Below are 124,059 nucleotides of genomic sequence, written 5' to 3' on the forward strand. Positions count from 1 at the left end.
TGTATGAGAGTTCCCTTTTCTCCACATCCTCTCCAACACTTGTTATTTCTTGTTAATTATAAGCATTCTGACGAGGGTGAGGTCATATCTCATTGTAGTTTTGATTTGCATTTACCTAATAATTAATAATGTTGAACATCTTTTCATGAGCCTGTTGGCCATCTGTATGTTGTCTTTGAAAAAATGTCTGTTCAGATCTTTTGCCCATTTTTTAATTGGGTTGTTTGTTTCTTTGTTCTTGAGATATGAGTTCTTTATATATTTTGTGTATTAATCCCTTATCAGATATATGGTTTGGAAATATCTTCTCTCAGTTGTTAGGTCGTCTTTTCGTTTTGTTGATGGTTTCCTTTGCTGTGCAGAAACTTTTTAGTTTGATGTAGTCCCATTTGTTTATTTTTCCTTTTGTTTCCCTTGCCTGGTCAGACATGGCATTTGAAAAGATGCTGCTAAGACCAATGTCGAAGAGCATACTGCCTACGTTTTCCTCTAGAAATTTCATGGTTTCAGGTCTTACATTCAAGTTTTTAATCCATTTTGAGTTAGTTTTTGTGTATGGTGTAAGATAATGGTCTACTTTCATTCTTTTGCATGTGGATGTCCAGTTATCCCAACACTGTTTATTGAAGAGAACTTACTTTCTCTATTGTATGTTCTTGACTCCCTTGTTGAAAATTACCTAGACATCCATTTACCAGGGAGCTCTTTCCCTCCAAGTCCCCATAGGAGATCCCAATGGCAGCTGCCAGTTCTCTCCCACGCTCTCTATTACTCGCTTGCCTCCCCACTACAACTCTTCTTTATTTTTCCCCTTGCCCTGGATCTTCCCTTTCGAGTCACTCTACCACTTTCTTCTGTAAACAACATAACTTTCTCATGTTTCTGTTGCACCACTTCTATAACTCTCCTCACCAAAACGAAGGAGCCTCTTTAGAAGGTTTGAAAGAGACAAGATTATTCATTACTATTTGATATTTTTTAAATCACAGTTAAAAAGAATCAAAGCATAATGTGGAAAGCTAATCTTCTAGGCAGACATCCCAAGCAGACTTGATATCTACCTCTCGGTCTCCCCTGTTCATTCACTGAACATTATGGCATCTGGCACAGTCTTCTCACTGACTCCTGCTCTCATCATTTGGCCTCTCAGTTCCTTTAAGGTCCTCATCTAGAATGACCTGCCCCTGCACTCCATTCAAAGTCCCCCAACTCCTATGGCCACATCTGAAGCTGCTGTCCACCTTCAAAATTCCTCTTTCAGATATCCCACCCTCAAACCAACACCTCCTTATCTTTCAAGCTCACTTAATTTTGTATGTTCCCACTATAACCATTTTCCTGTCTCATCAGGACTTCAAATCCATTATCTTTTTACTTTTCCTTTTTCCATGAGCCCTCCTCTTGTCATCTTATATTCAGATTCCATCATTTCAGTTGTCTCTTGAAAATAACAGCCAATGTTTTCACTACATTTGTCTGGCAAAATGTTATTTCTGCAAACACCTAACTATCTTTCTCTGTGCCTACCCCTGCTCCAGTGACCGTGGAGAAAATTACCCAATGGGGCAAATTTGTAGCACTTTAAATTTATGAGTTCCAGCCTCAGTTGGGCTCTCAACATTGCCCCAAATTCTCCCATTTTCCTCTGGCCAACACATTCTCCCAGTTACTAGTTTAACAGCCTTTTCTACTCTACTCACCCTTCAACATTGCTACCTCTCTTCGTGCTTAGTATTTGACCTTCTTCCTATTTTTTTCTGAGAAAACTGTTCAGACTGAAACCCACACACTCCAAAACTTCTGCCATCAAACCTACAACTTACCTGCATCTGTGTTCATCCTTCCCTCCTCTCAGACTAGGAGAGATGTCCTTCCTCCTGTGTTCTGAGTTCCGTGGCCTCTCGTCTTCCAAGAATCTTACATTCATTATCTCTCTTTCTCTGCTCTATCCCTCCCATTAACATTTACAAATACTCAAATCTCTCACAACTTAAAAAAAATTCCTTGGCCTTATTTCCAAACTACTGCTCCCCTGTCTCTTCCTCTCAGCAGTCAAAGTTCTAGAAAGAATTAACTAAGCTTGTTACCTCAATTTCCTCTGCTCCCATGTACCCATTAAACCACTCTAAACCAACTTTAGCCCCTCCACTTCCTCAAAATGGTGCTCACTCTAAAATGACCAGTGACCTCCATGTTACTAAATCAAATGGACATTCTCTGGTCTTCATCTCACTTGACTCTTGGCAATAGTCAGAACTGTTGACCACTCTTTTTTCCTCCCTCATTCTGTATTCCTTTGGCTTCCATAGCTACACATTCTCTTGTTACCCTCTAATCATTCTAGAATCTTCTCAGTAGTTTGCTAGCTTTTCCTCCTTCAATGGACCCTTAGATGTCAGAGTTCCCTAGGTCTTGGTTTTACTCAGTTCTTTCTCAATTTGTACTCTTTTTCTAAATGTTTTCAAATATACACATGGCTTCAAATATCAGTTTCTCAAAATGTGTTTCATGGGCCAGCCCCTGTCAGAATCACTTGCAGAGGTGAGGTAAGGAAAGGACTGTTAAAATTCAGATTCCAAGGCTCCATCCAAGCCTACCAAAATAACTCTGCGGGTGGGGACTGGGAATCTGCATTTTAAATAAATTCTTCAGGTTATTCTCAGACTGACTAAAGTTTGGAACCACTAACTTGATTTGTCACTTTAACAAGGACAGCTCAACATCTCTATCTGGTGACTTACTAATGCTATTGCCCTATTTTCTCAAACATTAGGAAACTTAAAAATGTGAAAAACAGGAAGGAAAAAAGGATATGAATGAATTATTTTCCCCAGGAATAGCCAAGATTGGATGTCATGAGCCTTTGATTTTTCTGTCTCCAAATGAGAACTCATCTATATTCAAGTTTCAAATTTTATTCCTTACCCAACTAAATAAAAACAAAAAGTGGAATTACTATTTTATTACATGAAGTCTCTTAAAATTGGCATTTTACGGATTTTCAAAGCTATAGTGCTGGCTAATAAAAAGCATTTCCACTAAAAATTTAATAGAAGTCATTATAATTTTACCTAAAATTTACTGTTAAATTGTTTTTCTGGTTATAAAAGTAATTAATATCCATTGTAAAATAATTTTTAGAAGATAAATACATAATTAATGAAGGAAATAAAACTCAATCTCACTACCAAGAGATAATACACAATTTTAAATTTGGGATATTATTTCCTTTCATTCTTTTTTCTGTGCATATATGTATTTTCCCCCAAATAATTTAAAAATATACTTCAACTTTTGTACCTGCCTTGGTTTGGTATGAGCTCTGCAATTTTTTTTTTGTTTTTAATCATAGTTTACCTCTTTTAAGATTTGGCAAAGAAAGGCTTCAGACTTTTATTGACTTTGATCACACTTTCAGACAGCCTAGTTCAAGTCTCAGTGCTAATTCTTAGAAGACCTCATTGTTAGTACTCCATATATATCATCACCCATTTACTCCCTCTAATTACCTGGATTCCTGACAAAATGATTTCTCATTTTCTTTAGTAACTGTGGGGTAGAATCTTGTCAAAGTTGCTTGAAAGCCTAAATATTACATCCCTTGTTTCTTTATTTATCATCTCAAAAGAACTCAAGTATATAGTCTCTTAGAAAACTTCTCAGTACATTAACTATTGGTAATGGATCTTGGGGTATGAATAGGAGTTTAACAGATAGAAAAGGAAGGAAAAGACAGGTCAAGCAATAAGAATAGCATCTGCAAGGGAACAGAGGCATAAAAGTGCACAGCACATTTGGGAAAATGCAATGTGGCTGACACAGAACGTGGCCAAACTCCCGGCAGGAGGGGAAAAGCAAAAGGAAGATCAGAAAGGTAATTTGGGACCAATTTCAAGCCATAATAACCACAATTGTGAACAATTTATGGAGAATTTATGTGGCAGGTACTGTACTAATGCTTTACAAACATTTCTTTGAATCTTCTCAATAATGAAAAATTTATAAGCTTCACTGCATTATAATCAACAGAGTTGATGTTTCCAATTGCTTTCAAGTATGACAACTTGCCTTCAACTTGAGTAATTAACCCAGGAACTTGGTCTTCTACATACGCCCAATCTTTATTCTGTGAAGATGGAGTGTTTTTGTCGGCTCAGCACCCCTCTCCTCCTTCTTTTGGTAAAAAATCTCCATCCCCATTGCCACAGAGATGGGCACAGAAGCTAGACTGAGCCAATCATAGTAACGCATCTCCACCAGGGTTTTCTAAATTGGAGTCAGACAGGAAGCTTCCTGCCCCTCTGGGGGATGTGAGCAAGGAGCTGCCACAACTCCACCACGGGGAGAAGGGCTGCCGGAGAAAAGCAGAAAGAGGCAGAGACGGGCAGTGTTGAGCAACAGGCCTGGCAGGGTGTCTCTTGCACCCCTTTGTTTTTTCCTTAAGCAAGTTGAGTTAGATTTGTGCACATAGCACATAGAATGTGCTAAGACATAGCCGTTATTAGGGAAGCCCTTTCACCTCCCCCGTACTCCTCTCTCCATTTAGTCTGGGATTTACTCTAAAATATATCCACAAACAAAAATAAATAGAGTGAACAAATGTGGCAAAATCTTGATAACTCTTGAACAGATGGGAAGTCATTATGCTAGACTCTCTTTTTAAATTTTCACAATAATCTCTTTTAAAGAAAGAAAGAGTCATTGAGATTATAATGCAGTTTCTCTTTTTGGTCCTTCTGATGTGAATTGCATTGATTTTCAGGTGTTGAGTCAACCTTGCGTTCCTGGAATAGACTCAGCCTGATCATAAAGTGTTGCTCCTTTGGGGAATAACTGAATTCAGCTTGGTAGTGTTTGTTTGGGATTCTGTGAGGTAGATGGCCTGTTTCTTTGTGTGGTAACTGAGCCAAGCTTTAGAATAGGATTGTGTTGACCTCAAGGGATGAGCTAGATGGTGTTTTCCTTCTTTTTTCTATACTCTGGAGGAATTTTTGTGGGATTGGTGGTTTCTTCCTTAAATGTTTTGACCTGAGTTCTGATTACACTTCACTTTTAAATCCTTGATCTGTTAGTCATTATTTGTACACTTTTTGGTATTTGTAGAAATAATTTAAAAAATAAACACTTTTGAGGAAATAAAGTAGGCAATAAAAAGTTTTTTAATTAGAAAATGTGTCATTTTCTTAGCTAAAGGCAATGTAATCATCTCACCTTAATGACTACACTAGCAATCTCACCCCTTACCTGGATAACAATTCTTTGCACAAACTTTCATCACTACCATCATCATCTCTGACATTTACCAGGCAGGAGTATTTGCCAGGGTCTGTGCTGGGTGTGTTACACATGCCATTTCCTTTCATTGTCACCATAAGCCTATGAGGTAGACACCAGTATTGCCTGCCACATTTTAGAAGAGAAAGCTGAATTGTAGCAAACCATGTCTAGGATCCAGGACTCCAAGAAGTCTGACTGCAGACAGTGTGCTCTTCATCAGCATGAGTCACTATGTCATGGAGAGGCAGCAGAGCCTGGTAGGGATGGAAAAAAGAGATGGACAACCCGGGCTGCAACCCACCTCTGCCTCTAACTGGCAGTGAGACCTGGGACAAGACATGGTAATCTTCCTGGTCCTGGCGTCCTCAATGATAAAATGCAGAAACACTGCCTGTGGGACCTGGGATTTTGGAGGCATCCCCTTGGGTCTGGCAGGATGAGCACCTTTTCTTCTTTTGTATTATATACTGGCCTTTGATAGGATTTCATTTGAACTAATGGTGTGGAGGCTTTAAAATTTTTTAAACCATTTGACTCCTCATCAACTTCTGAGGTTCCCATATTCTAATGATTCTCATTAGATGAATGATTCTATGAATATTCTATGATTCTATTATCCATCCCATTACCTATTAAGCACCTAATTAGATGTGGACTACATTTATCTAACCACAGAAATCTCCATCACACCCAAATGTTCATTTCTCTAATACCTTTCTAGAATAAATTCTTTACTTTTAGAATGACACTCAGATACCCTCTAAATTTTTACCATATGATAAAGCCCATTTTTTACTTATTTTCCCCTATAAAGTGACACTCTCCAGTACGTTATAATATTACTCTCTCCTTATACTGCTTTTCATTTAATTTCAGTAGTGTTTAGCAGAGACCCTGACACACTGTATATAAGCACTCAAGTGATCATTGAATCTCGATAATAATAAACTCACTCCTCAAAGATTTAAAAATCAAAGCATCAGACAAAATGTAAGTCTTTATTAGACTTCAGTTTTTGAAACACACAACTCTTACAGCACAAACACAGTATTTACATTTCAAGTTCTTTTTACAAAATATGTATGCCATTTTGAAAGAATACTGTTGAGATCATGATCTAAAATATCTGTCAGAATTCAAAAAGGACTCATGGAAACTCGTCTTCAGAAAGCCACTGTATTATGACATAAATAAAATATGGCTGAACGTCAGGGCTTACCCAAACATACAAATATTAATCCTCTATCCCAGTGGTCAGCAAACAAAGGCCTATGGGCCAAATCCAACTGGTGGCCTGTTTTTGGACAGCTGCAAGCTAAACATGGTTTTGACATCTTTAAAGGATTGTTAAAAAAGAAAAAAAAAAAAAAAGAAGAAGAAGAATATGCAACAGAGACACATGTGACCTGCAATTTTCTATGTGGCTTTTATAGAAAAGTTTACTGACCCCTGCATTCTATGAAACCAACTGAGAGAGATAGCTACTGGAATATACTGATGAGTATTAAGGAAGACACCACTGTAATGTGCCAGTATCATCAGCACTGCTCATTTCTAAAATGAGGCACTTCTATTTAAATATGTACATTCCAAAACATAAATACATCTAGAAAGTAGCTCTGCTACTTGACTCTAGCCCTTTGCAATTAGGCCTACACATGAAATCACAGGATTCTTAGGGGCTGAGGGAAACAAGCACAAAGTATTTCAGACATCAGTCACGGAGCTTGTCAGTTGCTGTAAGTGGTTGAAGACCACTTATACAGCCTTAAACGTTAATAAAATCCATAATTTAGGTATTGCAAATAGGAGGTGATATTGCTGCATTATTTAAATAACATCTATAAAAACACGTTTAGTCATCCTAATTCATTGCTGTCAGAAGCAAGAATAACTAGTTAACTTAGTAACTAGTTATTTTTAAAATGAGAAATAGAAAAAAGAAAAACAAAAAAACAAAAATGTAAAACCATAACAAAAGGCTTCAGAATGCAAAGACTGGGGTCTCTTAGCATCGCTCCCAAGTGGGCCTAGGCTTCTCAGGTTCAAGTTAGTTGGCAATAATTGCAATGGGAACTTAGAAGCTGTCTCTCATCAGTGAGCCTTTTCATTAAAAGAATGACAGGTCCATGAACAAATGCTTTAAAAGTAAAACCAATTCAGAGCTGCTCAGCACACAAGTTTTCAGTGTTGGTTGAACAACTCCTGATCAGTAAGCTAGAGTCATGCCACAAAGCAAGTATTGTAGTGGACATTTTTCCTTCTTCAGGCCAAGCTGGCTAAGCATCGCACCATGAAGACATCGCTGTGAAGCTGAGTTTTAAAATGCTCAGTGAATCTGAGGTAGATGATTTTCAAATGAAGATCCTCTATACCCTGATTCGATCAGGACTAGCTTCTTTGTGAATCCTCCTTCTGGGAAAGATCTTCCGCTTAAGTGCAATTAACTGAATGATCAAATAGAGAAAATAAATTTTAATTCTCCACGACGACAAGAGTGTAAGTACATTAAACTTTCTTTCGGAAAGTCTTATGACCTTAATCATTTCCACGGTCTTATACATAAAAAACAGCAAACAAGTCTCCATCATTCCTCCCCCAAAACAAAGCCAACTACTGATTTTATTTGGCTTCATAGGTCAATATGCCAAGATATGTACCCACAAGAGACCCACAAGGATTAAAATTGTTTTGGCCTAAGCTTCATTTTTCTAAGACCTATAACTACAGGTTTTTACACAGAGATTACCCAAGCATATTTATTTTCACAATGTCTGTTTGTCAACTCTTTCTATTGAAGGAAAATAGTTCTGTTTAGCCATTAAGACTACTGTCCCTGGGTTTAAAAATGACTATATACACAGATTCTTTAAAAAAAAAACTGTATATTAAAAATCCTATCAACATTTTTTTCTATACTTCACTGTAGCAATAATCATTTGAAAATACAGGTAATACGCAATTTATGAATGGGTTGTGATGTAAAAGCTCATTTATAAATTAGTAGCTTAGAACCTGGATACTTTTTTCTCACAGAAATGGTTTACCCATAATATATCTGAAATAAAAAACCCGACCATCATTACAATAAAGTTTCAATGAGAAAAACATGCATGTTCTTTATGGTTGCAGTTTGGGATCCTGCTGGCTACTCCTCCACCTTGAGGTGGAAGCAGGGCTTTGCCCAGGCATATGCTGCCATGGAGTGAACGATGAGCTGGGAGTCCGGGGCAGAGGGAGGGCGGTGTTGGCAGGTTTGTTTCTGAGTGAGGCAGAGGTTATGGAATTTGATTTGAGCAGGTGAAGAGCAGGGTGCCAGAGAGGAGAGAGGAATTATTCTTCCCGGCCTTTGCCCTCCTCCTCCCTCTCTGGTTCCCTGATCTCTGCTGGCATAAACTACACAGAAGGACGACTGACTCTCCCGTTCCTGCTCCTTTCAGCTAGGGTCCCTCTCCTTCCCCATGGCAGGCTAGCGCACAGCTGACTCATAGGTTCCTCACTGGACGCCTGTTCTAAAAGCAGGTACAGTCTTTTAAAGATTTTTTCCGAAGATTTTACCTGCCAGGAACAATGACAACAAATATCGAGAACAAGATTTCAATCCTCTGGGAAGCAGATGAAGGTTAAACTGCAGTCCTGCCCGCCTGCCCAATCTCCATTCCTGAGTGTCCCTCCCGCTGCGGCAGACGCCCAGGCACCGTTTGTCCTAAAGCGCTCAGCACTTCAGCTGCCGCCTCCTCCTCCTCCTCCCCCGCCTCCTCCTCGGTGTGAGTTTCCCATAAGTGACAGCTACAAAAGCTCCACTCAGTCACTTGGACTGGAGGCTGAGGCAAGGTCCACTTGCCCCTCACAAGTCTGGTCAGCCCAGACACTGTTCCCTTCCTTATTCCTTCCTTTTTCTTCAGAGCATTTCATAGCTGCAGCCTATTAAGGATTCTCTTATCCTTCTCTTTTTACCTCACAAATCTCCCTCCTACTTCTGGACCCTCAGTGGAAGGAGGCTGTGTGTGTGCCTGCCTGAGAAGAACTCCCAGCAATTCAGAGGAATTGAGAGGACATGTAACAGTGAGACTATACCAGGCACCGTCTACAGACCAGTGGGAAGTCTGAAGATAAGACACGCAGTCACTTTTAGAAAGGTTACAAGGAAGAAAAAATTGGAGACCCATAAAAAATTAGTACCAGATGAGGATTCTAGGCCTGTTTTTGGTTAAAAATACTTAGAGTTTTTCAGTTTTAGCTTGAAGTCTGCAAGTTGATCTACTGAGTTCCAGGTAAAAAGAATACTGGTAATGAATTTAGAAGATAGATGAATAACAGGCTATTATGCTTGCTGCCTGAACATATGAAATCTATTTGACATACTGACATGAGCTATAAGCGAATAAAGGAAATTAAAATTTTCTTTGTGAGTTTATATCATTTTCTAAAGAATGAGATGCTAATATCAAGAAATAGTGTGATCTCCACATAAAATATATAAAACTTACCTGTTCAGCAAAAAACGAGAATATAGTAAATATAATCAATGTTGCTAGTACACAATGAGTCCAAAACTTCAATTTGTCTCGATATGCTCTCCTGTTCAGAGAGAAGGAGGCAAATAAGTAGCTCTCTGAATGGGTTCACTGTCATGAAAGTTATTTAATGTATTAGTTTAGCAAAAACAACACGTGAAACACAAAAACATTATCAGGAGGCAATTCTAAAATGTTAACACAATACACATTTCCAATGTGAGTTCAGATTTTTCATTTTATCATAGTAAATATTACATTTGAATTCGTAACAGTTATCTAGGCAGAAAAGAGGACTTAAGAAAATTACTTCTGGCATTTAAACAAAAGCACTCTTTCATTCATTTTTATTTTTTCATTCATACTGATTTATTCACTCAGTCACTCAATAAACACTTCCTGTGCCTACGGACAGATAACAAGGTGAAGTCTATGCTCTGAAGTGCTCACAAGCCTGGGCAGTCACTGGCATGCAGACGACTAGCCATCACACAAGATGGACAGAAATATATGTTAACAAAAACAAAGTCTTGTAGAAAAACTTAGAGACACCGGGAAAGCACCATAGAGATGGTGACATTTCATTTAAGCTGTGGAGGGAGGTGGAAGCACTGGGCTGAGAAAGGGAATGAGCAGCAGCAGAGTCAGAGCAGCAAGCTGCAGAGCTGAACGAAGTCCGGCACAGCGGCATCGGGGAGAGCTACGCCAGGGGAAGGCCGTGGGCGTGCACTGTAGCTGTTCTGGGAAACCATGCAATGGGGTTTGGACATAACACTGCAATGGGAAAGTGGATGAAACGACAGGCATGTGTATGTGTCACAATCAAAGTGAAAATGGTGGCAATTTGAATGATGAATGTCACAAGCAGGTAATGAGACGCAGGCCGTCAAGTTAGTCCAGGCATGAAAAAAGAATGAGGGGCAGTGGGAATGAAAACAAACACCCAACTGAGGAGACATTCCAAGAGGAAGATCGACTGGACTTGGAGACAGGATACTGGGGATAAACAGAGGCAGTATCGCACAGTTTCCTCATCTGTAATTTGGAGTAATGAATAATTTTATGAAGACTAAATAATGCTTAACGTAAGGCTTGGAAGATACGCTAATAACTACCAAATTCAGGCCTCTGTGCTGTTTTAAGTTCTCATTACAGCGTCTGGTAGTGGATGTCTCTACCCTGATCAAGTCATGTGTTCAAAATGGTAGTCTCCCACACTCTGCTCTTCTTCCTGTATTTCCTACATCTATTAATAGGATCACAACCAGCTCAGTTAGTTATAATGTCTACAGTGTCATTCAGAATCTTTGTGTAATTTAAACAGCTAAGAAGCCACAGGCTGGAACACAGCTAATGAGATGCCCCAACAACCAGAGATCCTATAATAGCTGGAGGTGAACCAAGCTTCCCCCAGCTACCAATCCACTGAGCACCTACTATGTGCTAGGGAGGCACCAGGCCTCAGAGAACAAGAAGACATTGTCTCTGCCCCTGCAGAGGGCTCAGTGTCCACCAGGAGAGACAAGCACACCGGACACACTGCTGTACAGTGCCAAAAGCGCTGTACCCAAGAAAGGGGAACAGGAAGAAAGCCAATGCAGGACACCAGGGACAGGTGACAGGGGACCCAAGAGTGCAGTGTCATGGAAGGAAAGAGAAAAAGAAAAGTTTCTAGGAAGTGGGGCAGGGTTGGTAGGTCAGCAGGGAGAGATGATGCAGAAACTGAGCAGAACGAGGGAAAAGTAGCCCAGATCAGGGAACTGCAAAGACCCGCCCACACCTGATTTGTCTCACTTGTACGACACAGAAATCAAAGTCCTCTCCAACTACTCTTAAGCCCACTCCTTTCTTACTCAGTTAGGCCCTTAAAGGTAAATTCAGTCACAAACTGAGTTTGGGGGGGTGAACACTTGGAACCACCCAACAATCTTTTTCCTCTGAGCTAAAGGACAGTGAAAATGGTGAAAAGCCATTCCTTGCCATTTCTAGATGACAAGACCCATGCTTTAGTAATAATTTCTCCTTATGAAAATAAAAACATATAGCTATTAGCAAGAGACATGCTAATTGTCTCACTTATCCAACTCCAAGTTGACAGGGTCTGCTAATTTCTTCTCTAAAATCTCTCCCAATTCTGTCTACTGCTTTCTCTTTATCCCCTGAGCTGTGTCCTTGGTTCTTACCTTGACTGTCTGATTCTAGGACTACTGAAATGCTTATTACTTGTCTCCCCGCCGCCAGTTCCCAGACGACACTGCCTCACTCCAAACAACTTCCTCACCAGCCCAACCCCCACACTACTGTTAGTTATCTTTCCAAATCATGAAGTCTGATCACAACAAACATCTAAAAAAATCCCTCCTGGGGAGCCCTATTCTCTAAAGAAAAAAATCTAATTCAGATAACAGCCCTTTGCAATCTCTCCTTTCCCTCTCCATAGCACTCTTTGATATCTCCGGGCCTTTGCACATGCCATTTCTTCCACCAGGAATACTCTTTCCTACCTGGAAAAGTCCTTTTCATAAATCAAAACCAAACCCAGTGTCAGCTTCCCTTAAGAGAATTAGCTGCTCCCTCCTCCATACTACAATAAGCATTGAATCTACTATGGCACTCTGTATCACAACTGTTTGCCTGGCTTCTGTCTTCCTGAATAAACTGTGAGCACCTCAAAGCCTAGTACCATATTCCCTTCATCTTTGTATTCCTAGCACCTGGCAAAGGGGAGCAAGGGGGCCAAAAATCTTCCTAAAGTGAAAGATAAAAATATCTTTATAATGAAGTGTTGGAAATGGTAGTAAAATAAAAAATGTAGGAAACAATACAAAGCAGCTTTGGAATATAGTAGAACATGTGGAGGGTTGGGAATCAGGCTGGATTTGGCAGTTATCAGCTACTTCGCCTTGAGAAAATCACTCAGCTTCCATTACCATGTTCTCCTCTGTAACATGCCAATAACACTATCTTTAAATGTAAAGAGTAGAATAAATGGATTGCCCAGCAGTGTCCGCCATATAGCAGGTACTCAAGAACCAGGGTAGCTACTCTGATGGCAGTGATGACAATGAATAAGGCTCAGATGTGCTCGGCAAGTGAGCTCAATAAAAATCATATTTCAACTACGAAGCTCAATACAAACTATAGTGTATTTTGACAAAGAAATTATAGAGCAAATAACACGTTAAAGAAATGTCATCACTATGAAAAAATACACACACACACGTCTATGGAACACGCGGACTTACCATTCCTGCAGCTCATGCATATGAAGGAAACGGTTTCGATACTCTCGTGGCAGCTCGAACTGGGATGGTATGGGGAACATGGATTCATAGAAGTCCCTGAGAACAGCCTTCACTGTCTGGGCATCTTTATGATTGTGGTCAATGTTGTCATTCAGGCAAACAAACTTCCTGGAAATTAAACAGAGACCCAGGGTTATTGGTTATCACAAGGACGATCCTGGCCTAACAAAGGAAGAAAGGTGGGTTCCAAATATATTTTGAATGGATTTATATCCCAAGTTGTTAGATTTACTGATAGGATTCTCTGGGGGAGTAATGTTTCATAAAATTTTTCTTTGGATATTCCTCACCTGTAAAACGAAAAGAACTAGGGAAGATAACCTTCCAAGTGCCTTCTAGCTGTAGGAGTAAATTAATTTAATGATTTCCGTTTAGCACATCCCCAATTAAGTGCTCCATAAATGTAGTTAACTGACTGGAGCATTTTGTTGGCAGCCAGGGAAAAAATCAGTTAAGTACCTAAAACCAAGTGCTCTGAACTGCGAGTTATATAGCTAAGAAGAGTCACGCAGATAACTGAGACAGAGACGGTGCCCTGTAGATATAGATTCTATGAGTTTGATGACTTCTTCCTCTTATGTCTCCAGCCAACCTCTAGGATGCTAGAGTTCTGTCAAAAAGCAGACGACAGTGGTGCTTCTCTACCATTTCAAGTTCCCTTCAAGGCAGAAGTCACTAAACTGAGGGCCCATTAAAAGGGTAGGTAGGGATAATACCAACTTTTGAAGTGTACTTGATAAAATTTAAAAAAAAATCAAAACTTAAATCTAATAAAGCTCTCAGGTCCAGCTATCAACTGACAGGAAATACAGAGGACAAAGGAACAAGTTGGACAACTGGGATACAATCAGAGAGGTCCAAAGTGCAGGAAACCTACAGAACAGATAATCGGATTTCTTCACATACACATGCAAAAAATTATATGGTTAAAAAAGAAAGAAATGGAGGGGAAACTTATCGACTTAATAGAAATTTACTTATACTACTTCAAAACAACAAACTTAAAAAACATATAAATGCTTATAAAAGACAATTGGAGAAATGTGTACACTACCCGATAGTTTTTATCATATTAAGATTTTACAGATAAAATATAATGTCTGAGATTTACTTAAAAATAATCGGGAAGAGGTAGTGAGGGAGTGGGTGCATTTAGATGAAACAAGATCAACCACAAGCTGGTTCTTATTGAAGATGAGTGATGGGTATGTGAAAGTTCATTATCCTGTCCGTTCACTAAACTTGGGGACTGCTTTAAATTAAAGGACACTGAAGAAATATGCCAACTAAATACAACGCATGAGCCTCGACTGTACCCTGGATTGAAAATAAGCAAGCAAAAAATAAACAACAGCTATAAAGGGCATGTGGAACCAGCTGGGAAATTTGAATATAGACTATTAGATGGTAATACTTAGTCAATGTTAAGGTTCTTGGCTGTGTGTTAACGGTCTTGTGGTATAAAGGAGGATGACTATTTTAGAAGACATAAGCTAAAATAATTAGAGGTAAAGTGTCTGGATGTCTGCACTAATTTTCAAATGTTTCAGGAAAAAAAACAAAAACTAAACCTGTGTGTGTGTGTGTGTGTGTGTGTGTGTGTAGACAGATGAAGACAGAGATCAAGCAAATAGAACAAAATGCTGACAATTTAAAAATCTGGGTGAAGAGTTTATGAGATTTACTGTACTATTTTTTCAATTTTTCTGTATCTTCAAATTTTTGAAAAGGTTGGAGAAAATTGAAGAAAAAAGTGCATGTGTGAGACAAAGGGTGTGTGTGGATACAGGGTAGCGAAAATAAACCCGGCTCGGGGCCCAGCAAACACTTCCCTCTCCTTCCAAAGAGAACTTGCACTTTGCTCAGTATTTCTTCCCCCATGAGCTGACTCAAAGGGAGGTGACCCCCACCCTTAACCCAGAGGCAGCTCCCGACTAGTGTAAGCAAATCCCTCTCCTTCAGAATGGGGGCACAACACATGACACAGAGAGAGAAGCGATCCCTTTCTGCCTCCGGACGTGCTGTGTCTGCAGGGACACGAGGAACTGCAAGGGCTGCCCTATCTCCAGGCTGGGGATGAAGCCAACACAAGCAGGGGGGCAGCAGAGCCGAGGCGGTGAGTGGAAGAAAAGCAAACCTGGATACTGCCTATGCCAGAGTCCTCGTTAATGGGACAAACCTGTCCTTAAAGTTTAAGTCAGAGACTGGTTTCCACTCCTGACTCACAATGAGCCCCCCTAAAAGCAAAACAAAACAAAACAAACAAACAAGAGTTACAAATGGTAAAATCTGTTCCGGGTCACAGGAAGTATCAGGACTGGCAGACACTGCTGGAGAAGCCTGGATTGCCATGTGTCTTTTTAGTAAAACCCTGTCCCTTTAGTACCAGAAGATGTCTATGAATTCTCTCACCCAGCAACTTTCAAACTGGCATAAAGACATAAAAGTACAGGGTACAGGTAAAACCTGTAAACTCTCAGATGGTATTACTGCAGATCACTGACGCCTGAGCGAGCATATCGACAGGACGGGGGAAGCAAAAAGCAAATACTGAAACTGGTTCTTAAAGTTATTTAGGAAAACCAGAGCAGGGCATTCCAAGCAGAGGGAAGAGCATGTGCAAAAAAGCTGCAAGCTGGGTGATTACTAATTATTATGGCTTCTGTGTTTGCCTGGCTTGGAGGAAATACCCGTTATTTTGTAGGAAATAAAGTATTTTACTGAATTATTGAATAAACTAAATAAGCATTAAAGACATTTTTATTTTTATTAAAATTCCAATTTCTGTCCCACCTCAACAAGAATGCATTCTTAGGAAAAAAACTTGACTTTAAAATATCTAGAAACTTTACATCTCTGATCATTTATATAATTAGATTCATAATTTAAATGAGGAGAAACTGAAGACTTCCAAAAGCATTTAAAAGACTCAGATGAAACGTATTCAATTTTATATGCCATAGTCTTTCAGGAAACAGATGAAAGAACTATCTCCCACTAAAGTCCAAAACTCAAAAATGCAGACTTTAATCAATTTTATCAAACGATGTAAGGTAAGTGTTAGGGGGCCAGGCTGGAAAGTGTCAAGGCTAATGTAAACCAGAACAGTTATTCATCCCCAAAGAATGACTGGAGTTTACTGGGTTAATTTTCACATTTATGGTAGCATTTCTTTTTTCCTCAGAAGCTAATGTGAACTATGAATTGCAAAGATAAATGTAACCACTAAAACAACTTTTCTGGAAGCAGCTTTTTAGAAACGCTGTGAGAGTCCCAGCTGTCTGGCTTCACATCCCTCATGATGCAGTCCGCCCCTCAGTCTCACTGAACAGATCGTGTCACCATTTCTTAGAAGTTGGTACTAGTCCCTCTGCAAGGAAGGACCCCTATCTCAACGTGCAGCTCCTTTCTCTCAGTCAACCCCCGGTTCAAACATAACCTCCACCGTTAGGCATTTACATCTGCTCCAAACAGAAATAAGTCACTCCCTTCTTTCCAGTCCTACTATCTTGTATTCATGTTTATTTGCATGATTAAAGATAATTTTTAAAGCTGTAGGAATTCTCTGTACTTTCTGTTCAACTTTGCTGTGCATCTAAAAGTGCTCTAAAAAATAAAGTTTATTAATTAAAAAAAAACCAGTACCTGGGGTTTTTTCTTATATCATCCAACTGGCCAACCACATGAGAAACATTGGTACGAATCATTTTAAAAGCAATTTCTTCTTCTCCCATGATTTCAAACCTAATTATCAAAACATATTTAAAGAATTTAAATATTTATGTGGATATGAAACAAAAAATTTCATTAAGAAAAGCATTTTATAAGACATAATGGACTTAACATTCAAAGAATGACATAATCTTTCAACATCACTAAAGAAAACAATCTCACATAGAATTTAAAAGAATGATTAATAAACTATTGGAAAATTATGAAATACTAGACTTTTGCAATTATTCTTAAACTAAACAAAGACAAAATGTATCTACTACTTACCTGTATTTGTTTTTGTCTTTATACGCTTTGTGGATTTTATCAGTTACTGCTTTACAGTTGGTTACCAGACTTTTAGTGACTGGGGGCTGTGAGAAAATACAGACATTACTTTAGGGCCAAGACGCGGGTGGCGGCAGTCAGTACTGTCGAGTGGATTCTGACTCCTAGCGACCCGTGCACAGCAGAACGAACAAAGATCCCTGCTGGTCTTTTCACACCATCCTCTCCCCTTTCAGTGCTGTATCAGATAATGCTCTGTTGCTGCTCTTCACAGGATTTTCATGCCAACTTTTTCTTAAGTGGGTGGCCAGGTCCTTCTTTCTAGTCTGGAAGCTCCACTGAACCTGTCCACCATGGGTGACCCTGCTGGTATTTGGAAATCCTGGTGGCAGAGCTTTCAGCATCACAGCAACACCCAGCGACCACAGTATGACAACCAACAGACAAGTGGTGTGGTTCCCTGACTGGGAAATGAACCCAGGCCAAGGTGGTGAGAGCTGGAAATCTTAACCACTAGACCACCAGGGCTGGCTAAAACTAGGGAAAAGCAAGTAAAATATTCACCTCAGGTGCAAAATTTAAGGGAGTATCAAAAGACTCAGTAATCAAGATGAATATTTTAAAAAATCAAATTGACAGACTGTGGCCCATAGACTAATCACCTGCTTTTGTAAGTAAAGTTTTATTTTAATCACACATTACTACACGCTACCTGTTAAAACAGTTTCATAAGTTAATGTTATAATATTTTTCAGAAAGAAAATAAATTTCTAACATAACCTATAAGGAACTATATCATACTCATAGGCTAACTTGTCATTCTTACAGTCTAATTAGAAAATACTTTTATCCTATGTGTAATCACAGTTAATTATGGTAATGAAGCCAACACCTTGGCTAAGAGTTCACTGGAGTAACGTTAACTAGTGCTGCCAGTATAACTGTACTTATGCTTTAAACAGTTTACTTGCATGAGCTTCACGACTAACTTATAATCATTAGTAAGGCAGCCTTACTTAATTTTCAGCATGCAAAGGATATTTGCTGATTCTAAATCTCATGCCAAAAATCTGGCAAACACTAAAATATTATTCTGTTAATGAACAAAGATATATACATTTCAAAAGAAAACTAAAATTCCTCAATATTCTTTCACTGTGCCTGTAACAGGGCAAGATGAAGAACTGTTTTCTATGCGTACAGCATCTTCCTTAGAAAAGAACACACTTCTGCAAGTCCCATATAAGCGCAAGGGTCTGGTAACTGTAAAGTCTTACTGGAACCTGAAGCTCACAAGAGAAAGAAAAGTAGGGCAGGAAAGACAGACAAGCGAAAGGACAGATGTGGAAATCCAGGTGGTCAAAAGGGCAGTCTTGAGTGAGAGCTAACATAGGCCACGCCACTAGCAAAGCTCCCTGAAGCCTGAGCTGAAGCCAGTGGCCGCTAAAGCAACCGGCCAGCACAATCACCATACAGTCCCGGAGACAGTGAAGACCAAAGAGGGCTGCTTAAGGAGACAGGCTGAGGGGACGGTTGATAAGCCTGGCACACTTTCTCCTTTCTTCCTCCTCTGTCCTAGCCACGCTCTGGGGTTGCCCACCAAGAACATACCAGAAAAGGCAAGTGAAGGTGGCTTCCCATGAACCCACAACTCAGAACTAAGTCTCATTCTCGACCTACTGATTCATCCCTGCTTACCCCACTAGAGCAAACTCCCTTAGGACTGACATCAGGTCTTCTTCCTCTATTTACCTCAACTTGATTGATTTCGCAGTTTTACATTTTAGCATATTTAGAGAATTGGCTTTAAGTGGCACACGTCTACATACTAACCCACGACATATGCTAAACTAACCAACGTGCAATGAGCAATGCTTAGAGTTTGTCTACATGTTCCGACAGCTGCTCTGCTGACCTCTCTCACCAATGGCTGCCACTCGTTACCCAGTGTCTCCTCATGAGCAAGCCTTCACAGGGCTCTCCGAGAACACAAGTGAGGAACACAGTCCCTGACATGTACAATGAAAGCTAAATGAATGATTTCCTTCTTCCAGGAATCAGATTTTTAATTGAGTTTATTATTTTCCTCTGCATTCATTTATAAGTCTTATCTGCAATCAATTATAAATTATTTATATATGACTTGAATATTTGCATGATGTGTAAATTTTTAAAAATAATTTTATTCTAATTATGAAAGCAAAAGCTATTCATTATAGAAAATATGGAAAATACTAGTGTGAAAAAGGAAATTAAAAACTACCTATGATTTAACCTACTGTCACTTCCATTACTTTTTGGAGGTAGGTATGTGTGTGAGCGTGTGAAGGTATTTGGGGATTTTCCACAGTCCAAATCATACTGTGTATGTGGTACTATCTATTTTTCCCCACCTAATCTTATTTTTTAAACATTTTTCCAAATATCAGTAAAAACTGACTGTAAGCATCACATTAATGTCTGTATTGTACCCTTGTTCCATCAATTCTAAATGCATATTTTTTTTTACATTATTCCTCTGAAACTGGGATGAATCTTACAATCAACAGTCTTCCAATCACTTCAGCCAAGTGGCACTCCAATGTAGCTATATGCGCACAATCCACTGCCCCTACTGTTAAGACCAACAAAGTGCCAGTATCCAAACAACTTAGCTTTGATGCAAGATGGTATTCCACCTGATGACTACTTCCTTGGTTAATGTTTAACCTCAGGATTGTTCTCCCAGGCCAGTGAGAATGCTGTGCACTATCTTTCACCACCCTTAGAGAACAGGATGTCTGCTTATGGAATATGAGCAATTAATCTCAATATTAGCATAACATCCATCAGGGAGAAAAAAGATATTCCAAAGTAAGACATAAGTGTTTCTAGATTATCTGTGCTACTACTTTCCACCAAACCCCTATAAACATACAGCCTGCTTCTAGTTTTTGAAGTGCTATAAAAAACAGTCTAACTAACACCTGGTAAGGATATACCTTCTGTTTTAAATACAGAACCATGCCACTTACCAGATTGGGATCATAGTACGCTTCCTGAGTTGGTGGAATGTTGTTTAGCTGAGTGATATTAGCAGGGAGCATTTTCGAGCAATTTATTAACATGTGTTCCAGACCTGTCAAATCCTAACAGAGAAAACCAAAAGGATAAACCTGCTATGTACATTACAAGTAACGACTGTGAGCTTAAAACTAAAAATTATGCAAGTCTCCAAAATTTGTTTAAATATTATCTTCAAAGAGAGTTTGATTATATGATTCTTAAGATAAAGACACCCTAAAAAGAGCAGAATGAGACAATACAGACATAAATATTTCATCTTTGTCTCAAAGTAGACCATACTGGAGTGCGAGACACCATTTCACATCAGAAGGTCCGGGGATCACCACGTGGGACGCCCTGCAGCTAGATTCCTCGGCGCACTCTCCGTTAGTGGGCTTCCTGCTCTTGGGACTAGTGAACGCCACCATGGAGGGGACCGTGCAGCACCATGGGTCTGGCCGAGATCTCCAGTCGGCCACACCTGCAGCCCATGAATGAACTTGTCACAAGAATCTTATGTGCAGATACAGTCTGCCTCTTCTCCAGATAATATAATAGCAATCCCCACAGAAAGCCTCAAAAGAGGAATCTCATAAAATTCGACCTTCAAGTTTGGTTTTAATTCTGGCACTAAAAATGGACTAGCTACAAACACCTTCATTAAATATTAAGAATTACTTTTACTTGGATTACATTGAAATATGGAGGGGCAGAAAGAGAAAGTATCAAAATTAAAAGTTTCATTTAAAATGTCACAAGGTTTAGGGGGAAAAAACCTAACAATACAACACCTGCAAACTTAATGGCAGGTCGTGGATTCTGGTAGCCAGTGTTCGGATTTCTCTGTCAGATAGGACACCAGATTGGTCTGTATCAACTTCATCAAAAACCTGAGATATATTCAGTGGCTGAACTGCACTCATGAGATAATAAAAGTAAGAGAAGGCAAACTGCATATCCTCAGAATGGCGCACTTTGTGAAATGACGTCTTGTCAAATTCTTCAGGGAACCTGTCCAATAAAACACATAATGAGCTCTGGATATTCAAAATATATACAGTACCTAACGTGTGTAGTTAAAAACCTTTTCCCTTCCCACTTATTTAGATGATATACTCAACATGTTAGTCATCAAGTATTAGAACCGTAAATTTAGCACAGCAAAGATGTACACTTCAAGCAGCCTGAGCTCTGAGCACACGCAAGCAACTCAGACGCGACAGAGACTTACATATCTTGTAGTTCTTGCATAACTATTCGGTCGATCATGTGAGGCATGTGTGCAGGGACTTTCCGAGACGTGAATCCAAACTTGCTATTTAGAATTTTATTTACATATCGGAGGGAATCTGCAAACGTATCTTTTAGTTGCCTCCCAGTATGTTTGCTATCAGTAAAGTATGCCAATTGCGTCTTCAATGACTCTTCTTCCTGAAACGCAGCATTATGTTTAGTGCACTGGGTACTCTGTTAATAAGAGATAAAGGTAGTTTTATATAATGTGATAGTAACTGTCCCTAACTAATTAACAGTCACTAACTGTCCATGAGGGGCAAATGAAACGAGCACTAACAGGTCACTTTAAGGATCCTAAGAGCAGGACTAAACTGAATCTCAGAGAAAGTGTCACCAGCACTGGCTTGAGAACAAGAGTTGGGTGACTGAGGCCTATTTATAGGGTGTTCTTCAAGGACTAGTCATCGACCATGAGGTTTCATAGCCAACCCAATGCAACATTTCAAAATTTTATTTAGAAATAAATTTGATAGTACTTTCAATATCAAACTATTTCCGTCGGTGACATCAAAGCAGTACTTGAGTTTTGAACACAATGATTAGAATGCAAAATTGGTTTCCCCATATAATATTGTTAACATAATAATATATTAATGAACCCTATCAAAACCACTAAGAGGCGAAACTGAATGAATGGGCAAAGAATACGAGCATACTTTAAAGAAGATGAAATATTTTTGCTTGTCAAACTGACAAAAATTAAAGGGACTGATAACTGGTGTGGGTTAGCCTGTGGAGAAATAAGCGGTCTTGTACACTGTGGAAGTATGAAGCGGTGCAACAACACTTTAGAAGGACGTATCTAAATTTTGTATGGACCACATCCTTTAACGTAGCAATTCTACCTACAGAAATAAAAACTTCCTCAAGAGTAAGATGTATGTACAAGAATCTTTACTGCAATACTACGTATTTGTAATGGAAAAACACTGGAAGTAACTGGCAGCTCTTAAGAAGAACAACGGCACTGACCCAGGCAGTTTGCCTACATACCAATAAAATCAAAGGGCAACTCAAAGCAATTTATGTACAGTGTAATTTCCCTGTTGCACAACAGAAACTAGATCATTTATATGTTTGTATATCTATAGAAAAATACTGGAAGGACACCCACCAAACTATTTGTAGTGATCATCTCAAACAGGGAGATTAAGAAAGGAAGGAGAGAGACCTTTCTCTTGTATACTATATATATATATTTTTGCATTGCTTGCAATTTTTGCCACTAGCCTAAAGTGCTTTTGTAATTTAAAAAAAAGGAGAGAGGGGGGCCGGCCCAGTGGCGCAGTGGTTAAGTTCGCACGTTGCGCTTCAGCGGCCGGGGGTTCGCGGGTTCAGATCTCGGGTGCGGACATGGCACCGCTGGGAAAGCCATGCTGTGGTAGGCGTCCCACGTATAAAGCAGAGGAAGATGGGCACGGATGTTAGCTCAGGGCCAGTCCTCCTCAGCAAAAAGAGGAGGATTGGCGGCAGATGTTAGCTCAGGGCTAATCTTCCTCAAAAACCAAATTTTAAAAAAAAAAAAAAAAGGAGAGAAAAGAGGGGAAAGTGAGGAAGCAAACCTAGGCAATAACCTGCAGTCCCTCACTCAACAATTAGTAAATGTCTAATGGCCAGGTGCGAGACACTTCCCAAAGACAATGAGAAAAATAAGACACAGTTCCCCTCCTCATGCTCTTTCCCCCAGCCTACCATCCACTTATGGCCGTGCTTTCTCCACTATCCAGCCTGGACCACAGGATTTTTCTTGGTCTGTTAACTCCTACTCTCCCTTCAAAGGTCAGCTCACAGGGCACCTCCTCCTGGATGCCTTCCCCAATATCTCTAGGCAGAGTTATGGAATCTTCCCTTTGGACTCCTTGTCCACCCCTCAACAGACATTCGTCACATTGCTATAATTATCTGCCCACAAATCTGTCCTCTCAACCTGCTCTGAGCCTCCACAAGCAGCGACTACATTCTAATCCTCTTGCACTCCCCAGCAGTTAGCCCGGTGACCGCACTTGGGAGATGTATAAATGACACCAGGCACATGGGGGCCGTGGTATTGGAGGCAGAGCACTCCAACTGTGAGGCTTGGCTCACACTGACTTGCTATTGTGATGTTGGGAAAACGAATGGCACCTGGATTTTTCAATCAGTAAAGGTGGAAAAACATCCGATCTGCCTCACACAATGTTCACAAAAGCAGCTGTTGAAATCTCAACATGCCAAGTAAGCAAAAGATACCATCCCTGTTCCACCACTTCTCAGGGTAGCCCTGGCTGAACCCCTCGCTCATTCACACTAAGGCTGTTTCCTAAAGTGCAAAATGCAGATAACAACAGTCCATATACTCGTGAAGTATTTTTATTGTTAGGGTTATTGGGACAATTAAATGAAACCATGTAAGAAAAGCATTTAGTTCAGTGACCGGCAGAGGGAAGTACAGAATAAATGAGAGCTATTATTATATTATCATCACTTAGAAGGCTATTTTTCCTGAGCATGGGAACAAATAGGCTGGATGTAACTTACATCAAGAAGATCTTGGAAATACTTTTTTTTCTCCCATGGCAAAAAGCCCAGGTAACTGTCTGTGTAATGTTGCAATTTTCTTCCAGGTAAGACTTCATTAAGACCTATGTCATTTTTAGCATTTTCCTCCATTCTGTTTTTCTCTTGTTCTTTCCCTGTGATTTTCTTTTCTTTTGACACATGGTTTTCCAGTGGAACAATCAGAGATAAGAACTTTTCTTTTGACAGACTTCCACCTCCTACTTTTTGGGTCTGAGTTTCAGATCTAAATTTTTCTTTGGTTTTCAAATCTGTGGGTGGATTCTGACTCTGGTTGTGGCCATTCACTTTTACTGTCACTGCTGGAAAAGTCAACCTGTTATCTAATCTCTGAGAGGCTCCTAAGCTGTCCGGCAAGATGTTTTTGTGAATCTGTTTTTCTGGGGTGGCCTCCAAACTGTCATTTCTTCCACCTGTCATTACAGCTTGATTTATTTTTACATCAGCATCCTGTACGTTCATCAGAAATGATCTCAGCAAGGCTGACTTGGACACGTTGTATCCTTTCACAGTGATGTCGCCACGTTCTAGCTGCAAATCCAAGTTACTGAGACTCAACTGGGCCTCTTTTGGGAGGAGTGAAATATTTACCAGGGGAATTTTCACCTCCTCTTGGAATCTCTCTGTGGTGTTCACATCACGTCTCTTGAACTTTGGGAAGCGTTTTTCTTCGGGAATATCCTCGAATAGGATTTCCGCCTCTGGAAGAAGTGTTATGGGGCTAACCAAATTTTGGTAAGATTTCTGGGTTGTAGAATTCAGTTTTGGTTCCTCTCTTGTGTCAACCTCTACTGTTATCTGTATTTTGAACTCTTCATCATTTGTATTTTGAAATGTAAGATTAAAATGTATTGTGGTCGCATTCATTCCACTGTGCATTATGAGATGAATGGTTTTCCACTTATTGGCAATAGAAGCGTGTCGAATTATTGGATTGTCACTATAGGCGCCTTCGACTCCTCTTTTGGCTATTTCAGCAAAGCTGAAGTAAGGCAGGCATTCACCTTTTGGAAGAACATAGTGAGTCTGGTTTGGGAGAAGAGTTACTTTATACAATTCATGAAAATGATCTAGAGGAAAAAACACAAACATAACTTTTAAAAAACTCAGCATTTTTCTCCCCTTTTCCTGTAATTCTTAGAGTTTGAGTCTTCACTTTCTAAGAGTTACTTTAAATTGACTTCAAAACAATGAGAAATTCTAACACAAGAGCTCCTGCTATGGGGTTCCTTTTCCTATCTGAAGCAATCACTTATCAACGTGGAATGCGGACTGACACACTAGAGAGACACGGCACGACTCTAGACAGCGAATTCCAGTGACAGACTTCCGTGATCTTGTCCATTTGAAAGAATACAACTTTCTGCCAAAATGGTGATAAGCTATCAACAAGATCCAGTATTCGAACCATCCTTACGTAATGAATTATTGGTCTTTTACTGTTTCCAAATTAAACCTTTACCATCTATTTTCAACTACGGTAAATCTGCTTAGTAAAAAGAAAAAATATCAGACTGAAACATAACAGGAAAAGATAGCTACTGTTAGTGTCTACAGTTTCATAAAGATCTACGTCCTTCTCTTACTTTTAACTTACAACTAGTTTAGATGCAAGGTTGGGAAAGGGACGCACAGAAAATAACTACTTTAAATAACAATAATGATCTAAAACCCTCTCTACGTATCAAGGATTTTTATCCCCTTATTCTCATTATGTTTTTATGGCAATAAATATACCTTGCCCACAGTCGCCAGCATCAAACCCACAGGACAAGACATTGCAGGCTTGGTCACAGAACTTATCAGCGAGCCAGGAATTCGCACATCCTTGATTACAGTAAGAGACACTGTTTATTCCTCCACCGAAATGCCAGGGCTGTCCGACTCCAATACTCCCGGTACCCCCGCCTCCTGCGACATAGCGACTCCCTCCACTGTTACCTGTAGAGGGAGGAGGAAAACGCAATCTTGCCGTGCTGATAATCTTGAAAGAAAGACACTTCCTTATTTCTTAATAGTGTTTGCAAGACTGATGTGTTTCAGTCAGAAAAGGTTCACCCCATTCTATAGTAGATTTCATGTAGCTTAAGAAAACAAACTGAAAAGGGGGCATCCCTTGACAGTGGACGGGGCACGGGGTGACCAGGCCTCGGCACTTACTAACTGTCCAGACCTCACAGGTGCTCAAGGGGTCATGTGCAGATGTGTACGGAGGAGCAGGGATGGGGGGGAGATTATTCTGAAGACTGCGACTGTCAGAACAGACAAAAACGTGTCCTACTAGGGGTGCCAACCTCGTTATCAAATGTTACCGCTCTATCAGGGGCTGAGTTCTCAGGACTGCACAGATCACTTTGCACGTCTGCCTTCTCTCCCTGCAGCTGCCTGTGTTTTTCAAAAGTGTGTCTGACAGATCTGACCGAAACAGAGCTTGAAGCTTTGTTTCCTCCAACACTCCACACTTTTCCAAATCTGTTTCCACACATGGAACATGGGGATGATGATATCTGCACACGTACTCTCTCTTTCTTAGGTGACTAAGAAATTCAAGTGGATAATACATAATGCTTTATAAATTCACATGCTTTATAAACTGAAAGGAAATAAATAAATGTGAAAACTTATCATCAACAAGTCCAAATATAAGCACGTAAGAAAGGGAGAAGAGATGCTGAGAAGTTTCTTTCTTTTGCATCCACTCTCTGACCCACAGCAATCTGCTGCTGAGAGCCATCGGCCAGGAGCTCCTACAAGAACAGTTTAGAGGGATTCTTGCTCTTGAGCTTACATAATTAAGGGTATTCCTGATTTTCATATTTTAAATAATAATAAGAGGCATTTTCAAGTGCAGGGTCAATGTGGGAAAAAAGCCCTCAACAATGGATAATATGAATAAACTGGGCCATATGGGGACACTAGTCATCCCTCCAGAGAGTTTATGATTACTGACTGACTGACGTGTTTTTTTGCTGAGGAAGACTGATCCTGAGCTAACATCTGCTACCAATCTTCCTCTTAACGTATGTGAGTCACCATCACAGCATGACCACTGACACACAAGTGGCGTAGGTCCAGGCCTGGGAACTGAACCTGGGCCGCCGAAGCGGAACACGCCTAATTTAACCACTAGGCCACCGGGGCTGGCCCTACGGGATTGTTTTAATACGTGAAAAATGTTTAGTCACTGCACATGTTCAATAATAATTAAGAATGGAAAAAATTCCACAAACATGAACAAATTAGATCTGAACACATCCTTACCAGAGCAATCCCCACCATCCCAATCACAGGCGGAATTATTACAAGCCTTGTCACAATAGCCGTCTTTAATCCAGGAACCTGGGCAGCCCTCAGCACAGTTTGGCACAGGCCACGTCAAATAAACCTATGATAAAACCAGAGAGAAAATAAAATGCTTTCAGGTTTCTGACACTTTTTACTCTCAGAAAGTGTCAGATTCCTTTAAATCTTTTAAAGAAATGAGGATTCCTTTAAAAAAAAAATTGAGTCTCTACAAAGGGCTATCATTTTCCCAGGGCTGTCTGTACTCCCTGGCACATTTTGCCTTAAGTTTGCTGCCCACATCGTAGTTCCCTAAGCCCCGCTCCGCTGGGATGCTTCCTGAGCACAGGACTCTTCCCCATCACTCGAGGAGAGCAGACGGGGGCTCAACGCGTGGATTAGTTTCTCACAGCATGGCCTTATAATCTAGTTTGAAATAAAATAGCAACATGACAGACTTAAATGCAAGCACAAAAGTGTGCAGATGGAAAGGATACCAGACAAGCCACTGCTTTTCTGTGAGAAGTGCCATTATCTCGTCTCAGGGCTGAGAAAAGTTGCAGATGAACTCTCAACATCCTCATCTCCATGCATAAAGCCCTGGCGAATTAATCAGCTCAGCAATCTGAGTTATGAACTTGCCTGCTTCCAAAGTGAGTAATAACAGTACATGGTTACTTTTTAAATTAAAATCATTTAAAAAAACACACTCCCCTTTAAAAGTCTCCACGCCTTTGCACATTCCATCTATTTGGAATGTCTTTCTTCATCTAATTGAGTCTTACTTGTTCTGCAAAGTTCACTTCAATTCAGATCTGAATTCTTCCCCATCCCTGTCTGATGTCTTCCTCCCCTGCTCCTACTCCTTAGCACACAGGGCACCTGCCAGCACAGAAATCACTGTACACAGTCACTGATTTTGTGTGTCTCCCCTGTCGAGCCACAGCTCAACTCTGCAGCTCTACAATCTAACACAAGGCAACTGAACCGAACAGGGGAACAGGAGAATGAGCACACTGGGGTGGCATACACGGCGAGAGAAAAAGTGGCTACCAAGTTGTATAACTTATAAGCTATGGTGATAAGTCTCCAACTTATCAACAAAGGCTTCTAACAATGCTACAAGGGTATTCCTATTTTCCCCACTATGCAGACAGGAAATACAGAACATCAAGCCATTGCCCAGGACTGTCCTAAACAGTTGGCTCCTGGGTCTGTGCTCACAACCACTTCTCCATCCTGCCTCTCAAAGCTAGAGACTGGCTGCCTTCAATGAAATTGCATTCATGTCTTTAAGCAGAAAATTGAGCTAACTTTCTATCTTGGGCATTTTGCTGACATCATTATCACGACTTTGAGTTTCATAGCAGTTTTGCTTTTTCTGCTGCTGTTATAGTAGAAAACTTTAGAGAGTCAGAGAGCTCTGGGTGTCTGAGGATGTAGGAAAGAAAGAAACTACTAGGAAGGAGTAGTTTCCTAGTAGTAACCCCCCTGGGCTAAGCACTCAAAAACGCTTATTTGATCAATCTTGAATATTGTAGTATGTATGCTGATTCCTGAGTTCCCCCTTATAACTTGTAAGTGACTTTCAAGCTAGGCATCCCTTCCTCTTAGGCACTTACCTTCTGACCTTTGGAGTGACTGTAAAAATCGTCTGGCCAGACATCCTTCCCAAACATGACATCATCATTCAGGTAAATAAACTTCTGGGACAGCCCTTCGATGCGATGGATGTGACTCTCAATAGCAGGTGAACTAAAGGTAGGCAAGTGGCTCAAATTTCGAAAAACATCCTTGTAACAAAAAACAAAAAAAAAAAAAAAAAAGGAGAAAAAGAGGAGGGATTAGAGTTTTTCTTGTTGCCCTTGTTTTTGGAAGGAAGGAAGGGAGGTGGAAATGGAGGTGAGGAGGGTGAACGGAATGAAATTAGGGATAAACAAAAGAACAGAAAGAGACAGAAAAGGAAACCACAGCCTCGGGTGTACCTGGTGTGTTACTATTGTCACTCGAGGATTATCAAGGTTCAGCCAGGATGGAATCTGCCCATTGGTGACAATGAAAATATTCCGAACCCATGGTGCATGCCTCTCGATAGATCGCAGTGAGTATCTTAGCTCTTCATTATCTTCAAAACGGCTGGCAGAAACGTCTTCATCTTGCTTAGACTGAGAAAAACATTGGCACATGAAGATGCAAAATATCCCTTAAATCATACCACCTCCTCCTCCCGTCTGGCCCCTGCCCTCTGCTCTCAGGGCGCTCTGGTGGACTTTTAAAGACCAAGTCCTACTTTTAAACTACAGAAAAATGCAAACAACTCAGCACATTTAAAATAACAACAGCAACACAAATACACAGCATTTCTTTAACATACTTTTTAGAAAAGGTTCTTGGATCTGATTCTATTTCACTTCAATTAATATTAACCAGTAGCAGTGGCTGAAAAATCAGAAAAGTTCCAATCAACTCATGTCTCTGCAAGTCCTCTTCCTTCTTCTAATATAGTGACTTATAAATCTTTAACACTCGAAACCCTCAATTCAGGTTTTAAAAGAATCTCTGATTCCCTCACCTGGCTGATGGCACTCAGATCCCATAATAAATACGCAGGACTTATGGTCAGTTCTTTTCCATCGATGGTCATGTTCTTCTTAGTCTGTTTATTCAGTTCTTGGAAATCTTTGGGGTTATTCAATTTTAGAAGTGCCACACTGGCCTCTGAATACAACTGCAACTACAAAGTAACAACAGGGTTACATATGGAAAAACATGTCTCAAAGAAGAGACACCTTTAAATTCCCAGTTTGAGCTTTAATCTCTAAATAGAATTTATATTAAATATATACCATATATAGTATCTATAAGATGTATATTATATAGAGACTAAAAGTTTCATATATAGGGGCGGGCCTGGTATCGCAGCGGTTAAGTGCACATGTTCGGCTTCAGTGGCCCAGGGTTCGCCAGTTCAGATCCCGGATGCACACATGGCACTGCTTGGCAAGCCATGCTGTGGTAGGTGTCCCATATATAAAGTGGAGGAAGATGGGCACGGATGTTAGCTCAGGGCCAGTCTTCCTCAGCAAAAAGAGGAGGATTGGTGGCAGACGTTAGCTCAGGGCTAATCTTCCTCAAAAAAAAAAAGTTTCATATATATATATGAAATAGCAAGCCAATATCACCAAAAAAAAAAGACAAACAAGCCAGACACATTTCCCAAATGAACAGAACAGAGCAGGTATTTAAGAACACAAGGGAGCGGTGGGGCTGTGGCCAACAGGACATCTCAGGACGTGTCTGGAAGGTGCAGCCACTCCTCAACATCCACAAGCGCCGGCAGATCTCCTGAGAGGCCAGGATCCCCTAGTGTTACATGAAATCTCCCAATTTTCCATGTTGGCTCAAACATTTTTAACTGTCATACATTCAAGCAAAATACATTTGGTCACCAGTCTGTGACCTTTGTTCTAGAATATTTCCAATCTGCTTATACTGGGGAAAACCCTGCAGTGCAGCTTTGCTGGGACTGGTGGACAGCACAATGGCCAGCAGGGTGTCCGCACAGCTTCTGCGCCCCACACCTGAGAGGAATGTCTTTGGCAAAGCTGCCTGAAGTGCTTCCACAGGAAAATCACCTTTTGGGGTAAAGCTCTCAACGCAATCATAAATCTAAGAGGGAACATCACAAACATCAACATGTTTTACACACACACTTCCCCGCCTCTACCAGAGCCCACACCACCCTTGATCTGTTCAATGTTCTAACTCTGCATTGTACAACTTTGGATAAAAAGAGGCTTTCAGAGCTTAAAAAAGGGGGGAGGATTGAAAACCACTATTCGAGGACAGCAAAATCTTTGTGCTGAACCGGCTCTTCTAACAGAGCTGGTCTCTTTCTTAATTTATAAAACAGAGCAAACACAAATTATTCTGGGCTCCTGCTGAGCTCTTGTCTATGCTACATGACTAGATTTAGCTCATCTTTCAGAGTTTCCTGAGGTTATGTCGGCCCAAACCTGGAGTTTAGAGTTAGAATTTCATTTACATCTTTCCCCCTTTTTATGACGTAGGTCATTAACTCTTACTACAAACTGGGTGTGGGTATATGTGTGTACCTACACACGTGTGTACTGTCTTCCTGACTGACTACTTTCTTTCACCTTGACGGTGCCTGCTCTCCCCACTGTCACCATCCCGCCTGGGTGTGTGGGGCAGATGGAAGGCAGGCCACGCAGGGCACATATCCTTCTATCTGGGTACCTAGAGAGTCTCAGACCCACCCCCAGCCTCCCCTGCCCCTACCCTCCCTCCCACCCTGCCTCCCACAACAGCTCCGAGGGCTCCCTGGAGTGCAAAAATCACTATTCTAGAATAAGCAAACGCAGGACTTCAATATTCTAATTTAATTTAAAATTTATTGGGAAAATACCCTTATCTTAATCTCTTCTATCCAAACTGCTTCTACTCTGAAACTCTATTTTGAAATGTCACAGATATTTTTGTAAGGTAACTATACAATAATTGGAAGAGAGATGAAAAGTAAAAAGCTTAAGGGAATGTTTACATGTATGAAAATGATTTTCTGCTACTGTAACCAAGTTGTAAGCGGTGAAAAGGGTGGGGATGAAGTACCCTCTGCTGGCCACTAGATGGCACCCCGATCCTTGACACTTTACTTAGTTATGCCAGAAGGAAGAGAGACGGGAGATAGTAAGGAAAAGCAGTTGTAGTAAGTGCCTAAGGCTGGAGGTCTTGGCTTGGGTAACTGCCTCCATATATAGCTTCTCACTTGAAATTATATGTTTATCTAAATACTTTAAAAGTTTCTCAGGGCCGGCCCAGTGGCGTAATGGTTAAGTTTACACATTCCACTTTGGCAACCCAGGGTTTGCAGGTTCGGATCCCAGGCACGGACCTACACACCGCTCATCAAGCCATGCTGAGATGGCGTCCCACATATAAAATAGAGGAAGATGGGCATGGATTTTAGCTCAGCAATAATCTTCCTCAGGAAAAAAGAAAGAAAAAAAAAAAGAGCAGATGCCTAAGATAGTTTCAGAGCAGTCACCAAAAGAAGGGGCATTAGTACAATATTACTTACATACTACAATTTACTGTGACCTTGAACATACCCTGAACAGAAGTTTGAGGGGCAGAAAGTCCAGGGAGGACAACATGCTGTTCCCATCCTGCCTGCACTTTCTGGTCAAATCAAACGACCTAGGCAGGCTTCAAGGATCCGTGAAGACTCTCTTCTCTGTGAAAACTTCCCCGTCTCTGATCCACAACCTTCCCTGTCTCTAAATGCCAACTCAACATTTGTACTACTCTCTTCAATAGCTAATCTTACACTATCTTTCTTTGCTGCTTGAATATATCCTATGCACACACTCTGCTTCCAAACCATACTATAAGTAGCTGGAGGACGCATCTGTGCTCTCCACCTCTTTTGCACACCCACTCAGCAACCACTATCACTGAATTAACCTGAACGTGGGATCGCACTTGACAGCTTTGGGAAGCTTTCCACCTGCTTTAACATATGTGAAAGAAGAAGGGAACAGAAATAAAAAACAAACAAAAAACCTACCATGAATCAAAAAGTCTAAAAACAGAATGATTTAGATTGAGGTGAAAATAAAGACCATGGATCATCTGATTTCTCAAAAGGTGAATTCTGTGCCCATCACATACAAAAAACTCAACAGATAAAATAGAGGGCAATTAATGAGATCATAAAGGAGTCAACTCAAGGTCTCTCAAACTAAAAAGCTTTATTAGAAAAGATTGTTGATTTGTAAGACTACAGTCCACAGAAAAGATTTTATAAATTGAAATCTATTATCTTGCAAATGAAACCATTTTCAAGGCCCACTGCTGCTCCTGGAGGTGGGGGTGGGGATTCTGAGTTTCCTCCAAACAAAATGATAAAGGCAAAGTAGTTGTATGTATACAACCTTGGTATCAAAACCCTCAATGAAGGGCCAGCCCCATGGCCTAATGGTTAAGTTCGGCATGCCCTGCTTCAGCGGCCTGGGTTCAGTTCCCGGGTGCAGACCTACACCACTTGTTGGCGGCCATGCTGTGGCAGCGACCCACATACAAAATAGAGGAAGATGGCACAGATGTTAGCTTAGGGAGAATCTTCCTCAGTGGAAAAAAAAAAAAACCCTAAATGACTCCTTTGGATAATCGCATTGCTGAAATGTTTCCTTTTATATTCCAGGACATTGTATATGGTAGGTGTATTTAGTCACAGCCTTTCTTTTTGCTCATTCCTTCAACAGCATTTCTCCAGCAGCACCAAGTGCCAGGCCCCGAGGTGATCGCTAGGGTACAAGGTGAAGAGGCGTAAATACTTGTCCTGAGATGCTCGCAGGAGAGTGAGGGTCTCTGGGACAAACTCAGCCCCAGATGGCTGGGATGCCACAGGCCTTGGCAAAGGCCTCCCAGAGGAGCCTCCAAGGGCAAAATGGTTTAGCCATCCAGATCCTGAAGTCCAGTGTCTAACGGCCCTTTCCTCCCACACGCCATGTAACACACCCTGAACTGAGCTCTGGGTTTCCTTCCCGAAAACCTGCTTCTCCCACTGAAGCTCTGAGTGTGGTTAATGCCATCACTTCCATCTCACTAGTAACATCCACTTCCCCTTTCATTTCTCCTTCTCTCTCCTCCGAGAGCTAACAAGTCACTGGGTCGCGTTGAGGTTCTATTTCTAGAACCATCCTCATCATGGGCACCACGGCTTTGAATTCACCACTTATCTAACCCGAATGTCTTGCTGGGCTATGGCAGGGGTGGCTGAACTGGTTTTCCTGCCTCCAGCCTCTTCTTGTCTAATCTCTACCTGCTACAGCTTTCCCTGCTGTGTTCTTAGAAATGATCGGCTCCTCCGCCTCCTCCTAGAGACGTCCCCCGCCTCCACAATAAAGTCCACGCTCCTCACCAGGAGATCTTTCTCAATCTGGCCTCAACCCATCTTCCCAGTCTCCGCACCAGCAACATCCCTGCCTGGGCTTGCGCCTCTTGGAATAGTCGCCTTGGTTCTCTGAAAACACCACTTAGCTCCACCATCTACCCTTTGCTCAAGCGGCTCCCTCTTCTTGTTCTTGGGATGGTTTTTCCCACTCCCTTCTCTGCTGGGAAAATGGCTGCTCTGTGCAGGGCCCAGCTAAATTGTTTCCTATTCCGCAAAGCCTTCCTTGGCCCCAGTACGACTAAAACTCACGTGTTCTCACAGGACTTTGTATAAAGACTTATTTGGCAGTGATCACACCCCAAAATTACTTAAGTGCTTTTATTTGCCCAGTTATCCTGAGCACAGTCTCTGGCACAGAGCAGGCAGTTGATAAATGCTCACTAGGAGTGGACTGGGAACCCAATGACAGGACACTCTATCTCAGGGTACTCATAATAAAACCAGGAAGAAGAACCTAACGAAGCAGAGTCACTGAAGAACTAGGCTCGAATGCTGACACAGTGCCTCTATTCTTCCTCTTCCTCATTTTCTCTCTAGCCTCCAAAAATCAGAAGTCCCAATCCCTGAAGCTGATAACAGGTGTTAGCATCAGCACAATGACCTGCAATGAATGTTACCGATGATTAGCTTGACCCTCTGAGGAGGTGCTGGCCACCACAAAGACAAGTCTGAGAATCCAAATAAATCTCCAACTGGGTGAATGAATGATGGAAAGGGGTATCACCATGCACAGAACTTGTTGGTACTCCTCGTCCAATTAAGTTGCTACCCCACCCTACCTCTACCTGTGGATACCACTCCATGTCACCCAAAAATAGCCTGCTGAAGGATCGACCAGTACTTGGAGCGGCATTCTTTGGCAGCACACACCCATCCACCAGCAGATGCACCGGTGAGCTGCTGCAGCAGAGAGAGACATGGGCCAGTCAACCCTGAGCAGAGAATGGAGACACGTCATGAATCTTCTTTCCTTTAAAAATTTATCTTACTTGGAAAAAAAAGAAAAGGGGACCGGCCCCATGGCCGAGTGGTTAAGTTTGTGCGCTCTGCTTCAGCAGCCCAGGGTTTTGCCAGTTCAGATTCTGGGCCCAAACATGGCACCACTCATCAGGCCATGCTGAGGCAGCGTCCCACACAACACAACCAGAAGGATCTACAACTAGAATATACAAGTATGTACTGGGGGGCTTAGGGGAGAAGAAGAAGGGGGAAAAAAAAAGATTGGCAACAGATGTTAACTCAGGTGCCAATCTTAAAAAAAAATTTATTTTAGTTGGAATTATATAAATAGAATCAGGAATGTCATTCTTTCTGCCTAAGAAATTTGAGCTGACAGTCAAAAGTACAGATATGCCCTCAGACGAGGGAAACAATAGAAAGAATAAACAAATGGGACTTCATCAGACTAAAGAGCTTCTTCAAGGCAAGGGAAAACAGGATTGAAACAAAAAAACAGCCCACTAATTGGGAAAAAATATTTACAAGTTATTCATGTGACAAAGGGTTAATCTCCATAATATATAAAGAGCTCACACAGCTCAACTACAAAAAATCAAACAACCCAATCAAAAAATGGGCAGGGGACATGAACAGACATTTCTCCAAAGAAGAGATACGGATGGCCAATAGACACATGAAAAGATGCTCATCATCACTAATCATCAGGGAAATGCAAATCAAAACTACACTAAGATATCACCTTATACCTGTTAGAATGGCAAAAATATCCAAAACCAAGAGTGACAAATGTTGGAGAGGTTGTGGAGAAAAAGGAACCCTCATACACTGTTGGTGGGAATGCAAACTGGTGCAGCCACTATGGAAAACAGTATGGAGATTTCTCAAAAAGTTAAAAATAGAAATACCCTATGACCCAGCCATCCCACTACTGGGTATCTATCCTAAGAACCTGAAATCAGCAATTCCAAAAGTCACATGCACCCCTCTGTTCATCGCAGCATTATTCACAATAGCCAAGTCATGGAACCAACCTAAGTGTCCAGCAACTGATGATTGGATAAAGAAGGTACGGTATATATATATACAATGGAATACTACTCAGCCATAAAAAAGGACAAAGTCGTCCCATACACAACAACATGGATAGACCTTGAGTGTATTATGCTGGGTGAAATAAGCCAGACAGAGAAAGATGAACTCTGTATGACTCCACTCGTAGATGGTAGCTAACATATAGACAAAGAGAGCTGATTGGTGGTTACCAGGGGAAAGGGGAGTCGGGGGAGGGCACTAAGGGTGAAGTGGTGTACCTACAACATGACTAATAAGAATGTACAACTGTAATTTCACAAGGTTATTAACTATCATAATCTTAATAAAAAAAAATTATGTTATTGAAAAAAAAATTCAACAAAGAAAAACCATAAGTGCTTTGCAAGCAGCTTCCCAGTTCCTGGAAAGTCCATTAAGATTTGGCCTGGACTGAGGGTGCCATTTGACGGCTTTGGGATATTGAGTGCCACAATTTATGGAATATGGCTTTTTGTTCCTTTAGGGTTTCTACAAGGTTTTTAAATAAAGTTTTCTCATTTTCCACTGGGGGAAAAAAAAGTACAGATACGCATGTGTCTATAATTCTAGAACTAATAGCTAAGACGCTAAGAAACCAAATAAACATTGGCTGAAATGAATGTTAATCTATGGTTTTATCTGCCCAAATCAGAACTAAAAGTAACTCACGAAAAGGAGGGATATAATATCTATTTAAAAATAACTGCAGACTAAGAAATAATTTAACCCTAATCTAGCTGGGCACTACCATAGTTCCAGTACCAAAAAGAAAGTTATTGGGGTCAGCCCCATGGCCCAGCAGTTAAAGTTCTGCACACTCCACTTTGGCAGCCCAGGTTTGCAGATTCGGATCCCAGGTGCACACCAACTCCACTCGTCCACCATGCTGTGGAGGCATCCCACATACAAAATAGAGGAAGACTGGCACAGATGTTAGCTCAGGGACAATCTTCCTCAAAAAAAAAAAAGGTATGAAGGAAACCATGAAAAAAAGAAAACATAAATGTCATTCATATTACCATCATATTTACAAAGGTAATACAATGTATCTTAAAACTGAAACACTTATGAGGAAAAAGAAACAAGTTAAAGGGAACTTTGAGGGGGGAAGGGCTATACAAAACATGGTCAAGACATGAACTAAGTAAGAACTCCCCCACAGTCACAGCTCTCCCCAACACTACCTCCATTCCCATCCTTCCACCTCTAATGTTAAATGACGTCAATAGAAGGAAGGAAGAATCTGGTAAGCTAAACACATGGCAGGATTTCAAGAACATTTCTTTGTAACATCAAGAAAAGCAAAGCCTAACAAATTCTGAGCCAAGAACATCATGCCCTCTATTGTAAGAGAAATGACATTCATGTTTTACCCCCTGGAATGCTTCTGACAGAACAGCAGGCGTCTTGACATAAGGTCAAAAGGAAAGTACACCCACAGGGACTGTGCTCTAAATCAATCTGGCAAATGGCTCTGAACACAATAAATGTCAAGGAAAAGGCATGTCACAGGGCAGCATCCAAACTCAACTCTATCAAATGGCATTAATGGTCAAGCGTGAAGAGTTCATAGGTATAAATCCTAGATACATTAATGGCTCAATTAGCTAGAAGGTTTCACATTACCAAATGTTCCAAATATCTGAAGTGTACTCTCTTTATGAGTGAAAGCTCTTAATAAATGCGCAGGTTGGAGTCTATGTGTATGTAACTACATGGGTGGTCCCTCCCATCTCCTCCTACCATGCTCCCATGGCCCTTATGCTGTAAGTTCCATCAGGACTCTCGTCTGTTTGGTCCACTGCTGTATTTCAGCAGCTATAACAGCACCTGACACACAGCAGAAGCTCGTTTGTTAAACAAATGAATCTTGCTTCTGTCTGGGAAACCAACAAACCAAATAAGACTCTTAGAATCTTGCCCAAATTAAGAATAAGGAGCAAAGATCTTCTATAAATAAAGAGTCATCTTCAGGACAACAGATTGTGGCAGAACAGAGACTCTCTTTGCTTCTTATGATTGTCAGAGCTGTATTACCAGGAAATGGGCCACGAGAGAAGGGTCATGTATTAAATGAGATAAGCTATATTGATTCCTCTATTTTTTATGCTCTTACCAGTTTTATTTTAGAAGAAAGATTTTCTGGCAGTTTTGCTTTTAGTTGATTTGTTTCCTTGAATGTCGGTGGAAATCCGCTCAGGAAAGCCAAATCTTGCATTAGCACTAACCCAGGGACTTCTTTATCTGTGGTCTAAAATAAGAGGGGGAAAACACAACTCACTCTCTGCAACATAAGGCTGGTGAAAGCTCACAGCTGAGAAAACTAGTAAAGATCTATTGCACCATTCAAGCTTCAAAATAACAATGTTAAGAGGACTCAGATCAACATTCATTAATACGTCCTTGTATGCTAGCCTTGGAGGAAAAGTAAACAGTAAAAAGCCTCTCAAAGTAAAACAGCTTTATTCCTCATACTTTTATTCTAGTCACTGCAAAAATACAATTCATTTGAAATGACATACCAAGTAGCCCCTCCAAACTGTCTGTTTGCTGTTTCCTTTAAACATTCCAGCATGGGCATCTTCAACTGCAATAAAGAATACAATACATAGGCATATTTTTAATCAATACTTAACTACGATGTCTGCCAGGACACTGTACAAAGCATACTGGGAGCTGTTCAAGTGATATAATACATGGTCTCAAAAAGAGGCAGCTGGGGAAGACAAAATTAACCCCCCCAACAAAAGGGGAATGATGGAAATCAGTGTACAATTAAATGTTAAATTTTGCAATATCGAAGGAGAAATTCATGCAGGCAGCAGAAACGTGCAGGAGCAAACATCAACCATGTTTAATGGGGAAAAAAAAGAATTGCTGGACTAGAGTAAAATATTTGGGAGTGGTAAGTACTGGGACAAAAGGGTAACCAGAAGAAGAGGGCCACTGAAAGCCAGGCCAGTGGCATTTAGGTCACCAGGAGGGAGCTCGCGCAGACTCTAGGGCACCCTGGGAGTCAGAGTGAATTCCTAAGATTCACCAGGTAATGCTGAAGAGGGCAGACGAAGTGGAGGGGGCAGGGACGAGACGTGATGACACAAGTCAACTGAGAGAGAGTTCTAACGTGACAGGGACAAATCAGATCAGCAAACTTGCCGCTGACATTCAAGGATCATGGAAAACAGAAGAGAAGTCAGAAAGCTGTAGTTCTCATCTTCAAAAAGGGCACAGAAGGTGCCCATCTAATTCTGCAAATTACAGCCTGGCAAGATGGATGTCAGTCCTGGGCAAGAGTCTCAAACGCACCATAAAAATATAGCTGGTGAGCACTGGAGAAAAGAGAACCTTCGCAATAGACTGCTTATCTTTAAACGAAGCACTGAGCGTTAAGAGTAGGTGTTCATGATGAATAACTCTCTCAGATATACACCTCTGTCTGTCTCTGTCTGTCTCTCTTTCCACTGATATGGTGGGTTCTACACTGGTAGACAGAGAATTCTACTGGATGCAGTATACGTATTTGTATGTAATCTCAGCAAGTACTAACAACATCTCATGTCACCTTTGTGGATATAACAGAGACATATTGGCTAGATCTCAAGGTGGGTGGATTATAACCAATTCTGCCTGGAGAGTGTGAATTATAATGCCACAGTCACGTAGAGGGAGATTGTTGAGGTGTGCCATAGGTTCTGTCTTGTTTGACTCTCCAACAAGGTTTTGGAAGACACAGAAGGCAGGCTTGTGAACTGTGTGGATTCACACGAAGCTGACAGAGAGGCTATTATCCTAGACAACAGACTAAGGGGTCCCCAAAGTTCTTACTATGTGAAGCAGTGAGTCAAATCTAGCAAAATAAACTCTCCCACAAACAATGCTAAGATGTTTAACTTGGCACCAAAGACCAACTACAACAAGCATAAAAGAGGGATTTGAGCATTAGCACATATAAATTTTTTTTTAAAGACTTAGGAGTTTTAGTCGACAGTGAGTTCTGTATGAGTCAACAATGCGCTGTGGCCATCCTGAGTTTCCATCACATTGTTGTGCTTTTAAACAGAAGTAGAGTACTCAAAGTAAGAAAGGTGACATTCTCCAATACTGATCTATCAGGAAACCCTGCTGGGTTGACCTTTAAAATGTCCAGAATCCAACCACTTCTCAACACTACGCTGATCCAAGCCACCTTCCCACTTGCCTGAATTATAACTTTTGCCCCCTCCTCAGTCTATTCCCACTACAGCAGCCAGACTGATCCTTTGGGAACATAAGTCAGATGACATTACTCCTCTACCCAAAACCCTCCAACGATTCCTTGTTGCACTCTGAGTTATAGTCATGCACTACATAATGACATTTCAGTCAGCGATGGACCACATATTCCACAATGGTCCTATAAGATTAGTACCACATAGCCTAGGTGTGTAGTAGGCTATACCATCTAGGTTTGTATAAGTACACTCTATGATGTTCTCATAACGATGAAACCGCCTAACGACCCACTTCTCAGAACATATCCACACCATTAAGCAACACATGTCTATAAAGCCGAAGTCTTTACCATGGCTACCAGGGCCTACACCATTTGGTCCCCAGTTACTTCTCTAGGCTCATCTCTTGCCCCCTCTCCTCTCCCTTTTTCACTCTATTCCAGCCACACTGGCCTCCCTGCTCTTTTTCTAACATGCCAGATACACTCCTGCCTCAGGGCCTTCCCACTGGCTATACCACTTACCTGAATCACCCCTTCCCCATATATTCATGTTGGCTTCATGAAGGCGCTCTCACCTTCAAATTTTCACTCAAAATCACCTTATCAGTCAGTCTGCCCCTGCTCAATTTTTCTCTACAGGACTTATCATCCACAAACTATCCAATTTACTTGTATGTTTCATTTATTGTCTGTCTCCCTCTGCCAAGATGTAAACTTGACAAGGGCAGAGACTGTTTGTCCATCTGTTTACTACTGCATCTTCAGCACAGAGAACCGGGCACTTAGTATGCACTCAGTAAATATTTGTTGAATGAATAGTCCCACTTGGTTTGCAGATTGAACCACACTGAAATAGAACGTTCAATGCCAGCTGACACACTTTAAAAGTAATAGAAACTGAAGCTCATTCTGAGAAGAGCAAACCAGAACACAGACAAACCCCTAAGAGACAGCTAAAGAAGAATGAAAACAAATGTCACACGGGAAAGGGATCTGATTAGTTCTGTAGGCTCTCAAGGGGTACACATTTAACCAGTGTGAGAAAGCACTTTGTAATTCCTTGTAAAAGTCAATGAAGTCCCGAGGTAAAATGAACTGTCATAGGAGGAAATTCATTTCCTGTACATCAAAGGGGATAAGCTTGATAGGAAACACCACTTTGCCGTGGGGACCCAGGCCCAGGCTGGCCGCAGGGCTGGGTCAGGGGACTGTTCAAGTCCTGTCCAATTAGTAAGTGTAGGACATAAGTGACACGGCAAAATAATCAGAAGAGGGCAGAAATGACACAAATTAGAAGGGAAAAAAGTCAACAGAACTCAATGATTAACTGCGAAGAGGTTAAATGAGATAAATGAAATGTCAAATATGGGTACAAATTTTTAAATCTAGACAGGGTTGGCAGTCCATGGCCAAAATCTAGCCACTGCTTATTTCAGTATAGTCCACGCTAAGAACAGTATTGACATTTCAAAATGGTTAAATGTGTAAATGCATATATAAATACCTATATAATATCCACCATTTTGCTTCTTGGCCCACAAAGCCTAAAATGTTTACTATCTGGTCCTTGAAGAAAGACTTCGGCAATCCCTGATCTAGATAACAGAAGATGATAAAGAGTGAGTTGTGGCCCACTAGAAATAAAGCTCCCAAACCGCAGGAATGCGTCTTTTTTTTTTTTGTTGTCTGCTGTCTCCCTGTTACCTAGAACAACAGCCAACTCAGAGCGGTGACTCCAGAAATCCTCACTGAATGAAGGAATACTAAGTAGGAGAGCCAAATAGAAACCCAAGTGGGAATCCAAAAACAGTATGAATAAGACTATAGTTTAATACAGATTTTACTTATATCAAAATTCACAATCTTTTAAGTCTTTGTTATGTTATAAAATTAGTAGAGGAAAATCCGAGATTCTCTCCATAGAGGTTATAACTGATGTATACAGTAATTGTTAACATAATGTCATTCCTTTTTCTCTTCAGGTAAAATGTTATCGGAGTACCTTAATTTAAGGAAGCTCTAATTTAAAAAAAAAACAGGGGCCAGCCCTGTAGCTGAGTAGTTAAGTTCGCATGCTCCGCTCCAGTGGCCCAGGGTTTCACCGGTTCAAATGCTGGGTGCAGACATGGCACCATTCATCAAGCTGTGCTGAGGTGGAGTCCCACATACCACAAGTAGAAGGACCCACACGTAAAAATATACAACTGTGTACTGGGGGGGTTTGGGGAGAAAAAAGGAAAAATAAAATCTTAAAAAAAAACCAACCAAACAAAGCTAAATTTAGCCCAAAAATATATCAGATAATTTGTGAAAACTTCCCAAAGATTATCCCTTTGTTTTCCCTATATATTTAAAATGTAACTTAAATAGAAAACATAAGTTGTTTATACAAAATAGTTCAGAAACAGATCTATAGGGTGAAGGGGGAGATATATGTACTTGGAAAACTTACAATTTCCTTTCAAATTACGAATAACTTAAGTAGCAGGAAGTGAGCACTATGTTAGACATCGTTCAGGACACAAACTGGTGAGCGGTAAGTTTTCTGCTCAATGAAGAAATTAGATGAGAACACCACCAACTCCTGTGCAATTAAAAACTAAGTTGTGAATTATGTTACAAGTACTACAGGGATGTAGAAAAGTAAAAATAAAATCATTGTGGATGTACTAGTCCAGGACATTCATGGAGACAGATCTGAGATGGGGTTGGAAAGAATAGGAGATGGGCTAGGAGAGTAAGAGGAACAGGACAGGCAGCACCACATACATGTGAACACAGGGACAGCATGAGGAAGATGCAAGAAAGGCAGCGATGCGAGGATCCACGGGCAGAATCAAGGCAATTAAAGCTGAATCTTAAACACCAGAAGAGGCGTTTATATCTATGGGAAAAACCAACACATACTACTATATTATTCTGCTCAAAAAGGGAGCGAACCAAAAAATCAGAGTCTTCTGATTTGTTTACAGCCATCTGCTGGACAGACTGGAGAAGACCTTTACAGGTAGGCAGAGCAGCTAGGTGTCTATTACTGGAGGCTGTGTGAAGGAATTCAGTCTGGTGTAGAAGAAATGAGATGAGTAAGAAAGGTAGGAAATCTAAGAGTTATTTGCAAGAAATGAAAGCGGTAAGAGGATAAGGTTAATTATTAGTTATGGGAAGTAAAAAGAATAGGTCAAAGATGGTTCCAAAGATTTAAGCTGGGACGTATGACATTAAAAGAATGGGAATTTGAGAAGAGGACTTAATGTGGTAAAGGGAACAGGACAGTTTTCATTTTACACAAGGGAAAAATATAGAGCCTCCAAGTAGAGAGCTCAGTGCAGAGGAAGAAGGAGAGACAGGAGGCCAGAGAAGGAGACACAGGCACCGGGCTCAGCAGCTTGGTGGCCAAGTGTGAGGATGGAATCTCTAAGGATGAAGGTGCAGTTTTACGCCAGGAATTACAATTTTAATTCTATTATCTGCCAAATCCACTATACAGTATAACCAGATGTTTCGGAATATAAAGTCTCAATGCTCCAGGTATGTCCTGTCCAAACTGCAAAAAACAACCTTGCTCAGGAGTTACGTGATAAAATAAATTAAATAAATAAGCCTCTAGAGTAACTCGGAGCAAAGAGATTGAGGCAGATGTGAGTCCCAGGTGTGAGGGCCTGCCACAGAACAGAAGGGCATCTGTATTACACAGAGTAAACATATGCAATCCCCTTCTGATGTCAGGGCTGAAATACAATGGCAGCTCTGTTGCTTCTCTTTTTACGTTTTTAGTTTACCGAGCATTTCTTTAAAATTGAACCATGTCTGCTCCATTCATTATTCAAACATCCAACGATGACATGATTTTAAAATACCCACAAGGAGAGCTTACCATTCTTAGTACTGTCGAAAACAACAACTGAGACGTTAGTGGAAGGGTTTTTCGGTTTTGCGACATTGAATATGTCACTGGCAGAATGAAAAGAAGGATAAAGAGCTGGCAGGTCCTTCAGTGTGACGTTGGCCAGCAGGGCTGGGTCCAGGACAAGCATCGGCACCTTAACGCAGTGTGTCAGCAAACACTCCAATTGCTTCTCACTGGAAAGAAACACCAACAAGCTCACAACTATGTTCTAGAAAATTTCATCAACACTGAAAAGCTTGCTGGCACTACTAAATTTGCCAGATGTTATTCTATATCCTACAAAAAATTATAATCTTTTAATAAACAAGGAATTTTACAAGAATATAAACATTTAGAAAATTAGCAAGTATTTATAAAACTACGAAACAAGTGCAACTCCTATTAATAAAATAAGATTGCCACCAAAATTTACTAACTCAAAGGTGCACAAGAAATTAAATATTTCATTACTAGTTTTAAAGCTTACTCATAATCCCAGTAAAGCTCATTATTAGGCAGATTAGGAAATAGATAAATTCTGGTTAACAGAGGGTCATCTTACCAGATACAATTTACCAATTCCAACTAGAATACAATTAAATACACTGGATATGACACAACACCAATGCAAACAAGGGCAAATGCGACAAGGTTCTAAGATGAATTTACATGAGCTATTTCTATTTAAACATAAGAAATACCTAGAATAAACACATTACCTGAATAAACAAACAGGCAAAGGACACAGCAAGAGAATTCACAAAGTGGGGCTACAACTAGTCAAACAATATATAGAATTGTCCAACCTCACTAATAATCAAAGAAATGCAAAAGAGAACGATGAGGTATTACCTTCTGTTTACTAAATTAGTTTCCCTCAAAAAATGATGACTCAATGTTAGTCCAAGTATAGTAAACCTATTCCTCTCAAACACTGCCGCTGTCACTCCAAATGGGTGTCCCCCATTTCCTCTTTGGAAAAGCAATTTGGTAACACGGTCATGTGCATAACAATGTTTCGGTCAATGATGGACCATGTATACAATGGTGTTCCTTAGATTGGTACCATACAGCCTAGGTGTACAGTAGGCTACACCATCTAGGTTTGTGTAAGCACCCTCTGTAATGTTTGCACAACGACGAAATCACCTAACACATTTCTCAGTTTACAGCCCATTGTTAAGTAAGGCATGACTGTATATACATATAGCATGTAGACATACACACATATATACATATATAGTCATGCAGACCCATAAAAACACACATATGCTTCTTGCTCAGTATTTTAGTTCCAGGAATCTAGCCCAAGGAGGAGAAGAGAAACAAAACAGGAAAAACAAATAAACCTACAAACAGAAAATGCCATGGACCCAAATATAACATCACAAAATATTTACAATAGTGAAAATTCCGAAGTGCCCAACATTTAATACATTACAGTATAGTTATTTTATGGAGTATTATAAAACTATTAAAATTTAAAAGTAGTATGAAGATAATTTATCAACATGGAAATATATATGATTATATAAAACGTAAAAAGATACAAAACTGCATAGATGATAAATTATAACTATAAAAACATGCATGAAAAAGGAATAAAAAAATGATCAGAGTTGTTGAATGAGGGCCATAGAATTACGCGAGTTTGCTCTTTTTACTTTCCTCTCAACCTTTCTGTAATGTTGCATCATTACTTTAAATAATTTAAAAGTCAGTATAAACAATAAATAAATATACATAATTAACATAAGGAGATGATTCAGAAGGCACTTCTGGATCTCAAAGTTCCTCAGGCTCAATTCTACGAATAACTCTTTCATTTAAGTCTAATGGTTAAGTGGAGAAGTGGCAGTTAACAGATTTCTGCTTCTCAGTGACACAGTCTTGTTTTAAAGACCTATCAGATCAGGTATGATTCAAATCAAGATAGATGCAGCTTATTCCTATCATTGAGCTAAATCGCCTTCCCAAGTCCTTAAAGATAAGACATACAGCTATGACAGCTTTTAAAGATAAGGAAATATATACTGAACACGTAATTAAATGATGGATATAAATACTCTAAGTAAAATACTAGGTGTAAGTTAGAGTTTAAATGGATCAAGAGAACAGTACAGCAAGACAGATTAATGAAAACGACAGAGAAGAAAACCTTTTTTCTAACCCATCCAGAAACAATAAAGCTTTGGCTAGCTACAACCCAAAAAAATCAGAGTTCTCAATCAACTATGCCTTTGGCACTGCAAAATTTTCCATCTAATGGATGCACTTAATTTAAGGGTCAAAAACTAGCAGAAGAGGGATTGAACAGGAGTAACAGAGTAAATACAAAATAACGTGCACCAAACAACAAGTGAGAACCTGGAAGTTTCACTTCAATGCTTCAATCTTTATTCCTGGGAGGAAACTCAAAATGCTTACCTCTTCTTAGTTGGTTCTGTTGTGTTCTTCCCAAGGATTTCTCTAATGAAAACAAATATATTTCATTACATTTGCACGGACTAGGGCTAGCCCTAAATGTGACTACGAGGTAACCTACAACCTGGATTTTCTTGGTTACTCCATTGGAACTACCCAGTAGGTTAGGAAGCACTATAATGCTTATAACATTTAAGATGCATAATAAATTATGTTTCAATCAAATATGATCAACAAATATTCTCACGCACCTCCCACAGTAACCCCGACAGTTTACTTAAAATGTAAGCTTTCACATTTTACTAGTAAAACATGGCACCAGCCTGTCAAAGTCATTTTCATGCACTGGGAAGGTCTTATATTCTCTGACAGAGACAAAGAGACAATTTGTGGCAGTATAACATGGCCAATGACCTGCACCTGGGGTGCACCCATAACATTTACAAAGAAGTGAACGAGGAAGTTCTCAGCAAATACTCCTGAGCAATCAAAGGCGAAGTTACACCGGCCAGATCCCCAGCTCTGAAGGCTCACCAGAAGCTCACTACACCTTTCCCAGATAAAGTAAGTGAAATGATCAAAATTCCCTAGTAAAAACATTACCCAAGTTTCTAGTTCCATAGTGTATTCGTTGATATTAAAAGGGATAAAGGTATTGCTTCTTGGCCTTTTGGCTAAGATGAAGTGTAGTATCTGTTCTTATGAGTTTAATATCTGATACATCCTCTATCTGAGGACAATATATTAAATGGATCTTTGGAGCAGGGAGATGGAATAGGAGCTTGCTCTGTCCACTCCGCGCATCGACTTGGTATTGCAGTACCTCCAGGAACGATGCACCCCCTCTGGGGAAATTAAAAAAAAAGGGGGAGGTGATAAGCGGAATATACTTTTTACTGCCTTTATCAAATGGAAAAAAGTTAAGTCTGGAGGCCTGTTTTACTTTTCAAGGGAATGGGTATTACCGTGAAGCTATTCTGCATGATAAAACTTTTACTTCATGAAGCTATCACGCCTCAGACTTGGGCTGAGCCAGCTTCTAAGCCTGGGACTCCTTTGGGAGGCTCCTTCACCTTTAGGCCCCTCGGAGAGCAAGGCATCACTAGCGCCACGGTCATAAAGCGGCCATCTAACATATAAGGCGAGCATCTCGCCAAAGTGGCTGATCCTGCTTAAGCATCAAGAAACAAGGGTCGGACACATGAGTGCCAAAATGTTCTAACGGCATGAATCTGAGATGCAGAGTTTCCTTTGGACAGTATTGTGAACATCACCCTACCCTTCTGAAATGTACTGTTACTTGTACTCATGGAACTTTCTGTGGTTTGTTTTTAAAAAAGAATCAGCCTTACCTCATAGCTTTCTGCTCCTCCTCCATCTGCTCTCTGACTTGCTGTAGTTCCTTCAGTAGTTCAAGATCTGTGCCATTCACCCAGGTGTAAACCACGTCGATGGGCATGGGCAAACAGAGCCTAGGGTAAATGCACACGGCCTCCAGCTTATATGCATTTTTCCAACATATTTTGGAATAAGAGTACAACAGTTCAAACTTAGAGGTTATGAAAAAAATCAATGAAAAGGTAATCCAGCCAAGACATATATCACAGAATTGCATGTTTGCAAACTAGAGTGGTGGGACTGACGTTTGTTGAGAACCTTTTCTGTGAGTTGCATTATGCTAGACACTGTGCAATCTGCATCATTCGGTCCTCCCAACCACCCTGTAAGGAGGCTGCTATCACTCCACTTTCAAGATTGCCGCCGCGTGCTTGGAAGCTCAGTTTAAACTGCTACATTCTTAGTTTAGCAAACGACAGAGCTGGGATGCAAATGCAGTCAAATGTAGAAAGGAAATCAGAAGCTAAACAAAGTTACCAAAAAGCAGTTAGCCAACAGTCCCCAGAGAAGACCTGGCCCCATATAATGCTGCAGCCATCCACTCCCCGCTGCCCCCAAGCCCAGCCCCTCCCAATCCTCCCTGTCCTGCTTTGCTTTGCTTTTTTCCATAGCACTTTTCACTTTTCTAACATATTAAATAATTAACTTGCTACCTACACTGGTAATTATATGTGTCCCTCCCCAGAATGCAAGCTCAAGAAGGCAGGAAACTTTCCTATTTTGTTCCCTGAAGTACTCGACCGATTCCAAGAGTGCCTGGCACAGAGGAACTCAGTACGCCTTTGTTGAATGGGTCACTGATTTATAGGAGACACTAGCACAGAAGACATTCCCAAACCTGTGTGATTTTTCCCTTAGTATCTTATCTTATAACCAGGCAGCCTTTTAATTCTCGAGTATCCAGTCTAAGCTTCATCCTTGTGTTTGTGTTCAGCTTTTACCCCTGCTGAAAGCTTTCTTCCCCTTTCTTTCACCAACTTACCAAACTCCTACTCATCTTTCAGGGACTGTTCTGGAGCTATCACAGGAGTTCATAGTGACATAGGACACAGACTTTAGATGGTTCTGTTTCAAGTTTGATCTTTTTCAAAAAACGATATAGGTGTTTTTTTTAGGCCAAGGACCAAAGCTTACCCTAGCTTTGTCTTCCTCCCAGGCAGGCCCAGGATCAGGCCCGCAGCAGTGTACAGGGCCCCAAAGACTAACCCGAGCATCACGTCTTTGCTTTTGGCTACAATCTGATTACTCAGCGCAGAGTTAATTGTCTCATGGGAAAGAAATGCAGTTTGGTGGTTACATCTTTCAAATTAGGAAAGGAAAAAAATCAATAGTGGAAGTGACAATCACTTTTAGCTTAAAGTAGGTGAGACGACTGGAAGAAAGGAGTGATTATCCATTCGCTGAACAAATATTTAGTGAGCACTTGGTATGTGCTAGGCACCGTTCTAGGGGCTGGGGACTCAGGAGTAAATAAAAGAAAAGCCAAATCTGTGCCTTCGTGGAGCTTACATTCTAGAAAGGTGAAGACAGGAAATAAACCAAATAAATAAAGTCAGATGATGTTAAATGTTATGGAGAAAATAAAGCAGAACATGGAGATGCAAAGTGTGTTCATGTGGTAGGGGTGAGTTTTAAATAGGGAGATCAGAGATGGCCTCACTGGAAGGTCAGCGAAGACATGAAGGAAGTGAGGAAGCAAGCCACATGGGTAACTGGGGGTAAAACGGTCCAAGGAAAGGGAACACCATGTGCAAATGCCCTGAGGCAGACAACCCCATCTGAAATAGGCAAGGAACTAGTGGCCAGTGCAGCAGAAACAATGAAAGCAAAGGGAAGAACATAGGAAGAGATGAGGGTCAAAAAGGTACCAGGGGACACGGAGCTTCTTGGGGAAAATGAGGAATCACCTCATACTCAGGCATATGTGATAGCTGAGCATCCACCAACACTCCTGTCAAGGTTCAGCATAGCAGGCAGAATAAAATCTAAACTCCTTTATAATCTGCCCCTGAAGCTTTGGACACTCCAATGGTACACCCTTCCCCAAAGAGGATAAGAACTTGCAGGTTTCTATGCCTCTGAACATGCTTCTCCCCCTGCCTAGAATATCCTTTCTTTCATGCTTCTTTCAACCACTTCCACCTTCCCCAGTCGCCGTCTTCCCTCAGCTCCCACAAAGAGAACGTATTGCTTAACATGCGTCTTCTACTCTACCTTGTACTCTAAAGAATCCTTAGCACTCTGTGCTGTACTATTTTTATGCATGTCTATCTTCCACTAGATGGAGTATCTCCAGGGCGGAAATGGTATCATGCCTTCTGTGCCCTGCTTCATTAACTACCTCCTCCCTTTCCTATATCTTCAGGCTGTCTCCCCACTGTAATGGTATGCAAAAGCTTCCTCATCTAGGCTTTTTCTGCATTTATCTATATCAGTGGTTCTCAAACGTTAACAGGCATCAGAATCACCTGGAGGACTTGTAAGACAGATTGCTGGGCTCCACTCTCAGAGTTTGATTCATTGGGGGGTGGGGGAGGGCCAGAATTTGCAAATCTAACAAGTTCCTAGGAAATGCCAATGCTGCTGGTCACTTTGGGAACTGCTGATTTATATACAGGTTATAGTTCACATTTTTTAGTTAAAAAATCAAAAGCTTCCCCCACTAAAATGCCAGTTCTATATGAAGTCAATGGGTTCCTCTTGTTCATCACTACATGCCTAGGAATAGTGCCTGGTACATGAGTTAGGTTTAATACATACTTGTTGGCTAAATAACTATTAATTCATTCCCTCAATATATACAGCAGTCTTTTCCATTTAAAAAAAAAACAAAAAACCTCATATTACTCACATGTAAATTATTCAAGGTCATCTCATTCCCAACTTCTCAGGTAGGCTATACTCAGACTAAAAAATAATTTTAGGGGCCAACTCTGTGGCAAAGTGGTTAAAGTTCAGCGTGGCCCAGGTTCACAGGTTCAAATCCTGGGAGCAGACCTACTCCACTCATCAGCCATGCTGTGGAGGCATCCAACAGACAAAATGGGGGAAAACTGGCACAGATGTTAGCTCAGGTCTAGTCTTCCTCAAGCAAAAAAAAAGAGGAAGATTGGCAATGGATGTTAACTCGGGCAAATCTTCCTCACCAAAAAAAAAGAAAGAAAGAAAAAACAAAAGTTAATTTTAAAAAGCAGCTTAAGTGACATATTTTAAAAAGAACAGATTTTTTAAAAGGAAAAGAAAAAGAACTGCATATTCCAAAGCTTTCCTATAAAAGTAATTATCTGCTATTAAAGATTTTTAAATAGAATCAAGAGATATCCATACATGTTCAACTAAGAAAAAAAATATTAAGTAGATAAATGCATTTATGTACTGGCTCTTCCAATAATGCTGCATTACATGATCAGTTTAACTCTCTGGGGTTAAACTGACTGCCTTCGGGAGATCCTGTGATCTGCTCCAGGTCAATGAGTCAGTTGTTTTTCTACTCTTAGATATGATCGTGGCAGTGAGATTGAGTCTTTCGTTCTAACCACGAGACCACTATCTCAGTTCCCAGATGAGAAGGAAGCCTTTATCTAGAGCTGAAGACTAAATAAATCACCTATGACTCAGAACCAAAGTGGTGGTGAGAGTGACACAACTTTTATTTTAATCAGTTAACATAAAGGCACTTCATACTCCCTTGGTTCTCCATTCTATAAAGTAGGTAAGACACTTAGAACTTAAATAGTACCTTAGAAGCAGAGTTAGATTTACACTTAATCTAATATCTACATTTTAGAGATGACCAAGTTGAGACCCAGACTGACTTAATGCCTCACAATGGGTAGCAGCAGACAATTTACATATTCGCTTGTTACTGACAAACAGAAGGGGATTTTTTTTTTTATGCAGGGCAAACAACATTACAAAGACTCGCAGAAAAACTAGCAAAACAATGAAAATTTCCTATAAACATTATGGTATCTTAAAATATATTAGAATATGTGATATGCTATATATGATCCATTTACTTGTCATCATCAAAATTTGGCAATTTTGAAATATTCCTACATGAAAATCAAACTACTTTAATGCAATTTAAAATCAGGAGGAGAAATATTTAACACACACAAAAATATTCTTCAGAAAGAAAACAAAAACGTTTGATTAAAACTGCTGACCTCGGGGCCAGCCCAGTGGTGCAGTGGTTAAGTGCGCATGTTCCACTTCAGTGGCCTGGGATTCACTGGTTCGGATCCCAGGTGCGGACATGGTACCACTTGGCACGCCACGCTGTGGCAGGCGTCCCACATATAAAGTAGAGGAAGATGAGCACAGATGTCAGCTCAGGGTCAGTCTTCCTTAGCAAAAAGAGGAGGATTGGCAGCAGTTAGCTCAGGGCTGATCTTCCTCAAAAACAAACAAACAAACAAACAAAAAAGTGCTAACCTCAAAATCTGGATTGTCTAAGCTAGTTTGCCTTCTAAAAGTTGTGAAGCTTCTTCAGGGCAGGGACTTATGCAACCGTGCCCCATGAGCACCTAGCACAGCATAAGGCACAGCAGGGTGAGCAGGTACTCAATAAACGTAGAAAAAGACAATACACTTTGAGCTTTTCTTAAGAAAATCAGCATTGCTAAAAAGAAAATTGGAGAAGTAGGAAAGTTCTATGTCATTAGTGATGCGGGGTCGGTGAGCCGAGGAGTTGAAAGAAAGATTTCTTGGACTCTAAAGATCTGGCAGTAGTGCTCTTTTATTTAGGGAATGGTGAGGAATAGCATGGGGACAGGACCCGTGGGCAGTCAGAGCTGCTGCTGCTGCCGCTGGCATAGGGACAGGACCCATGGGCAGGCAGAGCTGGTGCCGGCATGTTGCTGCTGCGTGGGGACAGGACCCACGGGCAGTCAGAGATGCTGCTGGCATGGGGAGCTGCTGCTGCTGCTGCTGCTGCTGCAAACATGGGTGGAGAGTTAGGCTAAATTTAAGGCATAGGTATGTGAGTTATCTCTTTTCAAGAAAAAGGAAAGAATATGTAAAAAGAGTTGTTAAAATGCTATCAGTGCCGGTAGGTTCTGGCCATTGGGCGGTCCCACAACTTTTAGATAAGAATCAAACCGGATTGAGTAAATGGCAGAAGTCACTGCTTAAATATTATCCTCAGCTAAAGACAAAGGAGGATGTTGGGGGGGGAGGGGGGTCACTTACATGAGGTTGCCAGACAGTAAACAACTTAAGTTCTTGCCTTTGGTATTGATCAAGAGTTTCTAGAGATAATGCCATCCCCCTTCTTCCTCCTGGCACAGAGAGAAGGCATCTTTACAGATGGAGGTTTCCATTACAAATGTAAATGTTTCCCAACAAAGGGCAAGCAAACCCTGCTCCTCAGAGTTGCTTTTATTAAAGGTAACCAGCCCCCTTCTCATTTGCAGTTTTAAAAGTAACCAGCCTAAAATCCTCATCAATTAGGAATCTGTTAATGCAGCAGATCTCAAAGCATGGTCACCAGACCAGCAGTTTCAGTATCACCAGTGAACTTGTTGGAAGTGAAAATTCTCTGAGCCCCTCTGAGACCCACAGACTCAGAAAGTTGGGGGCAGAGGGGTGGGGGAACCATATTTCCTCAAGCCCTGCATGGGATCCTGCTGCACCCCAAAGTTTGAGAACTGCTACCGTAATGAAATGGTTCTCAAACTTTGTAGTCTCCAGACCCTGCACACTTTTAAACATTATTAAGGACCCCAAAAAGCTTTTGTTTATAGGTTATAACTATCCACATTTGCCATATCTGAAAATAAAAGATATTCAAAAATATATGTTAATTCATTTTAAAACAATAGTAAACTCCTTCACAGATTAACATAAATAACTTTTTGTTTTTAAAGATTTTGTTTTTCTTTTTTTCTCCCCAAAGCCCCCCAGTACCTAGTTGTACATATTTTAGTTGTGGGTCCTTCTAGTTGCGGTACGTGGGACACGGCCCCAGCATGGCCTGATGAGCAATGCCATGTCTGTGCCCAGAATTCGAACCGGTGAAACCCTGGGCCACCAAAACAGAGCACGTGAACTTAACCACTCGACCACAGGGCCAGCCCCAATAAATAACTTTTTTAATGAAAATATTTTCCAAAACAACAAAAAAATTTAGTGAGAAGAGAAGCATTGTCCTATATTTCTGTAAATCTCTTTAATGACTTAGCAGAAGAAAGCAAGCATCTCATGTCTTCTGTATTCAATCTGTTCCCACATGCTGCTTTGGCTGAAGTATGAGGAAAACCAGGCTCACGCATACATGTAGCTGGAAAGGGGAGGAGCCTTTTAACAGCCTTTTCAGATAACAGTGGATATTCTTCTATGATACTACACCAAAATAAATAGTAGTTTCTTAAAAATTAGTTGCAGTGTGGAATCTGAAACCACATTATTGAACTTTTTGTGCTTTTATATTAAAATCCATTCATCTTTCTTGCACTTTGAATGGCTCTTTTACCCATGTAAGATTCTGTGACATCAAGGTGTTGGTTATCTGGAAAATAACAGCTTACTGAGTTATGCAGATCTGCCAAATGGTGACACATTTCCTTAATTTTCTTACATAATATTAACCCATGTGATTTTTAGATGACGCCACAAATCTAATTGGAGAAGTCTTTACAATATTGTGAACCTGTTTAGGCTCAAAGTAATGGAAACAAGTTTTCCAAAATTCTAATTTTCACTTGCAAGCTCAAATGTTATCATTGGCAACAAATACTATTAATTGTCTTCCTTTAAGAGACAAGATCTCTTTGTTCATTGTCAAGAAAATACCTGCCAAATAACCAAGTCTGAGTAATCATATGCCATCTGTCCTTTCAAGTTCTAACAATGGTGTTCCATGAAACAGAAGAACTAGTTCAGTTTGCCACTCAAACAACCACACAAGGACTTTTCCTCAACACAATCCCCATGCAGCCAGGTGCTTGATGTGTGCTTCCCATTTCATCCACAGAACATTAAAAAGATGTGCACTCAAAGGGTCAAGATATAATTGACTTAGTAATTTTTACTGCTTCATCATGAACATTTTTAAGTGAAACTAACTTTTTTTCCTTCTCCCTGCAAATACGTGGCAGGAAAGAATACAATGATTCACACTAAGGTGTGGCAATTTTACCCACCACTGCTTTTACACGATCAGTGCAAATGTCATAGTAAAAACGGTAAATAACACCTTAGTATTGTGATAAAAATAGTTTTAATTTTGCAGATCCCCAGGGTCTTTGAAAACTACTGTTTTAAGAGATCCTAAGAGAAAGATCTAGAGTTTCCCTACCCTATTAGACTATAAAATTCTTTACAGCAGATAGTCATATCTCAGTGTCTAAAAAAGAGTAAGGCTCAAAGAGTTAATCTTCTTTGAAGGAGCAAATTCGGGGATGCCATTCATATGTAGGGTGCCTTAAGGACCAAAGCAAAGGGTAAATCTTTAGGTCAATTCAAGGAATCCCACAACCCTTCTCCACTGAATAGATCTAATTAACATAGCTATTTTAAAAACTACTTATTTGATAGAAACCACATGAGCACTCATGACAAGCGAATGGAGGGACAAGGAAGGGCCTCTAAGTCCAGGTCAAGGGCTCCAGAGGAATCAGTGGTGCAGCCCAGAGCTTCTCAGACAACTGTCAACGCACGCCAACTGACAGCAATTATTGCTTGTAGTTCCACGAGGTTTTCCGGTTCAGCGAGAGTAAAGGGAAGGATTTGTGGGACCTATCCTCAGGAAAAAGTGCACAGTCAGGATCGAGAGAGGTTTCTGCTTATGGCCTCCTCGGACATTTAGACCAAGGACTTTTGTGAGGTTAACTACCTTCGTTAGCCCCCCCACATCTGCTTTGGTCACCTCCAGCTCCTTGCCCTGTAGTGATCAGCTGTGTGCCATTACAATGGAAAGAAGAGTCAACAGATAACCGCCTAAAGTGAATAAATCGAAAAGGAGAGAATTCTTGTTTCTTTTTGAAAGTCAGAATGATGATTACCAGAAGAATCCAAAACAAAAATTCAGTAACAGTGGTCCCTCCGTGTCAGGGGAAATTCAGAATGGAACAGAGATCACTTTACTTTTATTTTTATGTATTGTCTGAAATGTTTTCAACCATACACATATTGCTTTTAGGATATGAAACAATATAAGTAATAGTTTTATCGACAAAAACTGAAAAGAGCCTCTATGATTCATTTTAGCTGCAAGAAGGAAAGGAGGATGTTGGAAAAGATTGCTTCCACTCTGAGGTCTGTCTTGTGAGAGGAAAAAAAAATCTCCAAGGAAAGGAAAGGTTGAAGGCAGCAGTCAGGAGTGGCTGCCCCAAGAAGCTTGCCTTAAGGAGAAAAAGACCCAACCTGTGGTCTCCCCACAGCAAGGCAGCAAGATGTGGTGACCAGAGGGGCAGCTGGGGGGGGGCCAATCCTGGTGGCTACGACAGGAACACCCCTGGCTAACAGTGAAGGCAACAGAAGAATACTGACTACGGCTCAGAACTGGCTGCAGAGTAGCCACATAGTTTCCTCATCCTACAGGGGGATGGAATTATCTTTACCTCACAGAACCGGGGTAAGGGTAAAATGCACTCATGGAACTTAAAAGTACTCAATAAACTGCAAGGCAGGATTACTCTTTGGGAATCAGATTTTTCACCCATGAAACATGAGGATGGACTACAAGGTGCCTTCGGATGGGAGCAGTCTTGAATAAGTTAAACCATAGCTACAACTTGGAAAGAGCCCTTCAAACATGATATTTAAAGCATAGGTGAGTTCATGACTCATCAGTTAAGTCCTAATAAGCTACTCCAAATTTGATCTCTTCTCACCGATTCTGAAAGGACTTTCCAGCAATATTGTCTCTGTAGGAATCAAATAAAACGTGGTATTGATCCCGGCTCCATTCCAGAACCACCTAGGAAAACAAAAAAGAAAAAGAAAATGTTTTCTTTGTATTAAATACTAAAAGTATATAACTGTCATTTTAATTTCATTAAGAATTGTTAAGGCAGCAGGTAAAGCAATCAAAATTCATCCATTCACTCAGTGCTTGCCACTTACAGACACTGTACTCAATCCAGATGAATAAGCTACAATATAAGGATAGTTGTATACATATATAAATACAAGCTATAGTTCCTGGCCTGAGGAAGGAGGAGGGAAATGAAAGAGATTTAAAAGGATGCTATATGAGAATTGGGTCTTGGAGAATGAGTTCCCCAAGTAGGGAGAAAGGGACAGTGCCAGAAGAACACGTTCAAAGGTTGAGAAGCAGCAAGGACGAGTTGTTTGTGGGCAACTGTGCAATTGGCTTTGGCTGGAGCGCAAGTAGTAACTGGAGAGAAATGGGGGTGGGAAAGAAGCTAGGCCCTCTGTGATGTGTCTTGCATGCCATGGGAAGGGGGGCACTGAAGGATTTTAGGGCAGCTACATGATCCATCCAATACTTGGGAAACACTCATCTCACAACAGAGAAGAACACAAGCCAAAACAGAAGAGATTGACAAGATATGGAGAATGACGACCTTACTACCTACGAGGTTTCAGTTGATGACACTGACAAATATTTCATGAGAAAATGAAAGGCTTTAGATAGGGGCTCTCTCGTGTCTGCATCCCAAATCTATAAACCTACCCACATAGACAGCCCATTTTCTTCTTCACTCCCTTTACCATGGAGGAAGTGTTCCTCCTCCTTGCAAACATCCCATCTCTGTCCACTTTCTCTGGATCTCATCAACTAATCTTCTCAAGGCCTTGCTTCCTTTCTCTTTTCCTCTCAATACGATTATTCCCATCAGCATATAAACTTATTCTAGTATCTCAAGAAAACCTTCCCTTCACTCCCCTCCCCCCTCCAGCTAGTTCCTCTACTCCAAATTCTGTCTCTTTCAAGGGCAAATATCTTTAGAGAGTCACCTCCCACTCCAATATCACTTCTGCCCTCACCATTTCAGTGACCTTACCAAGGCCTTCATGCTGTCATACCCAGTGACGCTTTTCTGATCTCCTTCTTACTCAATTGGTAGTGATTGCTCAGTTCCCCCTTATTGAACCACTTTCTTGGTTTTCCTTCTATTACTCTGGTTACTCCTTTTCAGCCTCCTTTGCCAGGCCATGCTCTTCTATCTGACTTTTAAATGTGTCCTTTCATTCTACTCCTCTTCCTGGAATGCCCTCCTTCCTGCCAAGGATTCTTTCAGCTTCCTCTTCCACAAACCCTAGAATGTGGCCCTGTTATATTCAGAGAGCTGTGGGAGCCCCAGTCATTGAGATTTCTTTCCTGCCAGCAGAAAGGAGAGAAAGGGAAGACATGTCCCGCCTTTAGGAGACTTCTTGGAAGCTGCACTTACCACCTCTGTTTCTACTGGCCAGAACACAGTCACATGACAACATCTGCCCACAGGGAAGGCCTTGTGGACCTATGTGCCCAGCTGCGACTGCTCATTTCCTTTCGTGGCATTTAGGCTTTCCAAGATCTGGCCTCTGACTACCTTGACAACCTCACTTCACTAGAAGCTTCATAAGCACCACAAATTCAACTAAAAATTCTCCCACTCAATGTACCAATTTAAAAGCCAACTGATTTTAAAAGGTATTGATTTAAAAACTGAGGGTCTGATGTGCCTTGTACTAGGTTCACAAAAGAAAATAAGCTATGTTCCCTGACTTCAAGAACTACAGCCAACTTTTTCTTTTTTGGAAAGATTTTATTTTTTTCCTTTTTCTCCCCAAAGCCCCCCGGTACATAGTTGTATATTCTTCGTTGTGGGTCCTTCTAGTTGTGGCATGTGGGATGCTTCCTCAGCGTGGTTTGATGAGCAGTGCCATGTCCACGCCCAGGATAAGAACCAACGAAACACTGGGCCACCTGCAGTGGAGTGCGCAAACTTAGCCACTCAGCCACGGGGCCAGCCCCTACAGCCAATTATTTTTCACAGAGAAATTTACTGCCAGCTATAATTGCACTGAAGAAGGAGCATTTGACTCTTTCTAGGAAGACACCAAAAAGACCTCCCTGAATAAGCAATGCTAGCTGTCTTAAAGGATGAGCAAGGAGTCTGCTGGCAGTTCAGCTGGGGAACAGGGGGTATGTTAGAGGGAACTGCTTCCAGACTGGAAGGGGGAGTGAAGGAGGGGAAGAAAATCAAGGACGACTGCTAGGTTTTCCGTATTTCTATGAGTGACTGATAGTGGGGCCATTTACTGACATAGGAGGAACAGGTGTAGTGGGGATGAGAGCTGTGGGATTCAAAGGTCCTGTTTTAGTCACAGTACATTTGAGCTTGCACGTGCATACAACTGGCCCCTTCAACTGAACTGCAAATTCCAAGAGGACGGGGAATGAACTGTACCTTTAGTATCACACACAGCGCCAAACCCAGTGGCAGGCACATAGCTTTAAAATGCCATCTACTTTGAAAATATGGAATATGCATCTATTTTTAATAATACAATAGTGTTGATTTGTGTCAACTTATTGAGCTCAACAAGAAGTGATTCTCCATCAACATCCCTGTGTAGTTTGCAAAAGGACAACCAGTGTATCTATTATTTTTGTAAAACAAACCACAAAAAATAAAGCTCAATATGACTGTTCCTGGCTGGCAGGGATACCCAGAGGTGGAAGGAAAACATCAGAGGGGGCACATTTCACAAATGGCTGAGAACCGCTCACATGCTGTATATGTTGACACAATGTGCCTTCCTTCATCAGATAAATTAATCTCACCATCTCCAAACCACTTTGGTGTATTGGAAAGAACAGCAGCAGCAAAGGGTCCTTGTCTAAGACATTTAAGAAGATTCCCACCAGTTCAGAGTTCTGCACACTCAGATCTCCAGGGAGGCAGCAGGAATGCAGGGTTATGACTCAGGGAACGTGAGTTTTTACCCAGCTCTGCCACTCAACCTTGAACAAATTACTTAGTCTCTTTGGGCTGTTTCTTCATCTGTAAAATGAAGCAGGTCTGAGCAAATCATCTCTGAAAGCCCTTCCAGTCCTGAAAGTATAAGACTGAAGGAAGGGCAGAGCTGCGTGGCTGACACTGTGTGACTGCCCCAGTTTCCTCCCTGTGCCCACATATCTGGTCCATCAGGACACCGTATCTCTTTCTGTCTTCAGCCTCCTCTGGGTCTCCTGTCCCTGGTCCTAACCCCATGAACATTTAAATTTGATTCCCTTCCATCATAACCATTTCCCTTTTCTGCTTAATCCCAACTGTCAACTAGACCCTACTATAGAAATCTTGCCAAATTCTTTTTTAAGTGAATGAATAATATGCTATATGAGGGATCAAAAAGGAGACTTGCAAATCAAAATTTATTGAAGGGTTAGTTCAGATCATTTTCTAATACTATCAACAATGAAAGAGAGTAGAAATTTGAATGGGCAATGATCAAATTATTTATTCTGGGGTAAACTATAAAAATATAAATACCTTCCAAACAACAAAGAAGACAAAAAAGACTTAAAATTGCAATTAGATCTTGTTTTCAGCCATTATTAGCAATAAACAAGCAAACGGTTAGAGATGAAAAGGTTCGAGAAACACTAACTACTGGAAAGTCAGGTTTCTTTTCCTCCACCAAGCCCTCCCATATTCTTCAGCCCCATCTGCGTTGCTTGCTTCTCAGAACTCTGAGTAACTTTTATCTTTATCACTTGCATGGAAACCAATTACCTGCTGCCTGGTAACATTTCTTGCCTTGCATCCTTAGCTTTTTTACTGTTATTTACCTTTGCCCCCAAGTTAGCGTCTAGTCAGACCAATCAAGTCATAAACTGCTTGACGGCAGAGAACTATTTACAATTCTATTTATCATCAACTCACACCCTGCACAATTCATTATTCACCATCATCATCTTCTTAATAAATATTACCTGGTTCCAGCAGGAGTGATATAAGACAGCCTGGATTTGGGAATTTGCGACACCTCCAAGGAGAAGCTCCCAGTTCTCCTACTTAGAGGATGTGTGACCTTGAGGAAGTTACAAATGTTCAGGCCTCAACTTCCTCGACTATGAACTAAGTACAAAATCGATCTCATCAGTTTGTAGTGTTGCTGTGGTAGGACGGTGACTCTCACATGACCTGGCTGAATAAAGGGTCTGAGGAGCGTGCCGGGCATACTAGAAGTCAGGGCTAAGCAAGGCATATCTTCCTGAACCGTCCTTTTCATAATGGCAAGACATTATATTGGTAGGAATGCGAATTTTTTATGAAGAAAATGGAAAATTGAGTGATTTTTACAGATACAATGCTGGCCTTCAAAAAATTTCCTACTTGCCATTTTGAGCTATTCCTCCCCCACATACGCCTCCTCTCTACATTCTTCTCCTCAGAGTACTTACTTTCTCTGCCACTAAGGGCAGTTTGTTGGTAAAACTTAACAAACAATGAACTAAAATTTATTTATTTATTTTTCTGCTTTTTCTCTCCAAATCCCTCAAGTACGTAGTTGTATACTTTAGTTGTGGGTCGTTCCAGTTGTGGCATGTGGGGTGCTGCCTCAACGTGGCCTGTGAGCGGTGCCATGTCCACGCCCAGGATCTGAACCGGCGAAATCCTGGGTTGTCGCAGCAGAGCGCACAAACTTAACCACTCGGCCAGGGGGCCAGCCCCCTAAAATTTATTTTTATTAAAAATTTATTTATTTATTTATTTACCTAGTAAAATACTGCATGAGCTCTGAAATACTACACAAATGATGTATTATTTAAAAAGAATTGTAAAAATCATCTAAAGGTAGTTTATTCTACTAGTTAAAAATGTGTATCACTTTTAATAAAGACTCCATTTTAACAGTCACGGCATCCAAAGTATTCAAGATCAATTGTTGGCTAGTTTTTACAAAATGGCAGCCAAAGTCAGTCTTAATGTGCCAACCGCAGAGGAGAAGGGGCGCATCCACACATGCACCAAGCACCACCATGCCAGACACCTCTCTCTATTGAATCCCTGTAACAAGGTAGCACCTGTGAGGCAGGCACTACGATGGCTCATTTTCAGGGAGAAGTTCCAGGCCACACAGCAGTGTGTGATGGGGACAAGATCTGAATCAATCCAACTCCAGAGCCCACGTTCCTGTTTAGCTTCGCCCAGGCTCTCCCAGCTTCTCTAGGCGGCCTCCTCTGGGGCTTATTCACACAGAGCTCACTTTGTCAAACACACATTTATGAATGCAGTCATTCAACCAGTTCTGAAACGGGGATGTCTAGCATCCTTAATTCAATGATCCAGAAACCCTGGCATATTTATAAACGACCACACGTCACATAATACATTTGTGGTTTTCCTCAGTATTTTATTTCTTTGGTTTTTTTTCCTTTCTTTTCTTTTTTTGAGGAAGATTAGCCCTGAGCTAACATCTGCTGCCAATCCTCCTCTTTTTGCTGAGGAAGACTGGCCCTGAGCTAACATCCGTGCACATCTTCCTCTACTTTATATGTGGGACACGTATCACAGCATGGCGTGCCAAGTGGTGTCATGACCGAACCCAGGATCCGAACCAGCGAACCCCAGGCCGCCGAGTAGCAGAATGTGCGAACTTAACAGCTGCGCCACCGGCCCGGCCCCCTCCTCAGTATTTTAGAATGTGTTCCTTTAACTGGTTTGTGCATACAAATGCTAAAATCTTCAGATGATAAACTTTTTAAAATTATAAAACCAGTATACACTTGTGTTGAAGATTTTTATGATTCCAGAACAGGGTCAAATGCAAGCCTGAGGTGGAATACTGGTGAATGAGATACCAGCCCTATAATCCTTTGTATCAGAGGGATCCCCTAGCCAAGGAAAGGAAAAAGGTAATTACTAAGAAGAGAACTGGCATATAGCGCAAAGATAATAAGATTCACCATCAGAAGACATGAGTTTAAATCTGGCACTTATCAATAATAAAATCTAGGGTACTTCTCTTTTCTCAATTTCTTCTTTTGTAGAATGAGGATATTAGTACTACCAAATTTCATAAGATTGTTTTGATGCGTAAATGAGATGTACAAATCATAAAGGGCTCTACCACAATACTTACATGCAAACCATTCACACGTCTCTTAAAGACAGCATTTACAATGCTGCAATATAATTTACCTTTTAAAATATCTGTCTACACCTCTGTGAGCAACTCAAAGACAAGAACTTGATCTCCTTCTTATTTTTATTCTCAGAACCTTGCATAGTGCCTGGCACAAGATTAATAAACATTCTAGAATGAATGAATATGGCTACTGATTTTACAAGGTGAACATCTTGGAACAGCTCACCCTCCATGGTTTTCCTCCAGAACCTCCTGGTTTCAGAGCCATTCCCAGTGTCAGAGTAAAGGCTAAAGGCTACAGTCATAAAAAGACACTAGCAGGCCTAGGCGCACAAGGATATAAAACTCTCTCTGTAAAAGAACATGTCGCTTTCTCAATTTTTCAGGCGTAGAAGTGTGACAAGCTACCCTACAAAACTTACACCGTTGAGGCTCTCCAACCTCAAGCAGTAAGCACTCTAAGTAACACTGACAGAGCTTTTCAGACATTGGAAGTTTATAATATTCCTAAATTACAACAGCTTCTTCAAAGTTTTTGAAAACGAAATTTATTTTGCATTAAGAGGCACTACAAGAAAGACCAAGATATCTTAAAGATAATCCAAACTTTATCTTTTCTACTTACCCTCCTCCTCCTTCGATATCAATCAGGAAGTCAAATCTGCTCATCACTAGCCGTGTCTGGGGAGGGCCCACTTTCTGGTTAAGAGAAGGAAGTCCTCTCACTGTGTCCCACTTGGTGGAAGCGATGAGAGAGCTCGCTGGGGTCCCTTTTATAAGGGCACTAATCCCATTCATGAAGGCTTCACCCTCAAGATCTAATCACCTCCCAACGGTCCCACCTCCTCATACCATCACACTGGGGATAAGGTTTCAACACAGGAATTTTGAAAGAACATAAACATTCAGTCTCCAGTATTTCCCAATGCAAAGGGGCTAAAATAAAACATTAACACATTTCATATTAGGAACTGAATGGTTATTAAAACTGAGGTGACTTCCTCTTTTTAACATAAAGGAAAGGATCCAAACCCAAGATGTATGACCACTATTTACTCAAACATTAACTAAACCCCAAGACACTTTTCTAGATCATTTCTACCTTCCTGAATACTTCACAGAATTAACACATCGTATATTTGTCGAACATTTTAAGGAGCACAAAATGGAAATAAAGGCCCTGTCCTCGAGGAGCTGACATCCCTATTAAGGACTAATCATTTACTTGCATGAAATGATTTCGGAGTACTTATTGATGAGCTTTAAATGAGTACAGACTGAAAGAGATTACTGTCAGGGAAAAGGAATAATCAAGGATAGGGCTAACCCTGACAGCTTCACAAAATCCCTCTCCTTTGCCTAGGAGAGAAAGCTGAGATTTTTAAGGAAATAAAGCTGTGGAGAGAAAGAGAGGACTGTTTGTCACTTTTAGGGGGTGGGGGGGTTAAGAAAATAATGAAGGAAAGTGTATTAAAAGGCAGAATTAAGAATGTTAAACTTTTGATGGTATACTTTATAAATGGTAAAAAAGTTACATCTCAAGGAAAAAAAGAGAACTTCTTGCAACCACACTTGGATAAAAGAAGAAGGGGAAAAAAAACTACCAAAGATACTTTCAAAAAGTATTCATACCAAGACAAAAAACAACAAATGTTGGACAGATTGTAGAGAAAAGGGAACCCTCATCCACTGCTGGTGGGAATGCAAACTGGTGCAGCCACTACGGAAAACAGTATGCAGATTTTTCAAAAACTTAAAAATTGAAATATCATACAATCCAGCTATTTAACTAGTGAGTACTTACCCAAAGAACTTGAAATCAACAATTCAGAGATGTATGCACCCCTATGTTTATTGCAGCATTATTCAGAATAGCTAAGATGTGGAAGCAACCCAAGAGCCCATCAACTGTGGACTGGATAAAGAAGACGTAGTGTGTGTATACACAATGGAATACTACTCAGCCATAAAAAAAGACAAAATTGTCCCATTACCAACATGGATGGACCTTGAGGGTATTATGTTAAGCGAAATAAGCCAGACAGAGAAAGACAAACACCTCGTGATTTCACTCATATGTGGAAGATAAACTAACACATGGACAAATAGAACAGATTAGTGATTACCAGAGAGGAAGTGACCCCTTTGTCTCCCTGAAGCTGCTGCTGCCAAGCCCCTTAGCGCTATAAAACCCTGCTGTTGTGTGTTCTTGAGGAGGTGGATTTGAGCAAACCCAGGCTCCACCTACTCGTTCTGGCCAATGCAAATAAATCTTTCTCCATCTCCAAGCCTAGAGGTCTCAGCATTTGGTTTACTGTGCATCAGGCACATGAACTTGATATTAAGAGGTCTGATACCATAACTAGTCAAACTAAGGTTTCTTTTTAATTTTATTTTGGCAACATTTAATTGCCATAAGAAAGGTTAGTGTGGGGCTGCCGCATGGCCTAGTGGTTAAGTTCAGCATGCTCCACTTCAGTGGTCCAGGTTCAATTCCTGGGCACACACCTACGCCACTGTTGGTGGCCATGCTGTGGTGGTGACCCACCTACAAAACAGAGGAAGATTAGCACGGCTGTTAGCTCAGAGTGAATTTTCCTCAAGCAAAAAGAGGAAGATTGGCCACAGATGTTAGCTCAGGGCCAATCTTCCTCAGCAAAAAAAGAAAGTTAGTGAAATAAGATGAAATTTTACAAAATATCTGCTTGTGACACTGCACTTATCTCCATTAACAAATGAATTTTCTCTCATACTGTTACGTAGATAAAAACAGTTTTAAATACACCAAGAAGAGGACTCTTTTTATGAGTTTGAAGTGCAGAAAACTCACAAATTAGGTGAACATAATGTTATATATTTTTAAATAGCTGCACAACTCTTTTAAAAAATCACCCCTTTCCTGAGGGGAAATTAGCAATACGTATCAAAGGACCAGAGAAATGTTCTGGTCTTTTGATCTGATTAATTCCACTTCTAGAAATACACACCAAGAAAAGCATCATAGATGTACCCAAAGACTTCTGTATAAATATGATGACAGTTATTACTTTTAAAAAATAAAACCTGAAAATAGTTTAAAAATTAAACAATAGGTACTTGGGTAAATAAATTTTGATATTCATACAAATATCACAAAGCTATTAAAAATAACGTTTTCAAACAATTATTAAAAACTTAGCAACTTAATTTAGTCAGTCAAAAGCATGTGACATCATTCTAGACTCTGAGGACACAGCAATGGCCAAAACAAATTTTCTCCCTTTGTAGAGAACACAAACTAGTCAAGAGATAAAGTGTTTGATATATTATTATGTGAAAAAAGCAACAATCAAAACCATCAGTCTTGGGGCCAGCTCAGTGGTTAAGTTCACATGCTCTGCTTCCACGGCCCAGGGTTTCACCGGTTCGGATCCTGGGCATGGACATAGCACCGCTCATCAAGCCATGCTGAGGCAGTGTCCCACATGCCACAACTAGAAGGACCCACAACTGAAAATATACAAGTATGTACCGGGGGGGCTTTGGGAGAAAAAGGAAAAATAAAATCTATAAAAAAAAAATGTTTTTTTAAACTATCAGTCTGGCGCATGAAGTCAGCAAAAAGGCAGAGTAGGCAACTCCAATCCCTCATCCCCCCAAAATCAAAAAACAAGCAGAAACTACCAGAACAAGAGAAGACAAACATTGTATGAAACACCCACTATATGAAATGTCCAGAATAGGCAAATCGATAAGGACAAAAAGTAATTAAAAGTTACCAGAGCCCAAGGAGAGAATGGAGAGTTACTGATTAACGATTACAGTTTCTGTTGGGGGTGATAAAAAAATTTTGGACATAGCGGTAAGGGTTGCAAAACAATGTAAATGCAATGAATGCCACTAAGTGGTACACTTAAAAGTCATTAAAATGGCCAATTTTATGTTATATGTGTTTTGCCACAATAATTTAAAAGAGAAGTAAGTCACTAAAGTACTCCTCCCAAAAGAGTAATAAAAGACCATTACAAACAACTCTATGACCACAGATTTGATAACTGAGATGAAATGGACCAAATCCTTGAAAGACACAATCTACCAAAGCTCCAACAAGGATAACAGATGATTTGAATAGGCCTATACCAATAAAAGAACTTGAATCAATAATTAACAACCTTCTAAAAGAGAATGCACCAGGCCCCGATGGGTTCACTGGTGAATTCTACCACATGTTTAGGGAAGAAATGACACCAATTCTCTACAATATTCCAGAAAACAGGAGCAGAGGGAACACTTCCTAACTCAGTCTATGTGGAAAATTACACGCCAATATCTCTCATGAACATAGATGTGAAAATCCTCAGTAAAATGTTATCAAATCAAATCCAATAATGTATAAAGAGAATTACATACTACAATCAAGTGGGATTTATTCCAGATATGAAAGGCTAGTTCAACATTCAAACTCAATTAACATAATCCATCACATCAACAGGCAAAAGAAGAAAAATCATACGATTCTATCAATAGATGTAGAAAAAAGCACTTGACAAAATCCAACACCTATTTTTGATTATTAAAAAAACCTCTCAGAGGCTGGCCCGGTGGTGCAGCAGTTAAGTGTGCATGTTCTGCTTCGGCGGCCCAGGATTAGCCGGTTCGGATCCTGGATGCAGACCTACACATTGCTTGACAAACCATGCTGTAGCAGGCGTCCCACATATAGAGTAGAGGAAGATGGGCACAGATGTTAGCTCAGGGCCAGTCTTTCTCAGGAAAAAGAGGAGGATTGGCAGCAGATGTTAGCTCAGGGCTAATCTTCCTTAAAAACAAAAAACCTCTCAGCTAACTAGGTATAGAGGGAAACTTCCTCAACTTGCTATCTATGAAAAACCTACAGCTAACACACTTAATGGTGAGAAACTTGAAGTTTGTCCACTAAGATGAGAAACAAGGCAAGGATACGCCCTCTCACTCCTGCTTTTTGACATCCTATTGGAAGTCCTAACAAATGCAATAATACAAGAAAAGGAAATAAAAGGTAAATAGATTCGGAAGGAAGAAGTAAAACTGTCTTTGTTCACAGATGACATGATTGTCTCTGTAGAAAATCCCAAAGAATTGACCAAAAGAAATCTCCTGAAACTAATAAACAATTAGTTGCAGGATACAAGGTTGCCAGATACAAAGTTAACAGACAAAAGTCAATTGCTTTCCTATACACCAGCAATGAACTATATGATGTTCTGGAAAAGGCAGAACTATATACACAGCAAAAAAAAAAAAAAAAATCAGGGACCAGCCCAGTGGTGTAGTGGTTAAGTTCACACACTCTGCTTCAGCGGTCCAGGCCTCACAGGTTCAGATCCCAGTTGCAGACCCACACACTACTCATCAAGCCATGCTTTGCTGGCATCCCACACACAAAATAGAGGAAGATTGGCACAGATGTTAGCTCACAGCCAATCTTCCTCACCAGAAAAAAAAAAAACAAAAACAAAAACAAAACAAATTGGTGCTTGCCAGGAGGAGGGATGACTAGGTGGAACATGGGGCAAAGGCGTTTTTATGGTGGTGAAACTATTCTGTATGATACTGTAATGGCAAACACACATGACGTTATGCGTTTGTCAAAATCTACAGAACTGTACAACACAAAGAACAAATCTCAGTGTTATCTACGTTCATTAGTTAATAATGTGTCACTATTGGCTCACCAATCATAAAAATGTACCACACTGATACAAAATGTTAAAATAGGGGGAATATGCTGGGGGAGGGAGGTATGTAGGAACTTCCTGTACTTTCCACGCAATTTTTTCTGTAAATTTAAAACTTCCCTAAAAAATAAAATCCATTACAATTATTGTAATGGTTAATTTTAGGTCTCAACTTGACTGGGACTCAGGGTGCCCAGATATTTGATCAAACATTATTTTGGGTGTGCCATTGAGAGTGTTTCCAGATGAAATTAACATTTGAATCAATATACTGAGTAAAGCAGCTTGTCCTCCCTGGTGTGGATGGGCCTCGTCCAATCAGTTGAAGGACTAAATAGAACAAAAAGGCTGAGTAAGAGAGAACCTCCTCTGACCTGACTGCCTTGAGCTGGAGCATCTGTTTTTTTCCTGCCTGCAGACTCGAACTGAAATATCAGCTCCTCCTGGGTCTCGAGCCTGCTGACTTTCAGACTGGAACGACACCATCAGCCTTCCTGGTTCTCTGGCTTTTGGACTCCAACTAGAACTACATCGTTGGATCTCCGGGGTCTCCTGCCTACTGAAGGCAGACCTTGGAAAGTGAGCAGCCTCCATAACCATGTGAGCCAATTCCATACAATAAATCTATTTCCTTACTCACACATACACATACACACATCCTATCAGTTCTGTTTCTCCGAAGAACCCTAATATAATTATATATTATAATGTATATCAACTAAACTTACACACTTTCTATTAAGGTCAAATTGAGAGACTGCTCCCTGCAAGTGACTTTCTATATTTAGATACGAGGAAAAATTATTTCTGCACTCAACTTCTGGGCGCCAGGCTCTATTCGAGGGGCCGAGAATACGGTGGTGGCTAAGATAGTTAGGCTGAATAGACAGAAGCTCTGTTCCCACAGAGCTTACATTTTAGTGGTAACAGATAAGACATTAAATAAGAAAATAGAGAGGGCTGGCCACATGGCCTAGTGGTTAAGCTCGGTGCACTCCACTTCAGCAGCCCGCATTTCATTCCCAGGTGTGGAACTACACTTTTCAGCGGCCATGCTATGACAGTGACCCACATACAAAACAGAGGAAGATCGGCACATAAGTTAGCTCAGGGAGAATCCTCCTCAGGCAAAAAAAAAAAAAAAGGCCATACATACATACACATTTTCAGACTAATTAAAAAAAGAAGAAAAAGGGGAATACAATAAGGAATGACCTGGTGAAAGAGGCTGCTTTGGGCGGGTGGTGGGGAAGGCCCACCTGATAAGGTTTTACTGAGCTGAGACCTATATGACAAGAAGGGGCACATCACAGGAGGGTCTGGACACAGCATTCTCCAGCCTGATGGGGCAGCAGTGCAAAGGTCCTAAGGCAGAAACAAATTGGACGTGTTCAAGGAACCCCAAAAGAGGGTGAATGCACCAGTTCAGAGCCAAACCTTGGGAAGTTGTGCAAGTATCCACCTGACTCTTTGAGCCTTTACCAATGCTTGAGAAGAGCATGTCCAGGCTGGCCCACTGGTTCCAGGAGGATGAAAGACACATGAGGTGCAGAGCCAACCAAGTCCAACCCACATGAGCCAACTCCCAAGCAGCCCGCACAGCCCAGAGAATAAATAATGGTCATTCTAAGCCAGGGTTTGGCAAATGTCTCCTGTAAAGGGCCAAACAGTAAACATCTTAGGCTCTGCAGGCCACTCGGTTTCTCGTACAACTACTCAGTTCTGTCGTTCTAATGGGAAAGCAGCCATAGACACTAGTAAACGAATGAACACGGCTATGTTCCAATAAAACTTTATTTATGAACACTGTTATTCAAAATTCATGTAATTTTCATGTGTTATGAAATATTATTCTTTTTAATTTTTTAAAGCCACTTAAAAATCTAGAAACCATTCTTAGACTGTGCCGTAGAAAAACAGATGTAATGTGCTCCTCCTGTTTCAAGCCAGCAAATTTGGGGGCAGTTTGCTACGGAATATTTTTGTAGAAATAATTACATGATATACAGTGGATACACGATACAGCCTGCTCAAAGAAGTGGGCAGGCCTGGCACATTTAGGATCTTATACACAGACCATTGGAAGGAGTCTAGATTTTCTACTATGTACAATGGGTATGATGTAAGCTGATTCACATTTTTAAAAATATGTTCTGGGGGGCTGGCCTGGTGGCACAGTGGTTAAGTTTAGCGCACTCCACTTTGGTGGCCCAGGTTCACAGGTTCGGATCTTGGATGTGGACCCACACCATGTATCAAGCCATGCTATGGCAGCATACCACGTACAAAAGAGAGGAAGACTGGCACAGATGTTAGCTCAGGGCCACTCTTCCTCACCAAAAGGAAAAAAATAACCCCACTCTGGTTGCAATGTGGAGAATAGACTGTAATGCAGCAACAGTGGTGAGAGATCATGATAGCTTATACTTGTATTTGCATAACAGAAGTACCACATATTTCTTGTTAAATGCTTGGAGCAGAGGCTCTCAAACTTGTTGGTCTCAGGACTCCTTTATACTCTTAAAAATTATTTAAGATTCTAAGGAGCTTTTTTTTCAAATGTGGGTTATACCTATTGATATTCACCATATTAAAATTAAAACAGGAGGGACGGGCCTGGTGGCGCAGTAGTTAAGTTCGCACGTCTGCTTCTCAGTGGCCCAGGGTTCGCTGGTTCAGATCCCGGGTGTGGACATGGCACTGCTTGCCAAAAGCCATGCTGTGATAGGCATCCCACGTATAAAGTAGAAGAAGATGGGCATGGATGTTAGCTCAGGGCCAGTCTTCCTCAGCAAAAAGAGGAGAATTGGCAGTAGTTAGCTCAAGACTAATCTTCCTCAAGAAAAAAAATAAATAAAACAGGAAAATTTTAAATATTTGTTCATTTATGAAGAAATAAACCCACTACATGTTAACATAAATATTTTAACGAAAAACTACATTTTCCCAACCAAAAAAAAATTTAGCAAGAAGAGTGACACTGTTTTTAACTTCTGCAAATTTCTTTACTATCTGGCTTAAACTGGACATCTGGAGTATCTGTCTGTTCTGCATTCAATCTGTTAGAATGCCACGTGTCCTGTAGGCCTCTGAAAACTCTGCTGTACTCTCATACAAGAATGAAAGTAAACATGCAAATAATGTCTTAGTATGATTACAAAAATACTTTTGACCTTGAGGATTGCTAGAAAGGGTCCCCATGCCACACTTTGAAAACTGCTGGCTTAGAGAAACAGCTTACTTTTAAAGATTTTATTTTTCCTTTTTCTCACCAAAGCCCCTCAGTACATAGTTGTATATTACTATTGTGGGTCCTTCTAGTTGTGGCATGTGGGACGCCGCCTCAGCATGGCCTGATGAGCAGTGCCATGTCCACACCTAGGATCCAAACCAGCGAAACCCTGGGCCACCGAAGCAGAGCGTGAACTTAACCACTCAGCCACGGGGCCGGCCCCTTCGGCTGACTTTTAAATGCTACAGCCTCAGTGATTTTGAAAGTACTCTGATGTAAGTTACTCTACCTCACATACTATACAGCAAGGATAATTTTAAACTAAAGAGACTTGCCCGAAGTCAAGCAATGAGTCAGCAATAGATAATGCCAGTTTCCGAAAGCAAACACATCTTTCTTTCAGGCCTTTGTACAATTATGAAAATCAGTATTCAGAGCCTGCCGACACTGAAGCATTGCCCTCCATGTGGTATTGTCACTTGGATTCCTACCACACCCCACAGTCTCCTGCTACCAGTTCTCTTCCACCTGCAATTCATCCTCCAACTTACCTCTAGAGCAACTGTTCCACACACAGACTAACTCATCACTCCCTTGCTTACAATCATTTGAATGGTCTCCACTGTCTTCAGGATGAATCCAAATTCCTTAGCATCACTCAACAGACAAGTCCTAAAGTGGCCGCTGTCCGCATCTCCAGCTCCAAGCATCGGTGTGTGCAGCAGCCCTTCAGAACTACTTTTGTTCCCAGAAGGGGGAAGTGCCTCTCCTTTCCATACCGCTACCTGGATGGCATCCTGAACTTCAAAGGGGTGGGGGGCTCCCCTTTCTTCCGTCAGCCATCTCCTTCAAGGTCAAGCTCAGATGTCACCCTGGCTGAGAAACTTTGCCTGACACCCATGCCTATCTCTTCGACTTAATTTATCATGATGCATTTAAGACTGTCTCTTTGCTCGTCCATCTCCCTGTCTGGAGAGTGAGTTGCTCAAGAGCAGAAAGAAACTGAACCATCTTTGTGTCTCTAGTAAGCAACAGAGTACCTGGCCCAGAGTAAATGCCTCCATAAACCTCTGCCGAATAAACAACTTCTGAAAATTTGGAATCAAGCAGAGAGAGGAATGAAGTTAATGAAATGTGGTAATGAAGGGGGGGGAAAAAGGTACACCAAGCGGAAAGATAAACTAGAACCTAAAGGAAAAAAGAATTTTAGGAAGCAATTTTAAAGTGGGCGATACGGTTTTTAGTCTGATCACAGAACGTATTTGGCTGTCCCTGCACGAGTGTGCCTTGGTAACATTTTTGAAAGATCACTTCTTTTTCTTGCTTAATTTAGTGCATGTATGAATCACAAACAGGCTGACTAATCACCTGCTAAACAGACTGCATGTGGATCACGAGACTGGAACAATCACTCTAAAGGACAGCAGAAATTTAAAAAGATACAGCGTGAATATATATAACCTATTACAAGCTACACTTGTTACATTTTAGAGGGAAATAGAAAGGAAGCCTGCATACTTTAAAGGTGCAGGCTGTATTAAATCAATAAAGCACTGCTCCCTCTGCTTTCATACCAACCATAATAGAGCACACTCAGGTAGAGAAATCATTGTGAACTTTTCGGCTCTGTCTCTAAGGAAAGATTAACATACTCTTCAGTGACCTCAGGCATCGGCCCAGAAAGGAGGTCTCCTCTGCTGCCTTCATGAGCATCGTGGCCAAGGGGAGAACAGTCCCGGGACAGGACACGACGCAGTTAATTAGCATTAAGGAACGCCTTGCACCAGGCACTATGCGAGGTGCCTTAAATACGTCAGACATCTCACTTCAGCCACCTTTCCTCACCAGGCTCAATCAGAAGCAGTGGGCAAAAATAAATTTTTATAAGTATTCACTCAACAAATATTCACTGAGCTCCTACAGTTAGGGCCTGGGAGAGCCAATGAACTTGTCTATCTTGCTCACTTTGTATCCCAACATATCAGCGAAGTGTCTGGCACATAATGGAACATAAAGAACAGATGATTTTGCCTCCTAAATCTCTCGGATCTGACCACTTCTCTTCACGTGCCCTTCCACCAGCCTAGCCCAAGGCCCTTGACTAACTGCCCCACAGCCATTCTTGCTCCCTCTAATTCAGGGTTTCTCAACTTTGGCACTATTGACCTTTAGGGTCTGATAACTCTTTTTTGCGGGGGCTGTCCTGCGCATTGTAGGAAGTTCAGCAGCATTGTGGCCTCTATCCCTGAGATGCCAGTACATAACCTTGAGTGGTATCCCATTGTTCTCAGGACAAAGACCTAAAGCCTAAACACCTAATCTACCACGTGCTGGGAACAGGGCACCACCAATGGCACCAGTCTCCCCTAGATCCGCACTTTCTCTTGCTCTCCACCCCTCAGCCACATGAGCCTTTTTTCACCTTCCCAAATGTACCCCAATTTCAAGACTTTCACACTGTTTCCAGGGCCTGAGCACTACTGACACTTTGGGCTGGATCTTTGTTGTGGGGTGCTGTCCCGTGCATTGTAGGATGTTTAACAGAATATCTGGCCTCTAGCCACTAAATGCCAGTAGCACCAACCCCAGATGTGACAACCCAAAATGTCTCCAGACATTGCCAAATGCCTCTGGGGGACAAAATCACCCCCACTTGAGAACCAATCGCCTAGAGTAGACTCGCCCTCCTCTGTCCTCTGCCTCAGTAGTCTGACCCTTCAAAGTTGAGCTAAACTGCACCTCGAAAGCCTCTCCTGCCCCAGCCACCAGGTAAGACCAGACACTGCTCGTCTCTTGCACAACACCCTCTCCTTTGGAGCATTTCTCACAATTGTAATTAAGTAGCATTTAATGTCTGACTGTACAACCAGAATACAAACTCCTCTGGAGAAACACATCTGCTTTGTTCACTGCTGTATGCCCAGAGGCCTGGCACAGGGCTCGACAAATATTTACTAACTGAATGAATGACTCAAGTGCTCTGCTGGGGCACCAGGACTCCAAGATAAGAAAGATAATGTCTTTGTGCTCAGGATGCTGAGTACAGGAACGGCAAATACATTTCATCTCCTGGGCAAGCTCAATTAACTGCACTGAGAAGCTGTGCAGGTAGAAACAAAAGTTTCTTCTGAAGCACCAAAACACCAGATATCACACTCCAAAGTGCAGTGTTAATCAAGATGTGAAGTTTCCTATGGAGAGGATTGAAAAACCAAAACACAGTAGAAAGGTCCAGAGGAGGGTTTTTGGAAGCTGCTGGGATCCTGTGAATCCTGCTCCACCTCGTCTACAGGCGAGGGGGGAAATCTCTTTCCCATTACCTCAAGCCCTGGAAAAGGGCTCAAGGGATCACCAAGAGAGCTCACTTTGGGTCCATCCAATTGGGTGGACACCACATCTGTCTCACACTGAGAAATATAAAGTGCTGGCCGGCTAACTGCTCTGAGGACAAGGGGGAGGTTGCCGCTATGCTGGAATCAGCATACACAGCCCACACTTTGAACTATGGGGTCCAGGACACGCTCGAAGCACTCAAGAGAAAACTCCAACACCTGCAAATCTCAGCGAGCTCCAGCACCTGTTTAGGAAGGACTTGCTACCCGCATTTCCTTTCCTTCTTCCAGGTGCTCCAACCCAGGAGGTGTCACGACAGGTTACAGAGGAAAAAGCGGAGCTTCAGATGAGGAAAGAGAGAAGCAGCCCACGGCACCCAAACTCCCCTCCTTGACTGCAGGCTTTCAGCTGGAGCACGCCTGAGCGGGGGAGGCAGGAAGCTTCAACTTCCAACAGGCTCAGCGTTCTGTTCTGACGTCAGACTGAAGGCTTTAATTTTGAATTGACGTTATGTTTTGTAATCTGAAGTGACCTCAGGACTTTTTATTACCTAGGTGTGACAGGAGAAGGCTTAGGCCCACCAGAGTTTTCATCCGGAGGCAGAGGCAGAGCTAACCTTACAAGCTGATACAAAGGGCCAGTACCATGATGAATGAGCACCCTCTGTCATTGGGCGGGGGGGCGGTGGCAGGTACGTGCTGCAGACAGCTAGAAGGAAGTGTGGATCTGAAGCTTGTTGTCAAAGCAGCTGGAGATCAGGGAGTCACAAAAGTCTGGAGGGGGTCTGAAACATGACATCTCCCACATATAAGAAGAGAGGCCGAGGAGCCAAGCCTGGGGAATCCCAGCATTTATGACTGAGAAGGAACAGTGAGTGGGCAGGGAGAAAAGGAAGGGTGGTGTCCCTGAAGAAGAGGGAGTGAGAACTTCCAAACTCACGGAGTGCCAGGGGCTACCAAAGGTCAGGTTAAGTCTTTTCCCTCACAATATGCCAAATTTCATTAACAAGATAAACGACATTTAGACCCCAAGAGTAAGTGAAACCAAATACAATTATCCAATCACCACATTAAAGATACATACTGAAATATTTATGAGAGCACATGAACTGTGTCTAAGAAAACTCCTATGAATACACCCACCCAAGAATACAAGTTTCACAGATTAAGAGTAATTAACAAGATATTAAAAATGGATAGAATCCACTTTTACACCCTCTAGAACAAGGTGAAGGACTAACAGCTATCAATCATCATGTCAATGTCAAGGCCAATGAAAGGAAATGGGTTTTGACTCAGACAGTGTCTAGGACATCTGTTGCTCAGGCCCTTTTGATAACAGCCTTGTAATTTTCCTCAGGGGAACCTCTCTCGTCCACGTGGTTCAGTTGAGCCTGAGCCCTCCCACAACTCTAGCTCTGGGGATGATCCAAGTGGTTAATAAGGGCACTCATTCCCCGGGAGGCAAGCCACCCCAGGTCTAGCTGGCACCAATGAGAAACAGAAGGTCTCTATTTGCTGAGGTTATGAAACTGGCGGACTAGAAGCTTGAGCTGCTGGCAGCAATCTTAGCTCCCATATGGGGAGAGCCTGCCTGAGAACTAAACCAAGAGAACTGGAGAACAGGGACAAAAAGAGAGCCCTGATGACATCATTTGAGCACTTTGATCCAACCCCACCAGGAGTTTCACCTTATATTTTTCAAAGACACAAGCAAAAAACCTACCTTTTCTTCTTAAGCCAGGTCTGGGGGGGTGTTCTGTCACTTGCAACCAAGTGCTGCTGACTAATACCAGCAGCAATTTTAAACCAATAATAAATCAAAAAGAAAAGCTCCTGCCTCCTTGTAAAAGTCTCACCTTCCTCTAGGATGTTTCAACCCATAATTTTCTTCCCTCCCTCTGATTTTCTAAGCAATTACTGTGTGCCTACTCAGGCATTCAATTACTCACTCCCTTCTATTGTTACTCATATGTACATCATGGCTTTAATTTAACTAGACAAAGATCACCAAGGATGAACTAGAATTCTTTCTATCTCTGATGACAGCTTCTATCATACGAAAAAAAACAGACCAATCACGTCTGAGAAATGAAAGGTAACTACAGATGGTATGCATCAGAGTAGAAAACATACCTTTACTGGAAAGGAGCTTTAAGGGATGTTGGTTAAGATCATGCCAATTCATTCAGTCATCCATCCGTCAAGTATTTATTTGGCACCTACTGGGGACCAAGCACTTTTTAGGTGCTAAGAATATATTTTTAACAATGAAAGGTTTCCCACCCACAAAAGACACCAATGTAAAACAGAGTGGCAGGAGGCAGCTGGGAATAAGTTTGGGAACCACTGAGGATCAGAGTTTATGTTGGAGCTCAAACCAGGCCAGAGGCTGTCTCCCAACTCTTAGGCCAGGTCTCTGGCTTCACCTATTACCTGCCTTGGCAAAGAAGACACTCAAAATAGAAAATTGGAATTGGGGGAGGGAAGTGTTATAAAAACATTTAATTTTCCTTTAAGTCAAGCCAAGTACTTTCTGGAGAACCCTTGGGAACTATGATCAAACAAAAGCAGAGCTGGATCCTAACCCATTGGGAAGGCCCTCAGGATGGGGACTAATGGCCGTGACTAAAGTGTATTGCGTTGGGGTGCGGGTGGCAGGGAGGAGCTTGTCTATTGTAAACCATTTGACTTGGGTGAGTCATGTGACCTCTGGGAGCCTCAGTTTCTTCATCTACAAATGAGGACACTAGACTGACCATGCTCTTATAATCCTTTTTTAGCTCAGAAACTTTTAATTTTATTTTATTTTATTTTATTTTTTTAAAGATTTTATTCTTTTCCTTTTTCTCCCCAAAGCCCCCCAGTACATAGTTGTGTATTCTTCGGTGTGGGTTCTTCTAGTTGTGGCATGTGGGACGCTGCCTCAGCGTGGTCTGATGAGCAGTGCCATGTCCGGGCCCAGGACTCGAACCAACGAAACACTGGGCCGCCTGCAGCGGAGCGCGCGAACTTAACCACTCGGCCACAGGGCCAGCCCCAGAAACTTTTAATTTTAAATATTTGTCCTCTGTTGACATGATGTAGACTTTAAAACACTTGCCTTTAAAACATCTGCCCAACGAGTGAACTAATCAAATACAAACATGGTAACTAATTTCTTTCTTGAACTTGGCCCAGTATGAGAAACTGGTCACCAAGGCAAAAATAACTTGAGCTGGGCCCAGTTTTCAATCTTCTTTTTCACTGAACAATATCTCACTAATCCAAAATGGAGGTAGAGGCCAATGAGCAAAAGGGAGCCAGGAGGGCAGGGGGCAGTGACTACCCGGTATGGGGAGATTCTATCTGAACTTATCAGATTTCCTCATTGCAGTTAATTTTGAATATTTGTTTCCATACTTAGTGCATGTAAGGAAGTGATATATTTTATATACACACCCCACACACACAAGCACACAGATACACACATACACACAAACCAATGATCTACAATCCTGAAATCCAAACTCTCAACAGTGAAGATCTTTTCATATCTTATTTGGCAGCAAAACTTGACCTGACCTGAACTCACTTGGTGGCAAAACTTAAATTGACTTGAAGTTATTTATAGTCTTTATGTTCCTCACATATGTTCCTGTGTGAACAGTCATATATTTCACTGTAAAAGATACTGATGTTTAATTATAAGGTAATTCAGAAGTTCCAGAAGTTTCGGATAAGGGATTGTGGATTTGAACATAAATGGCTCAACTAAATAATGATGGCCCTGAAATAATAAATTTTTACTTCAAAAGCAAGTGTTTTAAAGTCTACATCATGTCAACAGAGGACAAATATTTAAAATTAAAAGTTTCTGAGCTAAAAAAGGATTATAAGAGCATGGTCAATCTAGTGTCCTCATTTGTAGATGAAGAAACTGAGGCTCCCAGAGGTCACATGACTCACCCAAGTCAAATGGTTTACAATAGACAAGCTCCTCCCTGCCACCCGCACCCCAACGCAATACACTTTAGTCACGGCCATTAGTCCCCATCCTGAGGGCCTTCCCAATGGGTTAGGATCCAGCTCTGCTTTTGTTTGATCATAGTTCCCAAGGGTTCTCCAGAAAGTACTTGGCTTGACTTAAAGGAAAATTAAATGTTTTTATAACACTTCCCTCCCCCAATTCCCAATTTTCTTTCTCAAAATTTGGATGAGCATACAAATAGCTTATCAAAACGTAGCAGCCAATGCCACTTATACTGAGAGGAGGAAAAAGATACTAAGGAATTCTCAGCTAACAATGATCTTCTCAGTCCTTTTATTCATTGCAATTAGTAAAGTTATTAACAAGTTGGTAATATTAACTGTATGATGCAAGTATTCTATTTCAAGAGTTTATTTCAAAATAAGGACTAAAGGCATAAAATAGTTGGTAATAATAATACCAGCAGTAGTTACTATCATTTAATGAGAGTCTGTTAGGTGCAAGGAACCCTGCAAGGTGCTAATCCTCACCATCAGCTCTGCAAGGAAAGTATTCTTGCCTCCATTTTAAAGATGAGGAAGCTGACGGTTCAGAGAGGTTAAGTGTCCTTTCTAAGATCATACAAAGGACAGCCCAGGCTGTTTGAGAGACCACAAAGAGATGTGCTTAAGAGTACCTCTCTGGAGATATAACTGCCTTGGTTTGAAACCCAGCTCTGCCATGAACTAGCTGGATTAACTTGTGCAAGTGCCTCAGTTTCATCACCTGTAAAATGGGGAGAACAATAGTACCCATCTCCCAAGCGTGATGTTGTGAGGATTAAATGAGTTAATATATGTAAAGCAGTTAAGCGAGTGCCTGGCAGCTGGTAAGCCCTATGCATTAGCTATTGTCATGATCATTAATACTGGCACCAGCATTCAAACCCAGATCTGCCTAATCTTGCGGCTCCTCTTTTCCACCGTGCTGTAGAAATCAACTACAGGCAACAAATTAGTGGCATGGAGCCAGGTATCTCCACCTCCTGTGCCACCTGTTGGCATTCTTGCCCTCGCATATCTTCTGTCTGTTCCAAACTAAGACCTGTGGCCACGTCAAGATTGACAAATGTCTTTCTTTTGGTAAATAAATAACCAGGCGTGGAATACATGAAATGAAAAATTCCAACAACTGAAGCCTTTAAGTCAGCTTCACACTGCAGGGGTGTGAAACAGCTAACCTAAAATTACTCAAGCCCACAAAAAACTTCTTTCAGCAATGAGACACTTAGCTATGCATGGATGCATTCACTATATTATGTTGCAACACATGAAACACAGAACAGCAGGTGGTATAATATTATCTACATATTCCACACTTACAAGTCCGGGGCACTTTCTCACCCTTACTTTTAAGACTCACTTTATTCTAGCTCCTAGAACCAAGAACTACTAAAAGCGTAAACTTAGAAATCATGCCATACAATTTATTCATTCATTAAACAAATATTTAGACTGCACACTCTGGCAGGACCCGGCGCTGTGCTTGGGCCAGGGGTACAGTAAACAGACAACACCCTCTCTTATGGAGCTTACAATCCAGCACGGGTACAGACTTCAAGCAAATGTATACCGTGGCATTTCTAAAACCCATCCTGTTAATTTGAAAACCTTTACAACCGCCTACAAAAAATTTTAAAAAATTAAAACAAGGAGATAGATTTCAAACAACTTGAAATATAGCTTTTCTCCCAGTCGCTATAGACACAATTTTTAAAGTGGTGTTCTCTTGTCTCTGCACACGTTTATGATTAAAAAAACCATATTAGGCTGTCAATACTGACACAACTATCCAACCTAAATCAAAGAGGTATTTTATTTAAGACAATGTTGAAAGTATACATCCAGAGGGGCACAAAATCTATTAAACCTGGGTGCTTCCACCCTCCCAAACCTGTTGCTTGGCCCCTCTTAAGAGTTAACCGTCTAACGAAACCACTTTACTGTATATTAACTAAAAGCAGATCAAGAAAGGCCAGGCTTGTGTGATCTGGGGTCTAAATTACTAGCATATCACATGACACACAGGGCTTGTGCTGGCTCCCAAGAGGTCCGGTGCCCTTGTCCTGGTCACATGACGGGGCCCTAGCCTCAGCTGATCTCAGGACAGGGAAAAGTGTCTGCAACTGCCAAGAAATCTCTCTTATCAGCGTGTGCACTTCTACCAATAGATCCTCTATGGACTAAGTGAGGATGTACAGCTGTCCCAAATAACACAGCAAAAGTGAAAAAAAAAGAAAATCCCCTTTCACACATAAGTCCTTTAAATTTTGGGCCAATACACTCTCCCCACTGCAAATTCGCATGCAAAGAAACACAGACCTCTTGGACAAAAGTTTTGAAAATGGAGAAGGAACGGGATTAAGAAGATAAAGCGCCTCTGTCATGGTGAAAAGATTAGGAGGGGGACACCTGAGGAGGAAAACTGTAGGAGCGCCAGGGAATGAGAGTTTAGGAAGGGGAAGAGACATAAAGCCTAGGTCCCGGCAGGGGCTTCGCGGAGGAGAACAAGGCCTGAGGGGGAAAGTCAAATGACTTGGGGACCCTGTAGAAGGCACCTGGAGGGAAAGGGAACCTGCAGAACGAGGGCCTATGCCCCCAAACCGTCGGAAGCATGAGATCTCGACCCCAGGGACTGAAAGCGGGGCCCGGGGAGGAGATCGAGCTCTCGGCGCCCCCAGGGCAAGGCCGGGCTCTGTACCTGTCCCCGGGCTGCAGGGAGGATGCTGAGGCAGGACAGAAGCGCGCCAGGGCTCGGGGCGCCCCGCGGCTCGGCGAGGACAGGGGCTCAGGGCGCCGCGGGGTCGTACGGGCTCCCGGCGCCCGCACCGGGGCCCGCGCGCCGCTACTCACCTCTCCGAACTGGAAGGCGGACACGATGGTGACAACGACGCCCACGAAACAGACGTAGAGCCCATACCTGTGGGACAGGCAGGTATAGGTCTGTCGCTGTAAGAGCTTGAGCAGCATCACCCCGGCCGCCGCCACGCCACGCCCCGAGGAGCCGGAGCCGCCGGCGCCGCCGCCGCAACACGCCGCCGATCAGCGGCCCCGGCCGGGCCGCCGCGCTCAGCTCACAGCCTCCGGCCGCCGCGCATTGCAGCCCCGGGGACCGACGCCGCTCGGCTCCGCGCCGCGGCCGCCGCTTCCGGGAGCCGGGAACCCACGCCCTCCGCGCGGCGGAGGCGGACCCGCGGCCCACGAGGCGGCCAGCGCCGCCTGGGTCTGGCCCAAGAGGCGGTGGCGGCGGCGGCGGCGGCGCCGCCAGCGCCACCTGGAGGGCGGAGGGGCGGAGGGCAGGCGCACGCCCTCCCCGTCTGCGCGTGCGCGGCGGGCCGTCGGGCTCGGCTCGGATCCGCGGACTTGGTTGCGCAGGCCGCAGACGGCGCTAAGATGCTGTAAACCCTTCTGTGCACAAAACCCTTTCTGCGCGGACAATAATTGGGAAACTATGATTTCTCACCGCGCTAAGAGGAAATGCCGTGCGGGGCTCCTTTCCCCTCTCCCTCACCATATTGTTTGAAAGAGGTAACCTTTGGGCTAAATGTGCCAAAACCAATATTCATCGATGCATTTGTTTGTTAAACGTGTTTAGTGTCCCGTGCCTGACGTAGTGCTTGATGTCGGGTATTCAAAAATGAACTAGACCTGGCCACTGTTCCCGGAGAGTCGAGTTGGGGAGATAAACTCATAAACCACTAAGTACAAAAAAGTTATTCTGTGATAGAAATCATCCGATGTGCCGGAGGGGAACCAACGCAGGGGTGGTCGGTTAGTTCTACTTTGGCACCGGGTGGTTTCTAGGAGGGCTTCCCCTGGGCGCTTCTTATTTGAGAGTTTTTTTCCTCCCCATATCCCCTTGTTAATATGATTTTTGTCTTAAATTTAGTCACCCTGGGAAAGAATACACTTCCCCAATGTTGTCATCATTCAGAGCAATTTTTAAATTATCTTCAAAATCAGCTTCAAGAAATACTCAGAATATACACCCTCTGCTTGGTTAGGCGGAATTAACAGACTTGCAAAAGAGATTAACTTCCCTCCAATCCAAGGTGAGGTGTTCATACTTTTCAGTCAATTCTTTTTTTTTTTCTTGAGGAAGATTAGCCCTGAGCTAACATCTGCCACCAATCCTCTTTTTTTTGCTGAGGAAGACTGCCCCTGAGTTAACATCCATGCCCATCTTCCTCTACTCTATATGTGGGATACCTGCCACAGCATGGCTTGACCAGTGGTGTGTAGGTCTGCACCTGGGATCCGAACCCCCAGACTTGGAAGCAGAATATGCGCACTTAACCGGTGGGCCACCAGGCAGGCCCCTACTTTTCAGTCAATTCTTTTAATCCTTCTTCAGGAGAAGCTGATACATGCTATGCATACATGACAGAGATGGTGGCAGTTGTACAAGACACTTCTACAGTTCTGAGGTCTTTTCAATCATGACAACAGATATAAAACCATCAGGACTCAACAGGATTCTTAGGACGTTTGTTTCCCCAAAAGTGATAGCCAACATTTACTTAGTATCTACTGTGTGCTGGGCTCATCTAATCCTCACAACAACTTTGTGAGGTAAATACCATTATTATCCCCATTCTACAGGTGAAGAAACTGAGAGACAAAGAGGTTAAAAAACTGTCAAATATCACACAACCAGAAAATGACAGAACTGAGATTTGAACCCGTGCCTTAGGCTCTGGAACAGGGCTGGGATCAGGGGGAGGTGAGTCCAGCAAGTGCAGGGTTAGATTCTGCCTCTATTTAAAATTCTGATATTTTATTCTTCATGTATATTTTGCATTAATTTTGGTCTTTTAAAATATTGCATTAAAATATTATTGATCTTCTTTAGTGAGTTTTGGGTTTTCTCTTAAATTTTGTTCCCAAGGCAAGTGCCTTGCTCTCCTAGTCCTGGCCCAGCCTGTGCTTTGCTCTAATGCAAGTTACCCTTAAAACTTTTTTCTATCTCTTTATGCTCCAAACCAGAAGCCCCAAGGGTGTCAGGAGTATTGTCATAGTGCTTTGCTCTAGAGAACTCGCTCTTGCTCACTCTCTCCCTCTCTCCTGAGTCATATGGTTGAACTTGAGTAAAATGTGTGGGTGTAATGCAATACACCTGTCGTAGCTACCTTACAGAGTTATTAGGAAGGTTCAGGAAAATAATGCATGAAAGTGTTTAAGCGTCTGGGACATTTTAAGCCCTGGGAAAAGTTAAGAAAACAATATTTAACTTTTTCTACAAGCAATGAGGCTTTCGGCAGAATGAACTGATGAAATATGCCCTTCACGAAGATTAATCTAGCAGTATGAAGTTTGTGGAAAGGATTGTAAATTCCCAGTATCTGAACAGTGGAAGAAATACAGTGGCCTCTTGATTATCTGGAAATCTTGTATCTGGCAACATAAAAGAGCCAGAAAAAAACAAGAAAGCGAAAAGATTGTCAGGAACCCACTGAAACGTAGGAGTTTTGCTTTTAGGAGAATCTTTCAGTCTCTCTTTCAAAATCTGGTAAATATTATTCTGAGAACTTCTGTTATCTGGGTTCTCAGTCAATAGCAGAGAAGAAAAAAACAAATCAGGAGTTCCCTTTCCTGTCCTTCCCCCAAGCAAGAAGCGATTGTCAACAGACAATCTTGAGGAAAAATGAAAGAAAAACCACATTAAAAAAAAAGAGCCAAACTGGTTCCAAAAGTATAACTGTCTTGGGAGGAATAATGCAGATAGAGGCAAGAGCGGAGAGATGCAGTGGAAGCAGCAGTATGTCTCAGAACAATAGGATAACAGCTCATGTAGTGCTGAACCCATTGAGAAAAGTCAAGTTATGTATAGTGTTTATTCATCATTTATAAATGAACACTCTGTGCCGGGCATTTTACCAGGCACTGAGGCTAACTAGTAATGACCTAGATACCCAGAGGAATGACCTAGGAATACATACTCCCTGCTCTCCTGGAATTTACACTCTAGAGGGGCAAGTAAGTATTGAGTTAGTATTGTGAGGGGAACTAACCTAGCCTGGGAGATCAGGGAGTGCTTCCTGGAGGAAGTGATGCTGAAGCCAAGGCTTAAGGACTAAGCATGGATGGGATGAATAGGAAGGGAAGTACATTCCATGTAGGGCTGGCATGCTGAAGGCTCTAATCTAAGGCAAGAGGGGCTGCAAGTGCAATGAGATGGAGCTGGAGAGGTTGGCAGGGCCTTGAAGGCCATATTAAGAATAAATAAAGGACTTGAAGGGCCAGCCCAGTGGCATAGTAGTTAAGTTCAGCGTGCTGCGCTTTGACAGCCCAGGTTCACAGGTTTGGATCCTAGGCGTGGATCTACACCACTCATCAAGCCATGCTGTGGTGGTGACCCACATACAAAATAGAGGAAGATTGGCACAGATGTTAGCTCAGGGGCTAATCTTCCTCAAGCAAAAACAGGAGGATTGGCAACAGGTGTTAGCTCAAGGCCCATCTTCCTCACCAAAAAAAAAAAAAAAAAAGAAAGAATAAAGGACTTAATCCTAAAGATAATGGAGAATTTTGGTGAAAACTGAAAAGTGGCATAATCAAATAGGAATTTTGAGAATCATCATGGGGCCGGCCCTGTGGCTGAGTGCTTAAGTTCGTGTGCTCTGCTTCAGTGGCCCGGGGTTTTGCTGGTTTGGATCCTGGGCGTGGACATGGCACTGCTCATCAAGCCATGCTGAAGCAGCGTCCCACATAGCAGAGCCAGGAGGACCTACAACGAGAATATACAACTATGTACTGGGGGGCTTTGGGGAGAAGAAGAAAAGAGAAGAAGAAGATTGGCAACGGATGTTAGCTCAGGTGCCAATCTTTAAAAAAAAAAAAAGGAATCATCATAACTGTGGTGTGGAAAATGGATTGGAGAGGACCCAAGGAGTTGAAGTGAGACTGGTAGGAGTAGAGTTGCCAGATAAAATGCAGAGCACCCAGTTAACTTTGAATTTCAGATAAACAGTGAATAATTTTTTTTTTTTAGTGTAAGTATATCTCCTTCAATATTTAGGACTTATGCTAAAAAAAATTATTTGCTACTTATCTGAAATTGAAATTTTGCTGGGCATCCTATGTTTTTATTTGCTAACTCTAACACCCTAAGTGGGAGGCTACTGGAGAGTCCAGGTAAGGGGTTACAGTGGCTTAGAGGTGGGTGAGAACAATGTCAAGGAACAGAACTCTGCGTATATTTAGTAAATTGAACTGCCAGGACTTGGTGCTTGACCTGCTGTGATAGGGGCAAGGTATCAATTGTGACTCAAAAATTTGGCATTGACAGCTAAGTGCATGAAGGTGCTGATTCTCTAGATGGGGGACAACAGAGAAGGAGCAGGCATGCGACACATATTTTAGATATCTTTCCAAAATGGAGTAATTACTGGTAATAGGAAAAATTGGAGGTTAATATATTAAGCTCTGGTAAACTATGAAGTTTACAGAAATAGATCAATCACCTTATTCCCAAAATATTAGAGAAGTAAAGAATCACTAGGGACAGCCCCAGTGGCCTAGTGGTGAAGTTCAGCACATCCCGCTTTGGTGGCCTGGGTCAGGTTTCCAGGCACAGACCTACACTGCTCATTTGTCAGTGGCCATGCTGTGGCAGTGGCTCACGTACAAAAAGAGGAAGACTGGCCACAGATGTTAGCTCATGGCAAATCTTCCTCAGGAAAAAAAAAATTACTATATTCTTTTTATTAGTGCACTTTTTCAATTTTCTAACTACAAGATTCATAACAAAATCGAGCAAAGTATTTTTTCTTTTCAATATGTTCTTTTCCCAATAGTTTTTTTTTTTAACATTAAGAAGAAAACTGTAAATACAATATAAGTTTCTCTGGAGCCAGCCGTGATGGCCTAGTGACTAAAGTCTGGCACTCTCACCGCTTCAGTGGCCTGGGTTCATTTCCCGGTTACGGAACCACATCACCCGTCTGTCAGTTGCCATGCTGTGGCAGCAGCTCACACAGAAGAACTAGAAGGACTTACAACTAGGATGTACAACCGTGCACTGGGGCTTTGGGGAAAGGGAAAAAAATGTCTCTGATTTGACAAAAAAAAAAGCTTAATCTTTTGCTAGGGCATAAAGAAGAGTAATTTAAAGGTAAGTCAGTCACAAATGATAAACCTATGGCCTGCAGATCCTTTTTATTTGGCCAGCAAGTTTTAAAAACTATTTTAAAATTGTGAGAGTTTACTGACAAATCCTGATCCTAAATTCTGGTTTCTTCTGAATAAATGGAAAAATCTGATCATACCAAAACCACATTTCCACATGGCAACAACCAGCTGTGGCTGAGTGGGGACTGCCTGCCCACTGGGTACAGGCACTTCACCATGGTTCCTGTCACTCGGCTTCATCTCCCCAACCTGGAGGCTTAGGGTCAGTTGACATTTATCATAGCGCTTGCACTGTAATTTATTTCACAGGTGAGAAATATCTCTTTGCATACACATCTTCATCAAAAGTGGTAAATGGAAGGCAGAGAGAGACACATGATTCAAGTCAAAGGGGGAGAGGGTTTTGTGTGTGTTTAGAAATGAAGATATTTTTATATGTATGTGTGACATCCGGCCTGAGTCACCCAGTTATGTTACCTGCCTCAGTGAGCTTACCTGCCTGGTACAGAGCAGGTGATGCCCGAATTAAAGCAACAGACAGACTGTTGGCTAACAGCTTGGATTTTGTTGAGATTGAAAACAAAGCAAGACTGCTGAAGCAAGATTTATTCTTTCCATCCCCATTCCTGTGCACTTCCAAGTGCCTTGCTCCCAGGGGATCAATCCTGAGGTGGGCTGAATCTTATCAGAATTGGTTAGAACGCTACAAGAGATCCTCAGAACTGTTCATTGCCCACTGAGACAAAGAGTTGAACGGAAGTGTGCCTTCAGGGGGCCTTCTGGTAGAAGAGGGGGTTTGGGCAGTACCACATGATGGAATAAAGCCAGAGGGCTTAGGTCTCAAGAGGTTTGCAATGACTATATCTCATTTCAAGAGGTACTTTTGTCTTTCAACATTTTAACACTCTTGGCCTCTCTTGCCACCCCTCACCCCAGGAAAAGAGGAATGTACCTGACCAGTGGGGTTGAAAGGAATTGAGCTGGTCTGCCAGAGACGGGAGTTCTGATCCACTGTCTGCCCAGCATGTAGTCTCTGAGCCCAGGCCTGGCCAGGGCCTAGGAAGTCTGTCTCATCCAGGGATGAAGTACTGGCTGCCCCCTTGTCCACAGAGGTAAAACAACGTTCTCCAGTTAACTTTATCAGTACTAAAGCTGGCGCTTTGTTCTCCACCTGTCTGTACCTTCCATGGCTTTCTCAGTTGGTTCAAAACTCAGGAGATGAGGAGAATGCCTTTATGCATTGGGCCCTAAAACATCCACTGTCTGTGAGTCTCTTTTTGTTCAGACTTGATGAAAATGAGCAATAAGAGTAAACAATCCTGCACAAAGAGGGCTCTTTTGCCCTGGGCATATGAAACATAGAGGTTGTACATGGAGATCGTGAACTTGGAAGGCCTTACTTTGGGCTTATAAGAAAATTGAACTTGAACAAAGAACTATAACTAGCAGATTAAGGAAAGTTTAAATAACTCCTGATAAGTCTATATTTAGCTGAGATCTTGCTTTATTCAAGGTAAAGAGATAAAATGTTGACATTGTGAAATGCTTGTACTTTTAAGCTTTAAGCTTGAAAAACGTGCTTGTTGCCAGGAACCGTATTTTGATTTTGTCCCCTCCCTCCTTTCAGGATGTAGAGTGTGTGTTCATGAAACATATGCCTGCTGTAAGCAACCTCATCCTTTTCTTTCTTTCTTCTAAAGAAAGAAAGCCAGGACAGCTTTTAATTTTTTGAAAAATAGTAAATGAAACAAAATTATTAAGAAATTTAATGGTGGGCCAGAACTCATGGCCCAGTGGTTAAGTCCAGTGCGCTCTGCTTCAGTGGCCCAGGTTCAGTTCTAGGGCATGGGCTTTACACTATTCCTCTGTCAGTGGCCATGTTGTGGTGGTGGCTCACATACAAAAAGAGGAATATTGGGAACAGATGTTAGCTCAGGGCAAATCTTCCTCAGCAAAAATAAAAAAAAGGAAAGAAAGAAATAAATTTAACTGCTTCTGATAGAATTTCAAGAGCCAAAACATAACATGGCCCACTGTTTATTTTTTTGTGAATTCAAATACATTGTGGATATATAAAGAAATGCACATAATTTTCACATAAACGTAACCATGCTTTGTTCTATTTATTTGATGTTTACTTGTAGGGTTTTTTGGTATATTTCCTCTGTGGACTATAGCATCATAAAGTCAAGAGACTTGCCTACCTTATTCATAACTATACCCCCACTCTTAACATTGTGCATTGCTGATAGTAGCCAACTGGTAAAAATTTATTATACGAATGAATATATTTTGCACTGATAAAAATACCAAATATAGTGTTGGCAACTATTAAAGCTTTGATGAATTGAATTGCAATGTGTTATTAAAGGAAACTAGAATGTTATGGAGAACAAACCTAAATTTTGAGGTAAAACTCCCTTGAGAACTGTCCGGACCTAGACCATTTTGGTATGGGGGATTTCCAGAAATGTACTCAACTCATCTAGGTTTTAAACTTTCCATTATGTTTATCGTTATTTACTCTCTGAGTGTTTGTTTCGTTTTGTGTATTACTACTTTTTATCTTCTCAGCTGTTTCCTAAATAATTTTTTTGCTTACTCTTTGGCTCATCCTGTCTGTTTTTCTGTTGTTTTTCTCTTCATTAATTTTGGCTTTATCTTTGTAATCTCCTTTCCTCTTATTCTCTGAATTTGCTCTGTTGCTCTTGAACTAATTTCTCAAATTTAATACTTAGCTCAATTTTTTGTCTTTATTACTTTTTATGAATGTTTCAAAACTATAAACTTCCAGGGGCTGGCCCTGTGGCACAGTGGTTAAGTTTGTGTGCTCCACTTCAGCAGCCCAGAGTTCACAGGTTTGGATCCCGGGCATGAACCTACACACCTGTCATCAAGCCATGTTGTGGCAGCATCCCACATACAAAATAGAGGAAGATTGGCATGGATGTTAGTCAGGGATAATCCTTCTCAAGTGAAAAAGAAGGTTGGCAACAGGTGTTAGCTCAGGGCCAATCTTCTTCACACACAAAAAACCCTATTAATTTCGGGGGCCAGCCCCATGGCATAGTGGTTAAGTTTGACACATCTACTTCAGCAGGCCAGGTTCAGTTCCCAGACACTGACCTACACCACTCATCTGTCAGTGGCCATTCTGTGGCAGTGGCTCACATACAAAAAGAGGAAGATTGGGAACAGACCCACATAGAGAGTAGAGGAAGTTTGGCATAGATGTTAGCTTAGGGCTAATCTTCCTCAGCAAAAAAAGAAAAAAAAAAACCACACACACAAAAAACAACTATAAAATTCCCTCTAAGTACTAATTTTATTGCATCCCATAAATGTTGGCATAAAATGCAGGTGCCCATTGGGAGTTGGGGCTCATCTGTGGGTGCCTGGTCTGGGCACAGTGTGTCCATGTCAGGGGAACTGCATCAAGGTGGTTCCAGGTCTAGGCCAGGGTGGTAACTGTGCTCTCTGAGAGTGCATGACCCAGGCAGGGCACTACTGATGTCCTCACATACTAGTACACTAACCCACCATGCAGCAGGTGGAAGAAAAAGCAAAAACCACACACTGGAATCAGTATCCCTCCAACGCCCTCTACTGGCAAAGCTTAACATCACAATCACTACAAAGGAGAAATGAGTCCAGTCCGTTCACAGCAGATTCCAAGCGGGTAAATTTGGAGCTGAGAGGTGACAATTGATAACTGGCACATCCCCGAAACTAGGGTTCCATATGTGATTTAGATTCTCCTAATCAGATGAATTTACAGAAGGTTTTAATCTGGGAGTGACGTAGGGAGAGAGGCAGGGCAAAGGACACCGTTTTTGCTCGTGAGTCCATGCAGATGTGCTGTGGTTCTGAAGGCAGCACTGCTGAAAGTGGCTTCCTGCCTCCATAAAGATGTCCTGGTCCTGCTCTTCCTGACCATGGCAGAGCGGCAGCTCAGTTCAGCTGAGGTTTTGGGAGCTTTTCCTTAATTCAACCTCAAGTCTCTTTGTTCAGCCCTCCTAATGGTTCATGGGTGAACCAACTGAATTCCTTTCTGCTTAAATTAATGAATGGATTCTTTAGTCTACAAATAATTAATCTGACCAAGACAAGGTAAGAGAACGTTCTTTGTGTGATATTTACTATTTGGAATTCATTGAGGCTTCCTTTCTTGCCTAGTACATGGTCAATTTCTGTGAAAGTTTCAGGTTGCTCAAAGCGAATGCATATTCCCTATCTCTCCCGCTCGCGCTCTCTCTCTATCCTGGCTACTAATTACTGCCCTGTTTAAGGTCTCACAAGCCATCCATTGAACTACGGGTTCCAAATATTTCCCAGGATCAATAGCAAGCACCATGATATACTTTGCAGAATCTACCTATTTGCAAAAGCTAACTCTTACCCTTATGTTTGAAAGTTGGATCAATTTCCTGATCTCCAAGCCTTTGAAACTTTCTGATCTCCATGATTTTTCTTATTGGCTTTTAGTTTTCTCCTCCTTAGGGCCAAAGTAATGAGCACTCAACATGTATGGTTAATTATCCGTAAACACTAATATATCTAACTCATTGCAATGTTAGGTGCATAATTAAATAGGAAGACTTGCATCTTGCACAGTCTGCCTTCTAGAAGACTGTAAAGGGTACTCTGATATTTTGTTGCAATGCTGTAGCAATGGTCTAAATTTATTATGGTCACTGTAACCAATCTTAAGGAAACAGTATAAATCCTAGTGCTGCCAACTAATATAGTTAAGGTCACCAGATTCCAGAGTTCGTTTATCTAAAGTGCAAATGTCACAATAGACGATGGATATAACTGATGCCTCTGACTAAAAGCGTGAATAGAGGGAAGCTCATGAAGAAGAACAGTAGATTTTCTTTTGTCTTTTCTTTTGTCATCAAGTATGAACGAGCTACAGGTTTCTCTCAATTACTCCACTGTGGTGAGGTACGTGTCAAACGAAAAAAATTCTAGAAGCTACGTTCTAAGTTCCCTTACAATGTGGACAGCTCTCTTCCTTTCTAAGGCTGATAGACTCTTTGAGTTCTTAGTTTGAAGCAGTGGCCTTAAAGTCACAATTGAGATAGGTGGGACTAGGTTTATTGTGTCTCCCATCTCACTTCATATTGTCTAAATTCAACAGGTAAAGTCCTTCTCGTTGGCTTTATTTTCGGTTTACAATGTGCAGGTTCACTGCTAATTAATTTTGAGAATTTTCTCCTAGGTAAGGTAGAAACGTGCTTTTGTATTAAGACCAATTTTTCTCAAATAAGATTAAATAAGCAAAAAGTCATGGTTCAAAACCTGTGTCTGCTGAGCAATCATGGAATATTTTTGTTTCTATTTCCATTTATTGCCTTAATTCTTTTTCCTCCATTTCCTTAAATATTCCCTATTTAACTTTTTTAAGAAACCAAATTTATTGAGGCATAATTTACATATCATAAAAATTGACCTATTTAGGTCAACAATGATTTAGTAAGTTTGTAGAGTGGTTCAACCATCACTATAATCCAGAATTAGAATTTAGAATATTTCCATTACTCTAAAAGTTCTCTTGTACCTGTTTGCAATTAATCCCCACTCCTACCTCCAGCCCTAGGCAACCACAGAGTTGCTTTCTATTTCTCTGAATTTGTCTTTTCTAGACATTTCTAGAAAATGGAATGGAATCATACAGTATCTATGGTATCTTGTTTTTTGTGTCTGGCTTCTACCTCTTAGCATGATGTTTTTGAAGTCCATCTTCATCCATGTTGTAGCATGTATCAGAAATTCTTTCCTTTTCATTGCTGAGTAGTACTCCATTGTATGCCTACCACATTTTGTTTATCCGTTCACTGGTTGATGGATATTTGAATTGTTTCCAGTTTGGGGCTCTTATGTATAGTGCCGTCATGAACAGTAACATACATGTCTTTGAGTAGACGTATGTTTGCATTTCTCTTGGGTAAATATGAAGGAATGGAACTACTGGGTTATATAGTAAGTTTAGTTAAGTTTTTTTTTAATTTTTTTAAAGATTGGCAGCTGAGCTAACAACTTGCCAATCTCTCTTTTTTTTTTTTGCTTTTTCTCCCCAAATTCCCCCCAGTAGATAGTAGTATACTTTTAGTTGTGAGTCCTTCTAGTTGTGGCATGTGGGACGCCACCTCAGCATGGCTTGATGAGTGGTGCCACATCCACACCAAGGATCCGAACCACCGAAACCCTGGGCCACCAAAGTGGAGCACGTGAACTTAACCACTTGGCCACGGGGCCAGCCCCCTAGTTAACTTTTTTTAATTTTTTTTTTTTTTTTGAGGAAGATTAGCCCTGAGCTAACATCCGTGCCCACCTTCCTCTACTTTATATGTGGGACACCTGCCACAGCATGGCTTGATAAGTGGTAAGTTGACACCCAGGATCCAAACCAGTGAACCCTGGGTCGCTGAAGCAGAGTGCACGAACTTAACCACTATACCACCAGGCCGGCCCCTAGTTAATTTTTTAAGAAACTGCCAAACCGTTTTCTGAAGTGATTATACCATTTTACCTGCCCGCCAGCAATTCAGGAGGGTTCCAGTTTCTTCTCCTCCTCTCCAACACTTGGTACTATCATTTTAATTATAGTCACTCAGTATAGTTTTTTTTTAAATTTAATTTAATTAATTTATTTATTTTTAAAGATTTTATTTTTCCTTTTTTTCTCCCAAAGTCCCCTGGTACATAGGTGTGTATTTTTAGTTGTGGGTCCTTCTAGTTGTGGCATGTGGGATGCCCCCCCAGCATGGCCTGACGAGCAGTGCCATGTCCACACCCAGGATTTGAACCGGTGAAACCCTGGGCCACCAAAGCGAAGCACGCGAACTTAACCACTCGGCCATGGGCCAGCCCCTCACTCAGTATAGTTTTGATTTGCATTTCCTTGCATTTCCCTGGTAACTAATGATGTTAGCATCTTTTCAGATCCTTATTAGCCATTTGTATATTGTCTTTGGTGAAATTTCTACTCAAACCCTTTACCCATTTTTAAATTGGGTTCCCTCCTTAACCTTTGGCAACTTGATTTCTACCCTTACTCCTATTAAAATCACCCTCTAATGTCAGGATGGAAATTACCTATTTTTAAATTTAGTGGATTCTTTATCAGAGTTATAAATTTCTATATTTGGCTTCTATCTCATCAATCATCAATACAGCCTTACATACTATAATGAAACAAAATGAATTTATATTAATATTTTTAAATTGGTTGCTCATTATACTAAAGAGTTATTTGTTTGTTTTTTTCTGGAATCAATTGTTTCTAAGAACTAGGTGGTTTCCCTTAAATAGAATAAGAACTTTATAAAGCTTTCCTGTGGTATTAAATTTTTATGCCCATTTTGTAGAAATCTATTACTACTCTATTTGTAAAATATGATATTAAAAGCTTTCAATTTGTTGAGTAAAAAAAAAAACTTCCCTCTGAAATATGAACTACCACTGAAATAATGAATCCTAAAAAGCTGAGTAGTATTTTTTTATGCATCTTCTCCTTAGCTCTTCTGCAGCACTTGATAGTGTCTTCAATAACCCCTTCTTGAAATGTCTTACTGTTACTGAGCCAAAGTGTGTTCCCTCCTGGCGAGTGAAAATCAGACTCTCCACCAGAAGTAGTTGTCACACAAAATAGAGTTTATTTGCAGCAAATAGGAGCCCACGTGGAATCATTTCCAAAGTCGTGGCTGTCCCCAAGCACGAGAAAGCAGGGACCTTTTATTTCAGATGGGCCATGAATATTCAAAAAGGAGAGGTGAGTATTCACTTGTGCAGGCTCAGTTGGCATCTCTCGGCTCATCCGGGCAGGTGCTGCTCTTGTAGCGGGGCTTGGTCTGGTTCAGGGCGGTAGGAGATTGCATCTCTTAACAACAACAAAAAGAACCAAAAAAACAATTGGGAGAATGCTTCCGAAACCTCCCGTGAATTTCTCGGGGTAATTAGTCAGTGACATTACTTTGGTGCTCAGGACACAATACTCTGCTGATTCTTCTCAAGGAGTTTTGATAACTCCCTTTTTGGGTAATAGCCCTCCTCCTCCCCTCTCTGAGTGGTCCAGTCCACATAGATTAGACCTCTATCCTCTGCTTTTCTCTTTCTACATTTTATTCCATTGGTTGAAACCAGAGGCTAGGAGAGGTTGGATAAAGCCATTCGGAGTGTCGGTAAAGGGTATAGGAATGAATCTGGGAGTAAATGGAGAATAGCAAGTGTAATGTCCTATCGTTCCTTCACATTCAGTGTCTAAAACAGATCTCATCATCTTCGTGCCTAAATCATCTCCCTGTTTTTACTTCTGTTCCTCTGTCAATGGTTCCATTACTCTCCCAGTCTCCCAGGCTGGAACCTCAGAAAACACTCCAAACCTCAGTCTGTGATCTCTTCTGCTAATAAATTCTCTATCCCTCATTAACCATTTCATACAGTTAAACTGGATGACTGTTAAGAGCCTCTATGAAGGTGAAATTCCATTTTTTGGTTTTATGGTCCACGACATTGCATCATGATTTTATCGACATTCTCAAGTGTGCGCTTGTCTGCTGAACAAGATTGTAAGCATTTTTAGTGCAGGGTCTGTTCCTCACACTTCTTCAAATCCTCTTCATGCCCATCAGTTTTCTTTAAGGTCAGAGACTCAGCAAATGTTTGTAAAATGAATCTATGAATGATTTAGACATGGGCCTAAAACTCGCCTAAATCCCTTGTCAAATTACAGATTTGACAACATGGGGCCCGCCTGGTGGTGCAGTGGTTAAGTGTGCATGTTCCGCTTCTCGGCGGCCTGGGGTTCACCGGTTCGGATCCCGGCTGTGGACATGGCACCGCTTGGCATGCCCTGCTGTGGTAGGCGTCCCACATATAAAGTGGAGGAAGATGGGCATGGATGTTAGCTCAGGGCCAGGCTTCCTCAGCAAAAAAGAGGAGGACTGGTGGTAGTTAGCTCAGGGCTAATCTTCCTCAAAAAAGAAAATTTTGACAACAAATAGTCAACAAGTTTAACCACTACGTGGCAGTATCCACAATGATAATTTCCAAACCTGGCCCAATTCCAGCAACCACATTACTGAGGTTTCAGTGATCATAGTAACAAAAGTATGATAAGAACTGAAACTGTTAGATGAACTGTCCTCTTTCTGGTGAAAAATTATCAATGAATTACTTTCTGTGCAGATAATTTCTAATAAATATGGTTGGGAATCAAAAGTGTCTGTCTGCTTAGCAAATATTTACTTTCATTCAATATTTCTATGAATTTTAATATTCTTTTTGTTTTTAATGAAAGTTTAGTTTTCTTATTATGAAATTATTATGGCCTTAGTACAGAACAAGCCAAAGAAGACGATATCTCCTATAGCTCTTCCTGTTATTTCTTTTCTCTGTAAGTGTTTCACCTTGGTTTTTTCTTTTGCAAATTGATCGTTAAATTTTATTGTTCCAAAATAATTCATACTCATAAAAATAAAGACAGTAAAAGTGTACAAAGTAAGAAGTTAAGACTTCCTTCCCTCTGAGTCCCTGCTGCCCCTCCCCATGGGTAAGCATTGTTAGCAACATGATATATTCTCCCAGACAATTATTTTTGGCAGAGTTAATCGTTTTAAAAAAATTTTAAGCATTTTTAATGAAAAGTACAATACAAATAATTTTCCCCTTCCCCACCCTTACCCCTTCCTCCTCTTAGAAGAAACTGCAGAGAAATAATCCTCGTTACCAGTGTGCTATGGATTCTGTTTCTCAACAGTCAGGCATTTGGAAATGTGTGAGGGCATTTGGGGTCGTTACAGTGACTGGGGAGCTCTGTCGTCCGTAGGGTATAGTGCTCAGAGGTTAACGACTCTGGAACGCCCAGGAGGGTCCCACATGATAGCACATTGTTCCACTTGGAATGTCACTAGCATTCCTGCTGAAAAAGCCTGGAAGATCTCTTCCATGCTGAATATAAACACACACACACATACGCGCACACAGAACCTTTTTTCACTTCTACAGAAACGTTGAAAGAATAGTACAGTAAAACACTCCTATACCTACCACTAGATTCTACTTTTAACTTGTCGCCTTATATGCTTTTTCACTTATCTATTCAAACATCTATGCCAATTCCCTTTTATCAATCCATCTTTTTTTCTGATGCATTTCAGAGTAAGTCACAGAGGTCAGTATACATCATCTGTAAACACTTTCACCACTAACTTGTTTTTAAAAAATCACCTTATACGGGGTCTGGCCCCGTGGCCGAGTGGTTGAGCTCGCGCGCTCCGCTGCAGGCGGCCCAGTGTTTCATTGGTTCGAATCCTGGGCGCGGACATGGCACTGCTCGTCGAGCCACGCTGAGGCGGCGTCCCACATGCCACAACTAGAAAGACCCACAACAAAGAATATACAACTATGTACCGGGGGGCTTTGGGGAGAAAAAGGAAAAAAATAAAATCTTTAAAAAAAAAAAAAATCACCTTATACGGATTGATCTAGAGCTTGCCTTATAAATGTATCCTCATTTATTCAACAAGTGGATATTTTTTATTGAGAGTTGACTCTGTGCCAGGTATTTTGTTAGACCCTAGGGTTATTTTATTTATTTATTTTTTTTAAAGATTGGCACCTGAGCTAACAACTGTTGCCAATCTTCTTTTTTTTTTTCTGCTTTTTCTCCCCAAACCCCCCCCCCAATACATAGTTGCATATTTTTAGTTGTGAGTCCTTCTAGTTGTGGCATGTGGGATGCTGCTTCAGCGTGGCCTGACGAGCAGTGTCATGTCCACACCCAGGATCCAAACCAGTGAAACCCTGGGCCGCTGAAGCAGAGCGCACGAACTTAATGACTCAGCCACGGGGCTGGCCCTGGGGTTATACTGATGAGCAAAACAATTGCGGTCCCCAAATCATGGAGCTTAGTCGAACAAAGCTTTTGAAACTCTTTCCTCAGAAATAATGAAGATAATAATAATTAGTAGTAGTATAACTATATTATAACAACAAAATAATTATCCTTATTCTAACACTATAACAATAAAGTCTAGTATTTATTGTGTGTCTGCTGTATCCCTGTCACTGTTGTATTTTAAATATATTAACTAAACTAACCCTATAAAGCAAGATCAACTGTAATCTTCATTTGGTAAATGATGAGACTGAGACACAGAGAAATTAAGTAACTTGCCCAAGATCACAAAGCTAGTAAATGACAGAGCTGAGGTAAAAACCCAGGCAGCCTAGCTCCAGAGTCCATAGGCTGCACCATTACATTATCGCCTCTACTGCATGATCTCCATGTTAATAATACGTAGTCTACTCTATTCTTTTTTACAGGTGCATAGTATTCCACACAATTAATTTAATGCAGTGTATTTAATGATTCCCTTACTTTTAAAATACTGTTTCACTGTTATATTCAATGATGCAGTGAAGATCCTTGTTCTTAAATCTTTGTGGATGTATATAAATATTTTTTGTCAAATAGGTTCTAGAAATAGACTTGTTGAGTCAAAAGATATGCATAGTTTAATTTTGGTAGATATTGGTTAACTGCCCTCCAAAAATGTTATACCAATAAGTACTCCTCCAAGAGAATATGAGACTACCAAATTTCTTCTGTCTCTCACAACACTTTTTTATGTTTTACCCATCTGGTGAAAGAAATTATATAAAATCATTTCTCATCTATTCATTCATTTCTTTATTATTTGTTTAATTATTTAACAAATATTCATTGAATACCTATTCTGTTTCAATCACTGTGCTGGCCCAAGAAATGGTGAATGAGCAATAAAGGCAAAACTCTTTCCCTTTTGAGCATATAATCACTAAGGATAGGCAGATAATAAAGAAATGAGCAAGTTAATATACAGTATAGTGGTAGGTGGTAATAAGTGTGATGAAGAAAAATAAAGCAGAATAAGGAACTAGAGAATGATGGAATTAGGGATTCCATCAGGAAGGGTCTTTTTATGTGACTTTTAAGCACAGATGTGAATGAAGTGAAATGGAGCCCTGTGAAAATCTGGGACTATTTTAGGCAGCAGGTGCAAAGGCCCTGAGATGGGTACTTGGTGAATCTGAGAAACATCATTGGTGTTTCAATTTGCATTTCCATAATTACTACTGATATGGAGCAACTGTTTGCCCCCTACCTCCTAGTCTATAATATATATGAGTGTAGCAGTTTCATAGACTTCGAAGCTCCTTTTCATCACTAAATGTCAGTCAGTCTGTGACTTTAATATGTGTAACGATTTTGAATTAAGCCAATGGTAAGGGTGTTTTTCTTTTTTTTTTTTTTTAAGTCAGGCCTATTGAGTATAATTTACGTGAAATAAAACTCCCCTTTTAAAATGTATGCTGCAACAAATTTTGACAACAGTGTGCATTTGTGTCACCATCACTACAATCAAGATAGAGAACTATTCCATCACCCAAAAAAGTTCCCTCATGTCCCTTTGAGGCTGTAGAGGAGGAAGAACTATTCCTCTACTCTCTAGTTTCTCCTGGCTGGTCTAAGAAATTGGCATGAGACAGAATAACGAGAGGAAATCAAACAAATTTAACAATGTGTATACCTGGGAGAAACCCAGGAAAACTGAATAATCACCAAAATAGCTAAAGTCACCCCCTTAAATACCATTTTCAGCTAAAGACAAAGGAGATGTTGGAGGTAGGGGTTCAGGACTTCAAAGGGGAGGAAGGCAATTCACATGGAGATGGAAAAGCAAATGTTTGGTAAACAAACGTTGGCTGGGCCATCTATAGACAATGAGACCACAGAGAGAACTTCTATGAAAATGGGCCTTGCTAGAGCTTTCCTGTCTACCACGAGTAGAGTTATCTATGGTGATAGCTCCCTCCTGAGACAGGTCTTCTATCTTAAATTCTTTTATGCATTTAGGGGGAAGGTCAAAGTTTCTTTCTGAGTCTTCTGTGCTTAAAAATATTCAAGCCAACCAAAGAGACACATGTTGGGGTGGCTAATTCTGATCCCCCATGAGGTCAGTTCCTTCTTTTACCCCCAGCCTGTGGATACCACTGATCTGTTTTTTGTACCCACAGTTTTACCTTTTCTAGAATGTCATATGAATGGACTCATACAATAAGTAGCTTGTTGTGTCTTTTTGTGCTTTTAAGCACATTCGTGTTGTTTCATCTGTCAGTATATTATTTCATCTTTATTGCTCAGTAGTTTTCCACTGTGTGGTTATACCACAATTTGTTCATCTTTTATCAGTTGGTGAACATTTGAGTTGTTTTTAGTTAGAATAAAGAAAGCTATTTTATTATAGCTATTATAAATAAAGCCGCTCTGAACATTTGTGGATTGGGTCTTTGTGTGGGCTTATTCTTTTTTCTTTGCATAAATTCAGAGGAGTGAGATTGCTGTATCATATGGTAAGTGTACATTGCACTTTATATGATATTGCCAAACTGTTTTCCAAAGTGTGTCTACCATTGTACTCCAATCAACAGTGTAAAACACTTCTAGTTCCTTCATATTTTCACCAGCACTTGGAATTCTACCGGATATGTGGTAATATCCCACAGTGGTTTCAATTTGCATTTCCTTATAGACTAACGATGTTGAGAGTCTTTTCATGTGCTTATTTGCCACCTGTATACTTTCTTTAGTAAAGTGTTTGTTCAAAACCTTTGCCTGGGGCTAGCCTGGTGACACAGCGGTTAATTTCGCATGTTCCGCTTTGTTGGCCCGGGGTTCTCCCGCCTGGATCCCTGGTGCAGACCTAAGCACCACTTCTCAGGCCATGCTTTGGTAGGTGTCCCACATAAAATAGAGGAAAATGGGCACAGATGTTAGCTCAGGGCCAGTCTTCCTCAGCAAAATAAATAAATAAATAAATTTTTTTTAAAAAGCCTTTGCCCCTTTTAAAATTGGTTATTTTTTTGTTATTGAGTTTTGGATACAAGTCCTTTCTCATATATGTGTGTTGCAAATATTATCTCCTAATCTATGACTTGTCTTTTCATTTCTTAATAGTGTCTTTTCAAAGAGAAAGAGCTTTAAAAATTTTGATGAAGTGCAATTTATCAATTTTTTTCTTTGATGGTTCACATTTTTTGCATCTGTCTTAAGAAATCTTTGCTTAATCCATAGTTTCTTAACCTCAGCACAATTAATATTTTGTGATGGATAATTCTTTGTTGTGTGTGAGGAGTGCCTTGAAGAATGTTTAGAATGTTTAGCATTGTAGAATGTAGAATGTTTAGCAACATTCCTGGCCTCTACTCCTTACATGCCAGTAGCAATTCCCTGCCCAAAACTGTAACTACCAAAAACGTGTCCAGACACATCAAGCGTTCCCTGGAACCAAAATCACCCCTGATTAAAAACCAAGATCATAAATATTTTTCTCCTATACTTCTAGAATTTTTAAAGTTTTAGCTCTTATATTTAAGTCTATGATCATTCTGAGTTAATTTTTGTATAAGGTGTGAAGCAGAGTACTTTTTTTTTTTTTTGGTATATCATTCCAGCATCTTTTGCGGTAAAGACTTTCCTTTTCTCACTGAATTATTTGACACTTTTTCAAAAATCAACGGACCTTGTATTTATGGCTGTATTTTTGGACTCTCTCTGTTCCACTGGACTTCATCTTTTGCCTGACATTTATACCACACCACCTTGACTACTGTAGCTTTATAGAAAATCTTGAAATTAGATAATATGAGTCTTCCAACTTTATTTTCCTTTCAAAAATATGTTGGCTATTTAGATCCTTTGCCTTCCCGTAAACTTTAAGTATCAGTTTGTCGATTTCTACAAAAGAGGCCACTGGGATTTGGGTTGAGATTACATTAAATTCTTAAGACAATTTGGAGAGAATTACATTCTGACACAAGAAAATCTTCAAATTCACATACATGATACATTTCTCCATTTACACAGAACTGTTTTGTTTTGCATTATATACATATTTTACAATTTTCATTCTTTCCATTCTCTTTTGGATCTCAGTGCTTTTCAATTTTTTCTCTTTTTGGTGTTCTGCAGTTCCAGCACTGGCTGTGGTGTCTACAACATTTAGTATTTGCGTGCAAGAACATGGCAAGTTCCTCTATGCATTCATTTCTCTCTTTTTTTTTTACAGAATTAATTATCTTGGAAATTTATACAAATCTACCACCAAAACCACTGTCTTCTTGTTACTGAGTCAGATATCCCACTATATGAAATGTTTTCTTTTGAGTCCAATGTAGTCAACTTGCCACCAAGTTGGTCTCCTCAAGGAAATCTAAAATCCATTAAAACCTTAGTTTGACAAATGGCACATTATATAACATCAGAGAAATCCGGATTCTGAGAAAAACTATTTGCAACTTGTATATGTTAAGTATGTGATATATTTATTAAATTAAAGCCTAAAGACAAAGACAAATAATCCATGATGACACTTCGGGTCTCCAACTATCATGTCAGCTCAGCCCCTGAGTGTGAGAGCCCTTGAATCTTTCTGGGGATTCCCTTTTCTTCAGTGCACAGCCACTGCAGTAAATGACCATGTGTACCCTCAAGCAAGGACTGGGAGAATCATTACAGAACAGACTCACAATGGTGTTCCAGGGCTCTTTCTCCTGGTGAGCTGGCCACCTCTTTAGTCAGCCAGTACCGGGTCTAAAAAGTGACTTGGGCTCAAGAACTGGGCAAGAGATCATGACTCCCTATTGGGTGACCACTCCAGTTTTATCAAATGCAGTTTATTAATCAATATACACCTAGAGCTAAGCATAGGGATTGACTCATAGTAAGTGATGAGGATGAAGGCTGACCCTGCCCCAGGGAGAAGCCCAAGGCGTCCTGCCCTACATCCTGATCTATATCTTCCTCCGGGAAGCATAGGACGTCCTGACTTAATCTGATCTGATTCTTATCTAAAGTTATAGGACCACCAATAACCAGACCCCACCTGCAATGATAGCATTTTAATGATTTTTTTCATGATCTTTCCTTTGTCTTGTAGAGAAATAACTCACATACCTGTGCCTTATAAATTTGGCTCTAACCCTCAACACATTGCAGCTCTTACTGCCCATGAGTCCTGTCCCCATGCCTGCAGCTCTTCCTGCCCGTAGGTCCTGTCCCCATGCTACTGCATGCTATTCTCTGAATAAAGGAGCACTACTGCCAGACCTTGAGAGTCCAAGAAATCTTTCTTTCGACTCCTTGACTCACCGAGCCCGCATCACTAAGCACTCAAAAAATATTTGTCGCATGAATGGATGATGCTTGTGATTTCCTAGACATAAAGGTTTAGGGTAGTATACATAACCTAAGCCAATCAATTGATTACTGAAACTTTTACCTTTTGTTAAGCATCTGACTTGACCTATAGGGAATGTAGGGGAGGAAGACATTTCCTCTTCCCAAATGTGGGTTCGTCTGGCTGGAGAACAAATTAAATTCACATGAGACAGAATAGCAAGAGAAAATTAAACAAAGCTTTATGAGGAACCATGGCCCGGGGCCTCTCTTCCCAAAGGAAGAAAGGGTACCGAAGAAGTGGGGTGCACAGAGTGGTTATATACCCCCAAACAGGGTGTTTCACATGTGATTGAAATGTCCCTTTTACAATAGTCACAAGATTGCCCTGTCAGCACAGTGCTTGATGGACACAGCAGGTAATGGTCTGCTATCTCGGTGGGCGTAGCAGGAGGCAAATCGATTGTCTGGAGCTGGGTGGTCACAGGTGAGCGCAGCAGCAATCAGTTCCTAGCCTAAGGAAAGATGTTTGATCCTTAAAGAAATGCCAACGTTGGGAGGGGGAGGGAAGTCAGTTACAGGAGGTTACCAGACTAGCACAATAAAATGCAGATTTTATGTCCTTGCCTTTGGTATTGATTAAGAGTTTCTAGAGAGAAGGTCATCGCCTTTCTTGTTCCTGGTACAGAGAGGGAGGCACCTTTTACAGATAGAGATTTACCTTACAAATGTAAATGTGTCCTAACAAAGGGCAAGTTCCATTCCTCAGAGCCTCCTTGCCTGTCCCAGGTTACCAAAAGCAATGAGCCTCAAATAATCCTGATGCCAGAGACATATCTTGGGGTGGCCAACCTCAGGTCCCCACAGGAACATAGAAAACTGCTCAAGAGAATAGTTTCTGGAATCAGTCAGTGTAGATTTGATACTTGGTCCCCTCTTACAATCTCTTAGCCTCAGTTTCCTCATCTGTAAAATTAGTATGATAATAACCTGTCTTATAAGGCTGCTGTAAGGATTAAATGAGATAATTCACGTAAAGATCATAGTGATGTGGGGTCAGTGAGCCAAGGAGTCGAAAGAAAGATTTCTTAGACTCTTGAGATCTGGCCGTAGTGCTCTTTTATTTAGAGAGTAGAATAGCATGGGGACAGGACCCATGGGCAGTCAGAGCTTCTGCTGCCGGCATGGGGACAGGACCCATGGGCAGGCAGAGCTGCTGCCAGCATGTTGCTGCTGCCGTTTCTGCTGCTGCTTCTGGTGCTGCTGCTGCCGCTGCCTCTGCTGCAAAGTTGGGTGGAGAGTAAGGCTAAATTTAAGGCATAGGTATGTGAGTTATCTCTTTACAAGACAAAGAATATGTAAAAAAGTTAAAATGATGTCAGTGCCCGTATGGTCTGGCCATTTGGTCCAGCCATTTGGCGGTCCCACAAATTTTAGATAAGAATCAAACTGGATTGAGTGATTGGCAGAAGTCACCGCTTGAATTTTATCTTCATCTAAAGACAAAGGAGGATTTGGAGGGGGGGGGGGTCAGTTACATGAGGTTGCCAGACAGTAACCAACTTAAGTTCTGGCCTCTGGCATTGATTAAGAGTTCCTAGAAATAAGACCATCCCCCTTCTTCCTGGCACAGAGAGGGAAGCATCTTCACAGATAGTGGTTTTCCTTAGAAATGTAAATCTTTCCCAACAAAGGGACAAGCAAATTCCACTCCTTGGAGCCTGAATCTCATCTGTAGTTTTAAAACTAACCAGCCTAAAAATCCACATCAATAGTATTATGAGATTAAAAATTTAAATATCACAACCCACAATTCTATGTCCTTTGTGTTTATTTATTATTGATCCAAACGTTTTCACTAACCTCCAACGCACTTGGTTGGAGGGAGGAAAGATCAGTAGAGTGGGATGCCATAAAAGTTAAACCTGCCAGGTATCTTAGTCTTCTGGTTAAAACTGTCTCTTGCAGGGTAAATCCGATCTCTAACTCCACATCAGAGCCATTTCATCCACCGTCCCCCTCTTACCTTTCAAGATGTCTGTGTTCCATGAGGAAGCCCCGTGCAGGAAGAAGGGGCCCTTGTACACATAAGTGGATCTTTCTGTAGGCTTTAAAACCCGTGGGCCTCTGGGTCCCTGCTCAACTTGGTATTGACGTCTCAAGTATGCTTACCACTGGGGACCCTGGGGAAATTTACTGCTGGAATGTGTAGTATGAAGACTATTGACCTGTCATCTTGCCTGGGCTGGGGCCCAGTGATCCACAAATGCTGACCTGGCCCCACCTGTGCATCCCTTAGAGATTCAGGCACTGTCTCCCTCAGGCCTGTGGCAAAGGTTCTCATGTCACTTTCCTTCCAACCTCATTTCTCATGACAGCTCCACCGTAACCGGTCCCACTCAATTGCCTTCCACTTCCCCAGAAGGTATGTGAGCGAGGGGGCTTTTGGCTCCCTCCAAACCATCAAGGGAGGCTCTCTCTGTCTCACCGAGCTATTGTTGCATCCTGCAGCCACCCTGAGCAGGCCTTGGAGCATCATGTAGAGTGCTGTTGTCTCCATTTCAGAACAGGAAGCCAGGCCAAAGCCCCCTTTGCATTTGATTTATCTCCTCCTTGCAAACTGTGGTGTGGTTTTCTTCTTTTCTAATCCACTACAACTTCTAGAGTTTCAACAAGAGCAGGGGCTGTGTGCAAAGCAATGGTCTTGGTGTCTAATCTCTTCTCTCACATCTTCCACACCCTGCACCACTAGACCAGAGGAAGGCTCCCCAATAGGTAGATTTCCCTCTTAGAAAATCTTCTCTCTTCCTGAAGGGTATCAGAATATGCCAACTCAAAATGTGGTTTTTTTTGCACATGGCATTTATCTTGAGCTAAAGGCCATTGAGAACCAGCAGAGGCAAGAAAAGCTCTAAAAACAGGATGTAAGTTTTCATTTTGTAAAGGAAATTTACATTTTAAAAAGTTTACATTTGTGAAAGTATCTCCCTTTCTGTTACCAGGCAGAGGCAGACTCTTAACAATGCTTATCAATGGAGAAAACATTCACTTAAATCTGCATAACAAATCTTATTTAACAATGCTTTTTTTTTTTTTTGAGGAAGATCAGCCCATCTGCTGCCCATCCTCTTCTTTTTGTCTTTTTGTTGAGGAAGACTTGCCCTGAGCTAACATCCGTGCCTATCTTCCTCTACTTTTTTATATGTGAGATGCCTACCACAGCATGGCTTAATGAGTGGTGCCATGTCTGCACCTGGGATCTGAACCAGGGGAACCCGGGCCGCCAAAGTGGAACGTGCGAACTTAACCGCTGCGCCTCCAGTCAGGCCCAACAATGCTTCTTTACTATACTTTTCCTGGTTACATTCCCATAACTTGCCTCCTTCCTCCCCTCCCCCAACCCCTCAGGCCAAAACCTTTCCTTTGTTTAGCCTAAAATGGTATATAAGCCCAAATTCTAAATACCACTTAGGGTTACTCATGAGTGGGTATTCCCATGTGTGTGAGCAATGCACATGTTAGTAAACTTGTTTGTTCCTCTCTTGTTAATCTGTCTTTTGCCAGTCTAATTTATGAGGCTCCAGCCAGAGAATCTAAGATGGATAGAGGAAAATGTTTTTTTCCCTCTCTTATATTCTTTAATCTAAAGCTAGTTCTTCTCCTTTTCCCTGGAGCGAAAGACCTCTCCCAGCCTTAAGGTTTAAAATGTTTGTAAGAAAAGGAAACAGATTACAGAGGAAAAACTATTTTGGGGAGATATTTCTACAATATTATACCAGATACATCATCCTTTAGCTGAAAGATTTGAGTGTTCTCCCTCCTTACCCCTGCCCACCTTTTTTAGGTTAATTACAGAAAATCAAAACCCTATACATTTTTATATGGTTGAGATATAATGTTTAAAAGTTTGACCATAAAACATTAGAGCCTAATATTGGTGAGGATGATAATGATGATAATAATTGCAGGGGAGGAAGTCTTCTCCTCTACCTAATGTGGGTTCATCTGGCCAGAGAACGAATTAAATTCACATGAGACAGAGTAGCAATAGAAAATTAAACAAAGCTTTATGAGGACCATGGCCCAGGGCCTTTCTTCCCGAAGGGAGAAAGGGCACTGAAGAAGTGGGGTGCACAGAGTGGTTATATACCCCCAAACAGGGTGTTTCACATGTAATTGAAATGTCCCTCCCACAATAGTCACAAGTTTGCCTTGTCGGTACAGTGCTCGATGGACACAGCAGGTAGTGGGTCTGCTATCTTGGAGGGTGTAGCAGGAGGCAAGTCTATTGTCTCGAGCTGGGCGGTCACAGGTGAGTGCAGCAATCAGTTCCTAGCCTAAGGAAAGATGCTTAATCCTTAAAGAAATGCCAATGTCGGGAGGGGGAGGGAAGTCAGTTATAGGAGGTTACCAGACAAGCATAATAAACAAATGCAGATATAAGTCCTTGCCTTTCCCATTGATTAAGAGTTTCTAGAGATAAAGTCACCTCCCCTTCTTCCTGGTACAGAGGGAGATATTTCTACAGATGGAGAGTTCCTTTACAATGTAAATGTCTCCTAACAAAGGGCAAGCAAGTTCCATTCCTCAGAGCCTCCTTCCCTGTCCCAGTTTATCAAAAGCAACCAGCCCAATAATCCTTATGCCAAAGAGACATATCTTGGGGTGGCCAATGCCAGTCCCCCACATAATGATGGACTTGATCAAAAACACAGAAAACTGGATGGCAGGAATTGGAATGCATACTGCCTCAGATTTTGGTCTATTAATGAGTGCTTTGAGCCAATTTTCAAGATCCTTTTCTTTTTTTTAATTCTTTAACCAAAACAATATAGGGACAAAGATACTGGTTGAGACCATAAAACCTGGATTATGATTGTTGTGATGGAGACTCTGCTACTACATAGCCATAAGTTTGAACCTATTACCTCTCTGGTTTAAAGTTTTCTCTTGTATAAATCCAAAGGATTAGACCAGATGATATCTAATGAACTTTTCAGTGGATCTATGATTTTTCCTGAAATATTCAGATGATTCACTGTGGCATTGAGTGATAATTCATGGGTCACATGTTAACCCCTTATGGGAAATGTATTATGTCACACTATTATTATGCAATGAAATGTCAACAACAATAATCCATAACCAATCTATAAATGAAAATTTGGGCTGAGTTTATTTTGAGCTAAAATGTGAGGACCATGGCCCAGGGCCTTTCTTCCTGAAGGAAGAAAGGGCACCAAAGAAGTGAGGTGTACAGAGTAGTTATATACCCCCAAACAGGATGCTTTACATATGATTGAAATGTCCCTTTAACAATAGTCACGAGACTGCTCTATCAGCACAGCGATTGATGGACACAGCAGGGTGGCAGGTCTGTTGTCTTGAGCTGGGTGGTCAAAGGTGAGTGCAGCAATCAGTTCCTAGCCTAAGGAAAGACGCTTATCCTTAAGGAAATGCCAATGTCGGGGGAAGTTGCACCTTTATCTTAAGGGCATTTGTTCTTGCCACAGGAAATGTTTAAAACAGATAAACAATGCATGCTCAATGGCCACCTCAGGCCCTTTTGGAAAAAAACCAAGTCAGGCCTAGTTAGGTTTACACCAAATGGCTTCTTCATATACTCCAATATGTCCTATTGCTTGCCATTTCTATTTGTCACCTCTATGGCTTTAATAAGGGTTGGGTTAGAATGAAAAGAACCGCTGAATGTTATGCCCAGTTTAAGCACAGGCACAGAAACTATATGACTGAGATTGGTAAACTCGAAAAATTCCTGGAAACGAAACACATTTTTGCTCCTGTTTGTTCCCTCCTTCTCCATGACCTTACTTCATCACTTATTTTCTCTGCTAGTGAGTCTTTAATTCTCCCTCAGATAGGATTCTGTCCTAACTCACAAGTGTGAGCATCTCTCCATTTTGTATTCTTGCACTTCTCTGCCTATCATTCTGAAACAAAAGTCTGAACGTACTCCCTTGGTCCTTGTTCAATGCAATCCAACGTTTATTTTTTATAACTCTACTGAAAATTTTTTATAAAGATTGTCAATGACTGCTTATCTGTGCAAACCAATCTTTTTCTTCTTGTGCTTGATTTCGCTGCAGCATTTACTCCTGACAACACAAAATAACCAATAACCATTCTATAGATAAGAGAAATAGGTGAGCCAGAGTGATGATTGTAACCCTGGGAAGGCCTTTTCCAGATAAGAAGAAAGTCTTCTACAGAAGCATTGTTTTCAGCACAGTCACACATTTTTAGAACAAAGAGCATACATTAAACACACCCAGGATACACATTCATCAAAGTTTCAAAGAGGTATTCAGTTGCAAATTAGCAGGTCAACATGACCCTGATGTCTTCGGGAAAGGGACAAATACAGGCGTTACCAATAGGATGTGGGAGGGGAAGTATGCATTCTCGTCTTAAGAGAGTGTTTTCTTTAATGGTTAAAGCAGATGGTAATGTGTGTTTGCTAGCCATTGATCAAGCTTCTTTAGTTTAAGCTGAATCAATTTTGAACCCAAATAGTTATCCCGTATACCTCAGTGTGTGAAAATCTCTTGTCACTCCCTTGGTGATCTCACCAATATTAATGGTGTACCACTCCCTGTCCACTGATGCCTCCCAAGTCACTTTGCAGCTACCGAGCGGTTGTCTTCACCTAAGGTATCCTATAAGCATCTGAAACTGGTCATTAAATTATTTTATATCTAAAAGCAAACTCGTAATTCTCCATACTTCTTTTATTCCCTGGTTCAATTAATGATTAGTATGCACTGAGCTTCTCAAGTTGGAAACCAACACCATCTCATCTTCCCTTCTTCTCACTTATTCCATCATCCAATTGGCCACAAAATCCCTTTTCTCCATCCACAATCCACTGCCTTACGTTAGGTCTTTAGCATTTCTTAAAAGGGCCCACTTGTCATTATTCCCCACTGCTATCTCTAGTCCATTTGATGCGGGGTCGGTGAGCCAAGGAGTCGAAAGAAAGATTTCTTGGACTCTCAAGATCTGGCAGTAGTGCTCTTTTATTTAGAGAATAGTGTGGAATAGCATGGGGACAGGACCCATGGGCAGTCAGAGCTGCTGCTGCCGGCATGGAGACAGGACCCATGGGCAGTCAGGCTGCTGCGTGGGGACAGGACCCATGGGCAGGCAGAGCTGCTGCTGCTGCTTCTGCTGCAAACATGGGTGGAGAGTAAGGCTAAATTTAAGGCATAGGTATGTGAGCCATCTCTTTACAAGATAAAGGAAAGAATATGAAAAAATGTTAAAATGGTATCAGTGCAGGTGGGGTCTGGTTATTGGGTGATCCCATGACTTTTACATAAGAATCAAATCGGATTAAGTAAAGGTCAGAAGCCACCACCCTAAATCAGTTACATGAGATTGCCAGACAGTAACCAACTTAAGTTCTCGCCTTCCCCATTAAGAGTTTCTAGAGACAAGGTCATTTCCCTTCTTTCACAAATGCAAATGTCTCTCAAAGGGCAAGCAAATTCCAGTCCTCAGAGCCTGCTTCTCATCTGCAGTTTTAAAATTAACTGGCCTAAAATAATCCTCATCACATTCATCTAAGAGCCCCTGGTGTTTTCACCAGAGAGAAAAAAATGGATAATGATACCACCCTAGTCATGAACTTCCACTCTGTCCTTGAATGCTACTTCCAGGTTATACCCAATCTCCACAGCATATTTATTTACGTATTTAATTTTTTTCTTTTTGAGGAAGATTAGCCCTGAGCTAACATCTGCTGCCAGTCCTCCTCTTTTTGCTGAGGAAGACTGGCCCTGAGCTAACATCCGTGCTCATCTTCCTCCACTTTATATGTGGGACACCTGCCACAGCATGGTGTGCCAAGCAGTGCTCTGTCTGCACCTGGGATCCGAACCAGCGAACCCGGAGCCACCAAAGCAGAATGTGCAAACTCAACCACTGTGCCACCGGGCCAGCCCAGTCCGTAGCATATTGACACAAGGCTTTTCACAACATCATCACCACCAGCCTTCATGTGTTCCAGTCACACTGGACCACATATCTCCTCCTAAGCAGACCAAGTTCATTTGAATACTGTGACCTTAATTTCAGGCACTGAGTGTCCTTTTTGTATATCCTTAATGACTGTTGGGAAGGGGGAATTCCCCGTTCTACCCATCTAGTGTTCTTATAGCTGGACTAATAATAAAATTGACACAAGACCAAATAAATAGGAAAAAAATCCAACTTAATGTATTGGAGATCACAGAGAAATGATGCTCAGAGAGTGAACAGAGCAGGCAGTGTACGTATCTTTCATATAAAGAAACAATAAATTTGTGAACAGTGACAGGAGAAAGAAACTTAGGTTTGAGGTAGGTAGCTAGTGAGGAATTTAAATACAATGTAGGCTTGAGGTAGTAAATTAGCTAGGTTTGTTTATACAGGAAAGCTATAATTCCCTAGCTTTGGTGATAAGGATGCAGGAAGAGCACCTTTCACATGGGAGATACATTTCCTGCTTTCAGGGAGAAGAGAGGACGGTCAAATGCTTATTTCTTTTCTTTTTTGCACTCACTGCTACTTTTCAAGTAATTTTTTTTAAGATTTTTCAAATTTTTCCTTTTTTCTCCCCAAAGGCCCCTGGTACATAGTTGTGTATTTTTAGTTGTGAGTCCTTCTAGTTGTGGCATGTGGGATGCTGCCTCAGCATGGCCTGATGAGCGGTGCCAAGTCCGCCCCCAGGATTCGAACCGGCAAAACCCTGAGTCACCGAAGCGGAGCGCCTGAGTTTAACCACTCGGCCACAGAGCTGGCCCCTCAAGTAATTTTAATTCAAAATAATCAATATGCCATCATGGGATATTTTGGGGTGGCCTGCCCTGGATCCCAACATCACAAAGTCTGACAAATTGTACATCCTCAATCAATGTTTATGAATGAATTAGCCACAAATCCTGGATAGTTGGTTTCTCAATAAAACATTAATTATTAATTAATTAAGCAAGTAAATAAAAGAATTCCTCCTTCCAAAAAAGTTGCTTTTTTAGGCAGAGGAGGCAAATAATTGTCTGCCGACCTGATGTTTCTGCCATTTTCCTAGCTATTTACAAATCTTGTCCAATTCATGTCAGACTATCGAAAGAAGAACAGGTGACAAAACCTTGCCACCCCCCCCCCCACCCCGGCCCCGTTTCTGTAATGTCTTTACTATGTAGAGAAATAAATTCATAAAATCATTGTAAAGATGAGCATCATACCTAAGTTTTTCCATAGATAGTGACAACTAAAGCATGAACTGGACCTCATAAGAAAACCCTATCTGGGATTGTTGAAGTAAATAGATATTTAAGATTAGCTAAACTGAGAAAGCCAGATCATATGAGTTCCTATATTTGCAAGTTAATTTAGAAACTATTCATAAGGGGAAGAAAGAAAAAAACTGACCTCTTAAAATTGACAAGAAATTCTCACTCTCTTGTCATAATGGAAATTCCCAAATTTCTCAAATGTGTTCTTTCTTCCTCATCTCTGGGAGCATAAAAACACCTGGCACAAAAATATGAAACTGGCGAAGTATCTGGTGCTGTTGCCCAAAACTGTAATGACTTGTAATGATCAAGTTATCCTCACAAACAGGTATCACTCCCACAAAGGGCTCTGGTTTCTGTCCCTTTGAGTAACTGAAATGTCTAAACCTTTTATGCTTCTTTCTGATTTCTGTACTCAGTGATATGGGGTTAATAGTGCCCCTTCTGAGATGCTAATATGGTCTATGGTATGTACAATTGTGTGAAGACCAGATTCTCTAGGCAATAGTATTAAACTAGTATCAAGCATTCATCTGTACATATTTTTTCAATAAACATTTATTAACCATTTATTTTGTGCTAGTGCTTGGCACTAGAGATACAAATGTAGGAGATTCAGTTCCTGCTCACAAAGAGTATTTATTTATTCATTATTTTATTATTTTTTTAATTAAGATTATGATAGATTACAACCTTGTGAGATTTCAGTTGTACATTATTGTTAGTCATGTTGTGGGTACACCACTTCACCCTTTGTGCCCTCCCCCCACCCCTCCTTTTGCCTGGTAACCACCGATCGGTTCTCCTTGTCTATATGTTAACTTCCACCTATGAGTGGAGTCATATAGAGTTCGTCTTTCTCTGTCTGGCTTATTTCGCTTAACGTAATACCCTCAAGGTCCATCCATGTTCATGTGAACTGAACAATTTGGTCCTTTATGGCTGAGTAGTATTCCATTGTGTATATATACCATATCTTCTTTATCCAGTCATCAGTTTCTGGGCATGTAGGTTGGTTCCACGTCTTGGCTATTGTAAATAATGCTGCAAGGAACATAGGGGTGCATGGGACTCTTGGGATTGCTGATTTCAGGTTCTTAGGATAGATACCCAGTAGTGGCTGGGTCATAGGGTATTTCTATTTTTAACTTTTTGAGAAATCTCCATACTGTTTTCCATAGTGGCTGCACTAGTTTGCATTCCCACCAACAGTGTATGAGGGTTCCTTTTTCTCCACAACCTCTCCAACATTTGTCACTCTTGGTTTTGGATGTTTTTGCCAATCTAACGGGTGTAAGGTGATATCTTAGTGTAGTTTTGATTTGCATTTCCCTGATGATTAGTGATGATGAACATCTTTTCATGTGTCTATTGGCCATATTTATATCTTCTTTTGAGAAATGTCTGTTCATGTCCTCTGCCCATTTTTTGATCGGGTTGTTTGTTTTTTTGTTGTTAAGCTGTGTGAGTTCTTTGTATATTATGGAGATTAATCCTTTGTCGGATAAGTAGCTTGTAAATATTTTTCCCCAGTTAGTGGGCTGTTTTTTTGTTTCAATCCTGTTTTCCTTGCCTTGAAGAAACTCTTTAGTCTGATGAATTCCCATTTGTTTATTCTTTCTATTGTTTCCCTCAACTGAGGAGTTATAGTGTCCGAAAAGATTCTTTTGAAACTGATGTCAAAGAGTGTACTGCCTATATTCTCTTCTAGAAGACTGATTGTTTCAGGCCTAATCTTTAGGTCTTTGATCCATTTTGAGTTTATTTTGGTGTGTGGTGAAAAAGAATGGTCAATTTTCGTTCTTTTACATGTGGCTGTCCAGTTTTCCCAGTACCATTTGTTGAAGAGACTTTCTTTTCTCCATTGTAGGCCCTCAGCTCCTTTGTCAAAGATTAGCAGTCCATAGATGTGTGGTTTTATCTCTGGGCTTTCAATTCTGTTCCATTGATCTGTGCACCTGTTTTTGTACCAGTACCATGCTGTTTTGATCACTGTAGCTTTGTAGTATGTTTTGAAGTCGGGGGTTGTGATGCCTCCGGCTTTCTTTTTCTTACTCAGGATTGCTTTAGCAATTCGGGGTCTTTTGCTGCCCCATATGAATTTTAGGATTCTTTGTTCAATTTCTGTAAAGAATGTTCTTGGGATTCTGATTGGGATAGCATTGAATCTGTAGATTGCTTTAGGTAGTATGGACATTTTAACTATGTTTATTCTTCCAATCCATGTGCATGGAATGTCTTTCCATCTCTTTATGTCGTCATCAATTTCTTTCAAGAAAGTCTTGTAGTTTTCATTGTATAAATCTTTCACTTCCTTGGTTAAATTTATCCCAAGGTATTTTATTCTTTTTGTTGCGATTGTGAATGGGATTGAGTTCCTGAGTTCTTTTTCTGTTGGTTCATTGTTAGTGTATAGAAATGCTACTGATTTATGTATGTTGATTTTATACCCTGCAACTTTGCTGTAGCTGTTGATTGTTTCTAATAGTTTTCCTATGGATTCTTTGGGGTTTTCTACATATAAGATCATGTCATCTGCAAACAGTGAGAGTTTTACTTCTTCATTGCCTTTTTGGATACCTTTTATTTCTTTTTCCTGCCGAATTGCTCTGGCCAACACCTCCAGTACTATGTTGAATAGGAGTGGTGAAAGTGGGCACCCTTGTCTTGTTCCTGTCCTCAAAGGGATGGCTTTTGTTTTGGTCCATTGTGTATGATGTTGGCTGTGGGTTTGTCATATATGGCCTTTATTATCTTGAGGTACTTTCCTTCTATACCCATTTTATTGAGGGTTTTTATCATAAATGGGTGTTGGATCTTGTCAAATGCTTTCTCTGCATCTATTGAGATGATCATGTGGTTTTTGTTTCTCATTTTGTTAATGTAGTGTATCGCGTTGATTGACTTGCGGATGTTGAACCATCCCTGTGTCCCTGGTATAAATCCCCCTTGATCGTGGTGTATAATCTTTTTGATGTATTGCTGTATTTGGTTTGCCAGAATTTTGTTGAGGATTTTTGCATCTATGCTCATCAGTGATATTGGCCTGTAGTTCTCCTTCTTTGTGTTGTCCTTGTCAGGTTTGGGGATCAGAGTGATGTTGGCTTCATAGAATGTGTTAGGGAGTACTCCATCTTCCTCAATTTTCTGGAATAGTTTGAGAAGGATAGGTATTAAATCTTGTTTGAATGTTTGGCAGAATTCTCCAGAGAAGCTGTCTGGTCCTGGACTCTTATTTTTGGGGAGGTTTTTGATTACTGTTTCTATTTCTTTACTTGTGATTGGCCTATTCAGATTCTCCATTTCTTCCTGGTTCAGTTTGGGGAGGTTGTAAGAGTCCAGGAATTTGTCCATTTCTTCTAGGTTGTTCAATTTGTTGGCATATAGTTTTTCATAGTATTCTCTTATGATCCCTTGTATTTCTTTGGTATCTGTTGTGACTTCTCCTCTCTCATTCCTAATTTTATTTATTTGAGATTTCTCTCTTCTTTTCTTGGTGAGTCTGGCTAAGGGTTTGTTGATTTTGTTAATTTTTTCAAAGAACCAACTCTTTGTTTCATTGATCCTTTCTACTGTCTTTTTTGTTTCAATATCGTTTATTTCTGCTCTTATTTTTATTATTTCCCTGCTTCTACTGACTCTGGGCTTTGTTTGTTCTTCTTTTTCTAATTCTGTTAGGTGTTGTTTGAGGTTGCTTATGTGAGCTTTTTCTTGTTTAGTGAGGTGAGCCTGTATTGCAATGAATTTCCCTCTTAGGACTGCTTTTCCTGCATCCCAAATGATTTGGTATGACGTGTTCTCATTTTCATTTGTCTCCAGATAATATTTGATTTCTTTAATAATCCATTGTTTGTTCAGTAGCGTGTTGTTTAGTCTCCACATTTTTGCACCTTTCTCTGTTTTATTCTTGTAGTTGATTTCTAGTTTCATAGCATTATGATCAGAAAAGATGCTTAATATTATTTCAACTCTCTTGTATTTATTGATGCTTGCTTTGTTTCCCAAAATATGGTCTATTCTTGAGAATGTTCTATGCGCATTTGAGAAGAATGTGTAGCCTGCTGTTTTTGGATGAAGTGTTCTATATATATCTATTAAGTTCATCTGGTCTAATTTTTCATTTGATTCTATAATTTTCTTGTTGGTTTTATGTCTGGATGTTCTATCCATTGGTGTTAATGGGGTGTTGTGGTCCCCTACTATAATTGTATTGTTGTTGATGTCTTCTTTTAGTTCTGTTAAGAGTTGCTTTACAAATTTTGGTGCTCCTGTGTTGGGTGTGTATATATTTATAAGTGTTATGTCTTCTTGATGGAGATTCCCTTTTATCATTATATACTGTCCCTCTTTGTCTTTCTTTATCTGTTTTGCTTTGAAGTCGACTTTGTCTGATATTAGTATAGCGACACCTGCTTTCTTTTTTTCATTATTAGCTTGGAGAATTGTCTTCCATCCCTTCACTCTGAGTCTGTGTTTGTCTTTGGGGCTGAGGTGTGTTTCCTGGAGGCAGCATATTGTTGGGTCTTGTTCTTTGATCCATCCTGCCACTCTGTGTCTTTTGATTGGAGAGTTCAATCCATTTACATTTAGAGTGATTATTGAGATGTGCGGGCCTACCGCTGCCATTTTATGTCATGTTTTCTGGTTCTCTTCAATTTCCTTTGTTTGTCCTCCCATGATTTAGTCTGTTCTGATGGAGAGCTGCTACTCTCTGTTGTTGTCCTTCTACTTATCTCCTTTGCTCTTGGTTTTGTAGCCCCTTTCCTTTTTATGATTTTTCAGGAATGAGGGTTTTCCTGAGCATTTCTTGAAGAGGAGGTTTTGTGGCAATGAACTTCCTTAATTTTTGTTTATCTGGGAAAGTTTTTATTTCTCTACCATATTTGAAGGATATTTTCACTGGGTAGAGAATTCTCGGCTGCAGGTTTTTGTCCTTCAGATTTTTGAATATATCATTCCACTCTCTTCTAGCCTGTAAAGTTTCTGCTGAGAAATCTGCTGATAGCCTGATGGGGGTTCCTTTGTAGTTTAATTTCTTCTGCCTGGCTTCCCTTAGTATTCTCTCCTTGTCGTTGACTTTTGCTAGCTTCACTACTATATGCCTTGTGGTTGGTCTACTTGCATTGATAAAGTTTGGAGATCTATTGGCTTCTGTCACATGAAGTTCCATCTCTCTCACCAGGTTTGGGAAGTTCTCAGCCATTATTTCTTTGATTAGGCTTTCTGCCCCCTTCTCCCTCTGGTATACCTATAATCCTTAGGTTGCATCTCCTAATTGCGTCAGATAATTCTCGGAGAGTTTCTTCATTTCTTTTTAGTCTTAGTTCTCTCTCCTCCTCTGCCTGCAGCATTTCTATATTCCTATCTTCCAAATTGCTGATTCTTTCCTCCATATTATCGGCCCTACTGTTCAGTGCATCTAGATTTTTCTTAATCTCCTCTATTGTGTTCTTCATTTCCAGTATTTCTGTTTGGTTCTTCTTTATAGTATCGAACTGTTTTGTGACATAGCTCCTGAACTCGTTGAGTTGTCTATCTGAATTCTCTTTTAACTCATTGAGTTTTTTAATGATGGCTGTTTTGAAGTCATCATCATTTAGGTTATATATTTCATTGTCTTTGGGATTGTTTTCCATGTGTTTGTCATTTTCCTTCTGTTCTGGAGATTTAATATATTTTTTCATATTACTTGATGGTGTAGATTTGTGCCTCGCATAGAGATAGAGTTTAGTTACTGCTTCCACTTGTTTCTATTGGTGTGGTCGGGGGACAGCTGTTTATACTGCACCAACCAGGAACCCTATCAGCTGTTGCTAACTGGGCCTGGGCCCCTCCTCTCAGTCACAGTGATACTGTGGGTTCCCTCTTCAGCTGTGGGGGCCGTCACAAGGGGGCTTCAGGCTGCTGGTGCTTACTGTTGCAGACCACCTAGACATGCTCCCTCCTTAGGGTCTGCAGTGGTGTTATGGGCTTTCCCAGCGGCCAGGGGCAGGATCACTTATATTTGCAGCTCTGTCACTGTTGGTGCCCACAAAATCTCACTTGTCCACTATGGGTCACAGCAGAGCTATGGGCATCTTCTGCAGTCTGTGGTTATCTCACCTAGCTATGCTACTTTTGTCCCAGGGTCTTCCAGCCTTGTGGTTGCTGGGTGGATGCTCTCTACTAGTGCTGTGCAGAGGCTATCACTGAGGCCGCTGTGAGACTGTAGAGTTTCCCCCTGGGCCATGGAGCCAGGTCGCTGGAACTCCACCCAGCCCCAGTCCTCTCACCTAGGATTTTGGGGAGCCCCTTGCCCTGTCTGGGGGATAGCCGGAGACCTTGAGTTCAGTGGCAGCTGGCTGGCTGCTGCCCTGCCTGGGATTCTCCTCTTCGGGACCCTCCTGGCATTGTGGATGCTGGGTGGGATCTCTCCACTAATGGCAGGTAGAGACTTTGCCTGCTGCCTGGACGGAACTCTGGAGTCTCCCCCCCGGGCCATGGAGCCAGCCACTGGAGCTCCACCCAGCCCCAGTCCTCTCCCAGGAGATCTCTGGTAGTCCCGAGCCCCTCCCGGGCAAAAGCCCAGTTAGTGGAGCCAGTGGTGGCAGCTGGCGGGCCGCCGCGCCATTTGGGATTCTCTCTGGGAGCCTCCCGGTGTTGTGGATGCTAGGCGGGGCCTCTCCACTAATGGCGGGTAGGGGTTTTCCCCACTGCCTCAGGTGTGTAACTCTGGAGCTTCCCTCTAGGCTTAGGTGTATTTGCGGAGGGCTTAGGTAGGGCTCTGGTCACCTGTTTCCACCGTCGCTCCTCTGGTGTGCACTCCCTCCTGCCCTTGGTGTGTGGCAATGTTCTGGGGGCGTCCGCTGGAAGAAAGCCGCTTGCAGGTACTAGGCTGTTCGGGGGTCGGGGTAGGAGAGTTTTCACCTATTTCCACCTCCTCCCAGAGGGAAGTCCGTCTGCCTTCCGATGTATAGCAGCGTGGGTCTCTCAGACGTCCTGAGATGCTATATGGATATCTTTTGTTAAGCGATGAATGTCCAATTAGTTGTAGATTCGAAGGGGGAGAGACAAAGAAGACTACTCATGCCACCATCTTGGATCTTCGTCAATCCTATTTATTCATTATTTTTAAATTCGATGTATTTAAACTGAAAAAAAACCCAAAACAATTCACCCATTTCTCCCACCTCCCTCAACCAGTGCCTCTGGGAACCACCAGTCTGTTTTCTGTAGCTATGAGCTTATCTTATATATATATATGTATTTATTTATTTATTATTTTTTGAGGAAGCTCAGCCCTGAGCTAACATCTGCTGCCAATCCTCCTCTTTTTGCTGAGGAAGACTGGCCCTGAGTTAACATCCGTGCCCATCTTCCTCTACTTTATATGTGGGGTGCCTGCCACAGCATGGCTTGACAAACAGTGTGCAGGTCCACAACCAGGATCTGAACCAGCAAACCCCAGGCTGCTGAAGAGGAATGTATGAACTTAACTGCTACACCACTGGGTCGGCCCTATATATATATACTTATATTAGCTTCCACACATAAGAGAGATTATGTGGTATTTGTCTTTGTCTGATTTATTTCACTTAGCATAATGCCCTCAAGGTCCATCCAGTTTGTCACAAATCACAATATTTCATTCTTTTTTATGGCTGAATAATATTCCATTGTGCATATATACCACCATTTCTTTATCCATTCATCCATCAAGGGACACAGCTTATTTCTATATCTTGGATATTGTAAATAACGCTGCAATGAACACGAGGGTGCAGATATATTTTCGAATTGTTTTCATTTTCTTTGGATAAATATCCATAAGTGGAATTGTTGAATCATATGGTAGTTTTAAGTTTTTGAGGACCCTCCATACTGTTTTCCATTGTGGCTGCACCAATTTACAGTCCTGGCAAAAGTGCACAAGAGTTACCTTTTCTCCACATCCTTGGCAGCACTCATTATTTCTAGTCTTTTTGATAATAGCCATTCTTGTAGGTATGAGGTGATATCTCCTTGTGGTTTTGATTTGCAGTTCCCTGATAACACATGGTATTGAGCACTTTTTCAGGTGCCTGTTGGCCACCTGTATGTCTTCTTTGGAAAAATGTCTAGTCAGATCTTCAAGCCATTTTTCAATTGGATTGTTTGATTTATTTGCTATTGAATTTTATGAGTTCTTTATATATTTTGGATATTAGCCCTTATCAGATATATATGATTTACAAATATTTTCTTCCATTCAGTAGGTTGCCTTTTCCTTTTGTTGATGATTTCCTTTGTTGTGTAGAAGCTTTTTAGTATAATGTACTTCCGTTTATTTATTTTTGCTTTTGTTGCTTTTGCTTTTGGTGTCAGATTCAAAAAATCATTGCCAAGACCTATGTCAAAGAGCTTATTGCCTATGTTTTCTTCCAGGAGTTTTATGGTTTCAGGTCTTACATTCAACTTTTTAATCCATTTTGAGTTACTTTTTGTGTATGGTGTGAGCTAGCGGTCCAGTTTCATTCTTTTGTGTGTGGCTGTCCAATTTTCCCAACACCATTTCTTAAAGAGACTGTCCTTTCCCTATTGTATATTCTTGGCTTCTTTGTTGTAAAGTAATTAACCATAAGCATGGGTTTACTTCTGGGCTGTCTATTCTATTCTATTGATCTATGTGTCTGTTTTTACGCCAATACCACACTGTTTTAATTACTATAGGTTTGTTAATATAGTTTGAAATCAGAGAGTGTGATGCCTCCAGCTTTGTTCTTCTTTCTCAAGATTGCTTTGGCTATTCAGCGTCTTTTATGGTTCCATATAAATTTTAGGACTGTTTGTTTTATTTCTGTGAAAATTTTCATTGGAATTTTGATAGGGATTTCATTGAATCTGTATATTGCTTTGAGTGGTATGGACATTTTAACAATATTAATTCTTCCCATCCATGAGCATGGAATATCTCTCCATTTATTTGTGTCTAATTTTGTTCAGTAACATCTTATAGTTTTCAATACACAAGTCTTTCACCTCTGCTAAATTTATTCCTAGGTATTTTATTCTTTTTGATGCAATTGTAAATGGGATTGTTTTCTTTATTTCTCTTTCTGATAGTTATTATTATTTTTTTAAATAATATTTTATTTTTTTCCTTTTTCTCCCCAAAGCCCCCTGGTACATAGTTGTATATTCTTAGTTGTGGGTCCTTCTAGTTGTGGTATGTGGGATGCCACCTCAGCATGGCCTGATGAGTGGTGCCATGTCCGCGCCCAGGATTTGAACTGGTGAAACCCTGGGCCACCGAAGCAGAGCATGCGAGCCTAACCACTTGGCCATGGGGCCAGCCCCTGTTTATTAGTTCTAACAGTTTTCTGATGGAGTATTTAGGGTTGTCTGTGTATAATATTATGTCATCTGCAAATAGTGACAGTTTTATTTCTTCCTTTCCAATCTGAGGGCCCTTCATTTCTTTTTCTTGTCTGACTGCTGTTGAATAAAGGTGGTGAGAATGAGCATCCTTTTCTTGTTCTTGATCTTAGAGGAAAAGCGTTCAGCTTTTCAACATTGAGTATGATGTTAGCTGTGGGTGTCATATGTGGTCTTTACTATGTTGTGGTACATTCCCTCTATATCTTCTTTTTTTTTTTTTTTTGAGGAAGATTAGCTCTGAGCTAACAGCCACTACCAATCCTCCTCTTTTTGCTGAGGAAGACTGGCCCTGAGCTAACATCTGTACCCATCTTCCTCTATTTTATATGTGGGATACCTGTCACAGCATGGCTTGATAAGTGGTGCATAAGTCTGCACAGGATCTGCACTGGCGGACCCCAGGCTGCCACCAAAGCAGAACATGCAAACTTAACTGCTATGCCATCAGGCCGGCCCCCCTCTATACCCTCTTTGTTGAGAGTTTTTATCATAAATGGATGTTGATGGGCTGGCCTGGTGTTGTAGTGGTTAAGTTCACGCATTCCACTTCAGTGGCCCAGGGCTCACAGGTTCAGATGCTGAGCATGGACCTACACATTGCTCATCAAGCCATGCTGTGGTGGTGTCCCATATATGAAATAGAGAAAGGTTGGCACAGATGTTACCTCAAGGACAATCTTCCTCACCAAAAAAAAAAAGGATGTTGAATTTTGTCTGATGCTTTTTCTGCAGCTATTGAGATGATCTTATGATTTTTATCCTTCATTTTGTTAATGTGGTGTATCATAATGACTGAATGCAGGTGTTTGACCATCCTTGCAGCTCTGGACTTGATCCTTTTAATGTATTGTTGAATTCGATTTGCTAATATTTTGTCAAGGATTTTGCATTTATGTTCATCAGGGATATTGGCCTGTAATTTTGTTTTCTTGTGGCATTCTCTTTTTTTTTTTTGAGGAAGATTAGCCCTGAGCTAACTGCTGCCAATCCTCCTCTTTTTTTTGCTGAGGAAGACTGGCCCTGAGCTAACATCCATGCTCATCTTCCTCTATTTTATATGTGGGATGCCTGCCACAGCATGGCCTGTCAAGTGGTACCATCTCTGCACCCAGGATCCGAACTGGTGAACCCCAGGCTGCTGAAGTGGAATGTGTGCACTTAACTGCTGTGCCACCAGGCCAGCCCCATATTGTGACATTCTTATTTGATTATAGCTATACTTAAACAAAATGCACTTTAAAACAAAGACTGTAGTAAGAGACCAAGAAAGTTGTTACATAATGATAAAGAGGTCAATCTAAGAAGAAGACATGACATTTGTAAATATTTATGTACCCAACATAGGAGCACCTAAATATATAAAGCAAACATTAACAGACCTAAAGAGAAATAGACAGCAATACAATATTTGTAGGGGAGTTTATTTTTTTATTTTTATTTCTTTTTGGTGAGGAAGGTTGGCCCTGAGCTACCATCCATTGCCAA

The 124,059-nt window shown here is 41.1% G+C and overlaps 1 protein-coding gene and 1 non-coding gene across 3 annotated transcripts; one reads left to right on the plus strand and one right to left on the minus strand.

Annotated features, from left to right (window-relative positions):
- Window positions 1-6,256: 6,256 nt before the first annotated feature.
- Window positions 6,257-82,775, minus strand: GNPTAB (N-acetylglucosamine-1-phosphate transferase subunits alpha and beta). Of its 2 annotated transcripts, none has more exons than XM_008527456.2 (21): window positions 82,381-82,775; window positions 57,046-57,131; window positions 48,163-48,282; window positions 46,814-46,855; window positions 44,375-44,580; window positions 38,810-38,874; window positions 38,404-38,538; window positions 29,850-30,011; window positions 29,263-29,442; window positions 28,900-29,070; window positions 27,257-27,380; window positions 25,733-25,936; window positions 23,957-25,065; window positions 21,375-21,574; window positions 20,935-21,154; window positions 20,113-20,226; window positions 17,099-17,184; window positions 16,745-16,843; window positions 13,040-13,207; window positions 9,768-9,858; window positions 6,257-7,724 (listed from the first exon to the last, which is right to left on the minus strand). In XM_008527456.2, exons 1-21 carry the CDS (start codon window positions 82,495-82,497, stop codon window positions 7,647-7,649), a joined length of 3,777 nt encoding a protein of 1,258 aa, XP_008525678.1. In that variant the 5' UTR covers window positions 82,498-82,775; the 3' UTR covers window positions 6,257-7,646. The 2 variants fall into 2 exon arrangements, with proteins under 2 accessions (XP_008525678.1, XP_070456512.1); XM_070600411.1 differs by having other exon boundaries at window positions 48,163-53,490; window positions 82,381-82,651.
- LOC139080399 (U2 spliceosomal RNA) lies at window positions 47,465-47,655 on the plus strand. The gene has a single exon (XR_011534884.1). It is a non-coding gene; the product is annotated as a U2 spliceosomal RNA (small nuclear RNA).
- Window positions 82,776-124,059: the final 41,284 nt, after the last annotated feature.

The sequence above is a fragment of the Equus przewalskii genome, chromosome 29 (genome assembly GCF_037783145.1).
Source record: "Equus przewalskii isolate Varuska chromosome 29, EquPr2, whole genome shotgun sequence".
NCBI lineage: Eukaryota > Metazoa > Chordata > Mammalia > Perissodactyla > Equidae > Equus > Equus przewalskii.

Coding starts and splice junctions, on each gene's coding strand:
- GNPTAB (XM_008527456.2), bottom strand. CDS start 82,497: ATGCTGCTCAAGCTCTTACAGCGACAGACCTATACCTGCCTGTCCCAC. Junction 44,581..46,813: donor ACAGAACCAACTAAGAAGAG/GTAAGCATTTTG, acceptor GTTTCTTTCCAG/TGAGAAGCAATTGGAGTGTT. Junction 27,381..28,899: donor GTCACTCCAAAGGTCAGAAG/GTAAGTGCCTAA, acceptor GTTTTATCATAG/GTTTATTTGACGTGGCCTGT.